General features: G+C 41.9%; 1 protein-coding gene and 1 pseudogene across 1 annotated transcript; one reads left to right on the top strand and one right to left on the bottom strand.

Moving 5' to 3' along the window:
- Positions 1–8,652: 8,652 nt before the first annotated feature.
- Positions 8,653–76,247, bottom strand: RALBP1 (ralA binding protein 1). Its single transcript, XM_003262075.3, has 10 exons — positions 76,051–76,247; positions 33,348–33,646; positions 29,365–29,823; positions 24,293–24,642; positions 22,057–22,218; positions 20,940–21,071; positions 15,809–15,916; positions 13,302–13,423; positions 12,931–13,054; positions 8,653–11,083 (listed from the first exon to the last, which is right to left on the bottom strand). Exons 2-10 carry the CDS (start codon positions 33,589–33,591, stop codon positions 10,817–10,819), a joined length of 1,968 nt encoding a protein of 655 aa, XP_003262123.1. The 5' UTR covers positions 33,592–33,646; positions 76,051–76,247; the 3' UTR covers positions 8,653–10,816.
- Positions 28,414–28,555, top strand: LOC115835012 (annotated as a pseudogene).
- Positions 76,248–128,725: the final 52,478 nt, after the last annotated feature.

The raw sequence follows: 128,725 nt of genomic DNA, 5'->3' as shown, positions 1-128,725 counted from the left end.
CCTTTGAACTTCAGTGTGGGATTTGAGAATACGTGGGCTGCTTCCTGTCTACACTATTACAAATAAGCCTTTGGCTGCTGCTTCTCGCATTATAACCCAGATATTTACACACTGCAAATATGTAAATGGATTCCACTGGGAAGGATGTTCAAATAAATAGATAAATGCATAGGTAATATGTGAAGTGGGTAATGGCAGCAGGGCTGGGGAGTAGCTGTGGAGGGTGTGGGGTGGTCTCCGAAGGCCTCTGAAAGCAGCATCAGAGCAGAGATCAGAGGAGGACCTGGCCCCTTTATTTAGCCTCGTGTGTGAGCTGCAGATTGTCTGCTATTATCATATATTTTTGGCCCCCAGTATTTCAGTTCTGTAAATTGCATTAGAATCATACACTAGTAGCAGCATTTTTTTAAAGCAGTGGCTGTGCTAACATGGTATATTTGGGGGTAAAGAACTTGAATTTGGCTGGGCGCAGTGGCTCACGCCTGTAATCCCAGCACTTTGGGAGGCCGAGGTGGGTGGCTCACGAGATGAGGAGATCGAGACCATCCTGGCTAACACGGTGAAACCCCGTCTCTACTAAAAAAGTACAAAGAAATTAGCCGGGCGTGGTGGCAGGCGCCTGTAGTCCCAGCTACTCGGGAGGCTGAGGCAGGAGAATGGCGTGAACCCGGGAGGTGGAGCTTGCAGGGAGCCGAGATCACGCCACTGCACTCCAGCCTGGGGGACAGAGCGAGACTCCATCTCAAAAAAAAAGAAAAAAAAAATACCTCAATGGCAATGAATACAAAAGACACCTGCATTGACAGCTTTCACATCCTACCATCAAGGCACTCCCAGTGGGAAGACTTTCTGATGGAATTCAAAATAAGATTGGAGTGTTACCGGTTTCATTTCAACTCTTAGTAGTTGCCATGATGCCTTCTGTAGCTGCTGTGAAGAAGGCGAGGTGAGGTGGGCATGTTCTTGGCAGCAGGAGTCAACCTGTGTGCGACAGGTGTCCTGGGTCCTGTCTCTCGTGTGGCCTCCACTTACACAGGATCTCCTAAGGGAGGAAGCTGGGATTCCAAAGGCGGTATAAAGCCAAGCAAATGTGGACAGTTCCCCACGAGATGAAAGTGGAAACAGCAAACCAACTAGTATTCACAACTTTTCCTTTCATAATATAAAAGTGAATTAGACGGTAAGCTGTCTTTGAGGGCTATTTAATATTGGGTGGCTAATCTTAGAAGATATTCTTTGATGTCATAGGACTTCTGAGTGACGGAGGGTGAAGACGAAAGCCTTACTTTCTAGAATGGCTTCCTAGTCACTGCCTAAAGTTCATTCTCTGCTCGACCCCAGTCTCCCCAGCAGGCCCTTCCACGTGGGGATGTAGTTGACATGGGGCCCCACTTTCTGCCCGGCCTGGCTGGATCCGGGGTCAGAGCACTCATGAGCTCTACTGTCCCTCTTGGGAGAAGTGTGCTTGCGAGCTTGTGACAGATGGAAGCTCTCCTGATTTCTCCCAACCTCCAGGGGACAGACTTGGTGCTGGGCTGCTGGAGGGCTGGCTCGAGGAGTAGCTACATTTTTGGTCTTGCAGATAGTTCTGTGATGCTTTCTAGAACCTCTTAACTCCAAGTTGGCAAGTGTTGAGTCACTGAAAAAGCTGCCATGCCAGCGACCTGAGACCCTCTTGTGATACAGCTGCCTGGGTGTTCTTCAGCCTCGGGGTGGGCGTGGCATTGGTTCTTCTCAGAGGGAAAGGAAGATGTTCTCTCTACCCCCTGGGGTTCAGTAAGTGAGTCTGAAATAAACTGACAGTAGGCAGGTTAACAGAAGAGCTTAGATTAATTTTTCACGTGCATGGGGGCAGCACACTGAAGAGCTGATACCTCCAAACCCAGTGAGATGGAGAAGCTTCTGTACTCCCTCACACGGAACAGGGAAGGGGATGGGGGCAACTTAGGGGAGGGTAAATGAACTTAGCCCTCGGAAGAACAGGTGACACTGCAACGGAGTATCCAGGCGTGACGTGTGAGCCTTCGGTTCCCTGGTGGATGAGGTTCCCCGGGGAGGGGTTCATGACAGTTGAGGTCCTTCTGGAGGATCTGTCTTTGGGCCGATGACGATGTCCAGAGAAAGCCCCTCCCAGCATTTGCCGTTCCACAACTCCCCTCAGTTAAGTTCAGTGCGGCATAGATTGAGGTGGCATTTCCTGAACTCCTTTGCTGTCAAACCTGGTTTGTTCAGGTCCCATGTTATATAGGGGTGACTTATTTCTGGGGAAGCTGGTGCCAAAACACCAGCTGTGCTTAGTATGGGGAGGAGGGGCCAGGCAGGTGCTTGTTGGGCAGCACAGGGCAGGCAGGGGCTTTGGGGAGGGCAGCAAGGCTGTAAACTGCGTTCAGGAACTGGGACATGTGGTCACGTTTCTGTGGAGGGTTCCAGAAGGAAATGAAAAGCAATGAGCCAGCAAGAGGGAAAGTCCCAGCAACTCAAAGCCAAGCAAATGGCCTTTTTTTTTTTTTTTTTTTTTTTGAGACAGAGTCTCGCTCTGTCACCCAGGCTGGAGTGCACTGGCGCGATCTCAGCTCACTGCAAACTCCGCCTCCCAGGTTCACACCATTCTCCTGCCTCAGCCTCCCGAGTAGCTGGGACTACAGGCGCCTGCCACCACGCCCGGCTCATTTTCTGCATTTTTTTTTTTTTTTTAGTAGAGACGGGGTTTCACCGTGTTAGCCAGGATGGTCTCGATCTCCTGACCTTGTGATCCGCCTGCCTCGGCCTCCCCAAGTGCTGGGATTACAGGCGTGAGCCACTGCGCCCGGCCGCAAATGGCATCTTTAATCCTCTGACTCAAACGAGGGAAGAAACTGAGTCTGGAGATAAATATGTAAAAGCACAATGTGGTGTATGTTGCTGTGTTTTGTGATTCCTGCCTCAAGCCTTTCTAAGCTGGATGTGGACCTGCAAAAACAGGGCCGCAGGGGAGGATGGCATGGTCCAGGGAGGGTGCAGGCCTTTCCTGCACGTGTGTGCATGTGGGGTGCATGCGTGTAGTGTGCACACGTGTTCCTGTGTGGTGGGGGGCGTGGTGTGGAGTGCATGTGTGTGGAGTGTGTTCGTGTGCAGTGTTGGGGTGGTGTGTTACGTGTGGAGTGCCTGTGTGGCGTGTGTGTGGTGTGTGTGGTGTGTGTGTTGTGTGTGTTGTGTGTGTGGTGTGTGTGGTGTGGTGTGTGGTGTGTGGGGTGTGGTGTGTGTGGTGTTGGTGTGTGGTGTGTGGGGTGTGGTGTGTGTGGTGTTGGTGTGTGGTGTTGGTGTGTGTGGTGTGTGTGGTGTGTGGTGTGTGTGGTGTTGGTGTGTGGGGTGTGGTGTGTGGTGTGTGGTGTGTGGGGTGTGGTGTGTGTGGTGTTGGTGTGTGGTGTGTGGGGTGTGGTGTGTGTGGTGTTGGTGTGTGTGGTGTTGGTGTGTGTGGTGTGTGGTGTGTGGTGTGTGTGGTGTTGGTGTGTGGGTGTGTGGTGTGTGGCGTGTGGTGTGTGTGGTGTGTGGTGTGTGTGTGATGTGTGGTTGTGTGGGGTGTGGGGTGTGTGGGGTGTGTGGGGTGTGGGGTGTGTGTGGTGTGTGGTGTGTGTGGTGTGTGTGGGGTGGTTTTTAAGTGACCTGGAGGGCTCAGGGCCTAGGGAGTGCAAGTGTGTTTTTCTGACTAGAAAACCAGATCCTGGTGTAGGTGAGGGTGGGAGGGAAGCCCAGCTCTAACTTTCCTCTACCAGAAATTCCAAAATGGAGGTAATTTTGTGATCTGAATATGGCAGTTTTGACCTTGAGAATATTTTGACTAAACAAAAATTCCACCCATAAATTTTTATGAAAGGTATTTTGTGCAGTGAGCTCTACTAAGCCAATTTAATTCCTTTATCCATTTTCTATAGGGATTTAATAACTGTGTGTGTGTGTGTGTGTGTGTGTGTGTGTGTGTGTGTGTGTGTGTGTGTTTTGAGACATATAGTCTCACTCTGTTGCCCAGGCTGGAGTGCAGTAGTGCAATCTCGGCTCACTGCCACCTCTGCCACCTGGGTTCATGCGACTCCTGCCTCAGCCTCCCGAGTAGCGGGGATTACAGGTGCCCGTCACCATGCCCGGCTAATTTTTGTGTATATATATATATATATATATATACACACAATATATATATATATACACACAATATATATATATATACACAATATATATATATAATTATATATATATAAGTATATATATATATATATATATATATAAATTTTTTTTTTTTTTTAGTAGAGACAGGGTTTCTGACCTTAGGTGATCCGCCTGCCTTGGTGTCCCAAAGTGCTGGGATTACAGGCGTGAGACACCACAGCCGGCCAACAGTTTTGGTTTTATCTTGTAGAAATTAGTTTCGTTAAGAATTCTTTTCCTGGCCGGGCGCGGTGGCTCACGCCTGTAATCCCAGCACTTTGGGAGGCCGAGGCGGGCGGATCACGAGGTCAGGAGATGGAGACCATCCTGGCCAACAAGGTGAAACCCCGTCTCTATTAAAACATACAAAAACAATTAGCCGGGCTTGGTGGCAGGCGCCTGTAGTCCCAGCTACTCGGGAGGCTGTGGCAGGAGAATGGCGTGAACCCGGGAGGCGGAGCTTGCAGTGAGCTGAGATTGCGCCACTGCACTCCAGCCTGGGGGACAGAGCAAGACTCCGTCTCAAAAAAAAAAAAAAAGAATTCTTTTCCTAGAAAACTTGACAAATGATCAATAATCCACTTTCAGTCCATGTGCTGTTTTGCAGCATGGCTATGAGTTTAATTTCTACCATGTCTTTTTTTTAGGGCAAATTTTGCTGATTTAGAGTTGACAAGATTACTTGCAGTTTTTAGTAATTTTACCATGATTATTTCACCCCATCTGCTTTTTAGTGTTAATATTACCAATAATTGTTGCTAGTTGGATACAAGACAGCTACTAAGTAGTATTTTCAGTAGTTCCATGGGAACAGCCATCACCTCACCAGAGGCTCCTGAGCTGCGTTCGGGTGTGGGCCCACATTGTCCTGCTGTTCCTGATCCCCAGGAAATGCCCGGCCGTGGACAGCAGAGCGCAAGCTGGTCCTCCAGCACCCTGAGGAATTCAGCGTGGACAAGAGGAAGTTCCGCAGGGAACATCCCACAGGCAGATGCTGAGGGGAGGGAGAGGGAGCAGGAGGGCATCCCCGAGGAAAGGGGAGCCCTAGCAAGCTCACGCTAGAATAGGGGCTTGTCCCACTGGCTGGGCAAAACGCCAAGGGACAACAGGGGTGGACACTAAGACTGCTGGCCAACTTTCCTGGATGGTCATTTACTGAGATTTTCCTGGTTTTTCTGTTGTGGCTTTTAAGTATCTAGTGAAATATTGGACATTTAGAAAGTTTCCTTTTTTGCGGGGGGAGGGGGGATAGAATCTCACTCTGTTGCCCAGGTGGGAGTGCAGAGGCACAGTCTTGGTTCACTGCAACCTCTGCCTCCCGGGTTCAAGCAATTCTCCTGCCTCAGCCTCCTGAGTAGCTAGGATTAGAGACGCACGGTGCCACGCCTGGCTATTTTTTGTATTTTCAGTAGAGACGGGTTTCACCATGTTGGCCAGGTTGGTCTCGATCTCTGGACCTCGTGATCCACCCGCCTCAGCCTCCCAAAGTGCTGGGATTACAGGCATGAGCCACCGTGCCCGGCCTGGTGCCTGTTTTCCAAAAGTTAACATGTGGCTAAGTCACCTGGGGACTTTGTTCAGATGCAGATTCAGATTCCATAGGTCTGGGGTGGGGCCAAGAGACCTGGCCTTCCTGAGACTCGAAGCCATAATGCAATCATCTGTTGGTGTAGGACTTTATCTTTGCCACATTAAACTCTTTGCATAATTTTGATATCTTAACCCACAGTGATAAGAGATTTTAAACATTTAATGCTTATATTTTACTTCCTTGGCTGCAGGTCAGCACTTTCAAACTCTACATGTCAAAGCCCACATGACCACTAGTGGTCGTCACGGCTTGTGGTGGTCACAGCTTGTGGCTATAGTGGCTGCTGTGGCATCACTGCCATCCTAGGGGCAGCCAGGGTCAGTCAAGGACAGGGCACAGCTGCTCCAGACCCATCCACTTGGCTCAGTCTTTTACTAGCAAGCTGTGTCCCTTTGCGAGTAGTAGGCGGCCTGCAGGGATCAGTATCAGGCTGTACGCTTGCTTGGTGAATCTCCCCACAATTTTAATTTGAGGCAAACAGCCAAACCTTGTCAATGCTGCGTCCTTCCTTCCCCTCCCCAGCTGGACCTACTCGATCCTTCAGTATCTTGGATTCTGCTCTACGTTCACCTGCTTTGGGTGTTCTGTTTCCCTCAAATAACGACTGCTTATCTGTGCAGCACTCAAGATCACAGTCACCTTTCACAGCGTGGACAGAGTTCGTGAGTCAAAATACAGGACACTCAATTCAACTGCAGTTGTGTGGGACATACTTACAGTTACACTAAGAAAACATCCATTGTTGATCTGAAATTCTGATGTAAGGGAGAGTTCTGTACCTTCCATGGCCTCCCTACAGCAAGGTCAGCCTAAGTGGGCAGGTGTGAGCCTGCCGAGCTCTCCTCCGTGGCTCCCTCTTCAGGGAGTTCCTTCCTGGCCTCGCCAGCCTGTGGTGCAGTATGCGTGAGGCAGAACTCATCTCTCCTCATTCGAGAGAACTTCCCATTCCTTCTCTCCGACTGCTCTCTGTCATTGGAACAGTCTTGTAACAGTAGTAATGAGATATGAGGGTTTTTATCCCCACATGAGAAACTCAAGAACTGTTGGTGTGACCCTTTTCAGAAGGCTAGAGCTGCCCTTCCAAAGGGGAGCTTCTTGCTCTAATTGTAGCTGCAGTGTTCAGCAGTTGCCTTTTGGTACCCAGACTCTGGCCCACAGCCAGAGGCCCCGCTGCTACCTCCTTATCAGACACAGATCACGCCTGCTTTCCCTCCCAGATGCAGCAATTTTGATCCCACAGGAACCTCTGAGCCCAGGGTACCCCCACAAACGCTTCATTCCCTCGGTCTCAGGGATGTGCCCGACAGTGGGGGCAATAGTGACCCATGCAGGCCATGTCACTGCTCTGAGCCTCAGTCTCCTGTCTGTAAAATGGTAGGCAGGCAGTCGGGCCACAGCTTATTCTGTAGCTGAGCCTTGAGGCTGAGAAATGAAACCTGCATCTTAAAGAATGCTATGTTCTTTCTTCCCCGACTCGTCTCTGCACTATAAAGTTTAATGTTAATAACATGATGACTAAGTCACAGATCATGTCCTGTAGGGAAAATGAATTGGAGTATGACGCCAAAAGCCCTATGCCAGGTACTTACTAGCCATTATTTATCTAAGCAGCCTTTGGAAATCAAGATTATCTCCACCATTTTGCCAGTGAAAAAACTGAAGTTCAACAAGACTGCTTTTGAAGGTTATGAAGAAAACCCAGACTTCAGACTTTCCTGCCTACACTGGGTGCGGTGGCTCACGCCTATAATCCCAGCACTTTGGGAGGTCGAGGTGGGTGGATTGCCTGAGCTCAGGAGTTCAAGACCAGCCTGAGCAATACAGTAAAACCCTGTCTCTACTAAAATACAAACAATTGGCCAGGCATGGTAGCGGTGTGCACCTGTAGTCCCAGCTACTTAGGAGGCTGAGGCAGGAGAATTGCTTGAACTGGGAGGCAGAGGTTGCAGTGAGCCGAGATCACACCACTGCACTTCCAGCCTGGGCAACAGAGTGAGACTCTGTCTCCAAAAACAAACAAATAAAAAAAGCCTTTCCTGCCTAAAGTCCACGTTCCTTCCAGCACCCGCACTGTCTAGAAGCCAGTTTCTAGCACGAGACCCGGGAACAGCTCAGCACGATGTCCGGTCACAGCACTCCAGACACCTGAGCTAGGCGGTGGGTGCAGAGGTCGGATGCCCGAGATCTGCTGGGGCTGAACTGAACACCTGTTGAATCATGTTTGTCTAGTAACAGCAAAGTCACCAGAATGCAGAGAATGAGCATCCATCACTTTGCAGGTTCGGAGGACCCGGCATGTGAGGGGCAGCAGCACTCTCCCTGCTCCGCAAGAGCCCCTACCTGTGGCATTTAAGGGCTTTCTGCCCCCTCCTCTGCCCAGGCTTGCTATCACGTCTCCTGGGTCTCCTAGAACATTCCAGGGGCACTACCCACCTTGCCTAAAAGCTGTAGGATCTTACGCTGAAGGCTCTGCCTGCTAATTGACTCAGGCTTTTCCTTCTATCCCTCGTGAGAACCATGGGCCAGGGCTGAGGCTGAAAACATGGAATTGGGCACGCGTCCCCGTGGAGAGCTCCAGAAAACCCAGGCTGATCTTGCTCAGCCTGGCTGGACACAGAAGGTGTGTTTGTTCTTAAGATATCCTAATACATAACATGCAATGTGCTCTTCACAGAAACAGCTGCAGTGAAAAAAAAAAGATCACGCGGCACTAGAGCCCATCTCGGGAGGTGACCTCAGGTCTCACACCTCAGTATCTCCAGATCCCCAATGCTAAATGTACCCCATCAGGGCGTTTGAGACTTTCCATCAAGGAGAATTTAGCTATATAAATTTAACATTATAGATTTAACTACACAAAACAGAGAAGTCAGCTGTTTGTCTAAGCTTTCAATGACAGATATTTTAATTGTGGAATTTTTAAAGCAAAAAAAGCAATGGAAACTTCATTTTTATTCTAGACCAGTCTATCCCAGACATGCTAATTATGGTTGGCTGTGCTGAGTCCTCATTTACCGTGTGAAATGCAAATGTCTGTAAATTGCAATGCCTGGGGCCAAGCCAGGTCAGTGGATTTGTGTGCAGTTCCCACCGGAGCCAGAAGCTGCTCAGACCGCAGACCCAACCCAGTCCACTGGGTTTTGCAAACACAGGCTCCCTCTGCAGCAGTGTGGGCTTGTGGAAGGGAGGCATGCCGCTGCCAGCATGCATGCCAGGGGTCCGGGGTTCTCCCTGTGTCTGCAGAGGTGAGGGGTACAAAGTGAGCTGAAAACAAAACACTGTGTTCCCCCTTGGCCTTGAAGAAGTGCCTCAACCAACTCCTCGCCAGCTGCAGAGTACTCAATCACCTCACAGAAACAATGTGTACAAAAAACTGAAGCTTTTCTTTTTCCCAAATGGCTGTTGAATTTATTTGCTTGATCAATAATGGTCCTGGCAAAAATTAGTTAACCAATGCTGAGACATCTGTAATGAAATACTAATTTTAAAAATCCATGACACCTTGATAGAAATTAGAGTTTACACAAACAAAAAAGGAACCTTCGATATTGCCAGCAGCTATAAAGTGAATGTACTGAGACCGACAGGACAGCAAGAAGGCATTTGCACATTTATATCTGACACCCGACCATACTTTCAGTCACCAGAATATCTTCTCTCCAGATTTAAAAAAATAGTATGCTGATTTCTATAACAAAGCTTTTTTTCGTACAAAAATCAAATAATGGCCAACGAGTCACAACAGTGCAATAGGTAGAGGATTAAAAACTGCATCAAACAGGTGCTGAAAATAAATACTACCTAGGAGGAGAGAGCCCTCGTGTGGGGTTTGTTTTCAACCCCTTGAGTGTGTGTGGGGTTTGTCTTCTGAGCCACAAGCCTGGCCTGTCTCACGGTGCTATTCACTCTAACAGAGTGCGCCTGCAGCACGTTGCCTCCAGGGCCCAGCCTCCCAGAAGCCTCAGAGCATCAATGCATCCGTCTCATCGGATGGACCAGAAACAAGAAAATGGGGTGGGGTGAATCACAGCTATCATTCAAAGGAAAGGAATTTTTTTCTATTGCTCAATCTTGTCAATTGGGAGTCCACCAGTAGGTTCACTGAGACAATATGGATAATTTCAAACTTTTGTTTAAGAGCATATATATGGCTTATTCAGGCAAGGAGACGTGTACATTCTAGCCCAAGCAAGCAATTGGAGTCATTCTGTTTTTAAGGAAGGTCAGTCGTTTAAAAGATTTCTGGTTTGAACAACATCCTCTGTGGATGCACCAGGCCAAGGTGACTACCTTTGACCAACCCAGTGAGAAGGCCTTTGCTGGTCCCCGCAGTGAGGAACTGGCAGGAACAGGCGGCCTCCTGCCCGCTGGCCTGCGCTGCTGGGGGCCGGTGGGCAGGCTCCACAGGCAGCCCCTTGTCTGTGGCCAGATAGGCCGTCCTGGTGACTCGGGCTTATGGACTGTGGTTTAGAACTGCAGAAGGAGAGAGGAGAGTGGGCCAGGGAACACCCACCAGGCGCTGCTCTGACCAGTCAGAGAACGTGAGGCAGCTCCCCCATAGGGATCTGCACCGAGAAGGTGTGGAAGGCACAAGCAAGAGTGACGGTACCAGAGATCCCGGAGGGCGTGGCTCACGGCGGCCACAGCAGGTGCAGCACTGACCTGGTGTGGTTCCCCCCTTGAATGAGAAAGAGATCCTGATTCTGCTGTGATAAAAAAGCAAAGAAAGACGATTTTTGGTTTAAAAAGAAGCCACTCAAGGGTTAAAATAGTTATTTTAAGTTAACAAAGAAAATTAATCTTCAAATAAGCTGACACTATCTGGAAAACTCATCTGTCCCTAAAGCCAACAATACGTCCACTGCTTCGTCCTCCCGTGGAACCTGAGCCTGACGCGAAGGAGTCAGACGTGTGACAGAGGAAGAGTCTGAGAAGAGAAGACACCTTTACAGAATGTACAGTGAGAGAGCCGGCCTGGCCCCCAGGTTACAGTAAGATGCACGGGTCCTTTCAGTCTTGCGGACTCCAGACGGCCGCGCAGGCTGCTCAGATGGACGTCTCCTTCCTATCCCTGCTGGGCGATGGCTTTGCCGGCTCCTTGCCTGCCTTTGGCTGCTCTTTAGCTGCTTTTGGCTCGAGGACGCCGTCTCTGGGTGGCTGGACGGCACCCCCGCGCCACTCAGGCTCCTCGTCCTCCTGCGCCTGCTGCTCGGCCTTGGCTCGCTGCATCTGGAGCAGCCGCAGCTGCACGCGCAGCTCGATGATGGCCTCGCGCTCCTCATGAATTGCTTGATTCAAATGATTGTTCTTTATCTTGGGGAATGACAGAAAGGGCAGTTATCACTTAAGGAAGTCAGAGGACGATTTCTCAGGAGCAGAGCACGGTTAGCAAGGGCATCCTACAGAGGAATCTGGTTTTGTTTAAGTCAATGGGCTGTGAAACAGAAGACAAACACAGCGGGAATGCACAGTGCACAGTGGGCCACGTGACTCTTGAGAATGTGAGGCTGGAAACCCTGCTCCTGGTTACTAGAGAGAAACACATCCATGTGCCAACAGAAAACCGTTATTTTAATAATTCAGTATCCTAGTGTTTAAAATAGACAACTTATAACTTTGAACTGGCTTCTCAACAGCCCTTAAACAAGGAGAAAATAAAAGTAATTTTAACAGCAATTAGAAAGGGGAGTTAGAGATCAGATAAAAAACTAGATTTGTTTCAAAGGTGAATATCCTTTGTCTTTTGTGAACGGCATTACGGTAATTCTGAAATGTCCTACTCAATCAAACTACGGAAAATTACTATCAATTCTAAATCATCTGGACGTACTCGGCAAAGTTTAGGTACTGAGGAATAGCAGCAGCCCTGCCCGCCGTGGCCTCCACTCTGTGGCAGGTGCCAGCCTCCCTTGCGTGGGTGTGGCATGGACTAGGCTCTGTGAAGGGGGCATAGGTGTAAGCGCAAGCGCCAAGTGCCACGCGTGCACCCTGCCCTTGGTGACTGGGCATGCCTTGATCCCTTCCCTGCTAACTTAGTCCTGCTAAGAGTGGCAAGACAGAGCAGCCACGTTGGACCCCACGTGGAAAAAAGTTGTGTGGAGGATGATGGGCTGGACCGCCTGCCACACAAGAGACACCATCTTGTTTAAACCACTATGTTATTCTTTTTAGTACAGCAACTCAGCCTACACCCCAAGTACAATACTTCTGGATTCTGTTTTCCTACTCAGAGTTTTAAAACGATCTTAAAATGTTAAGAAAAGAACATCAGGTGCCAATGTGAGGCCTTTCTGAACAGGAGCTCCAGCAACCCTGGTCTCAGCACCTGCAGGGCTTCCTCCCACAGCACATTCCTGCTGCAGCAAGGGTCTCTGCCTTGAACTTTTGTGACTGCCTCTGAGCTCTGCCCGCAGGCTCAGCAGAGAGGACTCCTGTGCAGGGTGGCTGTGTGTGGAATTCTGCTTTTCTATGCAGGGTGTAGTTCTGGTTCGCACCAGCCACTGAGCGAACCCAGATGAGGGATGCAGAACTGTCCCTCTATCCTTAGATTCCTTTCTATGAAGAGGATATCATCTCTCACTCAATCCTTAGGCAAAATATCCGGACACAATATTTTATTTGGGGTAAGAAGGGAAACTGTGATCTAGACCTTTATCTCTGCCGCCTTCTCTTCACTGTGCAGCCTCTCCTAGTTTCTTAGCGCCGATTCCCTCTCACCTGCTGCTTCTCGGGCTGAGGCCAAGAGAAACTCTGTCTCTTGCTTCACCCACAGGGAGGCTCAGGAGACTGTTCTTCCATCACTAGCGCTGATTTTTCTGTTCACCTTCTCTGGGAACAGAGACTAGGTCATTCAAAGCTGCTCAAGCTGGCACAGTCAGGTGAGGCTTGCCTTTACATCGGGTGGAGAAAGGTCTACATGTCATACTAAAGTCACAGAACGCCAGTTCACAGCCTGAGGAAGACACACAGGTGCCATCTGCTTGGCCAGCACTTAGCTCAAGTCTCACAGACTCTCGGTGAGATGTCCCCCTAAATTCCTCTCTACTCAGCCTCCCAGCTGGTGACCAAGAAAAAGAAGGACAATTCTGAGGGGAAATATGTGGTCTCTACAACTTTCTAAAAGTTAGTATGCCTTTTGGCTATTTCCCCCCAAAACTCACTTCCAGCTCTTCGTTCTGTCTCTGTAAGTCTTCCAGAATGATCTGCAGCTCCTCCTCATCCTCACTCTCGCTCTCGCTCTCAGAGGAGTACTCCTCAGTCTCACTTCGGCCATGCTGCTGGCGACTGCAAAGATGAGAGACAAAGGAAGATGCTACTGGATGTGCTTGTCTGTGACCTCCTTTTATATTTACCACGTTTTCATGACTCTACTCAATATAACACCATTCTTAGGACCTGATAAATAAGAAACTTAAAGATGATAAATTTCACATGCCTAATTCTTTTGTAGGAAAGTCTGAGAGCTAAAACAATTATGGTTATATTTAAAGAAACATTCTCAGAAGCTTCAAAACCCTTGGCTTTCCTTTACCTCTGAATTTCAGCAATCTCAGCTCTGAGGCGTTCAATCTCTTCTTTTTCTGAGGCAATCTGCCGGCGCAGAAACTGCTCCATGGCCAGGAGCTCCTCCTGTTCAGTCAGGATCTCATTCTCCTGAAATAATGATCACTGGTGAATACCTCTGAGAGTTTTAGTCCAGGAAATGTCACTTGTTTGGGGTCTCCCATGTTGCCCTGAATTCTTGAGCCCCATTGAGTGCTGAACACAAGTTACGTACTGCACAACCAAAAATATCCTATTTCATTAGGGTCAAGAAAAGGCTTGAGAAAAGTTAAAGTTATTTTAGGGGAATGACTAGATTTTTCTCAATAACAAAATGCCACACAGGAACCCCATATCCTCCTACTGCAAAGGCCCCTGTGAGGCCCCCACAGGGAAAAGCCAGGACTTGAGGGATGAAACTGGCTTCGGCTTCCCACTCTTAATGCCTCCCCATCTCTCAGGAAAGTAGGCATATGTAGGGCCATGGTGACCTTTAATGGGGTCACTAGGAAAAGAAGGATCCAAGAGATGTCTGGCTGGTATCAGCGTCACCTTTAAGGCAGATCAGTGTGAAGGAAAGATCATTACAGAAATTTTTTTACCTTCCATAAGCCACCATCCTCTTTAAAGTCCTCAGGGTTTGTTTTTTTTTTTTTGAGACAGAGTCTCACTGTCACCCAGGCTAGAGTGTAGTGGCACAATCTCGCTCACTCCAACTTCTGCCTCCTGGGTGCAAGTGATTCTCCTGCTTCAGCCACTGAGTAGCTGGGATTACAGGCGCCTGCCATCATGCCTGGCTAATTTTTGTATTTTTAGTAGAGACAGGATTTCACTATGTTGGCCAGGCTGGTCTCAAACTCCTGACCTCAGGTGATCCGCCCGCCTCAGACTCCCAAAGTGCTGGGATTACAGACGTGAGCCCCCATGCCCGGCCCAAAGGTATTTAAATAGTCAATATTCTGCTTTACCACAATATCCATTTCTAAGATTGATAAGATCATCAGTCTTATTAAAATAATGGGGAAAAAATCCCTGTCTGCCCAAGATCTAGAGAGCCCCTCTGACCTAGAGAAAAGAAGCAAGGCAGACAAAGCTTAAGAGAGTAACAGAAGGTGGCTGTGGGGATGAGGAGCTGGGTGCAGACGTCCTTTCCAAACAAGCAGGTACTGAGAAGGTAATTATTTACCATGGTCACATGCCAAAATGAACTACCCACAAACACCAACAGCGCTGAGAACCTCTCTCCAGGAGATGAAGGACACAGTACTGCCCAAATGTTTTTGAACACAGATGTCTTTTCTGTACCTCTGCATACCTACTAAAGCTGACATTCCAACAAACACCAGACTGAAAAGCCCTGAAACAAAGACATAATCTGGGACTTCATCCTCTCCTCAGGGAAAACTATGTGCTCCTGAGAGGTAAAACAACGCATGTTTCAGAGGTGACAGAGAAGGACTGAAACCTATTGGGCTTTAGGGAAACCACACGAGTTTCTGGAACCCTAGACACACTGTGGTCAGAGCCTAGAACTTCATTCCTTTCTGGTTAAACTGGCAATTTCCAGAACAAAGTAAGGCTGACTTGAGAAATTCAGAAAGAAATGAGCTCATCTTCAGCTCTATGCCTGGAATACAGTAGGCACGAAAGGGATATCTGTTAAATCAGTGAAGGACTAATAAGACAATTTGCCTCCAACAATTGACTTTCACCTGTAAACAATAAAATCAAAATATCTAAAAGGTGTTATTAGCAACAACTATTAGATAAAATCTGTATCTTACATTTCAAGGATTCCAGACTTTGTAATGTAAGGTACAACGGTTTTTAAAATATTTTTAAAAGTCTGATCTCATTAATATGGAACAGGTACCACTAATCTGTAAATTAGGGAAAAGACCTACAATTCGGACCTGTGTGCAGACTAAATGAGATTAAGCGTCTAGAACAATGCCCAGTAAAGAGTGATTACTGAATATAAGGTAGTTTCTTTCGCCATAACTGAACATTTTAACAAACACAACATAAAGGAAGGGACAAATAAAACAGATACAGGCCCTCAAAATCACTTTATAATTTTGGTTAAAATATTCACATCTGTAGTAGAGCTTCTCAAGTTACTATTTTTAAATGACCATTAAGAGCCTTGCAGGCCGGGTGCGGTGGCTCACGCCTGTTAATCCCAGCACTTTGGGAGGCTGAGGCAGGCAGATCACCTGAGGTCAGGAGTTCTAGACCAGCCTGGCCAACATGGTGAAACCCCGTCTCTATTAAAAACACAAAAATTAGCTGGGCGTGGTGGCAGGTGCCTGTAATCCCAGCTACTCGGGGGGCCGAGGCAGGAGAATCTCTTGAGCCTGGGAGGCGGAGGTTGCAGGTTGCAGTGAGCCGAGATCGCTTCGACGCACTCCAGCCTGGGGGACAAGAGCGAGACTTTGTCTCAAAAACAAAAACAAAAAAGAGTCTTGCAAAAGACAGAAAAAGATTTTAGGTTACCTGAGCAAGGAGAATATTTATAACTTCTTCATTTTCATTCATCTCTTCTTTGGAAACATCCTCTTTTGAAAGACTGGCTATCTCTTGTGCAATCTTGGTTTCACACTCCTGTCAAACAAGACAAATAAAAAAGAACTAGTCAGCGTATATGTAACACATATTCAACAAATCACACCACCACCAATCTACACGTTTCCTTCTCATTTCCTGGAATTGAAACAATAACAGTCAGATGAACCATCTAGCTGGATGGGCATTTGGTAACTGGGCTTGGAATATAACATGGAGATCTGAGTCTGTGCCTGCACTGTAAAAAATACTCAATTCTGGTGAATGTACTTGCCATTTCTGGTACCCTTCCACAGAAGTTACCTATTGTAATACTTAGGGAGGGTGTGGTCAGGAGTGTAAATCTTGAGCACAGAATTTAGTGTTCACAAACATAAAGTCAAGTAACCAGCGCCACCATCATGCTCTAGAACATTGCCATCGCCACACAAAGTGCCCTTGGGCTCCTCCACCATCCGCCAGCATCTAGCAACCCCTGTCCTGGTCTCCATCGCTGCAGATTTTCCTTTCCTTGAGTTTCATAACTGAATCAATCAGTAAGTAGTGTGATTATCTGGCTTCTTCCACTTAGCACAATGCTTTTAAGATTCATCTACTTGGTTGTCTGTATCAGTAGTTGCTGAGCAATATGCCATGGAATAAATGTACCCCAATTTGTTTATCCATTCACCAGCTGATGGACATTGGGGTTCCTTCTAGTTGTAAGCTATTATAACTAGAGCCATTAGGAACATTTCGCACATGCTGTGTGAGGGCAAATGCTTTCTTCTCTTAAATACCTAGGAGTGGGAAGGCTGGGTGCTATGGTAAGTAACCACATGTTTAGCTTTACAAGAAACTGCCAAGCTGTTTTTCAAAATGGCTACACCATTTTGCATTACCAAGAGCAACCTATTCTAGTTGATGTACACTGTTATCTCAGAGTACTTTTAATTTGTATTTCCTTAATGACTAATGATGGTGAGAGTCTTTGCATGTGCTTATTTGTCATCTATGTATGATCTTTGGTAAAGTATTTGTTCAAATTTTTGCCTTTTAAAAATTGGTTGTTTTCTTATTAAACTGTAAACTTTTTTTAAAAAAATCAAGTCCTTTATCAGATACAAGCTTTTGCAAATATTTTGTCGCAGCTTCTGGCTTGGATGTTTATTTTCTTAATATCTGTTGAAGAGCATATTTTTAAATTTTTGATGAAATTCAATTTATCAAATTTTTCTTTTATAGTTTATAATAGGTTTTGTATCCTATTTAGGAAATTACTGCCTAAGCCAAGGTCAGTAAGATATTTTCCTGCTTTTTTTTTCTTCTGGAAGCTTTTTAAGTCTTAGTCTATGATTCATTTCAAGCTATTTTTTGCATATGTTGTATGGATAGAGTCAAGCCTTTTTTCTTTGCATCTGTTCCAGCGCTATTTGTTGAAAAGAATATCCCTTCCCCACTGAATTATTTTAGTATCTTCATTAAAAAGCAATTGCCCATATATGTGTAGGTCGACTTCTGAACTTTCTATTCTGTATGTTATCCCTATCCAATACATACTGTCTTGATGAACTGAAGCTTTGTAGTAAGTCTTGAAATTGGGTAGTATGAGTCCTCCAATCTTCCGGCTATGTTCTTCTTCAAAACTGTTTACCTATTCTAGGTCATTTGTGTTTCCACATAAATTTTAGAAGAGCTTATTCATTTTCACAAATACCATCTGTCTGGATTTTGATTGGGGTTGGACCCACAGATCAATCTGGGAAAATCTAACATCTTAACAATATTGAATCTTCTGTTCCATATGCATGATTTCTCTCTCCATTTATTTAGGTCTCTCTCTTTTTATTTTTCTTTTAGGTTCAATATCCAATTGTGCATTGCTAATATATAGAAATACACTAGACATTTGTATATCTGGTCTTGTATCCTACAACCTTGCTAAACTCACTGATTAGTTCTTTTTTTGTACGTTCCTTAGGATTTTATATGCAGATATTTGTTGGGAATAGGCCCCCCAGAATCTGGCCATAAACTGGCCCTGAAACTGGCCCCAAAACTGGCCATAAACAAAATCTCTGCAGCACTGTGACATGTTCGTGATGGCCATGATGCCCACCCTGGAAGGTTGTGGGTTTACCGGAATGAGAGCAAGGAACACGTGGCCCACCCAGGGCAGAAAACCGCTTAAAGGCATTCCTAAGCCACAAACAATAGCAAGAGCGATCTGTGCCTTAAGGACATGCTCCTGCTGCAGGTAACTAGCCAGAACACATCCCTTCGGCCCATCCCTTTATTTCCCATAAGGAATACTTTTAGTTAATCTATAATCTATGGGAACAATGCTTATCACTGGCTTGCTATCAATAAGAGGCTCTCAGCTCTGAAGGCTGAGACTCCACACCTCCCTATTTCTGTGTGTGGCTGTCAGCTCTGAAGGCCGTGAGACCCCTGATTTCCCACTCCACACCTCTATATTTCTGTGTGTGTGTCTTTTAATTCCTGTAGCACCACTGGGTTAGGGTCTCCCCGACCAAGCTGGTCTCAGCAAATAATCATGTTATCCAAGAATAAAAACTTATTTCTCTCCAATATGCACGTCTTTTTTCTTGCTTTATTGCCACTGGCTAGAACATCCAGTACAATGCTGAATAGAGGTGGTAACAGCAGAAATCCCTGCAGTGTACACCAATCTTTTTCTTTTTTTTTTTTTGAGACGGAGTCTCACTGTCGCCCAGGCTAGAGTGCAGTGGCACAATTTCGGCTCACTGCAGGCTCCGCCCTGTGGGGTTCACGCCATTCTTCTGCCTCAGCCTCCTGAGTAGCTGGGACTACAGGCACCCGCCACCTCGCCCAGCTAATTTTTTGTATTTTTAGTAGAGACGGGGTTTCACCGTGTTAGCCAGGATGGTCTCGATCTCCTGACCTCATGACCCGCCCGCCTCGGCCTCCCAAAGTGCTGGGATTACAGGCGTAAGCCACCACGCCCGGCCATCTTTCACTATTAAGTATGATAATTGTAGATTCTTTGTAGATGTCCTTTATCAGGCTGAGAAAGTTATCTGCTGGGAGTTTTATCATGAATAAGTATTGAATTCTACTAAATCTTTTTCTGCATCTACTGATATGATGTTGTGGGCTTTTCTTATTTTTAGTCTGTTAATATGATGTTATATTACTTCTGTCTTTAAAAGTCATTTATTCCTCAAAGTTGAAATTTGTGAAAATCTAACATCTTAACAATATTGAATCTTCTGTACCACATGCATGATTTATCTCTCCATTTACTTAGGTCTCTTTTTTTTTAGGTTCAATATCCAATTGTGCATTGCTAATACATAAAAATACATTAGACTTTTGTAGAATCTTTTGTGCATTTTGTGAATTAATGAGCTGGCGTGAAAACATAGCATTGGGAAAATCAGTAAAGCAAAGTTAATCCATCCCTTTTTATATTGGTTCTGGCTGCTATACCATGATTCCTTTATTTAGGCAAGATGTAGAAGCAAGAGAAACAAAAGCCAAACCTCCATCACCCTGTCCTAGGTCAGTCAGGGGACTCTTCATTTAAAGGCTGACTGGCAATGCCATATGATTAACAATTACAATTTGCCCCTGAAGCCTGAGAGGTCCATCTCTAATACCTGATTCTAGGCTGAGACATGAAGGGAAAATTTTAACAGCAACACCAACAACAAAAAAAACATGTAAAGGAAACAGAGATAGATAACCTAGTGAGCTGGGAAAAAGAAGGAAGAAAAATACGCAGAGGGCTTCTGCTAGATTACGTATCCTGGAGTGCACATGTAAAAGTCCCATGAATGCGCCCCATCTGACAAAGCTATCCTCCACATGAATACAAATCTCTAACCTCAAAGAAACAGAAGTATTCGGGTTGCCTTTGTCTCTTTAACACAACCACAACAGAGACCTACTATCATGTTCCCCAATTCAGGCAAGGGCTAACTAATGTTCCTTGGATGTGCTGTTTAGATGCTGCGGTTGATCTGCAATGTGGATTTTAAGGTGATCCAGAGATCTGGGATTTTACTGTTGCTGTGGCTGGTACACTCAAAGTCCCAGAACCAAGCAACACACACTAAACAAGAGGGAACTCAAAAGTCTGACTGGCATACCCTAAACTCATCAGGTATTGCATGCCACTCTTCTTATTATTACATAAATAGAATCTCTCCTGAACTTCAGGGCCTTCCAGGTGACCCTCCTTACTACATTTCCAAAGAGCTGACAAATTCTAAATGCCTTAAATTCCCCAGCAGTCCCCAAAGGTGTGTCACCATCCAGCCTGCTTTTCATCCGTAGAAAGCCCTGTTTACAGGTATAACCAAGCAGGAAATGACAAATTTTTTAGTAAAATCATTTTTAATTAAAACAAAACTTTCTAGGCCAGGCATGGTGGCTTATGCCTATAATCCTAGCACTTTGGGAGGTGGGAGGACTGCTTGAGCCCAGAAGTTTGAGACCAGTCTGGGCAACATAACAAGAACCCATTTCTACAAACAATAAAAAATGAGCCGAGCATGGTGGCACACACCTGTAGTCCCAGCTACTCAGGAGGCTGAGGTGGGAGGATCCCTTGAGCCCAGGAGGTCAAGGCTACAGTGAGCCATTATCGTGCCACTGCACTCCAGCCTGGGTGATAGAGCAAGACCTGTCTCAAAAAAAAAAAAAAAAAAAAAAAAAAAAAAAAAAAAAAAAAAACTTTCTAGATTGCACTGAAACATGTGACTGACACTAGGCTGCAATATCAATAATATAGGACTAGAAACATTTTAGTGAATAAATGTCCCACCAGAGAAGTTCACTTCAAGTGACATTATCTATACTATAGATACAATATTCTTAACAGAAAGAACTTGGGCTGGGCGTGGTGGCTCATGTCTGTAATCCCAGCACTCTGGGGGAGGCCGAGGTGGGAAGATTACTTGAGGCCAAGAGTTTGAGACCAGCCTGGTCAACATCAAAAGAAAAAAGAAAGAAGAAAAAAAAAAGAGTACATAAAGTACATAAAAGACTCAAACACATTCTATTATAAACATGAGGTATCAAAATAATAACTCACCTGTCTTTTAGCTTCTCTCAGTTTTCTTTTGAGGGCTGTCAAAATTCTTTGTACTTCCCATAATCTTTCTTCTTTAGACAAATCCTTTATCCCACCCTGCAGATCTCGATGTAAACAATTCAAAAGAAACTCCTAGAAAGCAAATGCCACACACCAAGTTGCATTTCATATCCTCTTATCTTAAACTAACGACATGTGCAATTTCTAAAGATGAAGAATCAACTATTTTTCAATTATCCTTTATTTCATTAGAGTAAAATAATGGTACTAATTATTTTTTTGAAGATATGATTGAAAAATCATTCTTATTGTTTTGCCTATGAATTATTCACTAATTTGTATTGGTTCAATAATACTTAATCCACATCCCCATCTCCAATGTTATCATCATTAACTAGTAAGAATTGGGAGCTCAGGGCAGATACAAGGGAAGAAAAGCAAGCAGGGGTTTGATAAATTGCATGCAAATAAATAATTAAATGTAATTAACTTTCTTATTTAGTCTTGAATTTATTACATACACACACACACACACACACACACACACACACACACACACAGCACTGTTACTTCCATCAAAATAGCATAGTAAAAAATCCCAGGATTTGGGCTCAAATCTTGGGTCTGTAATTAGTAATCATGTCACACAGGGTAAGTTACTTAACTTCCCTGAATTTTAATATTCTTATCTATAAAATATGGCTGATGACACCAGCCTTGACCAGAAAAAGCAAACATTTTTAGACTATTTACAACGTGCCTGGCATGTTTCATGTATTATCTCATTTGTGGTAATCTTCACATCAATCCTACAAGAGGGTCCATTTTAAAGCAACAACACCAGTGCTTAAGGTGGTTAAGAATTCGCCTAAAATCAGTTAACTAAGATCAGAGCAAGAATTTAAAGCCAGGTCTTTTGATTCCAAAAACTATGCTCTTTCCACCATGGTATTCCCATTTATTTGGCATGAGACAGTACCGGATGGGAATTTCTGACTCCAGTGTGCCTAACATAGCTCCAGACACACAGAAAGTGTTCAGGAAACAAGAGCCCATCACCACTGGACTCCACGACGGCCAATGCAGAGGCAGGCTGTGGCAGGCAGGGTGCACACACCTGTCTCCTGATCTCCTCCTTGATGCCTGCCTGGGTCTCTGGCAGCGTGGGCATTGTGGCCATGTTAGACCATCGCAGAGGTTTTGTCACTTGCTTTAGTACCACATTTCCAAAGAGTTCTTGCACATGCGTGAAGAACACATACAGGACTCGATTGCTGATCTAAGAAAAAAAGATTTACAAGAAAACCATTAAAACTATCATTCTATTTCACTTATTTGTGTCTATGACATAATATATCCTTTAATCCTGGACATATAAAGAAAATTCTACCCAGTAATGACAACACAGTCTTTGCTAGTTAATGGCCAATTTAAGAAGAAAATGGTAAAATATGAGTTAAATCATGTATTCAAGCACCAGAAAGAACTGAAGGCAAAAAAAGCCAAGAAAAGGATAGAGAAGTTGATGCCATCCATTTGTTTATTTTTTCTATCACTACAATATTAACTGATTAAAACATCTTATTTTGTTGTTGTTGTTGTTTGTTTGTTTTTTGAGATGGAGCCTCGCTCTGTAGCCCAGGCTAGAGTGCAGTGGCACAATCTCAGCTCACTGCAACCTCCACCTCACGGGTTCAAGCGATTTTCCTGCCTCAGCCTCCCTGGTAAGCTGGGATTACAGGCGTGTGCCACCACACCTGGCTGATTTTTTTGTATTTTCAGTAGAGACAGAGTTTCACCATGTTGGCCAGGCTGGTCTCGAACTGCTGACCTCAAATGATCTACCCACCTCAGCCTCCCAAAGTGCTGCGACTACAGGCGTGAGCCACCATGCCCAGCTAAAACATCTTATGTTCTTTATTTTCAACTTACTTTGAGATATTTTAACAGATACAATGGGCTGAATGAAGACCGTGAGGGAAGTGGGAACACCACAGTAGTAAAGCTGGCTTGAGGTTGAAAGCCCTCACTCCAGAAACAAATACCCGGACACAGCCAGCATTTAAGTATGGATGTTCACATGCTAGGAGGCCAGGGCATTAGGTTGGCTGAAAAGCTACTACAAGAAATTATTTCCTACCTAAAACTTACTCTTACAACACACTTGACTCTTCTATGATACAACCATCTCTATTATATTATAGTAATATTAAGTATCAATGTAATATTTACCAGATCCTGAAATCCTAATGATCAAACTAAAATCTGAGAAACATTTTGCTTTCAAAGTGTAATCAATGAGTAACAGAAGAATCTTTATTTTTTAGAGATAAAATCTTGCTCTGTCACCCAGAGAGGAGTACAGTGGCATGATCATAGCTCACTGCTGGGCTCAAGCAATCCTCCTACCTCAGCCTCCCAAGTAACTGGCACTACACATACATGCTACCACACCCAGCTAATTTTTAATTTTTTTTGTAGAGACAGGGTCTTGCTATGTTGCCTAGGCTGAACTCCTGGCCTCTAGTTATCCTCCTGCCACAGCCTCCTAAAGTGCTCACATTAAAGGTGTGAGCCACTGCGCCTGACTGAAAGACTCTTTAGTAAATGAAAACACACTCTAATAACAGTGACAGTGATTTATGGTGACTCAGAATACTGGCCAAAAAGAGGGCTTAAGATAATAAATATAACCTATCATCTCCCTTTTTAGTGGCCTGAGTAAAATATCATAACTGTAATTAAAAGAAAACATATACTCTATGACAGCACCAACTGAGCAGCAATAAAGGAAAGCCAAGTATGTATGTCGTAAAAAGATACCAATGAACACACAACCCAATTCCCTGAAGTACCTTCTCAGACTCAGAGCCTGTAACATGTCTCTCTAGGATCCATCCTTATGAATGAAATCCTCAGGCTAAATCTTTGACCAAACAATTAATGACAGGTCCCTTTGTGCCTGAGTTTGATGTGTGTCTGTGATCTAATGAAGCAATAATGCTATTGATGAAATAACTGGCATCTCTAAAATTCTACACATGAACTCTGTAACTGTAGATGCCACGGGCTCCTCCTCCCCTAATGAAGGATCCTTGTCATCAGGTCGTTTATAAACTCACATCAAAGACTGTACCACATTCAAATTACATCACTACAAGCTAAAGGGCAAGGATGTTCATTATCTTATACGTCGACACTGTCCAAATTATGAAAGGAAAAGACCTGTATTCAAGCTAATCCATTACCTATCTTCTCAAGTTCACTGCTTTACATGTGACTCAGCAATAGAAAATTACCCCAATTCCCCAACGTCAGTACCAGAGGGTATATGTGTAGAGAAGACCATGTACCTGCACAGTTGGGCTGAGCACTATAGAAATGTTCTGTATATTCATTTTTGTTTCCAGTTCCTTTGCGATGACATGGTCCATGTGCACAATGAGCCAAGAAATCAGAAGATAGTTACATTCTGGCAGTTCTTTGAGTAAACGCTGGAATTCCTGCACTTTCTCAGTCTCCGTGGTCCTCCCACAAGCCTCTTCAAATCTGGGCATAAGCTCTTTGGTAAGCAAATTCTCTGGAAGGTCTCGCAAATACTGCTTCAGCAAACTGGCTACAGTGTTAGGCTCATAGTCTTCCAAGTTTGTAGACTCCTCCCGGTCATAGGCTGCTTTTAGCTCATCCACCTTTGATTTAATTCCTTAAAATATTCAAATTCAGAAGAGAGAAGATACTGAGAAAAGAAAATCAAACACACAGGCTTTCTTTACCATTATACCCACCCTTGCTAGGGAGATGAGAACAGCAACCTGACCAATTAACAAACCTCTTGTTATGAAATATTTATCTGCACAAAGGTCGTACAATTCCTCTGTAAACACTAACAGGTAAGACTACACTTGGCTGGGCGCAGTGGCTCACACCCATAATCCTAGCACTTTGGAAGGCTGAGGCAAGCAGATAGCTTGAGCCCAGGAATTCAAGACTAGCTGGACAACATGGTCAAAACCTGTCTCTACAAAAAATACAAAAATTAGCTGGGCATGGTGGCATGCACCTGTGGTCCAAGTTCTTTGGGAGGCTGAGTTGGGAGGATCACTTGAGCCTGGGAGGTTGAGGCTGCAGTGAGCCATAATTGCACCACAGTACTCCAGCCTGGACAACAGAGTAAGACACTGTCTCAAAAAATTAAAAATTAAAAATAGGCCAGGCACCATGGATCACACCTGTAATCCCAGCACTTTGGGAGGCCAAGGCAGGAGAATCACTTGAACCTGGGAGGCACAGGTTGCAGTGAGCTGAGATCACACCACTGCACTACAGCTTGGGTGACAGAGCAAGACTTCATCTAAAAACAAAAAACAAAAAAAGCCCAAAAAACTAACTTTAAAAGTGAATTTAACCAAAAGTTAAATGATAATTGAAAAGCTCAACAGTCAGAACAAAAGTCAAAGCAACCATGGATATATTAAGCAAATATGCCCATTAATTCAGGAATTTGTTTTTAATGTAAAAACATTACACGGTGGCTCACACCTGTAATCCCAGTACTTTGGGAGGCTGAGGTGGGTGGATCACCCGAGGTAGGGAGTTCAAGACCAGCCTGGCCAACATGGTGAAACCCTGTCTCTACTAAAAATACAAAAATTAGCTGGGCATGGTGGTGGGTGCCTATACTCCCAGCTACTCAGGAGGCTGAGGCAGGAGAATCGCTTGAACCCAGGAGGTGGAGGTTGCAGTGAGCTGAGGTCACACTGTATTCCAGCCTAGGTGAAAAGTGAGACTCTGTCTCAGAAAAAAAAAAAAAAAGGTAAAAAGACAAAAATTAAACTACAATCCAAGTGTAAGTCTGGCTCTACACAGGCAGCCAGATGCTTTTTCTAACAAGTCACAAGACTGACCACAAAAAAATGCGGCTTGGTGTACCTAAGTATGTTCCAAAAAGTTGTGGGTAAATTACTTTTTTATGTGTAAATATTGTACTGTAATTGCAAAGGGTGAATTAGCTACCCAAACAAACACTTTGAAAATTATTCTCCATTAAATCATCCCCATCTAATTTCTATTTTAAAGTTTGGATTCTTTAAGTATAACCTTAATCTGAACAGAGCTGGAACAAAAAAAAATAAAGTCTGGGTTTCTAAAATCAAATTGTTTTGCTTATTGAACAAAAGGAAACTAAAGCAAATGATTTTCAAACATTACATAAGATTTTAAGTCTTTAGCACAATCTGCATTAAGTGACGTAATTTAGTGACAACGATTGCTCAGAAGAACACAAAGTAGTTTTTTGCTGTTTTTAATACTTAACACTTTCAGCCAATTATGTGAAACAAGCTACAAATTAACGCTGATAGTTTCTACGGGTAAATGCCCTCTAAGCTGAACAGCACTTGACAGTGGTTCCTTACATCTGGACTTTGGCATTCCTTATCCTTTGTGAAAATCTTTTAATGGCATTATGATAAATCTGTAACTTATCCAGTATTGACAAAATAAAATCAATAACAAAATACAAAAATAACACTATTATTTTTATATAATTTGTATTTTGTGACAGAAAATAATTCCCATTTTCTTACTTTTATGACAATATGGGCAAACCATAAGTGATAATAACTGAAATTCTTGGCAAAGATTTTTTCTCTTCCTCATGTATATTTAATTCTTCCCCCTACAGTACCTACCCAACACATTGTACAAGTAGACAATTAGAATGTGTGTTTGGTTTGCCATTACTCTGAAACTGTTATCAAAATGTTTTCCTTTTAAAAATTGGACACTACAAATGAAGTGTTCCACAGAAAGAGAGAAAGAGCATACGGGTACACTTTAATTCAAAAAATACCAGAAAATGTAGATGAGTAAATTAAAATGTATAAAATCACTTAAATTGTCTTTCATATTCGTTTAAAATTAGATAAGCAAGAACTAAAACTACCAGCAAAAGGTCTTAAAATGAATAAGTGAGAACTAACATCTCCAGCAAAAGGCAGTATTATTATTAGCACTGTCCATGACAGTAGTATAAGTCGGGCTGACTACAGCACACTGCCACAGGTTAGAGAATAAACCCAAAACTCAGCAGAGCAGGAGCTCAGCCCCTAGCTGTTGCAACGATGGGCAGCAGCTCTGTCTGAATGCTTTTACACACAGAGAAGAGGAGTTCTATGACTCTGAATTTCCAAAAAAAATGCAGACTTTAAAAGTAGGTCAGAGAGAAAAAGAATCCTTTGAACAAAGCTGTAGAAAATTTTCAGAAAAACTTTTACCCAAAACAAAAGTAATTCATGGCTACTAAGACCATGTGAGAGAAGCAACTTATGTTATTAATGTTTAAATGTTTAAAAATCAATTCAGTATATTATTATTTTTTATTTATTTATTTATTTTTTGAGACAGAGTCTTGCTCTGTTGCCAGGCTGGAGTGCAGTGGCGCGATCTTTGCTCACTACAACCTCTGCCTCCTGGGTTCAAGTTATTCCCCTGCCTCAGCCTCCCAAGCAGCTGGGACTACAGGCGTGCGCCACCATGCCTGGCTAATTTTTTGTATTTTAGTACAGACAGGGTTTCGCCATATTGGCCAGGATGGTCTCAAGCTCCTGACCTCGTGATCCGCCCACCTCGGCTTCCCAAAGTGCCGGGATTACAGGCATGAGCTACCATGCCTAGCCAATTATTCATAAAAATCAAATATTTGTTTAAATATATTTATGTAATACTAAGGAGTTATAAACTCAAATTCAATGCCTAATTTATTTCATTTTCTATAAAAAAGTAACATTTTAGCCAAAATACTCTTAAATAATGGCATGTAATCTAGTGGATTATGTAACAGTTTTCCCAATTATCAAAAATATCTGCCCTTTCTCAGCAAAACTTAAGTATCAAATCTAACTTCTAGAATTGCATATGAACCAATTAAATGAAAAAACTAAGTCTAATCTCTCTATATATTCTACATGTGTATGACTTAACAACTCATCATGAAAATACTTGTGACCAACAAGTATTATTATTATTAGTTTTGAGACAAGGTCTTACTCTTGCCCTGGATGGAGTGCACTGGTACGATCATGGCTCACTGCAGCCTCAAACTCCTGGGTTCAAGTGATCCTCCTGCCTCAGCCAACAATTAATTTTGTAAAATAAATCTCTAAACAGAAACTGATGAGGTACCAAGACACTGAATAATGGGAATGTAATAATTTGGAACACAGATGCTGCTACAGGTCAGGGCTTTCATCCTATCCTGGTATAAAAGTCATACCGCTTTCTAAGAAATCTTTTTTACTTTTAAATAATAAACATATTGCTTGATTTAGATACCCAATCAAAAACCATTCTTGCCAAGTATGAAATTTAATTTGTATATATATGGAATAAAGATAAATAGAAAATCCATTTTGCTAATATATGTAATAGTTGCATGTAGCTGACCAAAGCATTCACATATGGGGCCTAAACATTTACTGCTTCTTGGTCTTTTGGCTAAAGTCGGGTGTAGTATCTGTTCTAGGATTTCTGGAGCAGGGAGATGGAACAGAAGCTTGCTTGGACCACTCCATGTATTGACTGGGTATTGCACTAACTCTAAGAACTGTGCACCAAGAAAACCAAAACCAAAACCATGTTATGCCTCTTAGCTAAGCTAAGGAAATGCATAATATGACTGTGTCCATAAACATGTCTCTTGGCCAAGAAGCTTCCTTCACACAGTTAACCTTTCTTTTCTTGCTGATGGCCCTCATACCACTGAGCCTCTGCTTAGAGAGGAAAGAAAAAAAAAAAAAGGCAGGCACCTGGGAGTGATGGCTCACACCTGTAATCCCAGCACTTTGGGAGGCCGAGGAGGGCAGATCATCTGAGGTCAGGGGTTCGAGACCAGCCTGGCCAACATGGTGAAACCCTGCCTCTACTAAAAATACAAAAATAAGCTGGGTATGGCGGCAGGCGCCTGTAATCCCAGCTACTCGGGAGGCTGAGGCAGGAGAATCGCTTGAACCCAGGAGGCAGAGGTTGCAGTAAGCCGAGATCACACCACTGCACTCCAGCCTGGGCAACAGAGCGAGACTCTGTCTCAAAAAAACAAACAAACAAAAGAAAAAAAAGCAGGGTCTGAATGCAGCCCTGTTAAGCAACGCTGCCAGTATACTTCACTTTGTTTTAGTACTGGCTGCTGCAAGCTATGAACAACTAACGTGAAATCCTCCTAATGGAAGGAAATATAAAAATAACAAACATCAGAACACCAAAGAAAGGCTGGGGAGAGGGGTGGATTTTTGTGCAACTGGGAGGATCAAGGAAATGAATAAGGCTTAGGATCCAGGCCAAATTTTCCTCACAATATTTTTTCTTCCTTTGAAAAATGAAAGTGAAGTTATTATTAAAAACCATCAAGTGAAGTGCACATTCCCAGTACCTGATACTCTGTAGATGCCTTCACACTTCATACCATACTTCTCTACGTAATCTATACATTCACGGAAAACGGCTGGCAGCCGAATGCCATCATACATCATGGTCCTCTCTACTGCATCAGCCAAAGGAATTCCAAAAATGGGTTTGAGATTTGGAACATCAATCTGAGGCACCTCTGGCTCCTGAATTGGCTTTTTCTTTTTCTTCTTTTCCTTCCACTGTTTAACAACATCAGCTGCTGTCAAGTCTTTCGACTTCTTCTCTTTATGTTTTTCTTCTTTGTGCTTTTCTTCTTTATGCTTTTCTTCTTTGGGTTTCTCTTTTATTTTAAAATCCTTTTCCTTCTTTTTAGAAAAGCTGGGCTTCTTGAAAACATGGATTCCCTTGGACCTCTTCATTTTAGAAGGACTTTCTGCCTCATCTCCAGAGCTATCTTCCTGAAAGGCTGCATAGCCTTCAGCTGCCAAAGAAACAGAGACAGTATAAGTTATATGTTTGTTTAATGTCAAACTGTCCATATGCTTTCTAAAAACAGAACCAAAAAACGGTGCCACCTGGCACCAGCTAATCTAACTTTTCACTTCTTGGCCAATTCCTCCTGGGCACTCCCAGCAAAGAAATGGGTTTCTTCTCAAAAAGAGATGTTGCAGTGACATCTCTTGACCACAAGAGGGGGACAAATAGATAGCAGTTATCATCCTTACAGTATTAGGAGGGGAAACAGGTTTTATATTATATACATGTGTAAGTGGAATTCAGGCAAACCAAACATTAGAGATACACCTGAAAGGCTCTACATAGAGAGCTATTGGAATGAATCCTTTTCTAAAGTAGAGTGAGCATCCTTTCATCATGTGAGTCATGTCCTCTAACATACTATGGGTTGAGTATCCCTTATCTGAAATACTTGAGACCCGAAGTGTTTCAAATTTCAGATTTTTCTGGATATTTGCATTATACCAGTTCAACATCTCTAACCCAAAAAGTCTGAAATCCAAAATCCTCCAATGAGCATTTCCTCTGAGTGTCACACCAGTGCTCAAAAAAATTCAGACTTTGTAGCATTTTGGATTTTCGGAATAGGGATACTCAACCTGTGTTCACTTTACCTACCCTAGCTTTTTCAACTAAGTGGTGCCTATAACTTTGGGCAATCTCAAAGCATGACGAACTGCACTACTGTTTATGTGCTTCAGTTATTCTCCTATGACACTTCACTCTCCTGTCACCAGCTGCTAAGTTCTTTATGGAGACTGCAGCAGGAACTGCAGACTCATTTAAGTAGAGGATTGAACTGGGAAATTCCCTCTTCTTTAGATGGTGGCCAAATCCACTGGACCCACTTCCCTGCATCAGAAACCTCTGGTTTTCACACACTGACAAATGTGCCCAATTGCTTTACCACCCATGTCAGAGTTGTCATAGTTTTTTTTTTTTTTTTTTTTTTTAATATCTGTAACTCTCCTAATTCTTTTCCTTAGCTAGCTACCTTGCAAGCTATTATATAAAAGATAACAGCTATTTCTTGTTACCCTGTACCATGTACCCCACACCAAGCAGAATGGCAAGAATCTTAAGGACAAAATACCATGATGCTTTAGCAAGTGGAATGTTCATACATTGCTGGTGAGAAGGTAAACTGGTACAAGCATTCTGGAAGACTGTTTTGCAGGGATCTACTGAAGCTGAAATACACATGGCCTACAAATGAGCAATTCCACTCCCAGGCATAAACATAACAGAAATACAAAAACATGTACACCACAGAAGCACTATTCATAACAGTCAAAAACTGAAAACCACCCAAACAAGCAACAAAAGTAGAACAGATTAATAAACTAACATATAATGCAATGAAACAATATCTAGTGCAAAGATGAACAAATTACTGCCACATGGAATAACATGAATGAATCTAACAAACATGTTAAGTTAAAGCTGCCTCCTCATGTATTTTAAGTTTGGCCTAAAGGTTTCTCTGAACATAGTGAACTGTAACCTAACTGGATGTGTACACAGACTGCAATCTACTCTTGTACCAATTACAGAGTTTCGGCCAATCACAGGGGGGCAACTGTTCAAACTGCTCAAATAAGGCCAATGCCATGCTATAACCAATCCAGCTGTTTATGTACCTCACTTCTGTTTTCTATGTGTCACTTTACATTTTCTGTCCATAAATATTATGTGACCATGTGGCAGCCCCAGAGTCACTCTAAACCTATTCTGGTTTAGGGGCTACTGGATTCCCTAATCGTTCTTTGCTCAATTAAACTCTGTTAAACTGGCGAGGCGGGGTGGCTCATGCCTGTAATCCCAGCACTTTGGGAGGCTGAGGTGGGTGGATCACTTGAGGTCAAGAGTTCGAGACCAGCCTCGCCAGCATGGTGAAACCCTGTCTCTAATAAAAATACAAAAATTAGCCAGGCATGGTGGCGGGTGCCTGTAATCCCACCTATTTGGGAGGCTGAGGCAGGAGAATCACTTGAACCTGGAAGGCCGAGGTTGCAGTGATCGCACTATTGCACTACAGCCTGAGCAACAGAGCAAGACTCTGTCTCAAAATAAAAACGCAAAAGAAAAAAAAAATCCCATTAAATTTAGCTTGTCTAAAAGTTTTACTTTTAACATATAATATTGGGCAAAAGAAACTAGACACAAATAGAAGTATGCATAAGTTTAAAATCAGGCAGCATCAATCAACAATAAAAGAAGATTACTTATGGGAGGGGTAGGTGATTCCCTTTAAAGAGGCAGCAAAAGAAAATTGATAATGCTCTATTTCCAGATCCTTGTAGTGGTTACACAGGCATATCCACTCATCAGGTTGTATACAATTTGTGTACTCTGTGTAATCCTTCAAAAAGAAATCAATTTAAAATATCATGAAGTCCAAAATAAGGGATACTTAAAATAACTCACTTTATTTGCTTTTAACATACTAAAAAGCTATGCTCAAATGATTCATCCTCTCTACTGAATAGGACCTCAAATGGAATGTATCATGGTATTTGCTTAAGATAAATAACTACTTTATTGAAGGTTCCAATAAAGTGTACCCCAAATAGCAGACATGACCTACCCAAGAAAAGTAAGATGCTTTAAGGGGAAGATCTACCTTTTTTTGGGTGGGGCTTCAGCGGAGGAGAGGACAGAGTCTCACTCTGTCACCCAGGTTGGACTACAGTGGTGCAAGCATAGCTCACTGCAGGCTCAATCTCCTAGCCTCCTAAGTAGCTGTGACTACAGGCACACATCACCATGCTCAGCTAATGGTTTAAATTTTTGTTTCTCAGGCTCTTGAACTTCTGACTTCAAGCAATCCTCCCATCTCAGCCTCCCAAAGTGCCAAGATTATAGGCGTAGGCCACTGTGGCCAGCTTAATATCTTTCTAGACATTATTTTGAATTATTACTTCAGGAAATATCCACTAGAAAACTTTTCCATTTCTGGAAACTCAGTATTTTTATTTGTGAGATTAAGACCCCAAAATACAACCCTAATATACAAAAACTGAGACCCTGAAAAATAAAGAACAGAAAAATCAAACAAGAATCTCTGTCTTGACATGGTTCCAGAAGACAGCTGGTACATGTAATTAGAGTGGAAGTTTATTTAAAATATATCTAGGCCAGGCATAGTGGCTCACGCCTGTAATCCCAGCACTTTGGGAGGCCGAGGTGGGTAGATCACTTAAGGTCAGGAGTTCAAGACCAGCCTGGTCAACATGACAAAACCCTGTCTCTACTAAAAACACAAAAATTAGCTGGGCATGGTGGCGCACACCTGTAGTCCCAGCTACTTGGGAGACTAAGACATGAGAATTGTTTGAACCTGGAGGCGGAGGTTGCAGTGAGCTGAGATTGTGCCACTGCATTCCAACCTGGGCAACAGAGCAAGACTCTGTCCCAAAAAATAATAATAAAATAAAGTAAAATAAAATAAAATAAAAATATCTAGGCATAGGAAAAAATGGCACTTACTCCTCTTTTCCTTTTTCTTAAATTTCCCTTTTTTCTTCCCATGATCTTTCTCATCATCAGACACTATATCAGGAGGCTCATGGAGGATGTCATGGGGAGGTGAGGGCTCGCCAGTGCGGTACAATCCAGGAAACTTAGTAGGGCTGATCTCTTCAGAGCTGGGGGTCCGGGTAAGCCCGCTGCCATGCTCCACCCTGCGGTGTTCACTGGGGCTGCTGGTGGGGGGCAGGAAGCACTCAGTCATGCTGATGCCCTGACTAGGAAGGGACGAGGTCTTCTCTGTTACCTATCCATTACACCTGCACCAAGAGAAAAAACATTAGCAGAGTCACCTAACACCAAGGAACAAAAACACCACAAATATACAGCACAGCATTTACAAATCGAAAATATTTTCTCCACAATCCCTCTTGTAAAATACTCTTTCATTTTATTATCTCAAGATACATTCCATGCATCACACATTTCAGTTCTCAGAGTTGAAAGCACTGGGATCTTCAAGTATTCAAAAAATAAATCAAATGAAAATCAGAGGTAGAGTTCTCAAAGTAGAATATGGAATTCTTTAAAAAAAAAACAAAACACTCATCATTCTAAAGTGCTTCATTTTGACTGCTCCCCAACATAAAATCTTACTATTTTGCTTTATGACTAAACAACTATAAGTTACAAAGATGACTTTATAACTACACATGAACAGTTCACATCGTAATTAAATTTTATAATTGATATATTTAATGATTCACATAATTACAGACCACTGATTCTACTATGCATGCAATTTTATATACAGCTTATGTATTGATAATAACTATATTTTTGTACTGCAGTTATGCTAAAAGAAATGAAGGAAGCCTCATTTAATCAATCCTAAAATACATGCAAAATAGTTTTACTACAACAGATACTACAAAGGACAAATGTAAGAGGAGTTCAAAATTTGTTTGCATTTTTTCCCTTCTTTAGATGGTAGGTACACAAAGTACTGCGTTTAAAAGTTACTTGGATTCTTATTCCTCTTTAATGTCATTATGATATTCATTTGAAATACTATCAGAATCACTTTTTCTCTTTGCGCTCATTTATTTTTTTTATTTTTTTTGAGATGGAATTTCGCTGTTGTTGCCCAGGCTGGAATGTAATGGCGCGATCTTGGCTCACTGCAACCTCTGCCTCCCAGGTTCAAGTGATTCTCCTGCCTCAGGCTCCTGAGTAGCTGGGATTATAGGCGCCTGCCACCACATCCAGCTAATTTTTTGTATTTTCAGTAGAGATGGGGTTTCACCATATTGGTTAGGCTGGTCTCGAACTCCTGGCCTCGGGTGAGTCACCCGCCTTGGTCTCCCAAAGTGCTGGGATTACAGGTGTGAGCCACCATGCCCGGCCTCTCTTTGCACTCACTTTAAATGTTAACTTTACAATTTAAAAAATCCACAAGCCATAAGTGACAATTCTGAGACCATAAACTAAGTCAAAGGACAAGCAAATGTGGAAAAAAAAAAAAAAAGTTGCAAATTAGGAGAGGTAATTTCTTTAAAAAGCAAAGAGTTATTAACAAATTAATGAAAATAGCAACAAATTAAGAGAACCAGACAAAGGATGTGAACAGGCAGTTCACAGAAAAGTGACTAAAAAATGAGTGGAAACAATATTCAACTTCAATTATAATTTTTTAAACAATGAGCTATCACTTGTCTAATATGAGAGTGGCAAAGAACAAAATGGCACATATAAGATCCATTATGATGGTAAGGATAGAGAAAACAAGACTCATGAGAACACCTACTAATGGTAGAAGTATAACACGATCCTTTTTAAAAAGCAATCTTATCGTAGCTATTAAAATTTTAAATCTATTCTCTTTGATCCAGGGATTCTGCTTTTAGGAAATTATTCTTCAGAAATACTTTCACAAAAATGCAAAGATATATGCAAGAAAATATTTACTGCAGTACTGTAAAAACAAAAAACAAGATAATCTAAAATGCTATCAATAGAATACTGATTAAATTATGGTTTATCCAAATAATAGGCTATGAAGTCACACACACACACACACACACACACACACACACACACACACACACACAGAGTTTCTGAAAGCAGGTAAGAAACGGTTAATTACTGTTAACTCTTGGAAGCGTCAGAAGGGTAGACTTTATTCTTTCCATTGTAACCTTTCCATATAGTTTGAACCTCGCCATGTCTATATATTACTTAACACTTAAAAAAATGAAAAGGGGCCTGGCACGGTGGCTCATGCCTCTAATCCCAGCGCTCTGGGAGGCCAAGGTGGGTGGATCACTCAAGCCTAGGAGTCTGAGACCAGCCTGGGCAACACGGCGAAACTTTGTCTCTAAAAAAACACAAAAAATTAGCTGGGCGTATGCATGTTCTCACTCATAGGTGGGAATCAAACAATAAGAACACTTGGACACAGGATGGGGAACACCACACACTGGGACCTGTGGTGGGGTTGGGGGAGAGGGGAGGGATAGCATTAGGAGATATACCTAATGTAAATGACGAGTTAATGGGTGCAGCACAGCAACATGGCACACGTATACATATGTAACAAACCTGCAAGTTATGCACATGTACCCTAGAACTTAAAGTATAATAAAAAAAAAATTAGCTGAGTGTAGTGATACATGCCTATAGTCCTAGCCACTTGGGAGGCTGAGGTGGGAGGATCACCTAAATTCAGGAGATGGAGGTTACAGAGAGCTGAGATTGCACCACTGCACTCCAGCCTGGGTGGCAGAGTGAGACCCTGTCTCAAATTAAAAAAAAAAAAAGAACTATTTTTTGATCCTGTAAAAATTATGCAGCATTAAAAATCATGTTGTTGACAATATTTAATGATGTGAGGAAAAAGCAATTTTATTTACAGCGTATCAATTTAAATATATAAATATATGCATAAAATAACAGGATATTAATAACAATTATCTCTGAATTATAAGATTATGACTGGTCTAAACTTTCTTTTTGTTTTTCTGCATTTTATAAATTTTCTACCCAATATGCACTATTGCTTACATAATCAGAAAAAAAATATTAAAAACAAAAAAAGTTTTCACTGAAGGATCAATAAGCATCAGTATAATTCTGTTTTTCTTAATAGGCCCTGACTTTTGGCTATCATTTTGATTTTTGTTTTTGCTTTTTTGAGATGGAGTCTCGTTCTTGTTGCCCAGGCAGGAGTGCAGTGGCGTGCTCTTGGTTCACTAAACCTCTGCCTCCTGGGTTCATGTGATTCTCCTGCCTCAGCTTCCCGAGTAGCTGGGATTACAGATGCACACCACCACACCTGGCTAATTTTTGTATTTTTAGTAGATACGGTGTTTCACCATGTTGGCCAGGCTGGTCTCGAACTCCTGACCTTGGGTGATCCACCAACCTTGGCCTCCAAAATGCTGGGCTTATAGGTGTGAGCCACCATGCCCGGTCTTGGCTATCTTTTTTTTTTTTTTTTTTTTTTTTGAGACTCACTCTGTCGCCCAGGCTGGAGTGCAGTGGCACGATCTCGGCTCACTGCAAGCTCTGCCTCCCGGGTTCATGACATTCTCCTGCCTCAGCCACCCAAGTAGCTGGGACTATAGGCGCCCGCCACCATGCCAGGCTAATTTTTTTTTTTGTATTTTTAGTAGAGACAGGATTTCACCATGTTAGCCAGGATGGTCTCGATCTCCTGACCTTGTGATCCGCCCGCCTCGGCCTCCCAAAGTGCTAGGATTACAGGCATGAGCCACCAGGCCCGGCCTTGGCTATAGTTTTTAAAAGTGCATTCTCTTTTCCTATTAATTGAAGTTTTGACCATCTAAGAGTTGAGAATTGAAAAGGACCTAGAGTTCAACAAGGTAACAGGAATTATACATTAGAGATGAGGAAACTGAGCTGAAGTCCATGGAAGCTAAAACACAACTTGTGGGGCAGAAGCACAGCTTTACACTCCAGAAAAAAAAAATTGCTTATAGACATATCACCCACACGGATACCATGTTATTGTATGCTTCTCTGTCTTTGCTCATTCTCTCCCAGGAATCCAGCCTTCCTCTCAATATTTTTGCGTGGCTAATTCATACTCATCCTTTAACACTAGGCCTACAATTGGGCATGATTTTGTAGATGATGGAAACATTCTAAATTTGGATTATGGTGATGGTTGCAGAAACCCATAAACTGACTAAAAATCACTGAATTATACACTTAGAGTGAGTGGATCTTATATGAGTTCTACCTCAATAAAGCTGTTTAAAAAAATCAAGCACTAGCAACACTTCTCCAAGAATCCTCCCTGGTGACCCACCCCATCCAGTTTAAGCCACAAATATTCCTTTTCTGTGGCCTAGAACATCCTGAACATACCTCTTCACAGCACTTACCATACTGTATTTCAATTACATATGCATGTGTTCACCTTGCTAATGGTGAACTCCAACATTTAACACTACCTATGGCACACAATAAGTAGTCAAATGTTTATTTAATAAACTAATTGGTATCTTTTCTGTTCTCAACATATTTACTGTTGATGAGACAAATATTAGAAGAAATGAATCTCGCCCTAAGCCTTAAGTTCTAATTCAGGAAATAAAGGGAATCGACATTTTATTTGAGTTCCTGTGGCTTCTGCAACTTTCACATACATTAATTTAGCTAACCCTGTGAGAAAAGCAGTATTTTTCCATGTTTATAAACAGAGAAAGTAAGGCTCAGAGAGCTTAAATAACTTTCCCTAAATCACATAGCAAGTAAGAGATAAAACTGGGATCTGTTTGACTCAAAACACTTTTTTTTCACTGAACCACCCTTCATGTATACACACAAAAAAAGGGAATAAATACATTTATGCCAGGAGGAACAGTGTGGTTAAAGACACACAGGAACATTTGGGACTTATTATGAGAATGGGGTGAAGACCAGCCTGACCCGGGCTGTTCTTGCTAAGAAGCAATGGAAAAGACATTAAAAGATAACGTGGGCTCAGACAACTGAATGCCACGCTGAGTTCAGACCTGGTGTGGGAGTCATTACCAATTCCAAAGCCAGAAAGTGACAAAACTGGGGCTAAGAGAGGAGTAAGGGCAGGAATACCAGCAGCAAAATGCCAGGCGGATTTTGATCATTCACCCCTACAACATTTGTAAGTTATATCTACGTTTCCATGTTCTCCTGGTACACAATTATTTTTGTTTCCATACTAGACTGATAAAGACAATTAGACAGTTTTGTTCATAAAGTATTTAATAGATTATCTCACAAAAGCTACTCTAAAGAAATATTTATTGACTTGTGCTATGGACTGAATGTGTCTCCTCAAAATTCATATATTGAAACTTAATTCCCAAGGTGATGGTATTAGGAGGGAGGGCCTTTGGGAGGTGACTAGGTCGTGAGGGTGGCGTTCTCGTTAATGGGATTAGTGTCCTCTTATGAGGACACTCTCTCCTTCTGAGTTCACCACCTCCATCCACCACGCGAGGACACAGCAAGAAGGCCAGGTCTATGAACCAGAAAGTGGGCCCTCAGCAGACACCAAATCTGTCAGCATCTTGATATTGGACATTCCAGTCTGCAACTAAAAGCAATAAATTTCTGTTGTTTATAAGCTACCCATGTTATGGTATTTTGTTATAGAAGTCTAAACAGACAGACAACTTCATTCATCTAGAGCTGAAGATAAGTGGAGCCACTAAAGGCAGACATGAAGGAGTGAGAGTCTGACTGCATGACGGTTTAGTAAGAAAGGAAGAACATGTTTGCATTAGGACACGTTGTTTGACCACTGGGGAGCTATAGCAAGCTTAAACTTCACTGAAGAAAAAGGCAGAAGACAGAGGCTTCAAATGGTCCATAATAAAATTTAAGTATAAATATTCAAAGGCAAGAAAACAACAAAAATCAGAAATTCTTATTTCTGAGGCAAGAGGATACCTGGTATAAATTATTGAAAATTTGAATAAAGATTATTTATCCCTATTCTTCCTGGTAAGTACAACTAAAATTCCCAGATCAGATTAAAAAAAAAAAAGAAGAAGAAGAAGAAGAAACAAAAAAGACTCTGAAAGGTAGACAGAAAGAGGCAGACCGGTTCAGTACCTCAGGATAGGAGGAATATGGTGGTGAGTTTTCTTCTACCTCACACCATAGACTTGGAATGATAGAAGCTGGGAAACCCAGAAATGCCAATAGGCATAGACAAAAACAAGAAGAAAAACAGCTACAGTAATCAGGACAGTAAGGTGCTGCAGTAAGAACAGACAATAGATCGGAGGAACAAACAGAAATTCCAAAAAGAAATGCACACGTGTATAGTTAACTGATTTTCAACAAAGGTTCCAGAGGAATACAATGAGGGGACAATCCTTTTCAACAAACAGTGCTAGATAAGCATATGAAAAACAATGAAGCTCAACTCTCTATGTCATACCATGCACAAAATACAATTCATGATAAATGACAGACCTAAAACTTAATAGCTAAAAACTATACAACCTCTAAAAACATATTTTTGAGGGCTTTGAGAGGGTAAAAACTTCCCAGACATTACCAGAAAGCACTAACTATAAAATTAAAAACTGACAAATTGGACTTCTGCTCATCAAAAGACAAGAAAATAAACAGGCCAACCACAGTCGCTCATGCCAGCACTTTGGGAGGCCAAGGCAAGAGGATCACTTGAGCCTGGGAGGTAAGTTGCAGTGAGCCATGACCACAGTGCACTTCAGCCTGGGTGACAGCGGGAGGCCTTGTCTCGTAGGGAAAGAGAAAGAAAAAAAGAGAAAATGAACAGTCAAGCCAAAGACTTGAAGACTACATTTGTGTGTGTGTGTATGTGTTGTGTGTGTGTGTATCTGACAAGGGATTTTATTTAGAATAATAAAAAGATAAAAAACCCATAATTAAAATGGGCAGAGTTGAACAAACAGTTTACAAAGGAAAATATAATATGAAAATTGATCATATGAATTGGGTCACTTGTCATACCCAAATAAAACTAAGTCAAGAAGCCAAGAGGAAAAAGCACTCTGGGCACACGCCACTGCTCCAAGAATGTAATTTTCTGCCAGCCTGGCCACTGAAACTGCCTGCTGTAACCTGAAACTAGTTTTATCTAATCACTGCCGAAACAACCTGCTGCCACTCTAAGACTGGCTTTACCCACTCGGTCACTCACCACTCAGAGATTGTCAGTCCCCCAAACCTTCTAGTGCAATGAACTTTCTCACAGAGCAATATATAACTTCTCTCTTTACAAAAATAAAACCCCTAACCTTCTCTTTGTTCTTGGGACACAGCAAAGACCATCAGGTCTGTGTGAGTATGCCCTGAATTGCAATTCTTGCTTCCCAGATAAAATGTTTTAAATTTAGAGATTTATCTCTATATTTTATTTCATTTTGACATACTGATGGTTAGTAAGCCCAAGAAAAAAAAATCAAATAAATGCAAATTAAAATCAAAATGAGCTATCAATAGACATCATCTAGAATGGCTAAAATTTAAAAAGAACAACAATCCCTAACACTGGCAAGGATATGGAGCACCCAGAAGTCTCACACATTAAGACTTGGAAAACTGGCAGTATCTTTACTTAAGCATATCCTTCTATATGACCTAGCAATTCCACTCCTTATTTACCCAAGAGAAATGAAAACAAATATTCACACAAAAAAACCCACTTATCATCAGAGTAACTTTATTTGTAACAGCTAAAACTAGAAACTAGAAACACCCACATTGCCAACAAACAGAAGATTGGATTCATATAAGGGAATACTATTCAGCATTTTAATAAGAAACAATCCATATATACAACAAAACATAATTTCATAAAACAGCATAAGAACACAATAGAGTACATAATATATGACTGTATTTATAGTAAGTTCTAGAACAGGTAGTCACCTAGGTGTCAAAAGAATTTAGAACTGTGGTTACCAGAGCGTGGAGAAGAGGCAGGGGTTGAATATGAAGTAGTAAGAGAGAACATTCTGTGTTGATGGCCATGTTCCTACCTACATCGTAACAGGTATGTGGGCTATAAGTATGTATACATTTGTTAAGACTTATCAAAGTGTACATTTCACTAAATATAAATTATATTTCAATAAAAACTCTGAGAAAGAAAATAAAGGGCCATGAATGCCTTACAGAGATGTGATCATGAGCCATTAAAAAATATGGACGTTGGCCAGACACAGTGGCTCACGCCTGTAATCCTAGTGCTTTGGAAAGCAAAGGCAGGTGGACTGCTTGAGGCCAGGAGTTCAAGAACAGCCTGGACAACATGGCGAAACCGCTTCTCTACTAAAAACACAAAAATTAGCCAGGCGTGGTGATGCATGCCTGTAATCCCAGCTTCTTGGAAGGCTGAGGCACAAGAATCACTTGAACCTGGGAGGCGGACAGCAAGCCAAGATGGCGCCACTGCATTCCAGCCTGGGTGACAGAGAGAGACCCTGTCTCAAAAAACAAACAAAAAAGAAAAAGGACTTTCCTTTTCAAATATGGACCTGACCTCATGAAATTTCAGAGCACAGGGGATAAAAAGATGACACCAAAAGTGTCCCGTGGGTGAGGGAGCTGGGGAAACAGCTTACATTCACACCCAATATCACTATTTCCAATCATTCCAAAATGAAAGCACGTGGCTGGTTCCTGTGTAAAAGAACAATATCTCTCTAGAGAGAACTGAAGATTAAAAAAATTACGTCTGCAATAGCCAAAATGTATTAAAAGTATGAGGCAAAAACCACATATCTAGAATTTTACTTTAGAACCAAAAACAATCATACGTTTGAAAATGAGTACTTCAAGTAAGAAGTACAGTTATGACAGTTACAACTGAGACAAAACGGACAAAAAGCTCACAAAACTAGACTCAAACTTAACTAAACAATAGTTTAAAAACATTCACTTCTCTGAAGGACTAGGTTATACCTTGTTCTTAAAGTAGTATTTTCTGCGCTTATGCCAATATTAATCAGCACACACAGTAAGAATCAGTCACGCATGCAAGAGGACAAAGCAATATAAATGGAGAAGAAAGAAATTAAGTAAATTAATGTCTCCTGAAATTAGCTTTTAAGAATAAATCTACTAGTTTATTAAACTTGATACTATCTAAACATAAAAAGGCCTATTCCAGAAAAACAATAACTTGCTTAACTAGTTTACGTGTTAAATAGATTCAATATTTTGTAAATATTCTTTATCAATAAATATCAGGCTTAAGTTCACTAAAAGCAACCTTTCCTCACTTTTATAGTTTTAAAAAATAATCTGTAAATTAAAATTCTCTAATCTAGAATTGTATAAGGGAATCCAAATATTGACTTATCAATACCTTATACACTGAACACTAACCAGTATTAACATATTATTTGGAAATGTTATATATTGTAAGCATTGTTTACAGGCACAATACATTCTTGTTCTTCCCACAATAAGGAAATAAATTTGTCCCAGAATTTAAGGACAAGAGTGTCATTGAGAGGACCACTGAGCACCCCTCATGATAAATGAAGAGAACTGCGACAATGCATCTCATGAAATTTCAGAGCACTGGAGATAAAAAGATGATAACAAGAAGTGTCCTGTGGGTGAGGGAGCTGGGGAAACAGCTTATATTCACAGGATCAGGACCAATTTGCCAACAGAAACACTGGAAGCTAAAAGACATTAAAGAAGTATCTTCAAACACTGAAAGAAAATTAGTTCCAACAATCATTCAAGTGTATGGTTAAAGTAAGTATTGGGGGAACCCACCCCAGTATTTCAACATAGGTTCTTTCTATTTTCCCTAAGTGTTGGCTGGCTGAGAAATAAAGAGTACAAAGAGAGGAATTTTACAGCTGGGCCACCAGGGGTGACATCACATATGAGTAGGACCATGATGCCCACCTGAGCCTCCAAACCAGCAAGTTTTTATTAAGAATTTCAAAAGGGGAGGGAGTGTACAAACAGGAAGTAGGTCACAAAGACCACATGCTTCAAAGGGCAAAAGGCAGAACAAAGATCACATGCTTCTGAGGAAACAGGACAAGGGCAAAATCAGAACTGATAAGGGTCTATGTTCAGCGGTGCACACATTGTCTTTTTTTTTAAATTTTATTATTATACTTTAAGTTTTAGGGTACATGTGCACAATGTGCAGGTTTGTTACATATGTATACATGGGCCATGTTGGTCTGCTGCACCCATTAACTCATCATTTAGCATTAGGTATACCTCCTAATGATATCCCTCCCCCCTCCCCCAACCCCACAACAGTCCCCGAAGTGTGATGTTCCCCTTCCTGTGTCCATGTGTTCTCATTATTCAATTTCCACCTATGAATGAGAACATGCGGTGTTTGGTTTTTTGTCCTTGCGATACTTGCTGAGAATGATGGTTTCCAGTTTCATCCATGTCCCTACAAAGGACATGAACTCATCATTTTTTATGGCTGCATAGTATTCCATAGTGTATATGTGCCACATTTTCTTAACCCAGTCTATTGTTGTTGGACATTTGGGTTGGTTCCAACTCTTTGCTATTGTGAATAGTGCCGTAATAAACATACGTGTGCATGTGTCTTTATAGCAGCATGATTTATAATCCTTTGGGTATACACCCAGTAATGGGATGGCTGGGTCAAATGGTATTTCTAGTTCTAGATCCCTGAGGAATCACCACACTGACTTCCACAATGGTTGAACTAGTTTACAGTCCCACCAACAGTGTAAAAGTGTTCCTATTTCTCCACATCCTCTCCAGCACCTGTTGTTTCCTGACTTTTTAATGATCACCATTTTAACTAGTGTGAGACGGTATCTCATTGTGGTTTTGATTTGCATTTCTCTGATGGCCAGTGATGATGAGCATTTTTTCATGTGTTTTTTGGCTGCATAAATGTCTTCTTTTGAGAAGTGTCTGTTCATGTCCTTTGCCCACTTTTTGATGGGGTTGTTTTTTTCTTGTAAATTTGTTTGAGTTCATTGTAGATTATGGATATTAGCCCTTTGTCAGATGAGTAGGTTGTGAAAATTTTCTCCCATTTTGTAGGTTGCCTGTTCACTCTGATGGTAGTTTCTTTCGCTGTGCAGAAGCTCTTTAGTTTAATTAGATCCCATTTGTCAATTTTGGCTTTTGTTGCCATTGCTTTTGATGTTTTGGACATGAAGTCCTTGCCCATGCCTATGTCCTGAATGGTATTGCCTAGGTTTTCTTCTAGGGTTTTCATGGTTTTAGGTCTAACGTGTAAGTCTTTAATCCATCTTGAATTAATTTTTGTATGAGGTGTAAGGAAGGCATCCAGCTTCAGCTTTCTACATATGGCTAGCCAGTTTTCCCAGCACCATTTATTAAATAGCGAATCCTTTCCCCATTGCTTGTTTTTGTCAGGTTCGTCAAAGATCAGATGGTTGTAGACATACAGCATTATTTCTGAGGGCTCTGTTCTGTTCCATTGAGCTATATCTCTGTTGTGGTACCAGTACCATGCTGTTTTGGTTACTGTAGCCTTGTAGTATAGTTTGAAGTCAGGTAGTGTGATGCCTCCAGCTTTGTTCTTTTGGCTTAGGATTGACTTGGCAATGCAGGCTCTTTTTTGGTTCCATATAAACTTTAAAGTAGTCTTTTCCAATTCTCTGAAGAAAGTCATTGGTAGCTTGATGGGGATGGCATTGAATCTATAAATTACCTTGGGCAGTATGGCCATTTTCACGATACTGATTCTTCCTACCCATGAGCATGGAATGTTCTTCCATTTGTTTGTATCCTCTTTTATTTCATTGAGCAGTGGTTTGTAGTTCTCCTTGAAGAGGTCCTTCACATCCCTTGTAAGTTGGATTCCTAGGTAGTTTATTCTCTTTGAAGCAATTGTGAATGGGAGTTCACTCATGATTCGGCTCTCTGTCTGTTATTGGTGTATAAGAATGCTTGTGATTTTTGTACATTGATTTTGTATCCTGAGACTTTGCTGAAGTTGCTTATCAGCTTAAGGAGATTTTGGGCTGAGACAGTGGGGTTTTCTAGATATACAATCATGTCATCTGCAAACAGGGACAATTTGACTTCCTCTTTTCCTAATTGAATACCCTTTATTTCCTTCTCCTGCCTAATTGCCCTGGCCAGAACTTCCAACACTATGTTGAATAGGAGTGGTGAGAGAGGGCATCCCTGTCTTGTGCCAGTTTTCAAAGGGAATGCTTCCAGTTTTTGCCCATTCAGTATGATATTGGCTGTGGGTTTGTTGTATATAGCTCTTACTATTTTGAGATACGTCCCATCAATACCTATTTTATTGAGAGTTTTTAGCATGAAGGTTGTTGAATTTTGTCAAAGACCTTTTCTGCATCTATTGAGATAATCATGTGGTTTTTGTCTTTGGTTCTGTTTATATGTTGGATTACATTTACTGATTTGCATATGTTGAACCAGCCTTGCATCCCAGGGATGAAGCCCACTTGATCATGGTGGATAAGCTTTTTGATGTGCTGCTGGATTCGGTTTGCCAGTATTTTATTGAGGATTTTTGCATCAATCTTCATCAAGGATATTGGTCTAAAATTCTCTTTTTTTGTTGTGTCTCTGCCAGGCTTTGGCATCAGGGTGATGCTGGCCTCATAAAATGAGTTAGGGAGGATTCTCTCTTTTTCTATTGATTGGAATAGTTTCGGAAGGAATGGTACCAGCTCCTCCTTGTACCACTGGTAGAATTCAGCTGTGAATCCATCTGGTCTTGGACTTTTTTTGGTTAGTAAGCTATTGATTATTGCCACAATTTCAGAGCCTGTTATTCGTCTATTCAGAGATTCAACTTCTTCCTGGTTTAGTCTTGGGAGGGTGTATGTGTCGAGGAATTTATCCCCTTCTTCTAGATTTTCTAGTTTATTTGCGTAGAGGTGTTTGTAGTATTCTCTGATGGTAGTTTGTATTTCTGTGGGATCGGTGGTGATATCCCCTTTATCATTTTTTATTGTGTCTATTTGATTCTTCTCTCTTTTCTTCTTTATTAGTCTTGCTAGCGGTCTATCAATTTTGTTGATCTTTTCAAAAAACCAGCTCCTGGATTCATTAATTTTTTGAAGGGTTTTTTGTGTCTCTATTTCCTTCAGTATTGCTCTGATTTTAGTTATTTCTTGCCTTCTGCTAGCTTTTGAATGTGTTTGCTCTTGCTTTTCTAGTTCTTTTAATTGTGATGTTAGGGTGTCAATTTTGGATCTTTCCTGCTTTCTCTTGTGGGCATTTAGTGCTATAAATTTCCCTCTACACACTGCTTTGAATGTGTCCCACAGATTCTGGTATGTTGTGTCTTTTTTCTCGCTGGTTTCAAAGAACATCTTTATTTCTGCCTTCATTTTGTTATGTACCCAGTGGTCACCCAGGAGCAGGTTGTTCAGTTTCCATGTAGTTGAGCGGTTTTGAGTGAGTTTCTTAATCCTGAGTTCTAGTTTGATTGCACTGTGGTCTGAGAGACAGTTTGTTATAATTCCTGTTCTTTTACATTTGCTGAGGAGTGCTTTACTTCCAACTATGTGGTCAATTTTGGAATAGGTGTGGTGTGGTGCTGAAAAAAATGTATATTCTGTTGATTTGGGGTGGAGAGTTCTGTAGATGTCTATTAGGTCTGCTTGGTGCAGAGCTGAGTTCAATTCCTGGGTATCCTTGTTAACTTTCTGTCTTGTTGATCCGTCTAATGTTGACAGTGGGGTGTTAAAGTCTCCCATTATAATTGTGTGGGAGTCCAAGTCTCTTGTAGGTCACTAAGGACTTGCTTTATGAATCTGGGTGTTCCTGTATTGGGTGCATATATATTTAGGATAGTTAGCTCTTCTTGTTGAATTGATCCCTTTACCATTATGTAATGGCCTTGTCTCTTTTGATCTTTGTTGGTTTAAAGTCTGTTTTATCAGAGACTAGGATTGCAACCCCTGCCTTTTTTTGCTTTCCATTTGCTTGGTAGATCTTCCTCCATCCCTTTATTTTGAGCCTATGTGTGTCTCTGCACGTGAGATGAGTTTCCTGAATACAGCACACTCATGAGTCTTGACTCTTTATCCATTTGCCGGTCTGTGTCTTTTAATTGGAGTATTTAGCCCATTTACATTTAAAGTTAACATTGTTACGTGTGAATTTGGTCCTGTCATTATGATGTTAGCTGGTTATTTTGCTCATTAGTTGATGCAGTTTCTTCCTAGCCTTGATGGTCTTTACATTTTGGCATGTTTTTGCAGTGGCTGGTACCGGTTGTTCCTTTCCATGTTTAGTGCTTCCTTCAGGAGCTCTTTTAGGGCAGGCCTGGTGGTGACAAAACCTCTCGGCATTTGCTTGTCTGTAAAGTATTTTATTTCTCCTTCACTTATGAAGCTTAGTTTGGCTGGATATGAAATTCTGGGTTGAAAATTCTTTTCTTTAAGAATGGTGAATATTGGCCCCCACTCTCTTCTGGCTTATGGAGTTTCTGCCGAGAGATCCGCTGTTAGTCTGATGGGCTTCCCTTTGTGGTGGTGGAGCCAAGATGGCCAAATAGGAACAGCTCCGGTCTACAGCTCCCAGCATGAGCGACGCAGAAGACGGTTGATTTCTGCATTTCCATCTGAGGTACTGGGTTCATCTCACTAGGGAGTGCCAGACAGTGGGTGCAGGACAGTGGGTGCAGCGCACCGTGCACAAGCCGAAGCAGGGCGAGGCATTGCCTCACTCAGGAAGCGCAAGGGGTCAGGGAGTTCCCTTTCCTAGTCAAAGAATGGGGTGACAGACGGCACCTGGAAAATCGGGTCACTCCCACCCTAATACAGCGCTTTTCCAACGGGCTTAAAAAACGGCACACCAGGAGATTATATCCTGCATCTGGCTCGGAGGGTCCTACGCCCACAAAGTCTCACTGATTGCTAGCAAAGCAGTCTGAGATCAAACTGCAAGGCGGCAGCGAGGCTGGGGGAGGGGCGCCTGCCATTGCCCAGGCTTGATTAGGTAAACAAAGCAGCCGGGAAGCTCGAACTGGGTGGAGCCCACCACAGCTCAAGGAGGCCTGCCTGCCTCTGTAGGCTCCACCTCTGGGGTCAGGGCACAGACAAACAAAAAGACAGCAGTAACCTCCGCAGACTTAAATGTCCCTGTCTGACAGCTTTGAAGAGAGTAGTGGTTCTCCCAGCACGCAGCTGGAGATCTGAGAACGGGCAGACTGCCTCCTCAAGAGGGTCCCTGACCCCCGAGCAGCCTAACTGGGAGGCACCCCCCAGTAGGGGCAGACTGACACCTCAGACGACCAGGTACTCCTCTGAGACAAAACTTCCAGAGGAACGATCAGGCAGCAGCAATTGCGGGTCACCAATATCCACTGTTCTACAGCCACCGCTGTTCTGCAGCCACCGCTGCTGATACCCAGACAAACAGGGTCTGGAGTGGACCTCTAGCAAACTCCCACAGACCTGTAGCTGAGAGTCCTGTCTGTTAGAAGGAAAACTAACAAACAGAAAGGACATCCACACCAAAAGCACATATTGTCTTGATAAACATCTTAACAGAAAACAGGATCAAGAGCAGAGAACTGGTCTGACCAAAAATTTACCAGGATGGAGTTTCCCAATCCTAGTAAGCCTGAGGGTACTGCAGGAGACCAGGGCGTATGTCAGTCCTTATCTCAACCACATAGGACAGACATTCCCAGAGCAGCCGTTTATAGACCTCCCCCCCAGGAATGAATTCCTTTCCCAGAGTATTAATGTCAATATTCCTTGCTAGGAAAGGAATTTAGTGATATCTTCCCTGCTTGCATGTCCGCTTATAGGCTCTCTGCAAGAAGAAAAATATGGCTCTTTTTGCCCGACCCCACAGGCAGTCAGACCTTATGGTTGTCCTCCCTTGTTCCCTAAAAATCGCTGTTATTCTGGTTTTTGTTTGTTTGTTTGTTTGTTTTCTGAGACACAGTCTCGCTCTGTCACCCAGGCTGGAGTGCAGTGGTGCGATCTCAGCTCACTGCAAGCTCCGTCCCCCGGTTTCACGCCATTCTTCTGCCTCAGCCTCCTGAGTAGCTGGGACTACAGGCTCCCGCCACCACACCCAGCTAGTTTTTTGTATTTTTTTTAGTAGAGACGGGGTTTCACTGTGTTGGCCAGGATGATCTCAATCTCCTGACCTCGTGATCTGCCCGCCTCGGCCTCCCAAAGTGCTGGGATTACAGGCGTGAGCCACCGTGCCCAGCCTATTCTGTTCTTTTTCAAGGTGCACTGATTTCATAGTGTTCAAACACACGTTTTACAATCAATTTGTACAGTTAACACAATTATCACAGTGGTCCTGAGGTGACATACATCCTCAGCTTACAAAGATAACAGGATTATGAGATTAGAGTAAGACAGGCATAAGAAATTATAAAAGTATTATTTGGGAACTGATAAATGTCCATGAAATCTTCACAATTTATGTTCCTCTGCCGTGGCTCCAGCTGGTCCCTCTGTTCGGGGTCCCTGACTTCCCGCAACAAATAAGGCCATTTTCAGATTAATAGTCTCAAGAAATTTACTTTCCCAATAATTTACAATCTCAATAATATACTTTCTCAATAATTCCTACAAAAACAAGGCAGTAAACAAACAGTAGGAAGACTTGATTGAGATTCAACCCTAGAGTGCAGCAAAAGGAAGTCCCCATAAAAGCAAATCTGTGACCAACTAATCCACAGTGAAGCATGAGGAAGAAGAGCTCCAATGATGGAAATTAGATACATCTGACCACATGGAAAACAACAATGAGACATGTTAAAGAGCCACTGGAGCTTTGGGGATAAATTTTTCATACAGGCTGGGACGGTGGCTCACACTGCTAATCCCAGCACTTTGGGAGGCTGAAGAGAACGGATTGCTTGAGCCCAGGAGTTTGAGACTAGCCTGAGCAAAGAAGCAAGACCCCTATCTCTACAAAAAATTTAATTAGCTGGGCATGGTGGCACCTGCCTGTGGTCCCAGCAACTTGGGAGGCTGAGGTGGGAGGACTGCTTGAATCCAGGAGATCGAGGCTGCGGTGAGCCATGACCTCACCACTGTGCTCCATCCTGGGCAACAGAGCAAGACCCTATCTGAAAACAAACAAACAAACAAAATAGTAAACAAAGCAAATGAAAATAAGAAACAACTATCAACTCTGGGAGAAAGAAAAGTTAGATGAGAAAAAGAATCTGTAGTCCACTGTTCGGTATTATACAATATTTATCTAGTTATCATAATGATAAGATGAATACTGACTTAAACACTGTGAAATGGTCATATTGGAGGACTGAACGCAGGTAACTGGGGCAAGGGTAGAAGAAACCTAAACCCTCATCTATCATAATACCTAGTTAATAGATAATGTCAAAAACTGGTATCTCAAGAAATAGCAGTTTATTATTAGAAGAAAGGAGACAAAAGAAACACCTAAAAGAAAAAAAAAACTAAGACTGAGAGAGGTGCAAGGATGAGGCAGGGAATAGTGTTTTCCTTTTTAAGTCATTTATTACTGTGTTGGGGGCTGTACCCGCCAGGACTGGTGATTTGTTAGAAGGATTCACATAACTCAGCATAGTTTGTACTGACAGCTAAGATCTATCACAGAGAAAGAATACAAAACAAAAAAAGCAAAGGAAGAGGCACATAGGGTGAAGTCCAGAGGAAATCAGACACCAGCTTCCTAGGTCCTCTCCAGCTTCCTAGGGTCCTCTCCCAGTGTGTAACGCTGGACAGGTTTAATCTCTCCATCAACAGTTAACATGTGTGAAGTGTAGCCTACCAGCAGCTCATTAGCTATGAGGAGCACATTCTCTTTTTTTACATTTATAAGCTGAAATGGGACAGAAATAATCCTTAAGACTGAGCAGATAAAGTTTAAAAGATTTCATATCAACAGTGAAATTCTTCTCATGATAATATGTTTGAGGTTTATGACCAGGACCCATTAAATGCAAACTATTCACATACACACGCTCAAAAATAATTTCTCATATACATTCCACAGAGCAATTATTATCCAATTTAGTAGCTGTATAATTAATCCTTTCATATCTATTAACTTTGTTTAGGCTTATACTTTAATCAAGATTTTACACTTTATTTGGGTTATTTTCTGTACCCTTCTTCTATACCATGAGACTTAATCTTTATTTTAGCTTCTGCCCTACTCACATGCTTCAGACAAGATATGCAGGTATAATCAGTTTAGAAAATGTGCAATTCTCAAATTCATTATAATGAATATGAATGTATGAATGCCCTTTTCATGCTGATGATGACTATTAAAGGATTAATGGACTGGGTGCAGTGGCTAGTGCCTATAATCCTAACACTTTGGGAGGCCAAGGCGGAAGAACTGCTTGAGCCCAGGAATTCAAGATCAGCCTTGGCAACATCATAAGACCCTGTCTCTACAGAAAATAAAAAATTAGCTGAACGTGGGCCAGGCATGGTGGTAAACCCAGCACTCTGGAAGGCCGAGACGGGTAGATCACGAGGTCAAGAGATTGAGACCATCTTGGCCAACAGCCACCTGCAGTCCCAGCCACCCGGGAGGCTGAGGCATGAGAATCACTTGAATCTGGGAGGCAGAGGTTGCAGTCAGATGAGATCACGCCACTGCAATCCAGCCTGGTGACCGAGCGAGACATCATCTCAAAAAAAAAAATTAGCTGAGTGTGGTGGCATGTGTCTATAGTCCCAGCTACTCGGGAGGCTGAGGCAGAAGAATTACTTGAGCCCAGGAGGTCGAGGCCATAGTGAGTTATAATGGCACCAGCCTGGCCAACAGCACAAGACCCTGTCTAGAAAAAAAAAAAAAAGTTTTTAAAAAGGATTAATGACAAGAAAGTAGAAAAATTAACAAGAAAGTAGAAAAATTAACAAATTATTTTCACCTGGATGGTAGAGCCTACTATACACACCTAGGCTATACGGTATGGCCTATTGCTCCTAGGGTACAAAGCTGTACAGCATGTTACTGTACTGAATACTGTCAGCAACTGTAACACATTGGTATCTAAACATACCTCCACATAGAAAAAAGTACAGTTATGGTATTATAATCTTATGCAACCACCTCTGTATATGCAGTCTATCTTTGACTGAAACATTATGTGACACATAACTATACATATATTAAGTATCAGAAGGAAAAATCCACTTTGGACTCTTGCCTTTATTATTATTATTTTTTGAGACACAGTCCCACTCTGTCACCCAGGCTGGAGAGCAGTGGCGTGGTATCATCAGCTCAGGGCAATCTCCGCCTCCCGGGTTCAAGCGATTCTCCTGCCTCAGCCTCCCGAGTAGCTGGGATTACAGGTGCCCACCACCATGCCTGGCTAATGGTTGTATTTTTAGTAGAGATGGGGTTTCACCATGTTGGCCAGGCTGGTCTTGAACTCCTGACCTCAGGTGATCCACTCACCTCAGCCTCTCAAAGTGCTGGGATTATAGGCGTGAGCCACCATGCCTGGCCTCAAGTAAATCTTAAATTAGAACTTAACTGAGGTGATGAGGGACCAACACATTTATTTAATAAAAAAAAATTCACACATTGGTTACAATAAGACTTGGATAATAGTATTTAGTCAAGATTCCCAAAGAGTGCACTGAAGCACCCAGGGGCACCGCAAGCAAACTCAGAGGGGAGTTTTGGGACATCTTAAATTTGAGGGAAACAGCAATACTGGACATCTTTCAGAAACAGCACAAAATACTAGCTAAAAGTAGTTCAGTTTCAACATTAGATAGCACTGCATTCCTCTTGACAATATATCTTGTGAAGCTGAGTTTTCTGGGGTCATGTGACAAAAAAAGAAAAGTGCCATGTAAAAATCAACAAGAAATGAGGGTAGTGATGTCCAATCTGACTGCAAGGTATTACAAGTTGTACACTGTCCTCCAGGCACACACAAACCATTAGTAATTTTAGTTGTGTAGGAGTGCAATAAAAATATTATTTCCTCTTTCAACTTATGTGTATTATTTTTTCAAACAGCTATTAACTTGTTGTGATACCTTGATATAATAAGAAATACGGGCACGCTAGCTCATACCTGTAATCCCATATGGGCGGATTGCTTGAGGCCAGCCTGGGCAACACAGCAAAACCGCGTCTCTATTTATTTAAAAAATCTTAAAAATTAAAAAATTAAAAAATGCTTTGTAATAAACCAGTAATAGTAAGTAAAGTGTTTACATGGTTCTATGAGCCATTCATGCAAGTTCTCAAACCTGAAGAGGGGGTCTTGGGAATGTCCAATTTGGAGCCAAATGGGATAGGGTTGTGGGTAACCTGGGGACCCGCTACTTGTGATTGATATCTAAAGTGGGGGACAGTCTTTTAAGACTGAGACCTTAACCTGTGGGGTCTGCATTAACTTCAGGTTAGTGCAGTGCCAGCATTAAGTTAAGTTGTAGACCTAGTGCCTGCCAAGAATTGGATCATTGTTTGATATGGGAAATCCCTACACACTTCTGGTGTCAAAAGTGCCGTGGGAGAGTACAGAAAAGCTGTTTTTCTCTTTTTAGTTGTTGAGATGTAAATACATATTAAGTTGTGTGAACCTAACAACATAATAAAGGGAACTTTTAAGTGTTCCTGTTAAGTAGATTTCAGGTCTAAGAGCAGAATATGTATAAGATAAGGCAGAAACATCAGTCACAAAAGAAAGTAGTAAGTCATGAATGATGCTTGGAATTAAAAGGACTCAGAAGTCAACTTGAATAAACTCCCACTGGCCAAAGATGGGACAATATGAGTACCGATAAAATTAACAACTGCAATAAGCTAAAATGCATCAATTATATCTAAATCCATGAGTGCATAATTATACTAAAAAATAAAAATTCATTGGTCACCTTTGGAGGATCTAGAGGAACACCTCATTTTTTGAATAGCTGATTAATAAAGTTGGGGAGAAATCGAGCATTTATCCTAAATTTCCCAAGTGACGTATTAATGCTGCCAAGTTTATCTTTATCAAAATCTTATGGCCAGTAAGTAAAGAAGAAATGAAAGAATACTGGAGGCCAAGCGCAGTGGCTCACGCCTGTAATCCCAATACTTTGGGAGGTCAAAGCAGGCGGACTGCTTGATCCCAGGAGTTCAGGACCAGTCTGGGCAACATGGCGAAGCCCTGTCTCGATCGAAAATGCAAAAAATTAACCGGACATGGTGGTGTGAACCTGTGATCCCAGCTACTCGGGAGGCTGAGGTGGGCAGATCACTTGAGCCCAGAAGGTCAAGACTGCAGTGAACTGAGATCATACCACTGTATTCCAGCCTGTGCGACAGACTCTGTCTCAAAAAAAAAAAAAAAAAAAAAGAATATTATGAATATCAACAAGGAGTTAAACTCTATAAAATACTTTAAGAGACTTATTCTGAGCCAGATGTGAGGACCACTGCTACTCGAAAGGGGTCCCAAACCAGATCCCAAGAGAAGGTTCTTGGATCTCGCACAAAAATGAATTCAGGGGGAGTCCATAGTGCAAAATGAAAGCAAGTTTATTAAGAAAGTAAAGGAATAGGCCAGGCGCGGTGGCTCACGCCTGTAATCCCAGCACTTTGGGAGGCTGAGGTGGGCAGATCACCTGAGGTCGGGAGTTCGAGACCAGCCTGACCAACATGGAGAAACCCCAATTTTGTATTTTGTAAAAATACAAAATTAGCCAGGCGTGGTGGCACATGCCTGTGGTCTCAGCTACTTGGGAGGCTGAGGCAGGAGAATCGCTTGAACCCGGGAGACCAAGGTTGCAGTGAGCCGAGATCGCCCCATTGCACTCCAGCCTGGGCAACAAGAGCGAAACTCAGTCTCAAAAAAAAAAAAAAAAAAAAAAAAAAGAAAGTAAAGGAATAAAGAATGGCTACTCCACAGGCAGAGCAGCAGCATGGGCTGCTGTACTAAGGATACTTATTTCTTGATTATATGCTAAACAAGGGGTGGATTATTTATGAGTTTTCCAGGAAAGAGGTGGGCATTTCCCAGAACTGAGGATTCCTCCCCCTTTTAGACCATATGGGGTAACTTCCTGACATTGGCATGGCATTTGTAAACTGTCATAGCATTGGTGGGAGTGTCTTAGCATGCTAATGTATCATAATTAGCATATAATGAGTAGCCAGGATGACTGGGGTTACTTCCGTTGCCATCTTGGTTTTGGTGGGATATGGCCGACTTCTTTACCACGACTAGCTTTATAACCTGTATCTTGTGCCGACCTCCTATCTCATCCTGTGACTTAGAATGCCTAACCTCCTGGGAATGCAACCCAGTAGGTCTCAGCCTCATTTTACCTAGCCCCTATTCAAGACAGAGATGTTCTGGTTCAAACACCTCTGACACTGACTCATGACATAGCCCCAGGAGGTCCTGAGAAATGTGCCCAAGGTGGTTGTTTTACAGCTTGATTTTATGTATTTCCGGGGGGACAGAAAGAAGTTAAAGGCAGACATCAATCAATACGTGTAAAGTATACCCTGGTTCGGCTGGAAATAAAGCACAACTTGAAGCCAGGGCTTCCAGGTCATAGGTGGATTCAGAGATTATCTGATTGGCAATTGGTTGAAAGAGCTGTTATTATCTAAAGATCTAGACTCAATAGAAAGGAGCATCTGGGTTAAGGGGTTGTGGAGACCAAGATTTTTATCATGCAGATGAAACCTCCAGGTAGCCAGTTTCAGAGCTTTTATCAGACATAAAAAGATGCCAGACTCTAGTTAATTTGCTCCAGGATCAGGAAAAAGATCTGGAAAGGGAAGGGGATTCTCTAGAAAATGTAGATTTTCCCCACAAGAGACAGCTTTGCAGGGCCATTTCAAAATATGTCCAATAAATACATTTTGAGGTGAAATACCTTGATTTCTTTCAGGGCCTGCCATCTGTCATGTGATCCTATACTAGAGTCAGATTGGAATTTGGTATCTTATTGCTAGAAAGTCTGTTTTGTCAGTCTTAAGATCTCTGTTTTAATGTTAATGCTGGTCAGTTATGTCTGAATTCCAAGGGGAGGAAGGTATAATGATGCATGCCCAACCTCCCATTCCCTTCATGGCCTGAACCAGTTTTTCAGGTTTAGTTTGGAACTTCCTTAACCTAGAGGGGGGTCCATCAGTCAGTTGGGGGGCTTAGAATTTTATTTTGGGTTTACACCACTTTATAGACAAATAAAAATGGATACTGGCAATGATCATCAACGGCTGCTAATAACACCAAAAAAGAGAGCGAGAGATAGAAAGAGAAGAGCTCCTTGATGGATGCACACACTATCCCTGAAAAATAAACAAATAAAACAATCTGATTATGTAGAAAATCAGTTTTTTCTCTGCTCTTATACCACGATGTATAGGGGTTTACTCCACCAAGCAAGCAATCAACTTTGCAGTGGACACCAGCTGGGTGTTCTCCAATTCAATTCTGACACCATCCGTAGCATCAGATTCCACAGGTTGACGGCTCAGTCCCCAAGGCTGCCCGCCTCCAACTTCTGACGCCAACTGCAAGCCCTAGGCTGTTTTACCTGTGCTTCCGTCAGAGGTATTTGAACCACAGCAACTCCATCTTAAATAGGGGCTGGGTAAAATAAGGCTGAGATTGACTGGGCTGCATTCTCAGGAGGTTAGGCATCCTTAGTCACAGGATGACATAGGAGGTCAACACAAGATATGGGTCACGAAGACCTTGCTGATAAAACAGGATGTGGTAAAGAAGCCGGCCAAATCCCACCGAAACTAAGACGGTAATGAAAGTGACCTCTGCTCGTCCTCACTGCTCACTATACGCCAATTGTAATGCATTAGCATGCTAAAAGACACTCCCACCAGCACCATGACAGTTTACAAATGCCATGGCAACATCAGGAAGTTACCCTATGTGGTCTAAAAAGGGGATGAACCCTCAGTTCCAGGAATTACCCACCCCTTTTCTGGAAAATTCACGAATAATCTACCCCTTGTTTAGCATATAATCAGGAAATAACTATAAGTATATTCAGTCGAGCAGCCCATGCTGCTGCTCTGCCTATGGAGTAGCGATTCATTTGTTTCTTTACTTTCTTAATAAACTAATGCTTTCACCTTTATGGACTCTCCTCAAATTCCTTCTTGTGTGAGGTCTAAGAACCCTATCCTGGGTTCTGGATCAGGACATCTTTCCAGTAACACTTCTGATGGGACCAGCTATAAATCAGGGTTCCCATGACCCCTGCCTTGGGTTTGATTAATTTGTTAGAGCAGCTCACAGAACCTAGGGAAACATTCAGGTTTACACTTATGTTCAGTTTATTATAAAGGATACACAAAGGTTACAGATGAAGAGATGCACAGGGTAAGGCATGTAGGAAGGAGTGTAGAGCTTCCATGCCCTCTCTGGCTGCACTAACCTCCAGGAATTTCTACCTGTTCTGCTATCAAAAAGCTCTCGGAACCCCATCTTCTTAAATTTTTTATGGAGACTTCATTGCATAGGCATGTTGAAGCATGGACAACTGCGGAAATGCGACTGAACAAAAAGGGCATAATCTAATAATCTAATACTAATAGACTGAGTGGGGAAACCCAGTAAGGCCTGTCTTGTTCAGATTCTTCTTGGCCTCTCTGTGCAGCATTGCTTCCTCCACGGTATGGGACAAGATCCATTCTGAAATCGGGGTCTTATGACCTAAAATCAGACAATGTAAGTCAGAGAATTTCTTTATGGCCAGCTCATGGACAGAAAGCCGGGGGAAGATTAGAGCATGTTTTTAGTTTCTATGGCCTGCCTTGGGGAGAAAAACGAGCAAGTGAACAAAGACCAGGAGAAGGCCAGAGAGAGAGAGATCTGTCTTCTGAGATCTAAAGTACTCCAACATTATAACAAAAGACTGTCTTTCACCTTTATTGCTCAGAAGCTGTTTCAAAGCTTCTTCAGGAACCAAAGACAAAAGGCAAAATACTTTAACAAAAGATACGCTTATTGTTTAAGTCACTTAAGAAATAACATGGGCTATGGGAGTTATGAGCCAGGAATTCTGGATGAAAACATATATGGACAGATAGATAAATAGATAGATCTATATATCTCATATCACACAGATCAAGCTGCAAAATCTATAGGATATACAATTTAGTTTCTTTAGTTAATGCTCCGGGAAAAAAAAGAGAGGGAAGGTGAACATAAAAATTAAGAGTCTTAAGACTGAAAGAATGAAAAGACAAGCCACACTGAAATAAATACTTATAGAAAATATATCCAAGAAAGTACTATTACCCAAAAATATACACAGAACTCTTTAGGCCAGGTGCGGTGGCTCATGCCTGTAATCCCAGCACTTTGGGAGGCCAAGGCAGGCAGATCACCTGAAGTCAGGAGTTCGAGACCAGCCTGGCCAACATGAAAACTCCGTCTCTACTAAAAATACAAAAATTAGCCGGGCGTGGTGGCAGGCGCCTGTAATCCCAGCTGATCGGGAGGCTGAGGCAGGAGAATCGCTTGAACCCGGGAGGCAGAGGTTGCAGTGAGCCGAGATAGTGCCATTGCACTCCAGCCTGGGGGACTTTTGTCTCAAAAAAAAAAAAAAAAAAAAGAACTCTTTAAACAGTAAGAAAACAATTCAATTTTTTAAATGGGCAAAAGACCTGAACAGACACCTCACCAAAGATATGTAAATGGAAAATAAGCACATGAGAAGATGCTCAGCATGATATATCATTGGAGAACTACAAATTAAAACAATGTGATACTACCACATACCATTATTATGGCAAAATCCAAAACGCTACCACCACCAAATGCTGGCAAGGATATAGAGCAACAGGAACTCTTATCCATGGCTGATGGGAATGCAATATGGCACAGCCACTTTGGAAGAAAGCTTGGCAGTTTCTTACAAAACTAAACATACTCTTCCTATATGATCCATCAATAGCACTCCTTGGTATTTACCCAAATGAATTGAGAACTTACGTACATGCAAAAACCTCCACATAGATGTTTATAGCAGGTATATTTATAAATCCCCCCCAAAAAGGCAGCAATGGATAAACTGTGGTACATCCAGATAATGGAATATTATTTAGTGCTAAAAAGAAATGAGCTATCAAGTCATGAAAAGATACAGAGGAAATGTAAACGCATATTACTAAGTAAAAGAAGTTGAGCACAGTGGCTGACAACTGTGATCCCAGCACTTTTGGAGGCCAAGGTGGGCGGATTGCTTAAGCACAGCAGTCAGAGAACAGCCTGGGCAATATGGCAAAACCTCATCTCTACCCAAAAAAACAAGAAAAAACTAGCTGGGTGTGGTGGTGCACACCTGTAGTCCCAGCTACTTGGGAGGCTGAGATGGGAGTATCACCTAAGCCTAGCAGGTAGAGGCTCAGCAGTGAGCTGAGATCCCAGCACTTCACCCCAACCTGCACGACAAAGTGAGAGCTTGTCTCAAAAAAAAAGACGTTAATTAAAAAGGCCATATGACATTCTGCAAAAAGCAAAACTATAGAGACAGTAGAAGGATTAGTAGTAGTCAGGGTTTAGGGAGGAGGAAGAAATGAATAGGTGGAACACAGACGATTGTTGGGGCAGTGAAGCTATTCTGTATTGGTACTTTAGTGGTGGATACATGTTTGTTATTCATTCATCTAAACACACAGAATGTACAGCATACCAGGAGTGAACTCTAACACAAACGCAGCTCTAAAAAAATAAAGTCTACTTTTGTAAAAGGTTAAGAAACACAAAAATACTACAAAAAATATGACACATTACCTTGAAAAAAAAGAAAGACTTAAAAGACATCAATCAATTGCCATGTATAGAGCTTATTTGGATTTTGATTTGAAAAAATTGTTAGAGGCTGGACATGGTGGCTCACACCTGTAATCCCACCACTTTGGAAGGCCAAAGCAGGCAGATCACCTGAGGTCAGGAGTTTGAGACCAGCCTGGCCAACATGGCAAAACCTCATCTCTACTAAAAATACAAAAACTAGCTGGGCATGATGGCGTGCGCCTGTAATCCCAGCTACTCGGGAGGCTGAGGCAGGAGAATCACCTGAGCCCGGGAGGCAGAGGCTGCAGTGAGCCAAGATTTTACCACTGCACTCCAGCCTGGGTGACAGAGACAGACTCTGTCTCAAAAAAGAAAAGAAATGAAAAAATTGTTAGGAAAAAAAGTTACGAAAGTCAGAGAAATCTGAGTATTAATTCAATATTTTACATTAAGAAATAATTGTTAGTTTTTTTTAGTGTGATCACTGTGTTGTGGTTAGAGATACACACTAAAATATACCTGGATGAAATGATATGACATCTGGGTTAATGTATGGGATGTGGTACCAGAGGACTTGGGGGGACAAAGGGCTCCATTTGGGTCCTATTTAAATTTTTGAAAACAAATATATATATATATTAATTTTTATAATTTTCTTCAAAAAAATTTCCTAAAAATGAGGTTGAGGGAAAAATTACCTTAAATTATTAACATTAACTACTGATATAGAATAACAAGTAGGTCTAATACCACCCATGATAGTTAGAGAAAATCCTCAGCTGACAATTCTGAGTAGAAGTTTCCTTAATAGGTGATCTCTAAACATTTAAATGTAGAGAGCTGCTCAAAAGTTATAAAGTGGTCAATTATCTTGGTTGGGTAAGTAAGAACCACTACCCCATGAAGATTTCAGTTAAGGTGTATTGGTTCGTTTTTATGCTGCTGATAAAGACATACCCGAAGTTGGCAACAAAAAAAGGTTTAATTGAACTTGCGGCTCCACATGGCCGGGGAAGCCTCAGAATTATGGCGGGAGGCTAAAGGCTCTTTTTACATGGTAGTGGCAAGAGAAAATGAGGAAGAAGCCAAAGTGGAAATCCCTGATAAACCCACCAGATCTCATGAAACTTATTCACTATCACGAGAAGAGCATGGGAAAAACCGGCTCCCATGATTCAGTTACCTCCCTCTGGGTTGCTCCCAAAATACAGAATTCTGGGAGACACAATTCAAGTTGAGATTTGGGTGGGGACATAGACAAGCCATATCACAAGGTAACATTTTACAGAAAAGAAATGGAAAATAGGAATAAAATTACTGTCTAGGATATAAAGGTACTGCATAAGAATTAACAGCAGCTCACATCTGTAATCCCAGCATTTTGGGAGGCCGGGGTGGGAGGATCACTTGAGGCCAGGAGTTGGAGACGAGCCTAGCCAACACAGTGAAACCCCATCTCTACTAAAAATAGAAAAAATTTGCTGGGCATGATGGTGGACACCTGTAATTGCAGCGACTCAAGAAGCTGGGGCATGAGAATCACTTGAACCCAGGAGGCTGAGGTTGCAGTAAGCCAAGATCATGCCGCTGCATTCCAGCCTGGGTGACAGAGTGAGACTCTGCCTAAAAAATAAATAAATAAATAAATAAATAAATAAATAAATAAATAATAACAGCTGCTGCATTATTTCCTGGAATTAAATAAAATCTGGAGACAGAAGTAAAATACTAATCTTATGCAGGCAAAATAGGCCAAAAGTCAAGATTTGGAATTAAAATGTTACATAGTAACTAAACTCTTTACCTACATAGTGAATTATTTTGATTAAAGAAAAGCAGAAAGTAAAAGCACCATTTACTAAACCATGGTAATAAAGGTTCAAATTAAGTTGTTAAAAGTAACTATCATTATTTGTTTAAAAACTTGTTACACACACATATACACACACACACCACACATACATATTAGCAGATTGTTCCTGTCTTGTAACTTATATTCTGTAACTCCTTATCATCATGTAAAACTATTCCATCATTAGACTTAAGGAAATTATGCTTTTATGGCTTCAGTTGACTACAAAAAAATTTTATACAATCATAATGCTTCTAAGACATTAATTTGAAAAGTAACCTGAGGAATATTTGAAGAAGTAAACTCTAATGTGGTAATACGGTGTTTTTTTTTTCCTTAAAATGCTAAGCTTTGTTGAAAAACTTAGAATTTTACCCACTGCTTTTCAATTGTTTGTTACCTCAGTAGTGGTAAGAAAATGGACTTAAGTAAGCTTTTCTTCAGCTTTATATCTGCAATTTCTTTTCTCATAATTTTCTCAAGCAGAAAGTCTAAGTTCTTGATTCATATTCCTATTTTGAAGGTAGGCACAGTGGCTCACGCCTGTAATCCCAGCACTTTGGGAGGCCAAGGCAGGCAGATTGCCTGAGGTCAGGAGTTTGAGACCAGCCTGGCTAACATGTTGAAACCCTGTCTCTACTAAAAATACAAAAATTAGCCAGGTGTGGTGGTGCATGCCTGTAGTCCCAGCTACTCGGGAGGCTAAGGCAGGAGAATTGCTTCAACCCGGGAGGCAGAGGTTGCAGTGAGCCACGATCATACCACTGCATTCCAGCCTGCATGACAGAGCAAGACTCCAGCTCAAACAAAACAAACAAAACAAAACAAAACAAAAATCATTATTTCTACTTTGGAAGGAAACACTGAAAACTGCCAATGTCCTACTTCAATTTTTGCATTTTCCTTAAAAATCTTTCTTTTCTCATCTCCCCCTCAGTCCTCCTTATTTCTCAATAATAGTTCCTTGTTATATATTTATCTGATGGCACCTATCACTGGCAAATTGTGAAAAGTCAATACATATAAAAAAGCTTACAAGGAAAGTTCTAGTCACACAATAGCAGTTTTAAAAATGACAAGTATACCTCATTTTTAAACATCGGCAATGGGATACAGTTTTATTTTCAACCTATCACAATACCTGGTTCTCAATTTTTAGTGCTTCTGAACTAATTTAACCTTCACTTGTTGATGGACTGCCATGCTTCAATACATCATGGTGCCAGCTCTAGAAGCAATTCCAAATGACTTCTGCCAGTATTTTTGTTTTCAATAACATTTTATATAAAAGCTTCATAAAATAATTGTATTTTATGAATTAAGGCTATCAGTTTGAAAAACTTCCCTCAAATATAAAGAAACAGGCTCAGTGCCTGTTACACAGTAGGTGTCAACAAATACTGATTCCCTTCCTGTACATACTACTTCCTCACAACTGTTTAGAATAGAATATTTACATGTTCACACATACTACTTGCATGTATATAAAACATCTCTGGAAGAATATACAGGAAATATTAAGTTTTTATCCCTTCAAAGAGATCTCGGCTGAGAAAAGGGTAAAGGGGGAGAGACAGTTTAACCTTTATGTGCCATGGGTATTATCTTTTTCAAAATAAACTAAATTTTACATGTTTTTAACTAAAAAGACAATCATATTATTTATATCTCATCCAGCTGCCTATCCATCTGTAAAGAAACTAGGAAATATAGCGATGGAGTCAAAATGTCCAATTTCATCAAAAAGTTACACATATGCAAAGAAACAAGAAGGAATGATCCATTTATTAAAAAAAAAAAAAGCAATCACAGAAACTGTTCCAGGCCAGGCACGGTGGCTCACGCCTACAATCCCAGTACTTTGGGAGGCCAAGATGGGAAAGAAAATTGCTTGAACCTGGGAGGCAGAGGCTGCAGTGAGCCAAGATTATGCCACTGGATTCCAGCCTGGGCTACAGAGTGAGACTCTGCCTCACAAAAAAAGAAAAAAGAAACTGTCCCTAAGGATGCCCAGACACTGACTAGACTGACTACATAAGAACTTTAATCAGCTATTTTAAGTATGTTCTAAAGCTAAAGGAAACCATGTCTTAAATGAAGGAAAGCAAGAGAACTCTGTTTCACCAAAAAGATAGTATTGATAAAGAGAATTTTTTTAAAAATCTAATAGAAATTATAGAATTGAAAAGTATAATAACTGAGATGAAAAGTTCACTAGAAGGGCTCAACAGCTTATTTGGGCAGGCAGAACAAAGAACCAGTGAACATGAAGATAGGTTAATTGAAATAGGTCAGTCTAAGGATCAGGAAAAAAAAAAAGAAAGAATACAGAATCCCTTAAAACAGAACGTAAGAGATATATGGGAGGCTGAGGCAGGCAGATCACTTGAGCCCAGAAGTTCGAGACCAGCCTCAGCAACATGGCAAAATCCCATCTCTACAAAAAATACAAAAAAAAAAAAAAAAAAAAAAAAAATTAGCTGGGTGTGGCGGTGCACACCTGTGGTCCCAGTTACTTAGAAGGATGAAGTGGGAAGATCACTTAAGCCCATGAAGTGGAGGTTGCAGTGAGCTGAGATCACGCCACTGCACTCCAGCCTGGGCAACAGAGCGATGAGACTCTGTCTCAAAAAAAAAAAAGAAAAAGAAAAATTAAGACATTCCTAGATTAAGAAAAACTAAGAGAACTCACTGCTAGTAGAACTACTCTATTAAAAAAATATGCTAAAGGGAGTCCATCATGCTGATATGAAAAAACACTAACTAGACGATACTCAAATCCACATGAATAAAGAACACTGGTAAAGGTAATTACAGTTGGGCATGATGGCTCACGCCTATAATCCCAACAGTTTGGGGGGCCAAGGTGGATCACTTGAATCCAGAAGGTCAAGGCTGCAGTGAGCCATGATCATGCCACTGCACTCCAGTGTGGGCAACAGAGCAAGACCTTGTCTCAAAAAAAAAAAAAAATTATGTAGGTAAATATTAAAAAGAGTATAAATGTATTTTTGTTTGTATTTCTTCTTTCTCCTATCTGAGTTAAATAACTGCATAAAGCAATAATTGTAAATCAGTGTTGATGAGCATACAATGTATAAAGATGTAATTGTGACAATAACAGCATAAAGGGGGTAGGACTGCATAGGAGTAAAGTTTTCTACACTATTAAAATTAAGTTGATATTAATCTGAACTAGATTGTTATAAATTAAGATGTTAATTGTAATCCCAGGTCAACTACTATGAAAATATATAACAAATGAAACATAAAGGAATTAAAATGGTACAATGAAAAGTATGTATTTAACACAAAAGGAGGCAGCAATGGAAGAACTGAGGAACAAAAAAGACATATCAAAAACAATTAACAATATGGCAGAAGTTCTTTCTTATCAGTAATATGTAAATAAATCAAACTTCTCAATTAAAAGATAGTTATTGGCAGACAGATTTAAAAAATGAGATGCAATTGTAGCCTGTCTATAGAGACTCACTTTAGATTCAAAGACAGAAATAAGCTGAAAGTAAAAAGATAGAAAAAGATATTCCAGGCTGGGTACAGTAGCTCACACCTGTAATCCCAGCACTTTGGGAGGCCGAGGCGGGTGGATTACAAGGTCAAGAGATGGAGACCATCCTGGCCAACATGGTGAAACCCTGTCTCTACTAAAAATACAAAAATTAGCCAGGCGTGGTGGCGCGTGCCTGTAGTCCCAGCTATTCAGGAGACTGAGGCAGGAGAATTGCTTGCACCCGGGAGGCGAAGATTGCAGTGAGCCGAGATCGTGCTACTACTGCACTCCAGGCTGGCGACAGAGCAAGACGAGGAAGGGAGGAAGGGAGGAAGGAAGGAAGGAAGGGAAAGAAAGAAAAAGAGATTTCATGCAAACAGTAACCAAAAGGGAGCTAGAAAGTCTATGTTAGGCCGGGTGCGGTGGCTCATGTCTGTAATCCCAGCACTTTGGGAGACTGAGGCGGGTGGATCACCTAAGTTCAGGAGTTTGAGACCAGCCTGGCCAACACAGCGAAACTCTGTCTCTACTAAAAATACAAAAATCAGCCGGGCATGGTGATGCATGCCTGTAGTCCCAGCTACTACGGGGGCTGAAGCTGGAGGATCGCTTGAACCTGGGAGGCAGAGGTTGCAGTGAGCCAAGATCGTGCCACTGCACTCCAGCCTGGGCAACAGAGCAAGACTCTGTCCCAAACGATATAGACTATCTCTTAAATATTATATAATGATAAATGGGTAAATCCATCAACAAGATATAACAATTGTAAACATACACTGCACGTAACAACAGAGCCTCCAAAAGATACAAAACAAAAACTGACAGAAGTGAGAGGCGAAGAGGCAGTTCAATGATAAACGGAGACTCCAATACTTCCCTTTCAATAATGGATAGACTAGAGAGAAGATCAACAATGAAAAAGAAGACTTGAACAACACTATAAAGCAACTAGATCTATTAGACATCTATAGAACACCCCACCCAAAGACAGTGTAATACAAATCCATCTCAAGTGCACATGGAACAGTCTCAGGACAGATCATATGTTAGGCAATAAAACATGCCTCAATAAACTTTAAAAGACTAAAATCATACAAAGTATGTTCTCTGATCACAATGAAATGAAACTGAAAATCAATAACAGACAAAATGTTGAAAACTTCAAAAATATGTGGATAATTAAGCAACACACTTGACAAACACTCAACAAAGTACTCAACAAACCAGGAACACAAGGAACATCCTTAAACTGATACAGTGTATCAATGAAAAACCCACAGTTGCCAGGCATGGTGGCTCATGCCTATAATGCCAGCATTTTGAGAGGCTGAAGCAGAAGCTTGAGCCCACGAGCTCCAGACCAGCCTGGGCAACATAGGGAGACCCTGTCTCTACAAAGTATACAAAAAATTAGCCAGGCATAGTGGCTCATGCCTGTAGTCCCAGCTACTCAGGAGGCTGAAGTGGGAGTATCACATGAGCCTGGGAGGTCAAGGCTGCAGTGAGCCATGATTGCACTACTGCACTCCAGCCTGGGTGACAGAACGAGACCGTGTCTCAAAAAAAAAAAAAAGAAAAAGAAAAAAGAAAAGAAAGAAAAACCCACAGTTAACATACTAAATGGTAAAAGACTGGAAGCTTTCCTCCTAAGATAAGGAACAAAACAGGGAAGTCTGTTATTGCCACTTTCATTTAGCATTGTATGGGAAGTTTTAGCCTGGGCAATTAGGAATGAAAAATAAATAAATAAAAGATACCCATATAGGAAAACAAGAGGTAAAACTATCTCTGTTTACAGACAGCATGATCTTATATACAAAACTCAAAAGAATACACTAGAAAACTATGGGAACTAATAAGGAGTTCAGCAAAGTCACACGATATAAGGCGACAGAAAATAAGTTGTATATCTAACCACTAGGCAATGAACATTGTGAAAAACAAATTTAAAAAACAATTTCATTTGCAACAGCACCTAAAAAAATAAATAGAAATAAATTTAACCAGGGAAGTGAAAGACTTGACACTGATAACTACAAACACTGTGTAAGAAATTAAAGACAAACTAAATAAGTGAAAAGACATCCTATTGTTAATGGATTGGAAGACTTAGTATTTTTAAAACAGAAAATACTACCCAAAGTGTTTTACAAATTCAATGCAATCTCTATTAAAATTCCAATGGCCTTTTTTACAGAAACAGATCCTCAGTTTCATATGGAATTGCAAGGGACCCTGAAGAGCCAACAAATACTGGAAACAGCAAAGTCGAAGAATTCACACATCTCAATTTCAAAATGTACTACAAAGCTACAGTAATCAAAACAGCACATGGTACCTGGCATAAGGATAGCTATATAGGGAATCAACCATGAGAATCAAACCAAGAGTTCAGGGGAAAAAACCCAGACATTTGTGGTCAATTGATTTTTCAACAAGGATATCAGGACCACTCAATCAGGAAATAATGGTCTCTTCAACACATGAGGATGGGACAACTAGATTACCACATGCAAAAAAGTGGACCCCCTCTGGCAGGGTGCAGTGACTCATGCCTGTAATCCCAGCACTTTGGGAGGCCAAGGTGGGTGGATCACTTGAGGCCAGGAGTTCAAGACCAGCCTGGCCAATGTGGTGAAACCCCATCTCTAGTAAAAATACAAAAATTGGCTGGGCGTGGTAGCGCTCGCCTGTAATCCCAGCTACTCGGGAAGCCAAAGCATGAGAATCGCTTGAACCGGGGAGGCGGAGGTTGCAGTAACCTGAGATTGTGCCACTGCACTCCAGCCTGAGCAACAGAGTGAGACTCTGTCTCAAAAAAAAAAAAAATATGTGGACCCCCATCTCACACCATATAAAAATATGGACCAACAACTGAATATAAGAACTAAAACCACAGAACTCTTAGAAGAAAGTATGGAGTAAATCTTCATTCCTTGGATTTCGCAATGTAGATATGACACCAAAAGCCTGTGTAACAAACAAACAAAAAAAAACAGATAAATTATACTGTAAAATTTAAACTTTTAATGCATCAAAAGGATATTATCAAGAAAGTGAAAAGACAACCCAGAAAATAGAAGTATTTGTAAATCATATATCTGACAAGCATTTAGTAACCAAACATACAAAGAACTCTTTCAATAACCAACAATACAATTTAAAAATGGACAAAGGACTTCCACAAAGAGAATAAACAAATGGCCAATGAGCACATGAAAAGATGTTCAACATCTTAGCCACCAGGGAAATGAAAATCTAACCCTCAACATGATACCACTTCACACCAAGATAGCTAAAATTTTAAAAAGCAAATGGCAAGTATTGGCAAAGATGTAGAGAAATTGAAGAATTGGATTATAAAATGGTGCAGTCGCTTTGGGAAACAATTTGGCAGTTCCTTAAACCGTTAAACAAGAGTTACCACATGAGCTGTTTTCTGACAACACTTCTGACACCACATGTGGAAGTGTTTTTCCATACCAATACAGTTCTCCAACTTTCCAGACACCAACTGAGTACCCTATAATTCAATTCTGACACTAACTGCCCGGAGTTTATGTCAGACTCCACAGGCTTAGTTCCACAAGACTACCCTCACTTCAGTTACCAACCACAAGCTGCACATTGCCACCTGTACTTCTGACCAAATAGCTATAAATCGGGGTTCCCGCAACCCCCTCCTCATGTTCAATAATTTGCAAGAATGGCTCACCAAAACTCAGGGAAACACTTTACTTATGCCTATCAGTTTATTATAAAGGATATAAATAAACAACCAAATCAAAAGGCACAAGGGTGAGGCCGAGATGGGTTCCAAGTATAGAAGTTTCTGTCCCATGAAGTTGAAGCAACACCTTCCCAGCATAAGGATGCATTCACCAACCCAGAATCTCTCTGAAAACCACTGTTTAGAAGATTTTATGGAGGTCCCATTTCACAGGCATGATTGATTACATCACTGGCCACTGGTAACTGATCTCAATACCCAGTCCTCACCACCACCACCTCACCCATCCAGGGGTGGGGCTGCAAGTTCCAACTCTCTAATCGACATAGTTGGTTCTTCTGGCAACCAGCTTCCATTCTGAAGTTGTCTAGGGGCCTACCAAGAATCACTTTATTAGCATAAATTCAGATGTGACTGAAAGAGACTTATTATGAATACCAAAATATGCTCTATTACCTCTATTACTCAGGAAGTTCCAAGGATCTTTGAAGTTCTGGGCTAGGAACCAGAGACAAAGACCAAATATATATTTCTTATTGTATAACATCACACCCAGCAATTCTACTCCTAGGTATATACACAAGAGAAATGAAAACATACGCCCGCACAAAAACTTGTACATGAATATTCACACCAGCATTATTCACAATAGTCAAAAAGGAAAAACAACTTAGATGTTCAACTAATAAATGGATAAATGAAATGTAGTACATCCAGATAAGAGAGTACTGTTTTGCAATAAAAAATATGAAGTGCTAATATATCCTACAATATGGATGAACCTTGAAAACATTAAGTGAAGGAAAGCAGTTGTAAAAGATGATATATATGGTTTCATTTATATGAAATATCCAGAATATCTGAAATATCAAGAGATACAGAAGTAGATTAATGAGGGCAGGGGAAATAGTGAGTGACTACTGCTAATGGTGAGCAGGTTTTTTTGGGGGAGTAATGAAAATATTCTAAAATTGACGTGGTGATGGCTGTACAACTCTGTATATACAGACTGTCCCCAACATACAAGGTTTCAACTTTGGATTTTTCAACTTTACATGGTATCCATAAAATCACTGTTTTTCACTTTCAGTATTCAATAAATTACATGAGATATTCCACACTTTATTATAAAAGAAACTTTGTGTTAGAGGATTTTGTAGGCTAATGTAAGTGTTCTGAGCATGTTTACAGTAGGCGAGGCGAGGCTAAGCTATGATGTTAGGTGCATTAAATGCATTTTCCACTTACAATATTTTCAAATTGCTATGGGTTTATCAGGATGTAACTGTGTCATAAGTAGAGAAGCATTTGTACTAAAAACCAATGAGGCTGGGCATGGTGGCTCATGCGTGTAAGCCCAGCACTTTGGGAAGCTGAGAGAGGTGGATCACTTGAGCCCAGGAGTTTGAGACCAGCCTGGGCAATATGGCAAAACCCCGTCTCTACAAAAAAAATACAAAAAATTAGCCAGGCATAGTGGCACACACCCGTAGTCCCAGCTACTGAGGAGGCTGAAGTTGGAGGATCATCTATCTGAGCCTGGGAAGTCAAGCTGCAATGAGCTGTGGCTGCACCACTGCACTCCAGCCTGGGTGACAGAGTGTGACTCTGTCTCAAAAAAAAAAAAAAAAAAAAAAAATTAAGTCACACGGACCAATGAATAAATACATGCTACATACCACTGAATTGTACAATTTAAAGGGGTGAATTTTATGGATACATGAATTATATTTCAATAAAGCTGTTTTAAAAAAGAAAAGTAGGTTCAAGTCTTTGCCATGTTAAAAATCTCTCTCAACCCTTTATCACCCTCTGCTACCACCTCTTTCTATTCTCCCCTTCATGGCTAAAATTGATTTATTTATTATAATCTACATATGCTTTTCCACTCTCTAATCTCAACTCCTCAACTCAATGAAACCTACCTCCTCCCCCAACCATTCTATCAAAACTGTTCTCACATAGTTATCAAATTGAATAACCTCCTCAATACCAAATCAATAGACTCTTAGTAACTTCTTTTGCTCAACTTTTCAAAGCATTTAAAGTATGACTTTCCTTTTTTTTAGGCCAGGGTCCCACTCTGTCACCCACGCTGCAATGCAGTGGCACAATCACGGCTCACTGCAGCCGTAACCTCCCAGGATCAAGTGATCATCCCACTTATTAATTTATATTTTTTCTTGAGAGTTGATTGTGAAGTATAACTTCCTTTAAAATGATCCCAGCCCAATGCAGTGGCTCACACCTGTAATCCTAGCACTTGAGAGGCCAAGGCAGGCAGATCGCGTGAGCCCAGGAGTTCAAGACCAGCCTGGGCAACATGGCAAAACCCCATCCCTACCAAAAATACAAAAATTAGCCAGGTGTGGTGGTATGTGCCTGCAGTCCCAGCTACTTGAGCGGCTGAGGTAGGAGGACGGCCTGAGCCCGGGAGGTGGAGGCTGTAGTGAGCTGTGATGGTGCCAGATCCCACTTTGGCTTCTATGACATTTTCTCATGATTTCTCTACATCTCCAAACACTTAGGAATTTCCTTTCCCAGCTCGTCTTCTATCTGGCTTTAAATGTTCTCCATGGCCTATTTCCAGAATTATTTTATGTTAACAAACTCTTCTTATTTGGTGTTATCTAAATCAAAGAATTTAGATACCACTCATACTATAGCCTGTTATATTGTACTCCAAATCCACATTCACAATTCCATAGCAGATGATTCCACCCGGATGTTTCACAGATAACTTCCACTCAATATGTTCAGAAGCTAAAATACTGTTTCTCCTCAAATGTGCTTCTCTTCCTGAATTCCCCGTCTCAGTATATTTTACTATCGTCTCTTCAATCACCCAAGTTAAAATCCAAGTCATCTTATTCTATTATTTTTCCCTCACTCCCCATATCCAATTGTTGCTGAATCCTATGAATTCTACTTTCTAAATATTTCTATTACCCTCCTCCTCCATAACCCCTTCAACATTGCCTTAGTTTGGACCCTTCTCACTTCGATTAGTGCAAAAACCTCCTAAACAGTCTTTCTACATCCATTCTTACCTTCTCTCCATCCCTTCTGAAATCCCTACTCTACAATTCCAGAATGATCTTTCTAAAATAAAAATCTTGGCCGGACACCGTGGCTCACACCTGTAATCCCAGCACTTTGGGAAGCCGAGGGGGGTGGACTGACTGAACTCAAAGTTTAAGACCAGCCTGGGCAACATAGCAAAACTCCATCTCTACAAAAAAAAAATACAAAAAAATTAGCCAGGTGTGGTGGCGTTCACTGGTGGTCCCAGCTACTCCTGAGGCTGAGGTGGGAGGATCGCTGGAGCCTGGGAAGTCGAGGCTGCAGTGAGCCATGATGGAGTGCAGTGAGTGCCACTTCATTTCAGCCTGGGTGACACAGTGAGACCTTATCTCAAAAAAGTAAAAAAAACAACAACAACAACAACCACAAAAACCGTATCATGTCTCTCTGTTCATTAAAATACATAAACCCTATTATTATCTACAGGAAAAAATGGTAAGGTCCTTGGAATGGCACGCAATACTTTTGAGGATCCGTGCAACCTCATCTTCTGCTACTTATCACCACAACTAATGCTACAGCTACAGAAAACAACTTCCCATTCTCTTCCATATTCTGTGCTGACTGCACCCCTGGCCCACGCGCGCCAGGACACCCCAGCTCTGGGCGCCACCAGGGAGCTGCTCGCCCTGACCAAGGCTGGCGGCAAACCGTTCTGCGCCTGAGGCAGGCTGGCCTCTAGCTCAGTAGGAAACCTGCGCTCAGGCGGATGGCGCCGACTCTTTTTACTGAGTTTCCAGAGGAAGACTAGCCCAGCTATCGCGAAGCCGCCAACCCACCAGAGGGTGGGCTTCTGAACTCGGACTCCTGGGAACACCGACAAGCACCGCGCTGCCACACCGAGGCCTCCACCGCCTGGGCCTGAGCCCGGCCGGGCCATTCCCAAACTCGGGACGCGGAAGGAGAGGCTCTTGGAGCAGAAGAGGCCAGATACCCTGAAGCATAAAGTTTATGTCAAAAGTTTACATGGAGAAAGCGGTTCCATTCTGAAGCGTGGTCTGCTGTCCTTTTGGGCATGAGGCATGTGGTGTTCGTTGTGAAGCCTCCTGGGCCTGTTGGTCCTCCGATTTCATCCTCAGTACATAATGATAATGCTCAGCAACAGTACTTGCACTGAGTTGACATTCTTGCACACTCTTGACTCCATAATTTGATGCTTTTTAAAATGTATGTTCACACCAATAATTGACTGCTTCAGAGGCTAATACAACAAAACCAATAAAACTGAGTGATGGTGTTTGTATGGGAAAAAAAAAAAGTGTTCCATGTTCTTTCTCACCTACGTTTCTGTCCACCCTTCCCTCTAAAAGTTCCTTCTCCACCCCTGCCCCAGCCCCCCAATTTCTGCAACAGTCATGACTAAGCCTTCTTTAAGCTTAAGGACATAAAATATACAGTACCTAATACAGTGCCTGATCTATAGCAGAGGGTTAAAAATGGGCTGAGCTGGCTTAGGTCTCTTCTTTGTCCTCTCAATGACTCCTATTTGCTTATAAAATAAAATTGTAATTATTTTGATGGTCTGCAAGATCCATAATTTGGTCTCTGCCTATCTCCCCAGTTTCAGGTCTTGCCACCACCCTGTATCATACTTGCTATTTTTGCAGATGCTACTCTGTAATTTTAGACTCCCATGCTTTTTCTCACACTGCTCCTTCTACCTAAATGCCCATTCTTTCTATGCCCGTACACTCCTGATTTTCATCACCTTCTACATAGTTTTTCCTTATAGTTTCCCTCTTCTTCAGCTCTTTTCTTCACTTTAAGAAATTGACCACTATCTCCTTTGTACATCCACTGTACCCGCATATGTTCTTCAATCAAAACAATCTTGTACTTGTTGACAGTTAAAGTAAGAGATAAGGTTCAACTACCCTGAAGGCAGGAACATTGCCTTCTGTATCTTTAAGTCCTCTTCACCTGGTCACAGTACTTTCTACATAGTAATTCCTGTATTCTAAATAATCTGCATTTTTCCTTGTACCCTCCTATACAAACTAACATAAGTTTCTATCAGGTATCTTTCAAAACAGAAACAATATTCTTTTGCGTTACATTCTGGGCCCCATCTCTTCTTGCCAAGCAAACAACTATGCAAATATAACTGTACAAATTAAAGTTATTATACACTTTCTGATACCACTTTCCTATTCTAAATTAGGGGAGAAATAGTCCGGATAAGATCTATAATTAGAAACAATATTTTGAAGAGATAGCAAACTAAGTTGTATTACATTGTTTCGAGATACCTTGTTTAAAGCTACTACTGTTGGCCGGGACAGGTGGTGCACGCCTGTAATCCCAGCACTTTGGGAAGCCTAGGCGGGCAGATCACCTGAGGTCAGGAGTTCAAGACCAGCCTGACCAACATGGAGAAAATGTCTCTACTAAAAATATAAAATTAGCCAGGCGTGATGGCGCATGCCTGTAATCCCCTCAGGAGGCTGAGGCAGCAGAATCGTTTGAACCCAGGAGGCAGAGGCTGTGGTGAGCTGAGATCATGCCATTGCACTCCAACCTGGGCAACAAGAGCCAAACTCCGTCTCAAAAAATAAAAATTTTTTTTTAAAAAAAAAGCTACTGTTAACTAACCTACCCCACTTGGATCTATCAGATACTCTGAATGAGAGGTGGGAACCACTCTACTGACCTCCTTCCTACCCCTACTACCGCCACTCCAGCTTAGAGTAATTATTTTCACAAAGACAGAAAGGAGTTATCAAATGACCACATTAACTCTAAAAACAGAAAGTGAGGTGATCTTTCTTATTCACAGTCCCACTTATTCATTTAGAAATGCTGAGCACCAAAACAAAACCTTATCACAAGTTCAGTATTTAGTGAATAACTGCCAAGTATAATGGAATACTCCCCGAAGTACTGCAGCATTAGAACATGACCACTCCACTAAATAAAAAATTCAGCGAAAGCTTTTCTAACAAGGCTGGATGGAGCACTAACTCAACGGCCAAACGGCTGCACTTCCTGTACATGCACGTTCAAAACACCTCGAATTAGCATGCTGGGGACCTTGAAGAACTACTAGGCCTTGCTCAAGAGGAAGGCTTTGTAATACTGAATCCCAAAACTTGAAACAGCAGAATTATTTCAGGGAAGAAGGAGGTGTTAAATATTCTGTAAAACCTGTTTCACTCTCACAACGATCAGTTTTTTAAAAAAGAGGGAGAAAACTGACCTCATTAAGAGTATTTTGGCAACACACATAGTTGAACGTGAGTTGAGAAAAGAATTTTCAACTCTAGATCTGTCCGTCCATTCCCACTGAAAACTGAAGGAAGGATCGCAGCACCCAAAGGCGCCCACTGCTCAGTGCCAGCGGTGGGCGACACCAGGAGCCTGCCCTGGTCCCCTGGGTAAGCCCCGGAGCCTGGCCACTATGCCGGGCACCATCCACCAACAGTGAGGGCTGGGTCCCCTCGCCTCTGTCCAGGCGCCCCCCAAGAGCTTCCCCAAGGCCTGGGGACTCCTAACTCTCCACCCCCGGCCCCGAGAGCACCACGAACGCGGACGCCACGAAGGGAGGCCCGTCGGCCAGTGGGAGGGACGCACGGCCAAGGGGGCGAAAACTGGGGCGAAGCTTTGCTGGGAGGAACCGACGCCGGGGGCAGCCACGCCCCCCACCCCCAACTTCAAACCCGAGCGCTGCGAGCACCGAGCCCCGCACGCTGCCTGACAGACGCGGGCGCGAGGTCGGCGCGGGAGAGGGCTCCTCGGGCACTCCAGGGGCATCGCCGCGACCCTCGCACGCGACCGCTCCCTGCGACTGACCTGTGCCTGCCGCCGCGCGACCGCCCGCCCCGCCGCAGCCTCCGCCTCCTCGCGCTCACGCTGCCGCCGCAGCCACCGGAGCCGCCTCCTGCGCTGCGCCCCAGGCCGGCCTCGGGCGCCCCATTCCCACCCCGCCCAGCCTCCGCCTGTTTACAATGATTGGGACGGAACGGGACGACCCGGTCCAGCGCGCACGCGCATTCCCTCCTCCCGCCGCAGCCGGCTTCCCAGATCCTTCTCTCCGCTCAGACGGCTGAAGCCGTCAAGGGCAGGCGTCCTGGGCTCTCGCGCGGGGCGCCCTGGGAGGCGTAGTTCCCAAGGCCCCGGCGTCCAGCCAGCCCTAAGGCCTCTCGCCAAGGAAGCAAACTACAACACCCAGGAGGCACCGCGCCTCCTTCGTCCCCAGGCTCGCTGAGGAGACTGAAGAAGAGCGCGAGAGAACGCGCCGAGCGCCCGTGCTCTGCAGGCGCCTGCGCAGTCGGTGGCTTTGCGGGATTAGGGGACCAACGCTTACCCCAGTGTGGTGCTGGCGAAGGTGGCTTGCGGGCATCTCCTGTAACGGCCTTGAGGATGGAAAGGGCTTTCCTCTCCACGCTCTGGCCAGCCTGTGCGTCAGCTCCCGAAGTTGAGAGCTTTCCTTGCGCCAGCGTGCTTTAGTCGTTCCAACCAGTTAAACCAGACTGGGGGCCGCCCGGCTTGTCGCTGGGTGGGGCGGCTGCCCCGCCTTCGGCTGGGTGTGGGGTTGGAGGAAGGAGCGCCGTGGGCCTGTAGGGAGAGGCGGGAATAAACCTCTGTCGGGAACATCCACGGAATTCCTGAAGCGGGTGTGGGCTTCTGCAGGGCTCCAGCGCGCCCCCGGCTCTGCAGTTACCGAGCAGCCCCCGAGGAAAGCTGCCCAGTCCGTGTTTGGCTGGCAGTAGAGATAACTGAATTTCTTCGAGAAGCCTTTCACCCAGGCTTGTTGAGTTGCTCTGCTAATGCGTAGCGAATGCTTAAAACGGCTTCAGCAGTCTTCGTGTTTTCTGAAATGTGGCAGTTTATTAGGGGAGAGGTGGGACTTGGAATAGACGACCCTTCCTTGTCACTCGCATTCCTACGTGCAGCACTCTCTGTGGCATCAGCTTTCCTCAAAGCGGGCGGTAAATTTGTCCCTAGTACTCTGTGCTCCCTGCTCAGTAAAATTCAACCCCTGGGGCCTTAGTTTCATTCAGGGACCTCCCAGGAGTGGATACGGGATGGTCTGAGGTAGCCATTGGTCTTTGACTTTCGGAAAAGCCTTCTCATGGCTCCTCTGGCAGTAGAACAGTCTCCTCTGACCACTGTGTTGGGCAGGTGAGCATGGCAGTGACAATTCTCTGCCTGTGACAGCACTGATTCGGCCAAGGGACAGGCACTGATCCACACTGGGCCTTATGGAGGTCTTGCCTGAAGTTGCTATGTGGACGCAGGAGGGGAGCAGAGGGAGTTTTCCACTGAGGCAATTGCTGATAGACGTGTTTCTTGCAACATCGAGTGGCCTAGCCAAAGGTGAGGATGTGAAAGAGAAGAAAGGAGAAATGGAAAGGGAGAAAGAGCTGGCAGAATGTAGACCGTGGTTTCATTTGAAGGCCATGGTTTGTGCAGCTCTTTAAGTGCCGTGAGCATGTGAGCCTAAGTGGGTGAACCCACTCATTCATTGAGTTATTATTTGGAGCCAATATGTGTGGATATAGAATGTATTTGTTGGCTGCCACTTGAGCATTTATTCCTTCCATTTAAGCCAGGCAACGTAACCATTCCCTCTAGCAGCAGAGATGGTCACAAGCCCAGTCAGAAACAATGAACCCACAAAGACTTGGGCTGGGGCTTCCAGTAAACTGTAGCTTCCTTGCTCCTGTAGCATGGTGTAAGTAAGTGATGCCTGGAAATGTGGCAACCGTTTTCCTCCTATAAGGGGAAACCCTAGAGGGATGAGAGTTTAGAGGGAGGGCAACAAGTAGAGCCTGGGGTTGAAGTCAGTACTGTCGAATGCGGGAAAGATGGAGAAGAACCTTGTGTTTGGTGGCATGATTTGAGCTGCAGTATCAAACCTCACCTGTTTGATTCTATGGACTATCCTATAGACTATTTGGGATTGTGAGCAAGGCCATCTTACAGACTATCCAGAATTGTGAACCACAAATTTCCTGTATTGTTTAAGCCAGTTCATATTAAAATTCTAAAAGTCCTAACTAATTCAGTTGGATTTCTTTTACATGACTCTGGAAGGTCCTAACTAATACAAGTTCCTACGTAAAAAACTGTGGAAGGGACTTTCAGCTATGGCTGTGTGGCATAGTCAGCAATTCTCTGCACACAAAACCAGTGTAAAATTGGATAAATTGGCAAAAACAACCATTTCAGAGCACTGGAAATCAAACAAATAGAGAAAACAATTTGAGAAACGTCTATTCTTCAAAAACAGCTAGAACTTCTAGCAGGGACAGTAGATGTCTGTGGCCTTCTGGCCTGAGGCTGCTTCTCTCCCACCCTGTTGCACCAGAACTGCAGTTTTGCCAGTGTGGGTAGGAATAGCCAAGAAAACTAGCAGCTTTGCTGCCAAAGGGATGGACTCAATTTGTGGTGGGTGGTCAAAAACCCAAGGCTTTGCCAACTAAAAGTGACAAACTCATATGGAAATGAACAGGGCAAACCCACAGCTGTACTTACCTGAGGTTACAGTCCCAGGTGGGGCAAATAGCAAGCCAGTCAAAAATATAACAGAGATTTTAGAAATAAGAGTCACTGAAGAGTTACGATCGCACCACCGCACTCCAGCCTGTACTTTTCAACTCTAGAAATATCATTCTTTTTCATAGAGTCTACTTCCCCACAGAAATACTCTATTTGTTAATTACATCTCCACACATCTCTGACTGATTGGGAAACTATGCATCTGCCTGGGGTTGACCCAAGAGACCTGTTAAGTAAAAGCCAAGGGAGAGTTGAGAACTGGTGGCAACTGTGAATGTATTCCTTAATCCACACATAGATCCATTAGCAGAGGGAAGAAGACTCCCAAATCAAGGTGTTTGAGTGCAACCACTGCCAAATCATTGACTGGCCACAGCTATGCAAAGACAGGGACAAAGCCCAGAAAGTCAGGGTAAAAATAAAAATGTGAACTGAGAAACAGAGCAAAGATACCAGCAGCCACAGGCCATATAGAGACAGATTTTAAATTTGTAAATCTAGGAAGATAAATTAATCTAGGAAGACAAAAACAACAACAAAACTAAGAAAAATAAAACATCTAGAATTGCTGCAATATATGAAATATCTGCTTTTCAACCAACAATCATGGTTTATGCAAAGAAACAGTAAAGTGTCACCCACTCTCAGGAAGAAAATAGCAACCAATAGAAACAGACCCATTGGGCTCAAATACTGGATTCAGAAGCAAGCTCTTGAAAGTAGCTCTTATAATTATGTTTTAAAAATTAAACATTTTTCAAGGAATTAAAGGAAAATATAATGATAATTCTTTAACATATAAAGGATATCAATAGGGAAATGATTCTATAAAAAAAATTTCTAGAGTTGAAAAATATAGTAAGAGAAATATAAATTGTACTACATAATCTCAGTGAAAGATTTGAGATGGCAAAAAAAAGTGTACTTAAAGATAGAGAAATTATCCTATTCAAAAAACAGAAAAATGAAGCAAAAGAAGAGATATAATGACACATCCATAAAAAAGGGGATATTTTTAGCAATAAGCCAGATTCAAGGACATAGACTGTAGCTTTAAATAGAAAAAGAAAAAACAGGGAATGTAAACTAGTACAACCACTATGGAAAACAGTATGGAGTTTCCTTAAACAAAAGTAGAACTACCATTTGATCTGGCAATCCCACTACTGGGTATCTATGCAAAGGGAAAGAAGTCATTATATGAAAAACATATGCACACACATGTTTATAGCAGCACAATTTGCAATTCAAAAGATATAGAACCAACCTGGGTGTCCATCAACCAATGAGTGGGTAAAGAAAATGTGATATATATATATACACACCATGAAATACTACACAGCTGTAAAAAGGAATGAAATAATGTCTTTTGCAGCAACTTGGGTGAAGCTGGAGGCCATTATTCTAAATGAAGCAACTCAGGAATGGAAAACCAAATACCGTGTGTTCTCACTTATACGTGGGAGCTAAGCTATGAGAATGCAAAGGCATAAGAATGATATAGTGGACTTTGGGGACTTGGGGCGGGGCAGGGAAAAAGGTTAGGAGGAGGGTGAGGGATAAAAGACTACATATTGGATACAGTGTACACTGCTCAGGATACAGGTGCATGAAAATGTCAGAAATTACCACTAGAGAACTTACCCATGTAACCAAAAACCACCTGTACCCCCAAAACTATTAAAATAATAAAAATTATTAAAAAAAGAATACCTACCTAAAGAAAACATGCAAACAAACAAAAATCTTAAAATTTTACCTGCATGTAGATAACCATTAATAATAGCTTGGTATATCTCTCAGCCTTTGGGGTGTGTATGTATATTTTTGAGCATAACGTTTTACTTCATTTGCTAAAACTAATGAAACCTGAATTTGGATTATTGAGACAAAAATCAAACTGCAGAAAAGCACTAATTTTACTAAATTAAATATTGGAAGGGTTGTGGGTTTTTGTTTTTGTTTTTTTAGTGTTTTAGGTTTTTTGTTTGTTTTGTTTTGCTATGTGATGTTCAGGAACTACCATTTAATGAATTTGACAGATAAAGTTTGAACATATTGGTAGGGAAATAAGCCAATGATTTGAATTACTTATCTATACAGAAGAAATAGTTTTAAGATTTAAGACCATATGAAATAAATGGTTAAAATAGAAAAAAATGGTATTAATGAGAGAAAGAGCATGGTAGCACTTTTTATCTTAGAGCTGTTATAATTTTTATTAAATATCAAAATATTTAATATTTAAAATATTAAAATATTAAAAACAGCTGTTATAATTTTTATTAAATATCAAACATCAACCGGGCATGGGTGGCTCATGCCTGTAATCCCAGCACTTTGGGAGGCCAAGGCAGACAGATCACCTGGGGTCAGGAGTTCAAGACCAGCATGACCAACATGGAGAAACCCTGTCTCTAACACCGTCTCTGTATTTGTATTCTCTAAAAAATACAAAATTAGCTGGGCATGGTGGCGCTTGCCTGTATTCCAGCTACTCAGGAGGCTGAGGCAGGAGAATTGCTTGAAACCGGGAGGTGGAGGTTGTGGTGAGCTGAGATCGCGCCATTGCACTCCAGCCTGGGCAACAAGAGCAAAACTCCACCTCAAAAAAAAAAAAAAAAACAAAAAAAAACAAACATCATTTTACCAGAGAATGAAACAAATTATTACATAATAGAGAATCATGAACCAAAATCAACAGTATTTACCTAATAAAGCTCTGGTTGACAGTTAAAATAATAATAAGAGACAGAGAGAGAGAAGAGCCTCAGAGACCTGTAAAATTATTTCAGCTATCCCAATAAACATGAAATGAGAGTTCCAGAAAGATAGGAGAGGGAGAAAAGAGGGCTAGAATTTTTTGAAATAATAATGCTAAAAAGTCCCCAAATTTGATTTAAAAAAAAAACCCTACAAATACAAGAAGTTCAAATGAACACAAAGTACGATAAGCACAAAGAAAACTGCACCTGGATACATCATAGTCAAACTGCTGAAAGCCAAGAACAAAAGAAAATCCTGAAAGTGGCAAAAGAAAAATGAGTCATCCGGGGAAAAACAATGTGACATAGAGCTGACTTCTCATCAGCAACACAAGAGCTCATAAGGCATTGGAATGATATATTTAAGGTGTTAAGTGAGGGGGAAGCTGTCAACTAAGAATTCTGTATCTAGTGAAACTATCCTTCAAGCAGGAAAGTGAAATAAAGACATTCCCAGAAAAACAAACCTGAGAGAATTTGTTAGTAGCAAACCTGCCCTCCAGGAAATATTAAAGGAAGTTCTTCAGAGTGAAAAGAAATTGCAGGAGAGTATAACTCTGATATGTAGAAAGGAATGAAGAGAAATTTTTAAAATATGTAAAAAAATATAAAAAGGCTATACACACAATTTTCTTAATTTCTTTTAAAAATATGATTAAAGCAATAATTGTATACTATATTGTTGATATTATATAAATGGAATATGTGTGACAGTGATAGCACAAAATAAGGAGGAGGAAATGGTACTATATCAGAGCAAATTGACTGTAGTTTACTGAAATTAAGTTAGTATTAGCCTGAAAGAGATTGTGTTAAGTTAAAGATAAACATGTGTCGGTTCATTTGGTGCAACGATAACAAAATAGTACAGATTGGATAATTTATAATAAGTGGAAATTATTCTCACAGTTCTGGCATCTGGGAAGTCCAAGATCAAGGTGCCAGCATCAGTCAAGGGCTTTCTAATTGCATCATCACATGACAGATGGCAGAAGAGCAAGAGAGAAGAGAGACATTGCCCTTCGACTTCTAGCTCTTTCATAAGGGTCCTGAAACCACCTTTGCCAAAAATTATAGCAGTGAGAAAATTGTGACTGCGAAAGAGATCTGACCTAACCAATTCCATCTTGCCTTTAACCTCCAAACTGCCCCTGATTATTCCTGGGCATGAGCTAAGCTAACTTTGGGAGAAATTTAGTTTATAGTTTAAATGATAATAGCCCCTTCCAAAACTAAATTGCCTTTGTAAAACTAATAAAAAGCCACCAGGTTAGGAGGATGAGAGGAGGCTAAATTCTGCTAAGATATACACATAGTTAAATGATTACCAGCCATTATTCTGGAGATCACAAGACTTACAGCTTCCCCAATTACTAGAACCTAAGATCGGCCTTTTGAGATGTCTTTTCAGGCTTTTGCATTTCTGATGACTGGATGGCCTCATCTGAACCAGTAGCTCTTCTAAGGCCTCCACCCAAAACTGGACTCAGCACTTGAGGACCATTTTCCACATCCCTACAATTGCATCCCCAGCCAATTAGCAACACCCATTCTCTAGCCACTGCCTGCCAAACTATCCTTGAAAAACCCTAGACTCTGAATTTTGGAGGGGGGTGGGGCAGATTTTAGTAATGATAAAACTCTGGTCTCCTGTTTAGCCAAATCTATGTATATTAAATTCTGCATTGCAATTCCCCTATCTTGTTAAATAGGCTCTATCTGGGCAGTAGGCACAATGAATCCTTTGAAAAGTTACAGCCCTCATCTTATCCATGAGGGGCTCCACCTTCTTGACTTAATTACCTTTTTTTTTTTTTTTTTTTGAGACAGAGTCTCATTCTGTCACCCAGGCTGGTGTGCAGTGGCTGCTCACTGCAGCCTCTGCCTCCCAGGTTCAAGCAATTCTCATGCCTCAGCCTCCCGAGTAGCTGGGATTACAGGTGCACACCAACACGTCCAGCTAATTTTTGTATATATATATTTTTTTAGTAGAGACAGGGTTTCACCATGTTGGCCAGGCTGGTCTTGAACTCCTTACCTCAAGTGATCTGCCTGCCTCGGCCTCCCAAAGTCCTGGGATTACAGACATGCGCCACCACACCCAGCCTCTTAATTACCTCTTAATACTATCACCTTGGGAATTAGGTTTTAACCACAAATTTTGGAGGAGACACAAACATTCAAACCATAGTACACATTGTATTCCTTAGAATAACCAATAAAAAAGTACTTTAAAATAATTTAGGTGAAATAAATAAATGTAAAACTGCATTAAGTAAAATTAAGTAATTTTTTAATGAGATGATGTCTTATTCTGCCACCACCCAGGCTGGAGTACAGGGGCACAAACATAGCTCACTGTAACGTCGAACTTCTGGGCTCAAGCAATCCTCCCACCTCAACATTATGAGTAGCTAGGACCACAAGTGTGCACCACCATATCCAGCTAATTTTTAAATTATTTCAGAGATTGGTTCTCACTATGTTACCCAGGCTGGTCTTGAACTCTTGGCCTCAATTATCCTTCCACCTCAGCCTTCTGAGTAGCTGGGATTACAGGCAAATTAAGTAAAACTAAAATGTTAAAAATATAGCTAAGAAATCAACAAAGGAATTAAAATTGTACACTAATCTGGGCACAGTGGTGTGTGGCTGTAGTCCTAGCTACTCCGGAGGCTGAGGCAGGAGGATCACTTGAGCCTAGGAGTTTGAGGCCAGCCTGGGCAATCTGGGCAATATGCAAAATCCCATCTCCAAACAAACAAACAAACAAGAAAAGGAGGAACAGAGGAACTCAACAACAATAAAAAACAAGCAATTCAATTAAAAAACAGACAAAGGACATGAATAGACATTTCTCCAAAGAATATATACAAATGATAAATAAACACATGAAAAGATGCTCAACATTATTAGTCATTAGGGAAATGCAATTCAAAACCACAATGACATACCACTGTATACTCATTAGGATGGCTACTATTTAAAAAAAAAAAAAACAGAAAATACAAGTGTTGCCAAGGATATGGAAAAATTGGAAATTCTGTGCACTTCTGGAGAGAATCCGAAATGGTGCAGCTACTATAGAAGACAGTATAATGGTTCCTTTAAAAATTAAAAATAGAATTAGCATGTGATCCAGGCATTCCATTTCTGGGCTTATGCTCAAAAGAATTTAAATGAGGAACTTGAAGAAATATTTGTACACCCATGTTCATAGCAATATTATTTGCAATAGTCAAAATATGGAAGTAACCCACGTCCATCAGTGAATAAATGGGTAAGTAAAATGTGGTCCATAGATACAAAAGAATATTATTTAGCCTTAAAAAGAAGGAAATTCTGACACATGCTACAGTGTGGATGGGCTTTGAGGGCATTATGTTTAGTGAAATAAGCCAGTCACCAAATGACAAATACTTTATGATTACACTTATATAAGGCTCCTAGAGAAGTCAAATTCATAGAGATGGAAAGTAGAATGGTGGTTATCTGGGGCTGTGCACAGGAGAGAATTGGAAATTATTATTTAATGTGTATAAAGTTTCCATTTTGCAAGAAAAGAGAGATGAATGGTTGCACAACAATGTGAATGTACTTTATGACTCTGAACTGTACACTTTAAAATGGTTGAGATGGTAAATTTTATGTTATGTGTATTATGCCACAATCAAAAACAACAATAATAAAAAGGAAGAACAAAGAAACAAGCAAGGTAAGACATACAGAAAACAAACTTCAAATAGCAAGCATAAATCAAACTATGTCAGTAATTACATTAAATGTAAATGGACTAAACCCTGCAATCAAAAGGAAAAGACTGCCAAGCTGGATTCAAAACCAAATGCAAGTCCCACTATAGATTGTCTGAAAGAGACATACACTAGATTTAAAGACACTCATCATTTGAACGAAATAAGATGGAAACAGATATACCATTCAAGTAGTGATCACAAGAAAGTTGAATCAGCTGTTAACACCACACAAAATATACTTCAAGACAAGGAATATTACGAGAGAGAAAGAGGGGCATTTCATAATGATAAAAGGGTGAATACATCAGGAAGAGATAAAAATTGTAAATATACATGCATCTAATGTCATATGTGGCATAAGAATTTTATCTGAATAATGCTGTTATCTAAAAAACAGATATAAGAGTTGACTAAAATGTTTTAACGATATCCCCATCCTTGAAAGAATAAGGTATAAGATTCCATAAGGCCTGTTGCCTATATCCTTAGTACTGGTACCTGAGGCCTCTTCCCTAAACAGTTCACTGGATCATAACACTCTTACATAATTGAAATTTTCTATTTTGTATATTTAAAAGATATGATATTTAGAACTCATTACAAAAACAAATGTCAGAACTGTATGAGTTTGCCTTTGCTCTTTGTAATAATTCACCTCACAACATATTAGCCTTAAACAACTGTTCTTCTGCTGGTCTTGCCTATGATCACTCAGCTGTAGCCAGTTGGTGGTTTCAGTGAGGGCTAGGCTTAGCTGAGACACCTAGGATGGCTCATCCACTCTCAGCAATGGTCTCTCAATAGCCCACATTTCAATTGGATTTCCATCATTTTCTTCTGAAAGAGTCACACAAGCACTTTTAAAGCTCCTGTTTGCATGTTATTTACTAATATCTTACTGACCAAAACAAGTCACATGCCAAGCCCTCAGATTCAAGGGATGGAGAAATAGACTCTGTCTCTAGGTAGAAGATGCTGAAAATAATTAGTGGCCATTTATTTGGAGTCTATGACAAGAACTTTTCAATATCCTTGGCTTCTCAAGGAATTATATCTTCCAAGGATCCATAAATTACTATGACTTGACAGCTTTGGCTGAACCAGCTGTCTTTTAGGGTAGTTGGCTAGGACTGTGGAAGTGCAAGAACAAAAATCAGAAGTGTGTTCACCATTCTATCTCTGATGACTGGTAGAATGCCTGGCATGTAATAAATGCTCAATAAATTTTTGTGTAATAAAGCTGTTAGACATCTTTCAGAATAAAGTGGAAATCTGTGTTAGCCCATTTTGCATTGCTATAAAGGAAGGCCCAAGACTAGGTAATTTATAAATAAAAGGGATTTATTTAGTTCACAGTTCTGCAGGTTGTACAAGAAACATGCCACCAGCATCTGCTTCTGGTGAGGACCTCAGGAAGCTTTTACTCCTGGTAGAAGATGAAGGAGGAGTAGTCATGTCACATAGCAAGAGAGGGAGCAAGAGAGAGGGGAGGAGGTGCAGGCTCTTTTAAACAAACAGCTCTCCTATGAACTCAGAGCAAGATCTCTCATCCCCAAGGGGAGGGCACCAAGCCATTCATGAGGGATCCACCTCTATGACCCAAACACCTCCCACTAGGTTCACCTCCAACACTGGGGATCACATTTCAACATGCGATTTTGAGGGGGCAAACATCGAAACTATATCAAAATCAAATTCAAACTCATTTTTTAAAATAAGGAGAATTTACTGGTACACCTAACCAGGAAGTGTAAGATAGTGACTCCAGTTGCTTCTAGGGTTTCAAATGCCATCACCAGGACTCTCCCTTATTAACTTTAGATTCCTCTTTCTTTGAGTTGGATTCATTTTCTGGTAGACTTTCTCAATGTAGTGACAAAGATATCACCAAGTTTATTCTTGGGTGTCTTACCCTGTAACTGTATATATCTTCTTTCTCTGTTTAAAATAATAACATCTACTATTTCTGAAATGACTATTCTGTGTCAAGCACTGTACATTTAACTTAAACATATATTTATTTTTTGTTAAATATTTATTTGACATAGTGGCTGAAGTCATGGACCCTGGAGCCAGTCTGTCTGGATTTAACCCTATATCCATACAAATTCCAGATTATACTGAATAATTTTAGCTAACACTGTAGAATAGTTTATCCTTATATTTGAATTATGGCTATGTTTGAATGTTCCTTGCAATCCTTCAAATTAACAACGAAGCTATACTAAACGATGTGACTCAAAATTTGGCAGTGAGGGCTTGCGTGGTGGTGGTGCTGTTGGAAAGCTATTTTGTGCCTCCACACTTCTGCTAAATTCATTTTTCTTTCTCATTCCCTCCTGAAGTTGAGATAATATTACTTCCAAATTCCCCCCTTTCTTCTGAGTTTTTGCTATAACTTATCTACCCCCTCCTCAAAAGAAAGCATGCTAAGTCCTTTTGGTAGCTGAGCTTGCTCTTTCTTGGATTTTTTTGGAGATAGGGTCTTGCTCTGTCCCCCAGGCTGGAGTGCAGTGGCACAATCATAGCTCACTTTAACCTCAAACTCCTGGGTCCAATGAATCTTCCTGCGTCAACTTCCCAAGCAGCTTGGACTACAGGTGTGTGCTACCATGCCCAGCTAATTTTTTAATGTTTTGTAGAGATGGGGGGGTCTTACTATGTTGGTCAGGCTGGTCTCAAACTCCTGGCCTCAAGCGATTCTCCCGCCTAGAACTCTCAAAGTGCTGGGATTACAGGTGTGAGCCACTGTGCTCAGCTGACTTTTTTTTTTCTACCTCTGTTATAGACTAAATATAGAAGAAAATATAGAAACGTTGCATGTTGACTGATTTGTTGAAAGTGGGTGAATATTTCCCTCCCTCCAGCCCCATCCAAATCCTAAATGCTTTCCAGGAGTAAATAAACCATAAAGTTTATTCAGATAAGAAATTTTATCTTATAAGCATCTATCCAGTATAGCAAAGTTATTTGAATTTTCCATCATATGTTGTGAAGGCAATGCCTTGTTCAATCATTTCTGGGGGAGAAATGGTAAAATTTATGTCACAAATTTAAATTAGAACATTTGCTTTTTAAGCATTATCAATGATAACCGTGAGGCTATTTAGAATATTAATAATTTGGAGTTTGACCTTGTAGATAGTTTCAGTCTTAGATAAATCTCAACATCTAAAAGTATATAATGCTTTCTATGAAATTTTAAAATTTTATTTTCATTTTTATCAGTTATCCATGCATATAGTTTAAAGAGTCACATAGTACTTCAAAAGCTGTGGTGTAAACAGTGGTCAACTGTCTAACTCCCCTTCCCAATGCCAACATCCACTCTCCAGAGGCAATGACTTTCAACTCTTTTAACTAATTATTTTTATATTTACCTCTCTATTGCGAAATACAGATGCTCCTCAACTTATGATGGAGTAGTGTCCTAATAAACACACCAAAAAATTGAAAATATCCTAAGTTGAAACTACATGTAATAAACCTAACCTACCGAACATCGTAGCTTAGCCTTGCCTACCTTAAACATGCTCAGAACACTTACAGTAGCCTACAGTTGGGCAAAATTCTCTAACACAAAGTATATTTTATAATAAAGTATTGAAAAGATCAAAATTCAAAGTCTGATTTCTACTGAATGCATATCACTTTCACACCATTGTGGAGTTGAAAAATGGTAAGTTGAACTATTGTAGGTTGGGGACTGTCTGTAGTGTGCTTGTATTGTTATTTCTTGATGTTGAGAGGCAATTCTCCATGAATTTCTTGCATTTTTTAATGTCTCACAAGCAGAGGCACTTATAGCTTTTTTTCCAAGCTACCTTTTTTGGATGTATGTATAGCAAAGCATTAGAAGAGATAGTCTCTCCAGAGTAGAGATCAGGTTTGCTCATTGTCCAGTATAATAAAGATGATGTCTCTTTCTGGGGCAAAGGCTGGACAGGTTTGTTTGCAGCTCATTATATAAGATCGAATTTTCTATTTAAAGATTCCTCAGCTGTGATGCAAACCTTTTGCATGTGTAGTATCCACCTGTGCTGCCACACATCGCCCTCATGGGACTGAGTGTAAAAGGAATGACTGTGAATGTGAAGCTCATGCCATTTGCTGTGCCACAACTAACAAAGTACTTTGCTTCTGACCCCAGAGTTTTGTATCTTCTGTTAGCATGCATGAACTGTGGCAGGCTAACTTAATAGCTCCAAGTACGGTAAAATCTCAGATTCTTCACAGTTCTTGACACTTGATTTTTCCACTTCTGGTACTACCAACTGATTAATCAGTATGGAATATGTGAGAAACTTCCTTTCCCTGCCTCCCATGGTACCCATCTCTAACACACACCTACATACACAGACTTCCTGTCTCCCCCAGTATAGTTAATATGACAACTTGGGTCAGATCAGTATTCAGTATTTACATGATCGATGTTATGCAAATACTGTTCACAGGTACATCATGTAATGTGCCATGATTACCTTTCTGTTCCTGCACAACTTTTTGTCTTCTGAAGATTTGATCAGCCTTCAGTATTTACATGATTGAGACGATGTTCACAGATATATCATGTAATATGTCATAACTGTTCTTTCTTTCCTTCACAACTTTTCATTTTCTAAAGAGTTGATAATTGCCTTCTATTTATTTGATTGTGTTCTTAGTTTTCTGTTTACTTATTGGTAATTTGCTCCCAAATTCTGCCTCAATTGTATGTTCAATATATTTAAACACATAACATGTCCTATTAGTTTCATCTTCTTTTTTTTTTTTTTTGAGACGGAGTCTTGCTCTGTCACCCAGGCTGGAGTGTAGTGGCGCGATCTCAGCTCACTGCAAGCTCTGCCTCCCGGGTTCACGCCATTCTTCTGCCTCAGCCTCCCGAGTAGCTGGGACTACAGGCGCCCGCCAACACGCCCGGCTAATTTTTTTGTATTTTTAGTAGAGACGGGGTTTCACCGTGTTAGCCAGGATGGTCTCGATCTCCTGACCTCGTGATCCGCCCGCCTCGGCCTCCCAAAGTGCTGGGATTACAGGCTTGAGCCACCGCGCCCGGCCAGTTTCATCCTCTTGGAGACATCTCTCCCAGAGGTTCCCAACTTGCTCAAATTGCATTACTTGCTCTCTAGGCATGCCTTCACTGTCATTTGGGGTATTCCTTTACCATCATCCTGGGCACTCCCTTCATTTTATACTGGGTCCTGTACTCATTTGCTAGGGTTGCCACAATAAAGTATCATAGACTGAGTGGCTTAAACAACAGAAATTTATTTTCTCACAGTTCTAGAGGCTGGAAGTCTGAGATCAAGGTGTTGACAGGGTTAATTTCTTTTAAGACCTCTCTCCTTGCCTTGTAGATGGCTGTCTTCTCTCTCTGTGTTCACAGTCTTTCCTCTGTGTGTGTCTGTGTCCTAATCTCCTCTTCTTATAAGTGCACTGCTCATATTGAATTAGGGTCCACCCATGTGACCTCATTTTACCTTAATTACCTCTTTAAAGGCCCTATCTCCAAAATACAGTCACATTCTGAGGTACTGGGGTTAGGACTTCAGCATATGAATTTTGGGTCCATATTTCAGCCCATAACAGATTGCTTCTTTCCTGGATATGTCTTCTTCTTTCTTGGTTTTCCCTTTCATTTTGGCAAAGCACATCTTCTAGTAGCTTTTTGAGAATTGATGTGTAGAGAATCATTTTCTGAGACCTTGCATATCTTAAGATGTATTTTTTCTATGCGGACAATTAGTTGACTTGGTTTGACCAGCTATATTGATTGGCAATAATTCTCTATCAGAATATTAAAGGCTTTGCTACAGTTTTCCTAGCTTCTAGTGCTGCTGTTGAAAAATTCAATGCCACTCTGATTCCTAATCCTCTGTGAAAAATGCTTGAATTTTCCCACTCTCTGAGGGGAAAAAATGGTTTAAGATTCTTTATTTTGTCCCTAGTTTTATGAAATTTCATAATCATATATCTAGAGTTTGGATTAATTTTATTATTTGGGGGAGTTAGGCACTTCATGGATGCTCTCAATCAAGGAACTTATGCACTTCAGTTCTGAGGATATTTTCATAAATTATTTCATTGATGCCTCTCTCCCCACTTCTCTGTTGTCTATCTCTGTAACTCTTATCATTTGGTATTGAATCTTTATACTGATCCTCTACTTTTATTGCCTTTTCTCTCCTATTTTTTTTCGAATTTTTTTTTTAAGAGACGGAGTCTCTCTATATTGCCCAGTCTGGTCTTGAACTCCTGAGCTCAAGTGATCCTCCCATCTCAGCCTCCCAAAGGGCTGGAATTGCAGGCTTGAGCCACCATACCTGGCCTCCTTCCTGTTTTCTAATTCTTTGTTTTTTTGCTTAAATTTCTGGGAAATTTCTTCAACTATATTTTCAATGTATTTACTGAGATTTTATTTCGGTTTTCATAATTTCCAAGAAATTTTTGTTGTTATTGGTCTCTAAATTTTTTTATGTAAAAATTCTGTTTTCTACTTGCATGAGTTAACCTATCTTATTTTCCTGAGGCTAACAGGAGACAAATATATATCTTTTTGAATAATCTCTAATTCTCTCAGGTTGTGAGTTTGCCATTTTTGTGGTTGTTTGTATTTGTTTTGACCTCTGAATTTCTTTTTTCTTTTTCTTTTTCTTTTAGACAAAGTCTCACTCTGTCACCAGGCTAGAGTGCAGTGGAATGATCTTGGCTCACTGCAACGTCCGCCTCCCAGGTTCAAGCGATTGTCCTGCCTCAGCCTCCCGAATAGCTGGGACTATAGGCGCGTGCCACCATGCCCAGCTAATTTTTGTATTTTTAGTAGAGATGGAGGTTCATCATGTTGGCCAGTATGGTCTCGATCTCTTGACCTCATGACCCACCTGCCTCAGCCTCCCAAAATGCTGGGATTACAGGCATGAGCCACTATGCCCGGCCTGATCTCTGAATTTCTTATTACAAACTTTCCTTAAATGTTCAGTGATCCTTGACTGTCCAAGTATATTTAAAAGGGTAGAACTTTAAAAAAAAAAAAAAAAAGCTGTATCACTCAGGCTGAAGTGCAATGGTACAATTGCAGCTCACTGCAGCCTCAACCTCCTGGGCTTAAGCAATCCTCCCACCTCAGCCTCCCAAGTAGCCAGGACTATAAACATAGGCCACTAGGCCCAGCTAATTTTTTCTTTTTTTTTTTTTAAGAGACGGGGTCTCACTATGTCACCCAGGCTGGTCTCACACTCCTGGACACAAGTGATTCTCCCACCATTGCCTTCCAATGTGCTGGGATTTATAGACATGAGCCACCATCCCTAGCCAGTCTGCAAGCTTTGCACATGTGGGTAGGGCTTGGGACTTGTGGGCCTCATTCATTGTCAGGTGGTCGGGCTGGGCTGTTTTGTTGCATGTGTCAGATACCTGAATTCTCACAAAAGATGGTTCCCCCTTTCCCTTGGGCACATAAAGTATGGCAGCCATGAAGAATATACCTCTTGGGTCTCTGACTGAAGGGATCACAACTGACTGATTGCTCCAGATGCTCTGTTCTGAATGCATCACTGCATTCTTGCCAAGACCACTCTTCCCATTGGCTTAGTCAATGACTAAGAGTTGCAGGAATACTAAAGCAGGACCATTCCTACAAGAAGCAGGATTCATCTCATGGAAGTCTTTGGATTGAAGGCTCCTCATGGGCTTATCAAAACTTTCTTAGAACTGCACTGTAGTTTATGAATTCCATTCCTTCCTTGCTTCGCTCTTCCCTTCCTTTCTTCCTTCCTTCCTTCTAACCTTTCTTCTTCCCTTTCTTCCTTCCTTCTTCCTTCTTTCCTTTCTCTCCTCTCCCACCCTTTTGTCTTTCCTTTCTTCCTCCCTCTATTTACAAGGTTCACACATGTGTCATGACTGTTATCTCTCCAAGTTTCCACCAGTATCTTCCCAATTTTCTCTCAAGGCTGTTTTTCCTAATGAATCTCTTGGATGTCTTCTTGTCCCATCTTGGCATTTGCCTCTCAGCAGACTCCTTCTAACAGAAATAGCACAGAAATTGGAGTCTTAGAAAACAGATGAAAATATGGGGAGTTAGGATTTATTGACTCACCACTTGGCAGGTGTTAAGGATGCCATCTTGAAGGGTAAGTGGACACAGATAGTCCTGGCACATGGTCGTGACCCAGTTGCTAAAGATTTTACCAGTGGTGAACTGGGAAAATGTCTAGGTGGAGGAGAACACTCTTGCAGATAAAATGATTCAGGAATTTGAGAGCTATGAGGAGAACAATGCCTTCTATGACAGCTGAATTGGATAGTTGCTGATAAATTGTATTACTGTCTTACAGATGGATAATTAGGAACTGAGCATCATTAATAAGCAGCTAATGGCCAAGAGCCATAAGGCCTTTTGGGGAGTACTCAAGGAGGCCCTTATCTCCTGCAATAGGGAGCAGATACAGATGAGCTCCAGGGTGTTTGAAGTCTCAGCCAATAGCAGGTCTGTTATGCTAAGGGCAGAGTCCTGGTTGAGAAAACCTGGGACTCTGAAATATGGAATGGAGACAACTGGATGTTCACCTTTAAAGATGTTGACACTGTACCCACCCTCCACACTTTCAAAGGTGCCAACCTTCCCTAGTAAGAGCTGATGGTTCTTGCATGATGGAAATCACTGCATAGGCCTCTCCCTGACAATATAAGAGGGGTATCCCTCAGGAGCTACCCCCACTAGCTGTCCTGAGTTCCAAGCCAATAACTAGAATTGAATCCCAGCATAGCCTGGCAGGGACATGCTGGGCCTGATAGTGGGGGAAAGAGATGCTACTAAAGGAGTTTCTGGAATTGGCTAGCATGTACTATTAGGAATCAAGGGAGTACTACCGGAATTGGATTTTGAGCGTTCCTGTTCAAGGGGTCAGAATGAAAGACTGGATAAGCAAGAATTCATTATTCTGGGACATTTTCTCAAGACATAGGATTTAACATGGCAAAAATCCCAAAGAACAGGGCAAACTTTTTTAGTTCAAAAGCCTAGAAAGGCTAGGAAAAGCAATGATTTAGAAGCCTAGAAAAAGCAATGACTAACACTCAGTGAAGCAGAAGTGTCTGAGTTTCCCTGGGAGATGGTAGAGGAAAGAATGAAGAGGTTGAGGGAAGTTAGAATGAGTATAACACGTGAGGCCATGTTGGAATGGGTATAATATGTGAGGCCAGAAGATGCCCCAGAGGGCCATGTTCCCCAGGAGGGCCCCAGGATGTGCCATCCACCAAGGCCATTAGACATGTGCTTGCTAGAGGGGCACCAGCATTACTAAGATGTTCAGTGATCTCCTCCTTTGCAAGTCAGGAATGATGGTAGGAGAGACAGGCACAGAGCTGGACTTGTCAATATTCATGGGGAAAATGGGGCCTTGACATAATAATATAGGTTAGGCAGCAGCACTTAACATCCAGAGGCCAAGAGGCTTCATTTAACATAGTGACCAGTAAGGTCAAAGGGACAGCCACAGGGCTCAGCCAACAGAGAATTATAAAGGTGGTTAACAGTAAATGCTATCCCTTAGGGAAAAATAAGCAGGCAGCTAACGAGCTGCTACTTGATATCTATACCCAAAAAAGGAAGCAAAAATGAACCATTAAGAGTCCAAAGAAAGTCATCCCCCATAAAGTCATAATTTCCTGCCCATTTCCCATGCCCAAGCCAATTGCCTGGCTGTCTGCTCAGGGAGCTGGAAAGAAAAAGCCTGGAACATTGGAGATAAGGAGGCCTGGAGTGGAGGTATGTGGATGAACACATGGAATAGGGATAAAACGTGGGGGCTGATTATTTCTTTAAAAGACTTTCACCCAATCCTCCTGGTTTTAGCTCCTGAATCTTTTGCCTACTGTTTCTAATTTCAGAGCTTTCTGGGGGAATTTCCCAGTAAATTGACTTGCTTCGTGGCTGGGTTGGCCAAGGTGGTTAGCATATCAATCTGCTTTGTAGCTTCCAAATGTCATTATTTTTGTCTCCTCTCTCCCATTGTCTTTGTCCTTGTGGGCTTGTGGTTTTTATTTTATATAATGCTTCATTGTCATTTTGTTGGTGATATGGTTTGGCTGTGTCATCACCCAAATCTCATCTTGAATTGTAGTTCCCATAATTCCCACATGTCATGGGAGGGACCTGGTGAGAGGTAATGGAATCATGAGGGTGGTTACCCTCATGCTGTTCTTATGATACTGAGTGAGTTCTCACAAGATCTGATGGTTTTATGAGGGGCTTTTTCCTCTTTGCTCACCACTTCTCTCTCCTGCTGCCTTGTGAAGAAGGACATGTTGGCTTCCCCTTCTGCCATGATTGTAAGATTCCTGAGACTTTCCCCGCCATTCTGAACTGTGAGGCAATTAAACCTCTTTCCTTCACAGATTACTCAGTCTTGGTTATTTATTCATAACAGCATGAGAACAGAGGGTTGGCTTCTAGGAGGGATTAGAGACTATTGCCTTTAGGTGGAAGTTGGCAAATTCTTTACCACAGAGAATCCTATTCAAGCTTTCCCTGTTTCAGTCTATAACAAGACATCTTAAGTTGTATTGCTTTCATGGAAGGGTTGAGCTTGGCTAGCTTTTGATGGACAATCAACAAAGAATTCCCTTCAAGTTTTCTATCACTCATTAAAGAAACCTCTCCTCAACTCCAAGATGATTCACCAAAATATCGTATATATAACCCAGATGTGATTTGGCCAGGCAGTCACAGGATGATGCTGGGAGAACCTCTACTCATAGACACTGAATTAGAAAGTAACTGTACTCATCCAGGCCACATTACTTTAACTTATCCACAAGGATATGAAAAATACTGTCAAACACTTTGCAAAAATCTGTATACGCAGTGAGCAGGCATACTTAGACCAGATAATGTGGCACAGAATTTTTGGTATTTGACAGAACTGAGTTTGAATGTTGGCTCTAATTCCTGCTTTATGTCAGGGTCAGCAAACTTTTTCTTAAAGGGCCAGATACTAAGCACTTTAGGTTTTGCAGTCCATATGGTCTCTGTTGCACTACTCAACTCTGCTGTTTATAGTGAAAAAGCAACCATACACTGTATGTAAGCAAATGAATATGGCTGTGTTCCAAAATAACTTTATTTAGAAAAACAAGTGAAAGACTGAATTTGGCCCATGAGCCATACTTTGCTGATCTATGCTTTATGATCTTTTTTTTTTTTGAGATGAAGTCTCGCCCTGTCACCCAGGTTGGAGTGCAGTGGTGCGGTCTCGTCTCACTGCAAATTCTGCCTCCCAGGTTCAAGCGATTCTCCTGCCTCAGCCTCAGGAGTAGGTGAGATTACAGGCGTGTAACACCACACCCAGCTAATCTTTGTATTTTTAGTAGAGATGGGGTTTCGCCATGTTGGCCAGGTTGGTCTCAAACTCCTGACCTCAGGTGATCTGCCTGCCTTCGCCTCCCAAAGTGCTGGGATTATGGGCATGAGCCACTGCGCCCAGCTGATCATATTTTTTTTTTTTTTTGAGACAGAGTTTCGCTCTTGTTGCCCAGGCTGGAGTGCAATGGCACAATCTTGGCTCACCACAACCTGCCTCCCAGGTTGAAGCAATTCTCCTGCCTCAGCCTCCTGAGTAGCTGGGATTACAGGCATACACCACCATGCCTGGCAAATTTTGTGTTTTTAGTAGAGACGGGGTTTCTCCATGTTGATCAGGCTGGTCTCGAACTCCCAACCTCAGGTGATCCGCCCACCTTGGCCTCCCAAAGTGCTGGGATTACAGGTATGAGCCACCACTCCTGGCCGATCATATTTTTTAAACCTTTGTTAGGTCATTTGCAAAAATGGTGTTAATGCTAACTACTTTTTGAGGTTGTTCGGGCACTTACGTGAAATAATATGAACCAAGGCAATGAAGTGGAGTCTCACAATCAAATAGACTTTGGGTTGGGTCTGGAATTTGCCACTTACTGGTTACAGGTGACATTGAGTAAGTTTTTAAACCTCTCTAAGGTCTATGGCCTGGCTGGATTGAACAAGGTCTATGACAGTATAATTTGCAGAGGGTTGTTTAATGGAGCATAGACATTCTGATTCACTGCTCTATCTGTGGTTCTGGCTCTGGCTGCAACATGTAGATATGCTATTTGTGACTCAGGCAAAAACATTCACTTTAGCTCCCAATCTTTCCAAAGCACTTAATAGTTTTATTTAGTAATTTTTTCTAACAGATATTAGGTCGCTGCCCCTCTCTCCCTTTCCATTTTCTCCTTCTTTTCCATTCATACCTAACACAGAGCTTTCCGAACAGGAGAAGAGATGTCAGTCTTTATTTAAGGATTGCAGTGTTTCAGTCCTGTTGGATTCAGCTATGCTTGTGGAGACGTGCCTTTAATGACAAAATTTTTAGTTTTTAAGTAAAGCAATCAGGTATTTCGTCTTTTTCCTGAAGTTGAAACACAAAGAAAAGAGCCTTAACCAAAACAGGGCTTTGAATTTTGCCATCAAAAGGATTTCCTTATAGTGGCTGTTGCAGGCTTTTAAAATGATAGGCTTTTAAAACTAGAGTGGGTTACCACTCCTTAGGAAGTTTATGTGTGAGTCTAATTACAAGAAAACATGATCAATTGAAATATCCTTCAATATTTTTGAAGTCTTTGATTTAAATGGCAATATCTGGTAAATAAAGGATGCAAAATGTCCTGCTAGTGAATATCTCAGAGTTCCTTTGTTAAGTAGTTTAAGTTGTGAAGTAAGCTGCAGGGTTCTAGAAGCTGAAGCAGTAACTAAAACCTAACATGGTTGGTGGAACTGTAAATTGGTGTAGGCTCCCTAGAGAGAAATTTAGGATATCTAACAAAATTTTAAATATACATAGACTGTGATCCAAAAACATAGTCTAAGGTTATAATAGGACAAGTGTGGCATGCACAAGAATATTTAGACTATTGTTATTTTTAATAATGAAAGCTCCATCAACAAGGGCTTGAGTAAGTCAATTAAAATATATATATTGCAGTAGAATACTGTATATAGTTTTTAAAAGACAGATTTTTAATTTTTGGCATGAATCATATTTATGACATACAGCAAACAGCAAAGTGTTCGTTATCTGGATGGAATATGTATGAGAACATGTTCTGTCTGTATTGTTTGAACTATTTATGAAAGTGATGCAATGTGGGGGAAGAAAACAATGATGGTTTCTGTTTGGAAGGAAAAAATCAGCTGTGATTTTTATTTTCTGCTAAGGAAACAGAATAAAGAACAGAATATTGGGCTAAAAAGATCTATGATCATCCAATCCAATTTCCTCATATAGGATATAAATAGTAAGACACTTATCCTAACATAATTCTGTATTTCAAATATAAGTAGTAATTTATTTTCCCAAAACTGTTGCTGAGAACTGTGATATAAAGTAAATTATATTTTTCCCCAAGGAAATAATATAATAATTTATTTCATCATTAAAAACATTATAGATATAGCCAAAATGATTTTTATAAATTAAAAAATACATACAACATGCAAAAAATGTAATACAATAGTGTCATAAATTGAAGTATCTAGCCTTGCACAATAATAATGTATAATACATGTTCATAATGTAATAAAATTTTCATTGATTTATCAGAATTTCAGTGCTGTTAGGGGATGATTTGTATGAATCATGTTACTTATAAACTTGTCCATGATAATTTTAAAAGATACTTTCTTTTTTATTTGTAAAGTTTTATGTAGCAAATGGACACACTTGAAATATTCCTTTTATACCAAGCTGGAAATCTTGCCATCCTCTTTCGTTTCTCTCCCTTCTCTGTCTCTTTCTTGTCTGGCAGACATCTCTGAATTTATAGCTTATTGATAATAATTGAAAAGACTGACAAACAGCTTTGAGGGCTATTTCCCAACCTTATTTTCATTAACAAACTCCTTTCACAGTACAATCTCTCTAACCCCATTAGAATTTTTATATGCCTTTTTCTCCAATATTTTATTATGAAAATTATCACATATATAGAAAAGTTGAAAGAGTTGCACAGTGATATACCCAATCATTAAATTCTACAATTGTCAATATGCTGTTCTATTTGTTTCATCACCTTTCTCTCCATTCTCTATCCATGTACCCATCCATCCATCAATTCATCTTATTTTATTTATTATTATTATTATTATTATTTTATTTTATTTTATTTTTGAGACGGAGTCTCACTCTGTCGCCCAGGCTGGAGTGCAGGGGTGCGATCTCAGCTCACTGCAAGCTCCACCTCCCAGGTTCACGCCATTCTCCTGCCTCAGCCTCCCGAGTAGCTGGGACTACAGGCGCCCACCACCACGCCCAGCTAATTTTTTGTATTTTTAGTAGAGACGGGGTTTCACCGTGTTAGCCAGGGTGGTCTCGATCTCCTGACCTTGTGATCTGCCTGCCTCGGCCTCTCAAAGTGCTGGGATTACAGGCGTGAGCCACCGCGCCCAGCCCAGAGTCTCACTCTCATCACCCAGGCTGGAGTGCAGTGGCACGATCTTGGCTCACTGCAATCTCTGCCTCCAGGGTTTAAACGATTTTCCTGCCTCAGCCTCCTGAGTAGCTGGGATTAAAATGCCTGCCACCATGCCTGGCTAATTTTTGTATTTTTTAGTAGAAACGGGGTTTCACCATGTTGGCCAGGCTGGTCTCAAACTCCTGACCTCAGGTGATCTATACTCCTCAGCCTCCCAATTTTTCTTATTTTTAAATGCATTTCAAAGTAAGTTGCAAAACTGGCTCACACCTGTAATCCCAGCTACTCATAAGGCTGAGGTGGGAGAATCCCATGAAGTCAGCAGTCATCAGCACCTGGGCAACATAGTGAGACTATCTCTACCAAAAAAAAAGACAAGTTGGCATGTGCCTGGAGTCCCAGGTACTCGAGAGGCTGAGGTGGGAGGATCACTTGAACCCAGGAGTTCAAAACTGCAGTGAACCATGGTCATGCCACTGCACTCCGGCCTGGGCAACAAAGCAAGATCCCATCTCTAAAAATATAAAAAATAAAAGAAAGAAAGTTGCAGACCTGAGTACACTATATCCCTAAACACTTCAGCTTGCAAATACTTATCTAGATCATCGTATTTTTATAGTGTTGTTTTTATTTCAAGGTAAAATTCACATACAGTGACATAGACAGATATTAACTGTACCATTCTATGAGTCTTTAAAAATGCAAAACTCCACCCAACCCCTATCTAGAAAACATTTCATTACCCAAGAAGGTTCCTTTGTGCCCTTTCCTAATCAGTCCCCAGCTTTGCCCATACGAAGAAAGAACTACTGTCCTAATTTTCATTACCATAGATTAGTTGTGCCTATTCTAGAACTTCACGTAAGTGCAATCACACAGCACTATTTTATGTAAGCCTTCTTTTGGTCAGCCTGTTTTTGAGATTCATTCATGTTGTGTGTTTCAGCAGTTCAAATCTGTTTCATTTTATTTATTATTTTAAAATTTTTTAACTTAATTTTTTTTTTTTTTTAGGATAAGATCTTGCTCTGTCATCCAGGCTGGAGGGCAGTGGCACAATCACAGCTCACTGCAGCCTCAATCTTCCGGGCTCAAGTGATCCTCCTGCTTCAGCATCCTGAGTAGCTGGGACTATAGTTGCATACCACCGTGGCCAACTAATTAAAATAATTTTTTGTTGTTGTTGAGACGGGGTCTCACTTGTTGCCCAGGCTTGTCTCAAACTCTGACCTCAAGCAATCCTCCCTCCTCAGCCTCCCAAAGCACTGAGATTACAGGTGTGTTCCACTGCGTCTGGCCAGTTCATTCCTTTGTTTGTTTTTGAGACAGGCTTTCACTCTGCCACCCAGGATGGAGTGCTGTGGCGTGATCACGGCTTACTGCAGCCTCGACCTCCCCAGGCTCAGGTGATCCTCCAACCTCAGCCTCCTGAGTAACTGGGACTACAGGCATGAGCCACCATGCCTGGCTAATTTTTGTTTATTTTTAGAAACAAGGTTTCACCATGTTGCCCAGGTTGGTCTCCATAGTTCATTCCTTTTTATGGCTGAGTGGTATTACATCATTTAAGTATGGCACAACTCATTTGATCTCTTCTCCAGTTGATGGACATTTGTGTTGTTTCCACTTTAGAGCTGTCAGAAGACAAAATTACAATAACTTAGTTTAAAGATTGAATTGGCTTTTATTTGCCATCCTGGAATCAGGCAGCACTTCATTCTATAAAGTGGAATGAGTGTTTCAATGAGCTGAGTGGAGGCACTGGCTTTATAGGCAGGAAAGGGCTAAAGAAGGCAGAAGCAAAGAAAAAAAGCAGATGGGTCTTTTCAGTTACTTTCCTTGTAGTACTAAACAGAGGTAAATTCCATATTATACTGACTCAAGTTGACTGGAATCTCCTGATTTTTAGGAAAACTCGCCCATGTCAATGTTCAGTTTGATTATGTGGCAGTTAGTACAAGTGACTTCATTCTGGTTTGATCTAGTTTCCTGGGGCCCAGTGCAAAACAATGGCCTCCCATAAACCCTGTTTAACAGGACAATTAGGAAAGAAGCTGCTACAAACATGTCAAGAACTATGCAGAGTCTGAATGTTATCCTATTTGCAAGATTACAAATCAGCCTGCTGCAATTTCATGGATGCTGGCAGATAACACAAGACTCCTGAGTGAGTGACAGTTTTCTTGCTCACAGCAATAGCAGTGGCCACAGTTATCGGAATTTGTGAGAGTTCCCTCTAAGCTCCAGGTTCCACAGGGTAACATGGAGAGAGCCAAGTGACATCTGCATACAGTTATGCATGCATATTAAGAGAGGAACCCTAAGCGTAATAATTCCTAATCTTTTATAATTGCCCTGGAGGGCAACATTATTGTTGTCTTCCAGGGCTGTTCTCTGTGCAAACATACAGATACCTCAGAAAAAGGCAGCCAGGACTTCTGCTCACAAGATGTGTAAAACACCAGAGACCTATAGAGAATTGTCTCCAGACAGAACATTCTTGTACAAATCTTTTTGTGAACATCTGTTTTTATTCCTCTTGGGTAAGATCCTAAGAGTAGTCCTAGCTACTTGGAAGGCTGGGGCGAGAGGATTGCTTAAGCCAGGAATTCAAGGTTACATACAGTGAGCTGTACTCTAGCCTGGGCTACAGAGTGAGAATCTGTCTCAGGCATAGATAACCCCTCATAGAGATGTTTATTGGCCCTTTCCAGTGGTCATAGGTTTCACAAAAAGTCTGAGGTGTGACTAACTACACGTTTTACCGAAAAAACTTGTGGCAGTGGCTCATACCTGTTATCAATTAATAACAACCTGGGAGGCTGAGGTGGGAGGATCACTTGAGCCCGGGAAACCAAGACTTCAGTGAGGCATGATCATGTCACTGCACTCCAGCCTGGGAGATAGAGCGAGACTGTATCTTAAAATAGATATTTAAAATATGTATTAAATATATATAAAATATCTATTTAAAAAATATAAAAAATATATAATATATATAATATACTGTATTGTTTCCACTTTAGAGCTGTCAGAAGACAAATTACAATAACTTAGTTTAAAGATTGAATTGGCTTTTATTTGCCATATATAATATATATGTATATATAAATATATATATATATATATATATTTTTTTTTTTTTTTTTTTTGAGATGGAGTCTCGCTCTGTCGCCCAGGCTGGAGTGCAGTGGCACAATCTCGGCTCACTGCAAGCTCCGCCTCCCAGGTTCACACCATTCTCCTGCCTCAGCCTCTCTGAGTAGCTGGGACTATAGGCGCCCGCCACCACGCCCGGCTAATTTTTTGTATTTTTAGTAGAGACGGGGTTTCACCGTAGTCTCGATCTCCTGACCTCGTGATCCGCCCGCCTCGGCCTCCCAAAGTGCTGGGATTACAAGCGTGAGCCACTGCGCCCGGCCTATTTATATATTTATATATAGTATATACATATTTGTGTGTATATATATATATATAAATTTGTATATATATATAGTGTATATATATATAAATTTGTATATATGTATATATTGTGTATATATATACAAAATTTTTTCCTGGAGGGCTGTTGCAGGGTTCCACCATATTGCAGCTGCCTGAGACATGGATTCTGTTTGTAAGTCCCTATGTTTCTTTCTGAGAAACTAGAATTGTCAGCCTCTTTCTTTGGCCTTTCAGCTCCCTCAGTCTTTGGGAGTAGGTTTGCACAGCCCGGCTTACTGCAGAACATTTGGTGAACTAGCCAGGAACTGAGACCAAGAAATAAGTAAAGCCACCGAAGCATCCTTGGGGGAGACCCCAGGGTGGTGCCACATCTGTGTGGAACGGTGCGGCTCATGTTTTAGATGCCTGTGGACCATGGTGTAAGTACAGGAATGCTCCCCAAGTGCTGGCAGGCTTAGAATGACCTTTAGCTGAGAACCTCCTACCCCACTGCAGCAAGGGAGGGCAGAAAGGGGCAAACAGCCCTGCAGGGGGGCGGCCACCTCCGTGAACAGAACGTGAACAGAACGGAAGCCCAGCTAGCAGCAGAAGCAAAAGTAAAAGAACTTGAAGAGGTAGCCAGGCACGGTGGCTGTCACCTATAATCCCAGCACTCTAGGAGGCCAAGGAGGGAGGATTGCTTGAGCCCAGGAGTTTGGGGCTGCAGTGAGCTGTGATTATGCCACTGCACTCCAGCCTGGGCAACAGAGCAAGACCCTGTCTTTAAAACAAGAAATTTAAAAAATTAATTAATTAATGAACTCTGTGGTCAGAACTCAGCTTAATTAAAAGCTGCTATTATGGTTGTGTTGTGTGTGGGGGGGAAAAAGCTGATTTTTTTTATTTCTTATTTTTTTGAGACACAGTCTTACTCTGTTGCCCAGGCTGGAGTAGAATGTCACTATCGTGATTCTCTGCAGCCCTGACCTCTGGGCTCGGGAAATCCTCCCACCTCAGCCTCCCATTGTATCTGGCACTACAGGTGCATACCACCACACCCAGCTAATTTTTAAAACTTTTTGTAAAGATGAAGTCTCATTATGTTGCTCAGGCTGGTCTTGAACTCCCAGGCTCAAGCAGTGGTACATCTGCCTCAGCCTTCCAAAGTGTTGGGATTACAGGTGTGAGCCACCACACCCGGCTTTCTTCTCTTTTTGCATCCTGTATCTGAGAATTTGTTTTCAGTTGACTGAGCATCCCCTCTTTTAAAAAAATTTGTATGTTTGGTCCCTCTGTGTGGCGCGTTTCTTGTTGGTATGATTTTTGCCTTTTGGAAAGTTTGAAATTGCCCCAGTTTGGCTCCTCTAAGACTTAGTTTTTAATTTCCTTCCACTCCTGCTCCTCCTTCATTTGCTATCTTCAAGACCACATGAAGAATCTAGACGAGACTTCTAGCAACCCTGAGACCCCTTAAGAACATAGAAAAAGGTGTCACACACCCCCTTTTGGGGGTCTTCTGCCTTCCATATGGGGTCCCAAGAGTCAAGGGGAGGTGTCTTTTGGGTCTAGAGCTCTGTTCTCTTTTGTAGTGATGTTGGATATAAAATACTCCAGGAATAAATGCTTGGTGCTGCAAAGTAAAACCAGCACTCAGGCAAAAGTTTAATCCTTTCAGCAAGGCAATTTACCTCTGCAGAAGGGTGTCGCTCATGTCAGTCAAGATCACAAGTGCACACAGAACAAAGGACACTGGGAGATTTTTATCCTTAACGCAGTCCCTATCCCTGTGCCACTCCCACATAGGCTGGGGTCAGACCGCACAATCTGAGCTGACCTGATTGGCTACTTGTGCATATTTTCCTAAATATAGCAGGGGAGGGGGACATGAAGTACAGAGGTGGATCGTGTGAGATGCGCAGTTGTGGGGGAACAATGGGTACAGGTAACCAAGGGAACAGATGTGAGTTATTGATTAGAGCTGATGTGAAGGGGAAGGCTGTTTACGGTAAGTAGGGGCAAGGAAGACAAGAAGTTGAGTTTGAGAACAAAGGATAAGGAAGTTAACAGGCTAAACCCTTTGAAGAGGAACTCAGAAATATTTGTTGTTTCTTACAAGTGAGTTCTCTGGTCTCTTTAGCTTTGGGAGTACCAGGGATGCCTTTGTGCTATGAGAGAACATGACCTTTGGGTGTGCAGTGGCTGAAAAGTCACCAGTGAGGGCTGCGGTTTTGGAGGTTTATAATTAGTGGTTATGACTGCAGGGAGCTACTCGTTTCTTTGCATGTTTAGATAAGAAAAGCATGGCTTGGACAGCTAGAGGCTATGTATCTTAGTCCATTTTGCATTGCAATAAAATAATCACCTGAGGCTGGGCAATTTATATAGAAAATAGGTTTATTTGGCTTACAGTTGTGCAGGCTGTCCAGGAAGTGTTATGCTGGCATCTGCTTCTGGTGAGGGCCCCAGAAAGCTTCCACTCATGGCAGAAAGTGAAGGGGAGCAGGAGAGAGAAAGGCAAAAGAGAGGGAGGGAGGTGCCGGGCTCTTTCACAGTCAGTTCTCTCTGGAACTAAGAGTGAGAACTCACTTTTCAGAGAATGGCACCAAGCCATTCATCAGGGATCTGCCCCTGGATTCCAAACGCCTCCTACCAGGCCTCACCTCCAACCTGGGGGATCAAATTTCAACCTGAGATTTCAAGGGGACAACTATCCATTCTATAGCACTATGGAAACACTTGCCACCAAGGGACAAGACTCCCATGGGGGATGGGCTGATCACAGAGTGGGTTGCTTGGCGCTGGCTTGCCCACCAGCCTCAGGGGAAGGTCCATGCAATGAGGTGCACTATGGAAGCATTGCACTGCCCAGTCCTGTGCTGTTTCCCTCTTTAGGGGAATGTGAAAAGAGACACAAAGTGAGCACATGCTGTTGGAAAAATGGCGCCAATACACTTCCTCCATGCAGGGTTTCCGCAAACCTTCAATTTGCAAAAGATGGCAATATCTGTGAAGCACAGATAAACAACAAAAGTTGAAGGTTTGTTCAAAGCAAAGTGAAGCAAAATAAAATGAGGTCTGCTTGTATAAGATTCATAAAAGAAAACCCAGAGAGCTCTGCTCCAGTCACTATTGCTACTAACAACCTACCCCAAAACACAGTGGTTTCATTAGCTCGCAGATCTGTTTGGGGCTGAGTTTTATTGGGGGAGCTCCTCTTGGATGCACGTGGTGTCAGCGGAAACAGATTGAAGGCTGAGACTGATTAAACTCTTCTCAACTCTCCTCATTATAGCAAAACTCCGTTTTCTATACTCACTGTCTCTGACTTTCTCCTGCCATGTTCTCCTTTTAAAATTATTTTTAATGATTCATTTTGAAATAATTCCAAGCATAGAGAAAATTTGCCAGAGAGGTAAAAAGACTCCCATCTTCCCCAGTTATTAGTGCAATTAATAATAACAGATTCCGGCCGGGCGCGGTGGCTCACGCTTGTGGTCCCAGCACTTTGGGAGGCCGAGGCGGGCGAATCACGAGGTCAGGAGATGGAGACCACGGTGAAACCCCGTCTCTACTAAAAATACAAAAAAAAAAATTAGCCGGGCGTGGTGGCGGGCGCCTGTAGTCCCAGCTACTCGGAGAGGCTGAGGCAGGAGAATGGCGTGAACCCGGGAGGCGGAGCTTGCAGTGAGCTGAGATTGCGCCACTGCACTCCAGCCTGGGCAACAAAGCGAGACTCTGTCTCAAAAAAAAAAAAAAAAAAAAAAAAAAAAAATAATAATAATAATAACAGATTCCCCAGTTATTAGTGCAGCCACTATGGAGAACAGTATGGAACTTCCTCAGAAAACTACAAATAGAATTACCCATACCCACCAGTCCCACTGCTACCCATTTACCCAAAGGAAAGGAAGTCAGTATATCAAAGAGACATCTGTGCACCTGTGTTTATTGCCGCAGTAATCATAATAACCTGGATGTGGAATCAAACTAGGTGTCCAACAACAGATGAATGCATAAAGAAAATGTGGTGTATTTACACAATGGAATGCTGTTCAGCCATAAAAAAGCGTGAAATCCTGTCATTTATGGCAACGTGGATGGAACCGGAGGACATTATGTTAAGTGAAATAAGCCAGGAACAGAAGGTTAAACACCACATGCTCTCACTCATATGTGGGAGCTAGAAAAAAATTGATCTTGATTGGGCACAGTGGCTCATGCCTGTAATACCAGCACTTTGGGACCCTGAGGCAAGAGGATCCTTTGAGTCCAGGAGTTCAAGACCAGCCTGGGTAACATAGCAAGAATCCTGTCTCTATCAAAGAAACTTTTTTTTTATTTCATAGAAGTAAAAAATAGAACAGAGGATACTAGAGGCTGAGAATGGTATGGGGAAAGGGGGATAAAGAGAGATTTGTTGAAGTATACAAAACTACAGCGAGATAGGAGGAATGAGTTTTAGTGTTCCATACCACTGTAGTATGACTGTAGTTACAAATAATACATAGTTTCAAACAGCTAGAAGGAGGATATTGAAGGTTCCCAACATAAAAAAATGATAAATGTTTGAGGTGATGGATCTTCTAATTACCCTAATCTGAGCACTACCATTATATGTATCAACACATCACTATGTATCCCATAAATATGTACAATTATTATTCAATTGAAAAAATAAAGTTAACCTAAAAAACCTTTTTACTCTACTAAGTGCGATAACATCATGTCTAAAAAATGTACATACCTTAATTTTAAAATATTGCTAAAAAATGCTGACACAGAGATGAGAAGTGAGCATATGTTGTTGGAAAAATGGTGCTGATAGATTTGATTTATGCAGGGTTGCCACAAACCTCCAATTTGTAAAAAATGCAGTACCTGTGAAGGGTAATAAAGCAAAACAATAAAATGAGGTATGCCTGTATAAGAGAGAAATTAAGTATAATGACACAAAAAACATTTTAATAGCTATTTTATAATTTCAGTTATTTTATATTTCATAAACCCATTATTATAGGCCCAAATTTGACTTTTAAAATTTAACAACTGATATATGCCATGTTCTTTGGTTAAAATTAATTAGGCAAGAAAAACATAACAATGTGATGTTATCTAGCTGTGTTTGTTATGTTTTGATCCTTTAGAATAAGATATTTTAATTAGTCTGATTAGACTGATTAGTGTAGCCTGATTTGAATAGTCATGCTCTAGGAAGACTAAGAATGAAAAAAAGCTTAATTAAGAACAAATTAAGTAGTCATTACTTTGTTGATTCTTGTCTAATCATAATATGTAATTGAATCTCTCACCTAAACTAGCATTTCTTTCCTTCTTTCTCTCTCTCTCTTTCTTTCATCTTCTTTTTTCTTTCTTTTTTTTTGCGGGGGGAGACATAGGGTCTCACTCTGTCACACAGGCTGAAGTGCAATGGCTCAATCAACAGCTTACTTCAGCCTCAACCTCCTGAGCTCAAGCAATCCTCTTGCCTCAGCCTCCTGAGTAGCTAAGGCTATAAGGCACATGCCACCATGTCTGGCTTAAACTAGCATTTCTAACTAAAGAATTTGTTCATTTGTAAACAACATTAGAAACAAAAAAAGATATGCAAACAATTGAAGAATGATTAGGAGTTAAACATGTACTTTTGAAAGTTTGACACTGGAAATATCTAAAATAATGAAATATTTAATAGGCTAATATTTAAAAATCTATACTTTAATAAATATCAAGTATACAGACAAATTTGCTTATCCAGAAGTTGATCTAGATACAAAAGATAAAAGATACAATGCCAATATAAAGTTTTTCTGTCATTTTATACTGCTTTCCTGTTTATTTTTAAAAAGCTGCTTAATATACATTTTCTCATTTGTCCCTTTAAAACCTGTATCTTGAAAACAATAATTCATTTGTCATTTTGAAATAGCAGGCTTCTCAGCTATTATATTTATCTTATTATTATTATTACTTTTTTTTTTTTTTTGAGACAGAGTCGCCCAGGCTGGAGTGCAGTGGTGCAATCTCGGCTCACTGCAACCTCCGCCTCCCGGATTCAAACGATTCTCCTGCCTCAGCCTCCCGAGTAGCTGGGACTACAGGTGCATGCCACCACCCCTGGCTAATTTTTGTATTTTTAGTAGAGACGGGGTTTTGCCATGTTGGTCAGGCTGGTCTCGAACTCCTGACCTCAGGTGATCTGCCTGCCTCGGCCTCCAAAAGTGCTGGGATCACGGGTGTGAGCCACCACACCCGGCCATTTATCTTATTATTGAATGAAATTTACAACCTCATGAAATACTGTTTTAGTTATCTTAGCAATTTCTGGGACTTTTGATGCATTAATGAGTTTGTTACTTTACTAGCTACAGAATGTTGTGACATGCAGTGGCAAAAAGTCAGGGGTAAGGTCCCTGATTGCAAAGCTACTAGTACACTAGATATAAGATAATCTTCTCTGTCGAGAACCTTATCAATGGAAAAACAACTTGACCACCAAAATGTCTCTGCTACCAACATAGCAACCCTTAATGAAGGATAGCCCTGAGGCATAGTAGTTGGCTAGACAGTAAATATGAGCAATTAAGGACCCCCAGATTTACAAGAAAATAAACTGCAAAAAGGAAAATGTTACGGTAGACAAACAGACAACTGATTTTGTAGGAAAAAGTGATAAGTCAGGGTTTTCTAACCTATCAATTTGAAATTATTTTCAATTTAAATGCCATATATGGCCAACCTATCAATTGAATGAGAAAGCAAAATTAGGATATTTGTACACATCCAAGAACTTAGAAAGTACAGCTCCCACACATTCCTTTTTAGGAAGATTTTGAGGATATATATTTTAGTGAAATATGTGGACAGCCAAGAGAAAGGAAGATATGGGATACAACAAAGATTTAAACTGACCTAGAAGCCTTTTAAGAAGAAAACATGCTTCTTTTTCAGATTAGATAAAAGAAAGGCACTTAGAGGCTAAGTGTGGAGGCTCACGCCTGTAATCCCAGCACTTTGGGAAGCTGAGGCCAGTGGATCACTTGAGGTCAGGAGTTTTGAGACCAGCCTGACCAACATGGTGAGACCCCCTCCTCCCATCTTTACTAAAAATACAAAAATACTCAGGTGTGGTGGTGCATGCCGGTAGTCTCAGCTACTTGGGAGGCTGAGGCAGGAGAATTACTTGAACCCGGGAGGCAAAGTCTGTAGTTAGCTGAGATCGTGCCACTGTACTCCATCCTAGGTACCAGAGTGAGACTCCATCTCCATCTCAAAAACAAAAACAAAACAAACAACGACCAAAAAAAAAAAAGCAAAAGGCACTTAGAAATTCCAAGAAAAACAGAAGGTTGTACAGGATAGTCTTGATTCAAACATGAAACATGCTAAAATGTAATTGTAACATTTTGAGCAATTGATAGTGTTTTAGAAGAGAATATTTTTTGCCCATGATTCTAGAACTTCTTTCAGTTGACACTGGAGTGCTGCCATTGACCATGTAGAGGAGGAAACAGAATCTTAGCATATTTTTTAAAAGCTCTGTGATTAATAATACCTACATATTATAATAATGTGCATGCTACTTAATGGTTTTCAACTTTAAAAAGTCAACCAATAGACAACTCACAGAAGACTTAATACTGGAACCTAAGTTGAGAGGTGATAGTTGCAGAAGAATCTTATATCCTGGAGAGGCAAGGAATGTTGTATAAAGTTAATGGATCATGAAATAGAAGCTTAAGTGTTTCATTTCAAGTTACAAAGGTTAAAAAAAAGAAAAAGACATAAGTAAAATAACAATAAAAATTGAGAGGAGAAAGGCAATAGTATGGGTTAAATCCTCATCTTTTAGAGCAGGGACTTGTTAGATGTTATCCATCTAATCTAAAAATAGTGGTATGGAAATATAATATTTAGAATCCTGAAGGTAATGATCAAGAGAACAAAGTATAGAAAAATGATCGCCTATGAGGGTAGGCCTAGGGTGGGAAGGACTTTTCATCACAAACCCTGCTATACTCTGTTTTTTTTTACTTTTTATTTTTTTCATTGCTCATCAGCTGACTTTAAGCTGTACTCTTTTTTTAAGTAATTTACATATATCGTGTTGATAAAAATTTGTTTAAATGAGAGAAAATTTAGATGGAAATGTATTTGCATGATGGCATCAAAAATAGACCAAAGCAGCTATTTCAAATGCTTGCAATTTTTGGTTTTAAAAAACCTGGTTGGCTTATTTTTGTAATTTTTCAGTTTTGTTTCTAAATGAGGAGCTGGAGAAGATCTCAAACTGCTATTGGTGCTATTGGTTGTCATTTGTTCAGAAATCATACATTGTGAGTACAGATCTTCTTTTCTTTGTAAGTAAAAAGCCAAACTGAATTTTTTTTTTTTTTACTATGTAGTATTTTCTCTTTTAACATTGATGTTTGAAGAACCAGAGATAGTTTGATATGCTATGTAAGAATTGTGACCAGATAACTATATGGTATAGATCTAGTGGAAAATATCTTGACAGGAACTTGAAAAATTATCATTTTTGTGTTCCTTGTTAAATTGTTTGTGATTGAACAAAGCATTCCTTATGCTTCCCTACTTTTTAAAAATTGTGGTCAAATATATGTAACATAAAATTTGCCATTTTAGCCATTTTTAAGCATACAGATAGTGGCATTAAGTACATTCACATTGTTGTGCTACCATCACCACCAGACATTGCCAGAACTTTTTTATCTTCCCCAGCTGAAACTCTGCACCCATTAAATAACTTCCACTGCCCCTGCCTTACTCCCATAACCACGCCTCTACTTTCTGTGTCCACAAATTTGACTACTGTAGGTATCCAGTGTAAGTGGAATCATACAGTATTTTTTTTTGTATCTGGCTTATTTCACCTAGCATAATTCAAGTTTCATTTGTGTTGTAACATGTCAGAATTTCATTCCTTTTAAAGACTATTTCATGATATGTACATACTACTTTTTATCCATTCATCAATGAACGTTTGGGTTATTTCCACCTTTTGGCTATTGTGAATAATGCTGCTGTGAACATTGGTGCATAAATATCTGTTTGAGTTTCTGCTTTAAATTCTTTTGGGTGTATACCCAGAAGTGGAACTGCTGGATCATATGGTAATTCTATGTTTGACTTTCTTTTTTGAGACGGAATTTCACTCTTGTCACCCAGGCTGGAGTGCAATGGAGCGATCTTGGCTCACTGCAACCTCTGCCTCCCAGTTCAGGTGATTCTCCTGCCTCAGCCTTCTGAGTAGCTGGGACTACAGGCATGCACCATCATGCCCGGCTAATTTTGTATTTTTAGTACAGATGGGGTTTTGCCTTGTTGGCCAGGCTGGTCTCAAACTCCTGACCTCAGGTGATCTGCCTGCCTCGGCCTCCCAAAGTCCTGGGATTACAGGTGTGAGCCACTGTGTCCCGACTGTTTGACTTTTTTGAGCAACCAACATCTTGTCTCCCATAGTGGCTGCACCACTTTACATTTCCACCAACAGTGCACAAGGGTTCCAACTCTCCACATCCTCACCAACACTTGTTATTTTCTGTATTTTTTAAAAAGGATAGTCATCCTAATGAGTGTGGAGCAGTATCTAATTTGGTTTCGCTTTGCATTTCCCTAATGATGAGTCCTGTGCTTATTGGCCATTTGTTTTTTGGTTTTGTTTTGTTTTGTTTTTGAGAGTCTCGCTCTGTTGCCCAGGCTAGAGTATACCGGCATGATCTTGGCTCACTGCAACCTCCACCTCCTGGGTTCCAGCCATTCTCGTGCCTCAGCCTCCCAAGTAGCTGGGATTACAGGTGTCCACCACCACTCCCAGCTAATTTTTATGTTTCTAGTAGAGATGGGGTTTCGTCATGTTGGCCAGGTTGGTCTTGAACCCCTGACCTTAAGTAATCCACCCACCTCGGCCTCCCAAAGTGCTGGAATTATAAGTGTGAGCCACCGTGCCTGGCGTTTATTGGCCATTTGTATATCTTCTTTGGAGAAAGGTCTATTCAAGTCCTTTGACCATTTTTAAATTGGGTTGTTTGGGGCTTTTGTTTTTGTCATTGAGTTGTAGGAGTTCTTTATATATTCTAGATGTTCAGCCTATAGCAGATACATGACTTGAAAATATATTTTCCTATTTGGTGGGTTGCCTTTTCACTCTGCTTCCCACTTTGAGCAGTAGGGTTTTGCTGTTGTTTTTTGTTTATTTTGAGACAGGGTCTTACTCTGTCACCCAGCCTGGAGTGCAATGGTGTGATCATGACTCATTGCAGCCTCCACCTCCCTGGGCTCAGATGATCCTCTACCTCAGCCTCCCAAGTAGCTGGGACTACAGGTGTGCACCACCATGCCCAGCTAATTTCTCTATTTTTTGTAGAGATGGGGTTTCACCATGTTCCCCAGGCTGGGAGCAGTAGTTTTATATAAATTAAGCCTTATAAAATTAAGGGTAAAAAGGGTAAAACAATGAAGAGCTATGTAATAGTCCACCCACCAAATAAGCCCACTAATAAGAGTAACTAATATTTGAGCTGCTTCATCTGATCTAACTATTGGATAAGCATTTGGTGGCTCTCAAACTTTCTGTTTTAAGGCTGAAATTTTTTTTTTTTAGATGGAGTCTAGTCGCACTGTTGCCCAGGCTGGAGTGCAATAGCATGATCTTGGCACACTGCAACCTCCGCCTCGTGGGTTCAAGCAATTCTCCTGCCTCCGCCTCCTGAGTAGCTGGGATTATGGGCGCCCGCCACCATGGCTGCCTAATTTTTTTTTTTTTTATTTTTTTTTTTTTTTTTGTATTTTTTAGTAGAGACAGGGTTTCACTATGTTGGCCAGGCTAGTCTTGAACTCCTGACCTTGTGATTCTCCCGCCTCGGCCTCCTAAAGTGCTGGGAAATTTTTTTTAACGTAATTACTGCATTATTTTTAACAGTTGGGGCTAGGTGCAATGGCTTATGCCTGTAAACCCAGTGCTTTGGGAGGCTAATGTGGGAGGACCAGTTGAGGCCAGGAGTTTGAGGCCAGCCTGGGCAACTTAGCAAAACCCTGTCTCTACAAAAAAAAAAAAAAAAAAAAGTTTTTTAATTAGCCAGGCATAGCAGCGTACACCTATAGTCTCAGCCACTAGGGAGGCTGAGGTGGGAGGATTGCTTAATGCCAGGAGTTTGGGGCTGCAGTGAGCTATGATTGTGCCACTGCACTCCAGCCTAGGGGAGAGAGTGAGACTTTGCCTTTAAAAAATTGGAATAGAAACAATGACCATTCTATTCTCTATCAAAGTGTACCCTCTTTACCCCTCAGTTGGGGTAAATAAAACTCCGCTCCAATAAACCTGATTGCCAAAGTCACTGCTTTGAAATCATCCTGGGACTCACCAGGAGCCCTCTCTTTAGGACTGGGAAATCCTGCTCTAGAATTCTCAGGCTTCCCCTTTCCCCAGGATGAGCCATTCCCCCGGATAGCTCTATCACCCTATGGTGGGGAGGAGAATTTGAAATTCAGTTTTACAATAGTCAATCTTAAATAATGAAATTCAGAAAACAGGATTAAAGTGTAGGGTTTACTCTGGTGCAAAGCTTGAGGATAGCCACCCGGCAAATGCAGACTCCAGATGAATAGGGTCAGCATTTTAAAGTAGAGACGTTGGCTGGGCATGGTGGCTCATGTCTGTAATCCCAAGGCTTTGGGAGGCCAAGGCAGGAGGATCACTCGAGGCGAAGAGTTTGAGACCAGCCTGGGCAACATAGTGAAACCCCATTACTAAAAAAAGCAAAAAAATTTAGCCAGGCATGGTGGCATGTGCCTGTGGTCTCAGCAGGTACTCAGGGGGCTGAACCAGGAGGATCACTTGAGCCCACATGTTCAAGGTTACAGTGAGTTATGATGGCACCACTGCACTCCAGCCTGTGTGACAGAGCAAGACCCTGTATCTAAAACAAATAAATAAATAAAGTGGAGAAGTTAATGTCTCCCTTACATAGGCAGAGACAGAGAAGTTTTAGTAGGATTATAACATTTTTTACACAAGACCAGAGCATATATTACAGCAATTTGATTGATTACAGATTGTTACATTCCAAGGAAGATGATTTCGCTGTGAGGAAAGGTAATGGTCTGAGGGGCCCTTACTCTGGTGCTGCCTGGTCTTCCTAATTACTTACAGGAAAAAAATGCAGAAGTTGCAGCTGCATGGCACGTAACTTAGGCCTCATAGCCACATTCCTCTCAAGGCTCAGAATAATTTAAGGTTCTAATAGCTTTAAGTTAGCATGATTTAATTTCACACAATTTAAAAATGACATCAGCCCTTTTTCCAAGAGAATTACACTTTGTGAAATCCCCTCTGTGCTAACTTTAGAAAGATTCAAATCTTGACTCAGTCTCTGGCTCACAGGGTCTCCCATCCATGAGGCAAGCCAAGGCACTTGTGTGGCCAGGAAAACAGAGCCGGGACCACGAAAGACACATCTGCTGGGCTTCCTGCCTTTGACCCTGCTCCAACATTCATGGCGTTGTCACACTTTATTAACTTATAAAAGCTAACTAACAACTAAGGAAATTCAATGCCACCCTAAGAAAAGCAAATTGCCAGTTATTTTAACATCAGAAGTTGTTTGAAAGTTCTGTGAAAGGAAAGCCCAACTGTGATCTTAGGGAAATTAATTTTAAGAAACATAATTTTCAAAGGTGATAATTATTTTTCAAGAATATTGCTGACCATTGACATCTGAAATAGGCTTTTGGGTTTTTTTTTTTTTTCATGTTTTGTCTTTCACAAAGATTATTTTGACATTTTTGCTTCTGGGAATTTCTTTCTTGGCAACACATATAAAAGCATTAAACTGGATGAAGATGACATTCTCAGCATTTGAAGTTTGTCTTTGATTCCTTCAAAAAAGAGAGCAAATGACATAAAAGGGAAGAGGAAGGCCATTTAACATCATTAACACTTCTTTGAAAGTTTAATAGGCTTGTGCTATGGAAAACTAAAATGAAACAAAAGCATTTTTCAAAATGATGGAATTTGGGGATCTCCACTCAACTTTCCCTAATCTCTCCTTTGCAGAGATGTAGGGGCTGAGGACATGCAGGTTGCTCCCCCAGGGCATGGGCTGGTTAGTAGCAAAGGGGGTTTTAGAGGCAGGCTCCACCAGGTCATCGCATGTCTGGGCAAGTGGCCTCATCCAAGGCCTCACTCTCCCTAGCCCTCTCCCCATCCTTTACACAGACTGCCTCTTAATCCTAAATCAGCCACAGAAAACAAAGGAGCACCACCAAGAGCCTTTTTTTCTTTCTCTTATTTTATTTGTTTATTTTTTTTGAGATGGAGGCTCACTCTGTCACCCAGGCTGGGGTGCAGTGGCGAGATCTTGGCTCACTGCAATCTCCACCCCCCAGGTTCAAATGATTCTCCTGCCTCAGCCTCCCTAGTAGCTGGGAAATGCCACCACGCCTGGCTAATTTTTGTATTTTTAGTAGAGACAGGATTTCACCATGTTGGCCAGGCTGGTCTCAAACTCTGACTTCATGTGAAGTGCTGGCCTTGGCCTCCCAAAGTGTTGGGATTACAGGCGTGAGCCACCGTGCCCAGCCCGCCATCAGCCTTCTTTTTTTTTTAGACAGGGTCTCACTCTGCTGCCCAGGCTGGAATGCAGTGGAACAATCCTGGCTCACTGCAACCTCCGCCTCCCAGGTTCAAGCGATTCTCCTGCCTTAGCCTCCTGAGTAGCTGGGATTACAGGTGTGCACCCCCACGCCCAACTAATTTTTGTATTTTTAGCAGAGATGGGGTTTCACCATGTTAGCCAGGCTGGTCTCCAATACCTAGCCTCAAGTGACCCACCCGCCTGGGCCTCCCAAAGTGCTGGGATTACAGGCGTGAGCCACCGCGCCCAGCTGAGCCTTCTAATTGTAAAAGATAGGCAGCTTTCCTTTAAAAAAAATCCAAGATGGCTCTACATCTAGCAATGTGAAATGCTGTAGTCTATTAAGGGAAAAAGCAAGTCACAGAAAAATAACAGGATTCCATTTACAGTTTTTAAAAATTATATATCTGTGTGTATACATGGTTTAAAAAAAATAAATGAAATCATACCATCAACCTAAAGAGGAAACTCAAGAGAGACAGACTCGGAAACAAATGAGCTCATTTGGGACTATGCAAGGGATTGCAATCCGTGGAAGCTTGTGCTATGATGGCTCATAAGGTTTAAAAGACAAAGAGAAGTCCATGCACGCTGCTTTGAAACAAGGCTGGCAGGTCACAGAAGCTCACTGCAGGAGCTGGCGTCTGTTTGCTGGTGGAGGCGGCCGTTGCCAGGTCACTATCCCGTGCTGGTGGCGGATCTGGAATACCGCAGCCTCCAGAAGTCCTTGCAACAAGTCCTGATGCGGGTCTACGTGCAGGAACGCCTAGAGATGGGTCCCGTGGCGAGCATGTGGGCGTGAGGGCCTCCTCATGGCCTCCCGGCAACTCCATTTTGCTGGAGTTTAGAGTTTGACCTGGGTGACTCCGTTTTGGTACCAGCAACTTTCATAATACACCCCGCCCCGTATACATGTAACCCTCCCACCATTTTTTTTTTTTTTTTTTTTTTTTTTGACAGAGTCTCAGTCCGTTGCCCAGACTGGAGTCCAGTGGTGCAATCTCGGCTCCCTGCAACCTCTGCCTCTGGGGTTCAAGCGAGCCTCCTGCCTCAGCCTCCCGAGTAGCTGGGATTACAGGTTCCTGACATGACTCCCAACTAGTTTTTGTATTTTTCGTAGAGACGGGGGTTTCACCATGTTGGCCAGGCTGGTCTCGAACTCCTGACCTCAGTGATCCGCCTGCCTCAGCCTCCCAAAGTGCTGTGATTACAGGTGTGGGCCACCGCGCCCGGCCTGTAACCCCTTTTTAAGGGCAGCTTCTTCCCACCCCAAATGCAGGCCCAGGCCCATCTCACTGTGCTCTGCTGGGGAACGCTGCTCTGCGCTGGGCCCTCCCTGTTTCCGGAGAGTGGGGCTGCCCCTCCGCCATGCAGGCCTGGCTGAGGCTGGGCCTGCTTCCTCCTGACCGCTGCAGCCCCCGGGGCTCCCCAGACAAAGGCAGTTACACAAAGAAACAAAGGAAGGCTTAGAAGAGTCCACGTCCTTGCTAACTCAGAACAGCTCCTGAGCTGCAAAAGACAGGTCCTAAAGCTGGAGCTGTTCCCTGGGAGGGAGGCCTCTGTGTGCCCCCGCCTCTGTCTGAGCAACTCACAGCCTCCTCACTGTCCCCAAAGCTGACTGCCTGCAGCCTCTCTGCTTGCCCGCCGGCCGCCTGCCGCTAGGCTGCCCCCTCCCCCTCTACAGACTCGTGCTTGGGTTTCCCTCTCTTCCTGAGGTATCTATGGGACCCCTTTAGTTTGTAAAACTGGGCCTCCTTTTCCACTCTAGAAATTCTCCAGCATAAAATCTGTGCTCTTGGGGAGTGAGGAGGAGAGGTCTTCCTAGGAGTGCAGGGGTGGGGTGGAGCCGAGCTGGGGCGGGAGGTCTTCCATCTGTTGAATCTATAAATACTCTGAGAGATGTCTGGGAGGGGAAGGAGATAGAAAGAAGGTGTGATGAAGGGGCTTTCACTTTTTGCCCCATGTATTTCTGCCTTGCTGCATTTTTTTACAATCAGCATGAATTCATGCTTTACTTGTGTAATGATAAAAGGGAAAGAGATGCCTGGCTGGCTGAAATGAGTCGTGGATTTATGTATACATTTTCATTTGCCTTCTGCTTTTCATGGACCAGGGATAGTCTCTGAAGTGAGGCCACCGGAGGAAGTAATGCAAGACGATGTCAAGGGAGCTGCAGCAGGCCAAGGGCATTCTCCGGCTTGCTGATGTTTGTGCCCCAGATAGTGAAGTTTAGAGGCAGTTTGTCTTCAGAAGCACTTCAAATAAATGTATTAGTCCGTTCTTGCACTGTTACTGGAGACTGGGTAATTTATAGAGAAAAGAGGTTTAACTGGCTTATGGTTCTGCAGGCTGTACAGGAGGCATGGCTGGGGAGGCCTCAGGAAACTTAAAATCATGGTGGAAGGTGAAGAGGAATCAAGCATGCATTACATGGCTGGAGCAGGAGGAAGAGAGAGAAGGGGGAGGTGCTACACACTTTTAACCAACCAGATCTCGAGAGAACTTGCTCACTAGCAAAGAGGAAGTCTGCTCCCATGATCCAATCACTTCCCACCAGGCCCTTCCTCCAACGTTGGGTATTAGAATTAGGCCACAATGGCTCACGCCTGTAATCCCAGCACTCTGGAGGGCCCGAGGCGGGTGGATAACTTGAGGTCAGGAGATCAAGACGAGCCTGGCCAACGCGGTGAAACTGCGTCTCCACTAAAAATACAAAACTTAGCCAGGCATGGCGGCACGTGCGTGTAGTCCCAGCTGCTTGGGAGGCTGAGGCAGGAGAACTGCTTGAACCAGGGAGGCAGAGGTTGCAGTGAGCTGTGATTGCCCCACTGCACTCCAGCTTGGGTGACAGAGCAAGACTCCATCTCAAAAAAAAAAAAGAATTAGACATGAGATTTAGGCAGGGACACAAATCCAAACCATATCGTACATATATAAGGAAATATAAGGAAAGCACCCAGATCAACTTAGTCTTACTGGCTGTGAAATTCTATAAAGCTCAACAGTGGTAAAAAGTATCTGCTCACAGTTGAAATCTGGCTAACAGAGGCAAAGGAGTTTATAACTGATATGAGACCTGCTAATATCACAAATGAAAACATCTTTGTAGACCAAGTTTACTTTTTAGAATATAGAATTTTTTTTTTTTTTGAGACAGAGTCTCGCACTGTTGCCGGGCTGGAGTGCAATGGCGTGATCTTGGCTCACTGCAACCTCTGCCTCCCGGGTTCAAGCAATTCTCCTGCCTCAGCCTCCCGAGTAGCTGGGATTACAGGTGCCCCCTCACCACACCTGGCTAATTTTTTGTATTTTTAGTAGAGACGGGGTTTTGCTGTGTTGGCCAGGCTGGTCTCAAACTCCTGACTGACCTTGTGATCCACCCACCTCAGCCTCCCAAAGTGCTGGGATTACAGGTGTGCGCCACCGCACGCAGCCAGAATTTTGTTTTAATTTAAAAAAAAAAAAAAAGGCTCAGTGCAGTGGCTCATGCCTGTAATCCCAGCACTTTGGGAGGCTGAGGCAGGAGGATTGCTTAAGGCCAGGAATTCGAGATTAGCCTGGGCAATGCAGCAAGACCTAATCTCTTCAAGAAAATTGAGAATTAGCCAGGCATGGTAGCACATGCCTGCAGTCCCAGCTACTCAGGAGGCTGAGGCGGGAGGCTGACTTGAGCCTAGGAGTTTGAAGCTAAAGTGAGCTATGATGGTGCCACTGCACTCCAGCCCAGGTGACAGAGTGAGAACCTATCTCAAAAAAAAAAAAAAAATGCCAGGTGCCGTGGCTCACACTTGTAATCCTAGCACTTTGGGAGGCCAAGGCAGGCAGATCACTTGAGGTCAGGAGTTCAAAACCAGCATGGCCAACATGGTGAAACCTGGTCTCTACTAAAAATACAAAAAAATTAGCTGGGTGTGGTGGCTGGCACCTGTAATTCCAGCTACTTGGGAGGCTGAGGCACAAGAATCATTTGAATCCAGGAGGCAGAGGTTGCAGTGAGCCATGATTATGCCATTGCACTCCAGCCTGGGTGACAGAAAGAGACTCCATCTCAGAAAAAAAAAAAAAAGAAAGAAAAGGAAAAAGAGCAAACAAAAATCCTTTCACTGTAAGACTGGAATGTTGAAAGAGAATCAGTTTTTTAAATAAATAATTCACTGGGAGGCCACTAGACTGAGGAGGCTTCAGCACCCTGGCTTCCTAATAAGCAAATGAAACCCACCTCAGTGTCAACAGTCATATTGTAGGCCAGTCGGAACTAACTTCTAACTAGGGACTTTTGCCGGATGAATTTCTTTGCCTTGCTTCTGTATTCAGGTTGTAAAAACACCAGTGTCCCTTCGGCAGTGCCCCAAGCTGCTTGAGGTCTGGTGCTGCCCAATTCATGAATCTGTCTACTCAAGAAACTCTTTAAAATTTTAATGTGCCTTAGTTTATATTGTAACAGGGTGAGATGGGTTAAGGAAAAGAAACCTTACAAAATAGGTGATTAGTGAAATGTTGGATATGAAGCAGAGGTGATCACCCTTGCTGCTAAAACCGTTAGCTATGTAAAAGTATTCTGCATGGCACATTTTAAAATTAATTACTGCTTGTTAATACAGGTTGAGTATCACTTATCCAAAATGCTAGAGACCAGAAGTGTATGGAATTTTGGAAATTTTTGGATTTTGAAATGTTTGCACATACATAATGAGATATTTTGGGGATGGAATATCTAAACACAAACCTTATTTATGCTTCACATACAGCTTATACACATAGACTGAAGATAATTTTACACGATACATTAAAATGATTTTGTGCATGAAATGAAATTTTATGTTATTACCCTTTGTGGACATGCTCGCCTGGGGGAATCTGGGAATGAGTGGCACATATCTATTGCAGCTAAGGGGGTGGGAAGGTCTTTTTTCCCTTGGGGCCGCTGAATAAACCATGTGTTGTGTGCCTGTGTTTTCGTTGAAACCTTTCGCATGAGGTCAGGTGTGGAAATTTCCATTTGTGGCGTTAGGTTGGCACTCTAAAGGTTTCAGATTTTAGAGCATTTCCAATTTCAGATTTTCAGATTAGGGAGGCTCAACCTGGAGAGCAGCATTTGAAAAAAATAATAAAATGTGTTCCTTAAGGAGTATGAATCTAGAAAGTAAATATTGTACATGTACTTGATAATTTAGTGAAATCAAATGCAGAGAAAATAACTAACCTTCTTGTAAATAAAACCAGTTTAGTTTTTTAAAAAGTGCCTAAACTCGTGATTTGCAAATATGGACACTTTCACTACTTTATCAGACTTTGCCCAAAAAAGTGAGTATCTGTTTTATATGGTACTTACATGGACAGAGTTAAGACAACCGAGATCTGACTCAGTTTGCCTTTTTAAAAATGTCCTAGTCATTATAGCTTCATACCTTGATACAAGTGACCTTTCTAATAGTGGCTCATGAGCAATTACAATAGAAACGGTCAAATTCCCTGGGCTAGGAATGTAAAATGAATCCAACGTGTTTAGAGGTGGAAGCTTCTAAAAAAGAGCAATCTGCTATCTTTGAGTTGTTTGCCATCTTGCCATTTGTCCTCGTTTGCTCTAAGTACCCACATTGTTCTGCATTCCTGAGTTTTTGGATGTCCCAGGGACTGGTCCTTGTTTAGAGCAATGTTCTAGTGTTCGTCATGCAAATGTGGTTTTGCTTTAAACATGAATTCAATGTGTTTGCTGCTTCGCAGATGCCTTGATTGTTCATCATACAAACCTAGCTCTGAGGACCTCATGAATTGTGAAATGGGTAATGCTTTAAAACAAAGGAGCTTGTTATTTTGTTCTCCTACTTTGAACATTTTTTTTTGGCATTTGCCAATGTCCAAGTAATTTCCCAGCTGTTGAATAGAGTTCTATTTCTTAACCCATAAATTTGCAACTTGAAAGGATGCTTGACTCAAGGGCTTCTGAAACTAACACGGCTTGAGATTGGCATTGCATAATAATAATTTGTCCTACATATTTGGTACCAGGTTTTGGATATTTTTGGCTACCTCTGACAACCAGAGTAATTGTTCTGTGTATGTCTTTCATTTGGCACATGAAAAGGTACAGATCCTGCCTGGAGACATGTGGAATCTTTTCGAGGGAGTGAAATATTCCCAGAGCACTAACAGTCAGAGGCTTACTGAATTCAAGCCATGGCATTCCAACCCATGCAACTGTGCATGGGCCTAGAGTGTGGCCCCGCACACTGAGCTTTGACTGCCCGCCTAGATGGAAACAGCTCTCCACTGCTCCATTCTCTGGTGCACGTAGTTCATCGCCTCAAACACAATTCTCTGGTGTTCACAACACACTGGTGCTAGTGATGTTAGATTCAAAAATAACTAGCAGACAATTAACGTGTCCAGGCAATCTTGCATCATGGGGAGTGGTAGGACTGGCTGAGATTTGCATCGATGTGTGATTCACGCTGTCATGGTACGATCTGTATTTCTGCATATTTCTCTTCAAAATAAAAAATCTGACACACCCCATTCCAAAAAGAGACTCTTACTCCCCTGGCTGAGGATCACTGCTTTAGGAAGCAACAGGGAAAATCTAGAAGTATCTGAAGAGGGGAGAAGAAAGGAGGAGGAGGCCCCAAATATGAGTTTCCTGCTGGAGGGGTGGCCTGCCCCTCCACACCTGTGGGTATTTCTAGTCGGGTGGGACGAGAGACTGAGAAAAGAAATAAGACACAGAGACAAAGTATAGAGAAGCAACAGTGGGCCCAGGGGACCGGCGCTCAGCATACCAAGGACCTCCAGCGGCACTGGTCTCTGAGTTCCCTCAGTTTTTATTGATTACTATTTTTATTATTTTAGTAAAAAGGAATGTAGTAGGAGGGCAGGGTGATAATAAGGAGAAGGTCAGCAACAAACATGTGAGCAATAGAATCTATGTCATAATTAAGTTCAAGGGAAGGTACTATGACTGGACGTGCACGTAAGCCAGATTTATGTTTCTCTCCACCCAAACATCTCAGCGGAGTAAAGGATAACAAGTAAGCATTACTGCAAACATGTCTTGCCTCCCGCCACAGGGCAGCTTTTCTCCTATCTCAGAACTGAACAAATGTACAATCGGGTTTTATACCGAGACATTCAATTCCCAGGGGCAGGCAGGAGACAGTGGCCTTCCTCTATCTCAACTGCAAGAGGCTTTCCTCTTTTACTAATCCACCTCAGCACAGACCCTTTACGGGTGTCGGGCTGGGGGACAGTCAGGTCTTTCTCATCCCACAAGGCCATATTTCAGACTATCACATGGGGAGAAACCTTGGACAATACCCCACTTTCAAGGGCAGAGGTCCCTGCAGCTTTCCACAGTGCATTGTGCCCCTGGTTTATTGAGACTAGAGAATGGCGATGACTTTTACCAAGTATACTGCTTGTAAATATTTTAACAAGGCACATCCTGCACAGCCCTAGATCCCTTAAACCTTGATTTTATACAACACATGTTTTTGTGAGCTCCCGGTTGGGGCAAAGTGGCTGGGGCAAAGCTACAAATTAACAACATCTCAGCAAAGCAATTGTTTGAAGTACAGGTCTTTTTCAAAATGGAGTCTCTTATGTCTTCCCTTTCTACATAGACACAGTGACAGTCTGATCTCTCTTTTCCCTACACCTGCTTTCTCAAGTGAGTCAAATTCTGACGGACATGGTCTTCCAACAGAAAATCATTATTAGGTTCAAACCCACTGTTTTAAAATAAACATTACTAACTGCTTTGCCATGTAAATGCCTGTAAACACATAAATGTCTCATTAGAATCCTGCTAAACTTCCTTCAAGGCAAACAGAATCAATATTTAGCAGCTGGGCAAATTGCCAAAAATTCATATTCATTTCCCCTTGAGAGAACATGCCTTTCAGAGTCCTTATCCCACCATCAGAGAAGCCTCTGATACAGGCGGTGCCCAGGACAACACCAGATAGGCCAGTGACGCAGCCCTCTGTGAGGAAACACGTCAGTCAGTCCACCTGGTTGCTCTTTCCATCTCTCTCAAGCCCTCTGTCCTCTGTGTCAGCCACATGAGCAGGGCGTTCTGGAGTAAACACACAGCAAACCACCACAAGCCGGGAAGGCCGCGCACCCGCCCTCGTCTGCGTCTTTGTGATTTTAAGAGGTTGTTGTCCGTCGGGCCTCTGTCTCCTCGTCTGTTAAGTGAGGACTTGATGAGCAGTGCCTCTCAGTCTCATACACTGAGGAACTCCAGTGGCAGAAGTGAGTTTCACCCAACCCAGGGGTCTAGGGATGAGGCCCAAATAACCTTGCCAATAGTGGGAATGTTTCTTTCAAGACTTACATTTTTATTTTTAGAATTTATGAGAATCTAACATTCTATTCTGTGACGTACCTGTGTTTATTTAAATATTAAAATAATGTCTTGCCAAGTGGGGTGGCTCACACCTGTAATCCCAACAATTTGGGAGGCCGAAGTGGGAGGATCCCTTGAGTCCAGGAGTTCAAGACCAGCTTGAGGCACACAGTGAGATCTCATCTCTGCAAAAAGTTTTAAAAAGTCAGTAGAGTGTGGTGGCACACACAGTCTACTAATTTTTTAGTGGCCTTAGCTACTCGGGAGTCTAAGGTGGGAGGATCACTTGAATCCAGGAGTCTGAGGTTGCAATGAGCTATGATTACATCACTGTACTCCAGCCTGGATGACAGAGTGAGACCCTGTCTCAAAAATATAAAATAAAATAAAATAATCTTAAATCACTTCCCATGAAATAAAGGTAATACGCTACATTCTTCTTGTGCATTTGAGAACTGCCTGGCTTCTTCCCATGAGCCTGGGTACATGTATCTCAGTTTAAGTAGCATGATTTGGGTGTGGGCCATCATCATGGTGCTTCCCATAGTGTCACACTGTGACAGGTGTGCTTGGCTGAATGCTGGCCCCACAAAGTTGTCCAGATCCTAATCTCCTATGAATATGACCTTGCGTAGAAAAGGGACTTGGCAGATGTCATTAAATTCAGTGTCTTGAGGTGGGGAGATCAGCCTGGATTAGCTGCATGGACCCTATGTAATCACCAAGGCCCTTCTAAGAGGGACACAGAGGAGTCAGGGTTGGAGGAGAAGAAAGCAGAGACTGGAGTGATGCACTTTGAAGGCCAAGGAAGGGGCCATGGGCCAAGGAATGTGACAGCTATTGGAAGCAGGAAAAGGCAGAAAACGGATTCTCCCTTCAGCACCTCCAGGAAGAACCTGCCCTACTGACACCTTGACCTTAGTCCAGTGAAACTGACTTCAGACTTCTGGGCCTCCAGGACTGTTAGATTATAAGCTTGTGTTTTTTTAAGCCATCAGGTTTGTAGTGCTGATTTGCTACAGCAGAAACAGGAAATGAATATAAAATGATATAAAAACCCAGCTTATTTCAGCAGTTTTTCTCAGTGCCAGAAATCCTTGTTCATAGATTCATTTTTTTTTTACGCATTGCTAAGTAAATCAGAACAGTAGCTGCTTTTGTTCGGGCATGCAGGTATACAAGACCATTTTCTCCTTCAGAGGACACATTGCTGGGTGCTTATTTGAAGCCTACTCTCCTGTTAATGGCCTGACAGCTTACGCTTTTTCTCTAAAGGAAGAGTCCACGAGACAAAAGAGTGCACAAACAATGGTCCCTGCTCAGTCAATACACCCAGGCAGCCCTGGCCCGGAGGGCTTGTCTTAGCTCAGACTTGGTCAAGGAAGAGCAAGAAGATCCCCACGTGACATCTGCCAGAAGTCCCTTTCAGCCTTAACTGGCTTTGTCACTCTACAGGAGTTAAGGGGCCAAATTCCGACTCCAGTCTCACCTCCAGTTTCTCACACTAATTTCTCTTGCAAAAATTTAACTGATTCATCCTAGGGAACTTTTCATTTTCATTATCGTGACACAATTTTCTTTTTCTTTCTTCTTTCTTTCTTTCTTCTTTCTTTCTTTCTCTCTTTCTTTCTTCTTTCTTTCTTTTTCCTTCCTTCCTTCCTTCTTTCTCTTTCTTCCTTTCTTTCTTTTTTTTTTTTTTTTTTTGGAGACGGAGTCTCATGTCACCCAGGCTGGAGTGCAGTGGCATGATCTCAGCTCAGTTCAATCTCCATCTCCTGGGTTCAAGTGATTCTCCTGCCTCAGCCTCCTGAGTAGCTGGGACTACAGGCGCCCACCACCACGCCCAGCTAATTTTTTGTACTTTTAGTAGAGACAGGGCTTCATCATGTTGGCCAGGATGGTCTCTATCTCCTGACCTTGTGATTCGCCTGCCTCAGCCTCCCAAAGTGCTGGGATTACAGGCATGAGCCACTGCGCCTAGCCTATGGTGACACAATTTTCAAGCAAAAGGTGAAATCAAGCAAATGTTTGCAGTTTATGACTAATCATTTTAACTGTACTTTTAAACAAATTAAATGTTTATTATTTAAATTTTTCCTTATGAAACATTTCAAACATATTCCACAGTCCTGGACTACAGCCACATCTCATTGCCACCCTTCTCCCCAATCCAAAGCCTCCTTTGCGTCTTCCTCTTGCATCCCCCCAACTTAACCAAAAAGTATGGAACACCTCTCTCTACTCCCTCCCTGGCAACCAATCATATACCCATTACTATCCCATTAAAACCTAATCACCCTTACCCCACTTAATGCCAGTATCCCATCCCACAGCAGGCTTTAAGGGGACTGAAGCCTGTTATCAGTTGCCTGCTACAGCACGGGCTTCTAAAGCCTATAAACTCTCCTTACAATTCCCCCATTATACCTGTCCCAAAACTGGACAAGTCTTACAGGGTTGTTCAGGATCTGCGCCTTATCAACCAAATTGTTTTGCCTATCCACCCTGTGGTGCCCAACCCATACACTATTTTGTCCTCAATACCTTCCTCCACAACTCACTATTCCATTCTTGATCTTAAAGATGCTTTTTTCACTATTCCCCTGCACCCCTCGTCCCAGTCTCTCTTTGCTTTTACCTGGACTGTCCCTGATACTCATCAGTCCCAGCAGCTTACCTGGGTGGTACTGCCGCAAGGCTTCAGGGACAGCCCTCATTACTTCAGCCAAGCTATTTCTCATGATTTACTTTCTTTCCACCCCTCTGCTTCTCACCTTATTTAATATATTGATGACCTTCTACTTTGTAGCCCCTCTCTTGAATCTTCTCAACAAGACACCCTTCTGCTCCTTCAACATTTATTCTCCAAGGAATATCAGGTATCCCCCTCCAAAGCTTAAATTTCTTCTCCATCCATTACCTACCTCGGCATAACTCTTCATGAAAACACACGTACTCCTCCTGCCGATCGTGTCTGGCTGATCTCTCAAACCTCAACCTCTTCTACAAAGCAACAACTCCTTTCCTTCCTGGGCATGATTGGATACTTTCGCCTTTGGATACCTGGTTTTGCCATCCTAAGAAAACCATTATATAAACTCACAAAGGAAAACCTAGCTGACCCCATAGATCCTAAATCCTTTCCGCACTCCTCTTCCTGTTCCTTAAAAGCAGCTCTAGAGACTGCTCCCACACTAGCTCTCCCTGACTCATCCCAACCTTTTACATTACACACAGCCCAAGTGCAGGGCTGTGTGGTCGGAATTCTTACACAAGGACCGGGACTGCACCCTGTAGCCTTTTTGTCCAACTTGACCTTACCATTTTAGGCTGGCCCTCATGTCTGCGTGAGGTGGCTGCTGCTGCTCTAATACTTTTAGAGGCCCTCAAAATCACAAATTATGCTCAACTCACTCTCTACTGTTCTCATAACTTTCAAAATCTATTTTCTTCCTCACACTTGATGCATATACGTTCTGCTCCCCTCTCCCCACCCTCGGCTCCTTCGGCTGTACTCACTCTTTGTTGAGTCTC

Source organism: Nomascus leucogenys, chromosome 4 (assembly GCF_006542625.1).
Source record: "Nomascus leucogenys isolate Asia chromosome 4, Asia_NLE_v1, whole genome shotgun sequence".
NCBI lineage: Eukaryota > Metazoa > Chordata > Mammalia > Primates > Hylobatidae > Nomascus > Nomascus leucogenys.
This window is presented reverse-complemented; position numbering and strand designations above follow the sequence as displayed.

Excerpts from the sequence above, each read along its gene's own strand:
- RALBP1 (XM_003262075.3), bottom strand. The coding sequence starts at position 33,591 with ATGACTGAGTGCTTCCTGCCCCCCACCAGCAGCCCCAGTGAACACCGC. Across the intron at positions 21,072-22,056 it reads AGGAGGAGATCAGGAGACAG|GAGTTTCTTTTGAATTGTTT; the intron begins GTGTGTGCACCC and ends TTTGCTTTCTAG. Across the intron at positions 11,084-12,930 it reads GACAGAACGAAGAGCTGGAA|ATAAAGAACAATCATTTGAA; the intron begins GTGAGTTTTGGG and ends TCATTCCCCAAG.